The sequence below is a fragment of the Sylvia atricapilla genome, chromosome 26 (genome assembly GCF_009819655.1).
Source record: "Sylvia atricapilla isolate bSylAtr1 chromosome 26, bSylAtr1.pri, whole genome shotgun sequence".
Lineage (NCBI taxonomy): Eukaryota > Metazoa > Chordata > Aves > Passeriformes > Sylviidae > Sylvia > Sylvia atricapilla.
Window position 1 is genome coordinate 15,513 of NC_089165.1, and position 133,559 is coordinate 149,071.

General features: G+C 44.3%; 5 protein-coding genes and 2 long non-coding RNA genes across 8 annotated transcripts; 2 read left to right on the forward strand and 5 right to left on the reverse strand.

Annotated features, from left to right (window-relative positions):
* The first annotated feature begins 3,253 nt into the window (after nt 1-3,253).
* On the forward strand, nt 3,254-4,213 carry LOC136371765 (olfactory receptor 14A16-like). Its single transcript, XM_066336036.1, has one exon. It carries the CDS (start codon nt 3,254-3,256, stop codon nt 4,211-4,213), a length of 960 nt encoding a protein of 319 aa, XP_066192133.1.
* A 67-nt stretch (nt 4,214-4,280) lies between these two features.
* On the reverse strand, nt 4,281-5,284 carry LOC136371758 (uncharacterized). The gene is made up of 2 exons (XR_010745400.1): nt 4,949-5,284; nt 4,281-4,457 (listed from the first exon to the last, which is right to left on the reverse strand). It is a non-coding gene; the product is annotated as an uncharacterized lncRNA (long non-coding RNA).
* Nucleotides 5,285-9,004: 3,720 nt separating this feature from the next.
* Nucleotides 9,005-10,948, reverse strand: LOC136371757 (uncharacterized). Its single transcript, XR_010745399.1, has 3 exons — nt 10,879-10,948; nt 10,234-10,430; nt 9,005-9,105 (listed from the first exon to the last, which is right to left on the reverse strand). It is a non-coding gene; the product is annotated as an uncharacterized lncRNA (long non-coding RNA).
* Nucleotides 10,949-39,276: 28,328 nt separating this feature from the next.
* LOC136371794 (platelet glycoprotein Ib alpha chain-like) lies at nt 39,277-42,565 on the forward strand. Its single transcript, XM_066336068.1, is given in 3 exon segments — nt 39,277-39,325; nt 39,328-39,500; nt 40,043-42,565. Coding segments are annotated over 3 exon segments (2,358 nt in total). The 5' UTR covers nt 39,277-39,291; the 3' UTR covers nt 42,194-42,565.
* Nucleotides 42,566-44,558: 1,993 nt separating this feature from the next.
* Nucleotides 44,559-49,477, reverse strand: KLHL33 (kelch like family member 33). Of its 2 annotated transcripts, XM_066336069.1 has the most exons (5): nt 49,101-49,477; nt 47,776-48,303; nt 46,587-47,520; nt 45,991-46,161; nt 44,559-45,430 (listed from the first exon to the last, which is right to left on the reverse strand). In XM_066336069.1, exons 2-5 carry the CDS (start codon nt 48,296-48,298, stop codon nt 44,854-44,856), a joined length of 2,205 nt encoding a protein of 734 aa, XP_066192166.1. In that variant the 5' UTR covers nt 48,299-48,303; nt 49,101-49,477; the 3' UTR covers nt 44,559-44,853. The 2 variants fall into 2 exon arrangements, with proteins under 2 accessions (XP_066192166.1, XP_066192167.1); XM_066336070.1 differs by lacking the exon at nt 49,101-49,477 and having other exon boundaries at nt 46,587-47,370; nt 47,776-48,437.
* A 1,476-nt stretch (nt 49,478-50,953) lies between these two features.
* On the reverse strand, nt 50,954-54,392 carry NDUFA11 (NADH:ubiquinone oxidoreductase subunit A11). Its single transcript, XM_066336072.1, has 4 exons — nt 54,248-54,392; nt 54,070-54,162; nt 52,010-52,132; nt 50,954-51,159 (listed from the first exon to the last, which is right to left on the reverse strand). The coding sequence occupies exons 1-4, from the start codon at nt 54,327-54,329 to the stop codon at nt 51,047-51,049; spliced, it is 411 nt and encodes a 136-aa protein (XP_066192169.1). The 5' UTR covers nt 54,330-54,392; the 3' UTR covers nt 50,954-51,046.
* Nucleotides 54,393-66,056: 11,664 nt separating this feature from the next.
* On the reverse strand, nt 66,057-120,479 carry RANBP3 (RAN binding protein 3). The gene is given in 18 exon segments (XM_066336071.1): nt 66,057-67,577; nt 68,442-68,625; nt 70,236-70,360; nt 70,363-70,377; nt 71,567-71,687; nt 73,561-73,685; nt 74,543-74,645; nt 75,559-75,637; nt 78,249-78,352; nt 78,937-79,056; nt 86,171-86,274; nt 87,365-87,457; nt 88,956-89,021; nt 90,185-90,256; nt 93,070-93,156; nt 93,245-93,281; nt 108,831-108,886; nt 120,369-120,479. Coding segments are annotated over 18 exon segments (1,557 nt in total). The 5' UTR covers nt 120,391-120,479; the 3' UTR covers nt 66,057-67,533.
* Nucleotides 120,480-133,559: the final 13,080 nt, after the last annotated feature.

Consider the following 133,559-nt stretch of genomic DNA (forward strand, 5'->3'; position numbering starts at 1 on the left):
GGCAGTGGCGTTTGCTGCTGGTTCCGCGGCGCCTGAGCAGCCAGCGCGGCACAGGGCAGGTGGCCATGGCACAGCCCCCAGCAAGGGATCCCCTCTGCCTCTGGCCACTGACACCAGCCCTGAGCAAGGGGCCCAGGCAGTGGGCTCAGGCCACTGGCCATGGCCACAGCCCCTTGCCATGGCCCAGGGCAGCTTGGCGTGATGATCCAGCCTCACTCCTGGCCCAGCCCAGGCCTGCAGTGCCCTTCCCCACAGCCTGTCTGCACAGAAGCACTTCCAGGGCTCTCTGCATTTCCCTTGCCCTCACTCTGGGCTCATTCACACACCTCCCAACAACCCACCTGCAGCTGGGAGCTGCAAGGAGTTCAAAGCTTGTCTGTCCTTCAGGAGTTGGTCCAATTCTGCCTTTGGCCAGCTCTGGATTAGTGTTTATTGCAGAACTCTCTGTGTGTCTAAAACATTACTTGCATGGTTCTGCCTTGGGGAAGGGGAACCACCTTGGTGGCCCATTGGACTTGGCACACACTTGAAGAGATTGTCTGCAATTTAGGAGTTTTAGGTTGCTAAAAAAGGAAGAAAACCCCTTTTTGCCTGATTGCAGCTGGTTCTGCAAGCAAAGCATGTCCCAGGTGAGTGAGGGAAGACAGGAGGCTGTTGGGGAATATGGAGCAAGGTTGTCTAAACAGGGTCAGATCTCAAGGCACAGCTTCTCTGAGCAGGCCAGACCTTCTTGGCAGAGACCCTGCAATTACTTCCTCTGTAATGCAAACAGTAATAAAATACATCATTGAAAAGAGGAATGTGGATTTCTTAGAAGCCCTTTGAAATAATTCTCCACAACTCTAGACAAAATACTTGCTACTGAAGTGCACCAGACCAGAGGGAAATCAAGGCACAGCCATAGTTTTTCAGGATTGGTTTGATCCTAATGAGCCCCGTGGTGCATTTGGTGCTGAGCCCTGGAACCTCAGGGCCTGAGAGGAGAGGAGATCGCACAGGAGTCCACATCAGAGAGACACCCAAAGTGTCTGGAAGCATTCCTGGGTCCCAGTGAGGTCCATCCAGAACACTGAGGTCCATCCCCAACAAATGCTCCTCATGGAGTCCTTGGAAGAGAACTGGATTCCAGGAATGCACAAAAAATTTCTCATGGACTCAGTGACATAAGGAAGTACTTAAATTACCCTGAGTACCTTGAAGCATTGATTAGCCCCACTACGTGTTGTTACTGGCTGAGAATCTCAAGGGACTCATTAAAACAGATAATTGGAGGCCATGATTGCATGAACCTCTTACACACAGCGTCAAAAAAAAGTTATTGAATAAACCTTGAGCAGCCTCAAGTATTAACGAGCTCAACTAAATGATTTTACTGACTAGGAATCCCAAGGGACTTGTTAAAGTAGATAATTGGGGCAATGATTTCAAAAACCTCTTACAAAGACATTCTTAAAACGGAAACACCAAGTTCCTTTAAAATATCTGAAGTACTTAGAAGCATTATTGAGTCCCACTGAATGTTGTTACTGACAAAGTCTCTCAAGGGACTAATTAAAGAAGAGAATTTTAAACTAGGAAGGCAGAGATTTTTCAGTAACTCCAAGGCAAAAGTAAACCCAGAAGTCCTTTGAAAAACCTTCAGACCCTGGGTGCATTAAGGAGCCCCCCAGGGCCATTCCTGACCAAGGCTCCCCAGGGACTCCTTCCAGCACATCCTCGAGGTCACTGCCATGGGAGGGGGGCGCTGAGGGCAGGACAAGGGGCTGACAGTGCCCAGCCTTGCTGGGGCTGTGCCAGGAGGCCCCAGGGCCTCAGGACAAGGTGTCTCCTCACAGCCCTTGGTGGCACAGAGACTGCTGTGCCCCAGGACACCAGGACTTGGCTTCTCTTTGTCCCCACCTGTCATCCCTACCTGCAGTCCTCTGCTCTGCCAAGAGAGTGGGGACACTTTCTCTGTTGTGTCCCACAGTGGGACCCATTAAAACTTCAGGAAACTTTGGAGTTGGATTCTGACTTGGAGCTCTTGAGAGGTTTCCCCAGCTCCCTTTGAGGGACTGATGTTCAGGGCCTCAGCACAAGCCCCAAGAGGGTCATTAAAGTCCTTGTGCTGTGTCTGTGCTGCTGAGCTGGGCTGGGCTCCTGGCACAGAGGCAGCTCCTGGCAACCAAGAAGAGCTTCAAAACACCTTTCTCTTGCTGAGCAGCTCTTCTCCCAGCCCAGCAGGGCTGGGGCACTGCCTGCAGCCAGCCCGGGCACAGCACACAGGCACAGAGAGCTTCAATCACTCAGGGCTGGGAAGGGGCTGAGAAGTGACTGCGGGAGAATCACTGTCAGCCCTTGGCACAGGAACCTCTGGCTGCAGGACAATGCAGCTGCAGCTCCTGCAGTCATCTCCTACAGCTGGAACATGCCAGTGCCTACAGACTCTGTGAGTACATTCTCTGATTGTGTCTTGTGTGGAGCAGCCAGGGGTGGCCAGGGCTGTCCTGCAGAGCAGGGTCCTGCAGCCCAGGGCGCTGTGCTGGGGCAGGGACTGTGCTGCCTGCCAGGGACAGCTCTCAGCCAGCCCTGGGTGCTGCTCCCAGCACTGGGGGACAGGATCTGGGAGGATGGAGACAGCTGGTCAGGCTTGGAAGTGTACTCCTTGTGTGGTGAGGATGCTGCATTGTTCAGGACTGCTCCCACCATGATATTTACCTGCAGAATATTTCCAAGTAGATTATCCAGGGAGCACAGCGAGGCAGGGAATGCATAAATGGGAAATACTGCTTTGTTAATCTACTACTCTGTGTTGCCTGGATGGGAAAATGCACATAGATATTCATTCTTCAGTTAAGGCTTAGAAAATAAAATACAATTTCCGCTCACACCCTATGAAACCAGGCAGTGACAGAAATCAGCAGAGACTCTATTACAGGCAGCATCAGTGTTTTTTTTCCCAGCCTCCTCAGTGTTGCTCTGATGTTGCCATCAGAGCCTGCAGAGCCAGAGCTGCCCTTGGGCAGTGCCTGAGCTGGGAGGGGTCTGCAGGGCAGAGCTGAGCCCCCCGGGCTGGGCTGGGCTCTGGCAGCACTGGCAGGGCCCAGTTCTGGGCACAGGGAAGCAGCTGCAGGCGGGGACAGCTCCAGGCAGCAGAGCCCTGGGCAGGCAGTGGGAGGAAAGTGACACCAAGCTGTGCTGGGATATTGGAAGTCTTGTCCAAACTGAACTCATGATTACTGTTTTTACAGATCCCCATGCCAAGACACTGCTAATGTCCAACAGCAGCTCCATCAGCCACTTCCTCCTGCTGGCACTGGCAGACACGCGGCAGCTGCAGCTCCTGCACTTCTGCCTCTTCCTGGGCATCTCCCTGGCTGCCCTCCTGGGCAACGGCCTCGTCATCGCTGCCATCGCCTGCGGCCACCACCTGCACAGCCCCATGTTCTTCTTCCTGCTCAACCTGGCCCTCAGCGACCTGGGCTGCATCCTCACCACTGTCCCCAAAGCCATGCACAATTCCCTCTGGGACACCAGGACCATCTCCTACACAGGATGCGCTGCACAGGTTTTATTATTTCTGTTCTTCATTGGAGCAGAGTTTTCCCTCTTGACCATCATGTGCTACGACCGCTACGTGTCCATCTGCAAACCCCTGCACTACGGGACCCTCCTGGGCAGCAGAGCTTGTGCCCACATGGCAGCAGCTGCCTGGGCCAGTGCCTTTCTCAATGCTCTCATGCACACGGCCAATACATTTTCCCTGCCCCTGTGCCATGGCAATGCCCTGGGCCAGTTCTTCTGTGAAATCCCACACATCCTCAAGCTCTCCTGCTCACACGCCAAACTCAGGGAACTTGGGATCATTGTGGTTGATGCTTGTTTAGTTTTTGGCTGTTTTGTGTTCACTGTTTTCTCCTATGTGCAGATCTTCAGGGCTGTGCTGAGGATCCCCTCTGAGCAGGGATGGCACAAAGCCTTTTCCACCTGCCTCCCTCACCTGGCTGTGGTCTCCCTGTTTGTTAGCACATCATTTTTTGCCTACCTGAAGCCCCCCTCCATCTCCTCCCCATCCCTGGATCTGGCCCTGTCAGTTCTGTACTCGGTGGTGCCTCCAGCCCTGAACCCCCTCATCTACAGCCTGAGGAACCAGGAGCTCAAGGCTGCAGTGAGGACACTGATGACTGGATGGTTCCAATTAAACTGCTTGCCAATTTTTGCAAATCACTTGTAATAAAAGTCATCTTTGATACTTCTTGTTGTTTTCATTTTAAAGGATCTTTCTATTTGTTTTACTCCTTTATTGTTCACAAATAAATGTCATTGCTTGTGCCATTTCTCGTTTTGTTTCTTTCCACCTTCCTTGTAGCCACAGACTGTGTCACTGATGGGCTGTCCTCTTGGTGGCTTTAAAGGAACTCAAGGATCTCCCAGCCAAGTTTTCTGCAGAGATGCCCCTTTTGTTCCCTTCTCTGCAGCTGCAGCAGCAATGTCTGTGTGCAGAGCTGGGGGCAGATCAGGGCTGGCACAGCAGCTGTGGCCAGGAGCAGCAGCCCTTGGTGTTGGCAGTGCTGCTCCCGTGGCCCTGCCCCGCTGCCCTCCTGGCCCTGGTGTTGCTGTAGGGCCTGAGTGCTCTCGGGGCCGGGCACAGGGCTGGGGGTGGCAGTGCCGGGGCTGCAGCAGGGACAGGCCATGGGCACTGCTGGGGCAGCGCTGATGCCTCAGGGCAGGGCCTGGGGGCTCCAGCCTCCTTGCCCAGGCTCTCTCCAGAACACGCCCAGGCCAATGCCCAGCACAGAAAAGCCCCGTGAGCAGCCCCAGGCTGGCCGTGGGCAGGCTGGGGGCAAACAGCATGGCTGGGGCTCTGCAAGGTCCCTGGGGGAGACGGGAAGGAGCAGCAGAGCAGGGCCTGATCCATCCCCACTGTGCTGGACACCCCAGGGCAGCGTCCCAGAGCGTCCTCATGCACCTGCCAACAACATCCCCCCTCTGCAGCCCTGGCCTCTCCCCCAGCTCACACAGGGGCCCCATCCTTGCAGGCACAGACACGGCAGCACTGGCTCAGGAGCCCCTGTTTGCACTGCCCAGAGCAGGCCTGAGCACCCCATGGTGTTGGTGTGGGGAGATGAACCTGAGGGAGCACAAATGCCATCAGCCCCTGGGGCCAGGAAGGGCTGGGGGACAGGAGGGAAACCACTCAGCTTTGTCGTGGCCTCTGAAGTCAGCCAGAGAGTTTGTTCCCATCAGCTGTGAGTTTCCTGTGCCACTGCAGACGTTGTTGCTCAGAGCCAGGGCTGCCTGGCAGCCACTCCTCAAACTGCCATGAGCATTTCCTTGGATTCACCTTGTTTTTCTTTACTCTTCCTGAAACAAGTATCTTCCTATTGCCCACTCCTGTTCCATCCTATGCAAATCGTCCATTCTTGTCTTCTCTTTCCTCTGAACCCACTCTTCATTTCAGTTCTTGAGCTGGCACCATGGGAACATCCCTTAGAGAGGAGGATCATTCTCCAAGTACTTCAGGAATTGTCTGCAGGCTCCTGCAGTGCCTGGTGCTGCTCCTTGCCAGAGGCACCACAGCCCAGGGGGGCACATCTGGGCTGCTGTGTCTGGCTCTGGGGCTCCCTGTCCTGGGCCATGAGGAGGAGCTGCAGAGGCTCTGCAGGACTGACAGGATGGGCTTTGGGGCTGTGAGGAGAAGCTGAGGGACCTGGGCTGCTGCACCTTCTGAAGAGGAGGCCCAGGCCTCATCCTGCAACTGCTGCTGCAAGGGTGGTTTCAGAGAATCACAGAATCAGCAAGGTTGGAAAAACCTTGGACATCATGAAGTCTATCCTGTGCCCTGACACTGCCTTGTCTCTCCTGAGCCTCCTCTTCTCCAGGATAAACAATCCCCAGCTCCCTCAGCTGCTCCTCAGAGGACTTTTGCTCCTGATCCCTCACCAGCCTTGTTGCCCTTCTCTGGACACACTCCAGCCCCTCCATGTGCTTCTGAAATTGAGGGGCCCAGAACTGGACACAGCACTGGAGGTGCTGCCCAACCAGTGCTGAGCACAGGGGAAGAATCACTGCCCTGATTCTGCTGGCCACACTGTTCCTGATCCATAGGATTGCCAGGGGCTGGATGAGAGAAATGGTGGGCCTGATGGTAGGGACCAAGTCTGATTAGATTGTCAGCCATGAAGGGTCTTGATTTCAATATCTATTCAGACTGCATTTGCAAATCAATTGGACAGTTGCTAATATCAATCTATAAACAGGAAAAGAAAACTTCACACAACAAAACAGTTCTCTCTGCATTGTTTTCAATGTACTATATCCACATTTAATAAGCTTTTGAAATCTGTCTAATTGATCATAGGAGAATTTAAAGATTTTTCTCAGGGTTTTTTCTTGTTCGGGTGTTTTGAACAAATGTGTATGAGCTTTTCTCAATGAATTCCTGAATGGAAGAGCTCAAGTAAGAAGAGGCTTCTGCAGTAGTAAAATTGATCAGATACCCCCAAGGAGCTGAGGATCTATCCTCACCAGAGCAGCATTGAACAGAAATGGGTACAGCTTTGTGTCTGTCCCAGCTTGGGATGGGCCCTGGGCCTGGAGCAGGAGCAGCTCTGGAGGGCCCAAGGCCGGGGCTGTTGTGCTGGCCTGGGCAGGTGGGATGGCAGCAGGGGCTGCAGAGCTCTCAGGACCATAGGGACAGGGGAGCAGGGCACACAGGGAGCCTCCTTTTCCCTCTTTCCCTGGCTGAGCCCAGGAGGGCAGCCAGGGAGATGCCCAGGAAGAGGCAGAAGTGCAGGAGCTGCAGCTGCCGCCTGTCCACCAGTGGCAGCAGGAGGAAGTGGCTGATGGATGCTGCTGTTGGACATTTGCAGTGGCTGCACATGGGGAACTGTTCATGGACAAAGGACAGTGACAAGTATGGACAGGCTGCTTTGAGCCAAACCTGTGTCATTCCCTGTAGACTGTCCTGCTGGTGTTGGTGGTTTTGGTGCTTACCCTGACTGCTGACTAGACAGCAAGACATTCACTTCAGAGCTGGACTAGGTGGACGTAAATGATGGTGGGCAGGACTGCGGCAGCCATGCACAAGATTGCGGCTGGGGATAAGGCAGCCACACACAAGATGGCAGCAAGACGTTGGGGGGGGGGGGGGGCGGTGAGGAAGCCACACACAAGATGGTGGCTGGAGCTGGGATGTCAGGGGTTTCAGATCACACTGGGAGGAACTGCCTCAGCCCTGGCCGCCATCTTGTGCGGGGCAGGCAGAGCCCCCCTTCAGCCGTCTGCTGAAATGGACATTAAAAGACACTCGGGAAATGGACACGGTGGGGCACCTTTGCTCTGTGCACACAAACACAGACCAGCCAGTTTGGAACGCTGACTGGCAGTATTTTGATATCAAGGCAATCCCAATAGGTGAAAATAGGAAGAAACTCCAGGGATTGAATATTTTAAAATTACTGGTTTTTTGTTTTTTTTTTTTTTTTTTTTCAAAAGAGGGCCAAAAGCATTTTCTGTGCAGATGGACTTTGTTTAGCATCAAGAAGCATCACAAGTGGTTTCATTGAGGCAGGAGTCACAGTGACTGTGAGGTGATGAAAACAGAGATGGGATCTGCTTGAGGCGGATGCTGCAGTGGTGCTCACCTGCAATGTGTATCCCTCAGGGTACCTATTTCTTTAAAACACTGTGAAGACTAGAGAGAACTGAAATACAAACCAAACCTGCAGCAGGAAGTCCAGTGCAGTTTACGTTGTTCTTCAGGGCACTGTTCAAGTTGAGCACAGCCCTTCTGTTCAGCAGACACACAGGCAGGGGCTTCTTGGAGCGCTGCCCTGGCACCCGTTCTTTGGAGGAGGGGATTGCAGGAAAACAGAAGAGAAGCCCATCAATTACTGAAGAGGAATAGTCACTGACAGGATCCAGTGGGCTAAAAAATGTGAGGGGAAAAAAGGCAGAAAATGTGAGGTGACAAGTGTGAGAAATGGGAGTGAAAAAAGGAGAGAAGTGTGAGGGAAGAAAAGGGTAGGAAACCTGAGTGTGAAAAGGGTGAGAAAACTGAGAGGAAAATGACGAAAAATGTCAGTGAAAATAAGAGAGGAAGGTGAGAGGAAAGGACAGGAATTGCAATTGGAAAATTCTAGGAAACATGAGCAGGAAAGGCTGAAAAACATAGAGGGAAAAATGGAGGGGAATATGAGGGCAAGAGAGTGAGAAGCTTTACTGTCAAAGAGAGAGAAACAGGCAGCAAATGTGAGGGGAACATTGTGAGAATCCTGAGGGGAAAAGAGCGAGAAACCAGAGGGCAGAAAAAAGCAGAAAACATGAAGGGAGAAAAAAAGGGTGGGAAGTTTGATGGGAAAAGTGTCAGAAAACAGGAGTGAAAGAAAGGCACAAAATGCGAGAGGAAAAGTATAAGGAACATGAGGGGGAAAGAACGATAAACATGAGAGGAAAAGTGGGAGAAATGTGAGAGGGAAAGGGCGAGAAACATGAGAGCAAAAGTGAGAAACATGAGGAGAAAACTTGGAGAAAAATGACTGAGGAAAGGTGAGAAACATGAGGGAAGAAAAAACCCAGGAAACAGTGGGACGGTGGGAAATTGTGAGACATAAAGTGTGAGGAAAGGGACCCAAAAAGGGTGGGGAAAATTAATAAAAATTAGGAGGCAAACATGAGAGGAAAAACTGTGAGACTTTAGAGGGGGAAGGGGTGGAAACGTGAGGGAGGAAAAGAGCAGGAAATGTGACGAGAGAAAAGGAGAGAAGGCAGTATTGGCATAGCAGCTGGGCCATGCTGTCCCTGCCTCCCGCTGGCCTCGGCTCCCCCGGCAGGAGCGCCGTGCCTGAAGGCCGCTGCCTTGTGCTGGAGCCTGCGGAGTGGAGGTGAGGAGGAGGAGGAGGGGGGCTCATCTGATGCCTTGAACTTGAGTGCAGGAGGAGCCCATCCCTGGGACACTGTTTCCCCTGCAGCCCCTGGGCATTTTACCCGCAGCAGCTCCTTGGCAGACCAGCGCTGTTCCTCGTCTGTCTGCAGGCAGCAGCTCAGGAAGTCACGCAGCCAAGGGGAGAGGACCTTGGGCTGCTGCAGCTCTGGGGTCCCTTTTGTGGCTATCAGGAGTTGAGCCTGGAGAAAAAGGAAACATGAGTCTCTCACCTGCTTCTTTTACATCCGGAACTGCTTTCCCAGATCCCACTGTTTCAGCTGCACTCTGCAGTGACAGTTTCTGCCTTGGCACAGAGGCAGAGATGATTTTCCTGGACCAACAAAATCCCCAAAGCCTGATGCAGCCACAGCTTTTCCAACATCCAGCAGATCTTGCCTTGGCAGCTGATTTTCCTGACTGACCTCAGTAGTGGAAACTACATCAGCAACAGCACATTTGCTTCTCTGAGGAGTCCCCTGACCAGCTTGACAGGCTATTTAGAAGAGAGACTTTGCTCTACTAACTCACTGAACAATTTCCAAGGATTATGTCATGAAAATGACTGTTTGGGCACACAGGAAACACCTGCACCCCTGTCTCTATGCAGACTGAAAATTTCAGCTTCCCTTCTGTGACAGAAGGAAAATTTTGGTGGTCAAATCAGAAGAGGGAGAAATGCCATCCCTATGGTAGCCCTCTGCTCATTTGGACACTCAAGTCAATGCATTAATGGTATACCCATCCTAGGAAGTGCCAGGAAACAAAGGGGTGGGTTTGGCAGGCTCTCCACATCACCAGGCTTCAGCTGGGTGACATGGAGAAGGTGGTTTGGGTTAGGAAAGAAAGATGGTCACTAAGTGTTTCAGCACCACTGCACAAGAAGCACAAGAGACTCTGTGGCCCTCACATCCTCTTGTCCAGGTTTCAGGCAAGCTCCCCTGTGAGAAGAATGAGGGTGCACTTCTTCTCTCCAAACCTCTGTTTTAGAAACTTCATTGGGTTTGAGTTTCTTTCCTTCATTTCAGGAAAGATAACAGCAGTTCTAAGCTGCTTGTTTCCTGTTCTTACAGCCATCTACATGGCCAAAAGAGCTGGAAGGACTTCTAAGCCAAAGCCAAATGCTGTCTGAGAAAGGGAGATTGTTTGCGTGGGGTAAGGCTTGAGTTCCCCCAGTGATGCAACCAAAACTGCAGCAGATGCTGATGGGCTGCAGGGACATTTTCAGAAAGGGACCGTGGGGGAAGTAGCAATGGGATTTTGTCCAGTGGCACACAGAAACGTGGGATAGGGGAGAAAGGCAGCGAGATCAGGCAGTATTTACTCCTTACCAAGGGAGAATTTCTATCCCAGTAGGGAGGTTCTCCTTCCACCATTTCAATGGCCACAATTCCCAAAGACCATATATCCATTTTGGGGCCATAGGGTTGACCTTTCACCACTTCAGGTGCCATCTACCAAGGACTCCCAATCACTGAGCTCCGTCTACTCTGCTCAGGGGTGAGTTGAGCAGAGAAGCCAAAATCAGCTGGGGAGAAAGCAAAAGACTGTTTTGATTGGAATCCTCTGCAGTTAGGGGAAAGCAAGCCAAAGAATTGCCCAGTAGAAGTTGGAGAATGTGCTGTTGAATCTCCTGGACAACTTTCCCTCCTCTGTTTTCTCAGGACTTTATCCAAGGAAATATGGCACTGGCTACTTCCAAAATCCCCCCATTTTTTACACTGCCTCCAGCAGTGCCTTTTGAAGCTTTAGACTTGTAGCACCTTCCCTCTGGAAGGGACACACACAGAGCAATGCCACTCTGGACTGCTTGTTCCTTGCAATAGGTCTGTGCACATTGCAGCCGTGGGGTCAGCTCACAGCAGGGCTCCCTGCACTGCCAACAGCACCATTTCTGGGGAACTGGCAGTCACTCAAAAGCAGCCCCACACCCCACATAGCTCTGGAATGCTGCACCTGACTAAGAATATACTGACCCAGCTTGACAGAGCCATCGGTTCTGAGAAGGATGTTGAGGCTCTTCACATCTCAGTGTATCACGTGATTAGAGTGGAGAAAATACAGTCCTTTCAGGCACTGTGAGAGAAACCAGAAACAGGAGGGCAAAAATCAGTGATGTGATTCCATCACACAAGAAAGGAAACAGCTCCCAAAGATTCCCTCTCCAGGGGAATGGGAAGTAGTGGCAGAGCACAGTGCCATTGATTGGAAGAGCTGATCCAAAACTAGCAGAGCAGCACCTTGCTAAAGAAAGGCACGTCAGCTTGTCCAAGAGCAACAGCAACTGCTGGTGTAGACTTTCCCCTGCAAACTAGCCAGGATGACTGCTGCTGCAGTGGATGTGCACAGAAGTAAAGAGCATTTTGGCTGCACTGCCAACCTTTTCAGCTGAGGCCTGAGAGAAATGAGTCTCTCTTTTTTATTTGCTGTGCCTTTCAAATGCTGCCACCACCACCCTTGATTTATAGGCAAGGAATGCAGTGCAGACAGGCCAAAGTTTAGAGAGGCAACATGGAGAACAGCAAATACAAGAGACAGGGAGAAAATGCAACAGCAGAAGAGAAGAGGACAAGCACAGAGTCCAGTGAGTGCAGGGGCACTGGCAGGCTGTTCACTTGAGATGCTCTTGCTTGCCCAGAGCATTCCAGCGACACAGAAACAAAGCCTGGCAGATGGAATCACTCCTGTTCTGAGCCCCTTTCCCAGACAATCCTGCCCAAGCCCTGGGAAGCACAGTTGGGATCCCTGACTGACCTCCCGACTGACGACTTTAATCTCGTCTTCTGTCATTTGAGTCTCGTTAATGAGACTATACAGAGTGCCTCCATCCATGTACTCCATCACCAGCCAGAGTTCCTCATGCACAAGGTAGCTGAAAGAAGGAAACAAGGCCATGCAGGTGAACATGCATACATTGGTTTCTTGGCTTGATTCTTGTTTCCGGGTCCCTTTGTGACAAGGACAGAATGAAAGGAATAGACATTCCCTCCAGGCAGTGCATTGTTTGCAGTCTGTGCAGCGTCAAGGAGAACAGCACATCTGTGAAAAAGGAGATGTTTTAGATGGCCAGCAGGCAAAAAGTGCAGTTTAGTAGCAGCCAAGATGAAAAACCTGTCACGCGTGGTATTTCTGGAAAGAAGCACCTAGTGTTCCTGGCATGGCCAGCCATGGAAAAGAGGGGCAACAGTCCAAGGGAAATCCTCTCTAGGGTGCTTCATCTGCCTTGAAGAAACCTTAAAAAAACCAGTCCTGAGGAGGCAGTCAACTAACAGGGTACTGACTATGGTAGGGTTGATGCAAATTTTGAACAATTCTCCAACTATGTGTTTGAAAGCCAGGCAAGACTCATGCAGACAAAATGCACTCTCTTCCCATCCACTGGAGATAAGTAGAGAAAAAAGAAGTAACCAATAATTACCAGCTCTCTTTTCTGCCAGTGTCCAAAGTGGGTTTTTAACCTCGAGTGCTTTTAGTATGTAAACAAACCTTCATGGGGTGAGACCATGATCACTCACCTGCCTAAATAATTCACAACATGGGGACTCGTATTCCTCTTCATGACCATGATTTCACTAATGATATCTTGCATCATGCTCGGTCCTTGAAGATTGATTTTCTTGATGGCCACCTAGAATGACATTGAAAATCAGTAACTTTAGAAATTGGTGGCAGGAGACCACAACACACATGGGACAAATGATTTTGCAATGACACAGGTGAGCCGTGCCAAAGTGCCTTGTGATTAGACAAAGGAGTCATTAGGAACTGACATTCCAACAGCCCATTTCTCTGCTCCTTTGGGGTACAGTTACAGGACATGTGGCCCACTGACCACGTTTTGCTTTGTCCACTTGTTAACAATGATGCCTTGACTATCAACCCCAAAGCTCTGAGCACACTCTCTGTTTCTCTGTCTGTACTGCAGAAGAAGTAATGTGTGCCTTGGTACTCTGTGGATACATCCTGGGCTATAGGCAGGGCTTGGGGCTTTTAGGGACGCCTTGCAGATCTCTCCCTACGTGCAGTTCCCAAGTGCAGCACCACAGGTGGCTAAGGAACTGCCAGGAACATTCAGATGTATTTGCTGGCAGCCAGAAATGAGAATTTTGGACTCTGAAGCCATAGGCCCAGAGAGCAGTGAGATGCTCTCAGACACCACCTTTGTTGGAGCAATTGAGAGCCAGGGAGAGCGTCCTTCTATGAAAGGAACCGCTGCCCTCCTTACCTTCCTCCTGGCAGCTGAGCAGGACAAAGAGTGTCCCAAATGCAGTTGGCAGGCTGGCACCAGGCTGTGCTTCTTGTGCCTTTGCAGCACAAGCTGTAGCCCTTCTGTCTCAGTGCTGATCTCTGCAGATTACAAGGCTCTGTGCTTTCAGTGCCTCTGGGACTCCTGGCCTCCTCAGTCCCAAGAGCTCCATTTGATGCCCGTCTTCCTGCCCTTCACTCTGTCACCTGCCCAGCCAGGCTTACCTGGCCATTCTCCTGTGCCTCTTCCACCTGCTGCCTCAGCAAGATGGGTTTCAACTTCCCATACAGCATTTGTGGGCCAAGATTCAAGGACTGCTGGGCTCACACAATTCCAAAGCACTGTGCTGCTGTGCTCCATGGTCATTCTCTGCCAGTGGGGAGGCACGGATTCCACAGTGACACTGGCACAACAATCAGGCTCCATCTGGGGCTGAGTCTCCAACAGCCCCTTAGGATGCTGACAGGGAACATGTCTTTGGCCACACAAGAGAAGAGTGGCCCCACACATAGTCATGGACAGCACAATCATCTCTTAGCAGCTAATTAAAAGCCCAAAGACAGATGGACTCAGAGCCCCTGTCAGCAGCGCTACTGACTGCTCTGCCTGAAGAGGCAAAAGAACAACCTGACAACAAAGGCACCAAAATCCCTGACTTCAAGCAGCAACTTCACATCCCCAGTGTGTCTCTGAAATGCTCCCAGGTAAGCGCAGACAAGAAGCTCGCAGGGACAAACCACCCGAAAGAGCTTCTGTTGTCACATCAAGGCTTTTTGTGCCTGTGGGTACTTGGCAAGTGTGAAAAACGAGATTCACTTTTTAGATTTTAGGAAAAAGGTTTAATAAAAGATAAGACAATTAGGAGATAAGGAAAAAAGCAAAGTACGGCCGGCCGGGTGACTTGGCACTGAGCCAAGTCCACAAACTGCTATTTCACAGGCTTTCTTTAAATACCCTTTCTATTGTATCAGTCTGTTGAAGATTCATTTTTTTCCATAAACTAGTTTCCATATTCCAGGAACTATTTTGCGTGGCTCCTCCTTGGGTCCGCCTTTTTAGAGCATGCGTGTTTCTTGGCTGCGTCTTCATTATCACCTCCAGTTTGGGCCTTGGTCTGTGCTTTCTTCAGATGGTAGATGCTGATAGTCGGGGTATCAATAGCAGGGTCCTTTTTGCATGGTCACTGGATGTTATCCCAGCCAAACAGACAGTTTAAGCATACTCTATCACTACTACCACTATGTCTAATTTTCTTTACTAACAGCAGAAATAAAAAAAACTTATATTCTTACCACAAAGTTATTAATCATAAAGCACACATCTTGCGAAAAGCCAACTTTATAATAGGTATTTATAACAGTAAGTCTGTGGAGGGGGACAAGTGTCCCCAGACCACAGTGTCCCCCACATATCTGACAAGGCTGAGCGCAGTGTCTTTGACATGCTCCCTCCTCTGCAGACAGGGAGCCTTCCTGCTTCAGGCTGGCCTCTATCAGAATCCCAGCAAGCTGGGCCCTCAACATTACAGCTCAAAGCCCATTTTCCAGGTGTCACTGGCTGAGGGGAATTGCTGGGTCCTGGCAGGACTGCAGCACTCAGCATCCTCAGGCACCAACAGCAAGGGCTGGCTGCTCAGACACTTGCAGCCCTGCCTTGCAGTAAAGACAGCCTCCTCCAGAACTGGCACTTACTGTCTGGGAAAGTTCAGGCTGTGGTGTGACCACAGCTGGAGGATTGTGCTCATTTGGCTCTGCTTTGGCCTTTTCTCCAGGAGCACAGGGAGCCAGAGGAGTCTGCTCTTGCTTCTGTGCTCTGTGGACAGAAAGGAGTGTGAGACACAGGCTCATTGATAACCTTCCTTCCCTTCAGCTCTAGAACCAGCTCTACTAAACACAAATCATCAACTTTGATAGCAATGGGATTCTAAGTCACTCAAACTAAATTCAAATGGGCTGATTCAGCTGTGCTGCAAATTGCTGTGAATGACATATTCCCCCCTGGCTACTATCAGGAAGCAACATTCTCTCTGCAAAACTGGGCTTATAGTTCTTTTAAAGCTCTGCAATGGAAAATTAGGAAAATGAATATTAGGAAATAGCCAGTGATGCCTTTGTTCTTGCTGCTGCAGACAGGGAAATGGATTTTCTTGCAGCCTACTCAGCTGGCCCCCTACACTCTACTGCCACAGGCCAAGCTCACAGCTTGCTGCACAATTCTTAAACACCAGCAACATCAAATTTTCCTTTCTCACTCACCTCAGGATCAGCACCTCTGAATACCCAGCTCAGGTGACCTGCAGTGGGCAAGGGAAAATGGACCAGATTCTTTGAGAAAACTGGAGACAATCAAAGCATTTTTAGAAGGCCATCCAAGAATGTCTCCCAGTCCACATTTTCAAAGCTGTCCTGCTTGACCCAGCAAAGGGAGGAAAGGACAGACTCTGATGCCACAGACTCTCCCATGGAGGGAACATAACCCCTGCAGGTACCCTTGCAAATGCTGCTCGCACAGCCCTGACTACAGGCACTCCCTTTTGAGCTGAACGTGTTGACAGGAACTTTAGCCAAGTGGCATCCAAATGCTCTTTGTGTTTCCAGATCAACTTAGTCACTAAGACTGAGCCCAGCCAGCCAGCATAGCCCTGCCCAGCCCACCTTAGCCCAGTCCAGCCCAGCCCAGCCTTGCCCAGCTCAGCCCAGCCCAGCCCAGTTCAGCCCACCCTAGCCCCACCCAGATTTGCCCAGCTTCAAAAACTTCATATGAACGGTCTGAAAACTGATTTTTAGGACTCAGAGTCTGTCTAGGACCCACAGTTTCATTTTTACGGTCCTAAACTGCCTGGATTGTGTCCAAACCCTCATTTATATGCTCCAAGTGCTACTCTTAAGGTGTCAAGACCAATCCAAAGGGCTAAAAGCATCATTTTGAAGGCCCCAGGTCTGATCTGGAAGGCCCAAATCTTCATTTGTAGAGACCAAAAGTCTCATTTTTAGGCCCAAATCATCTTTGTATCTTCGAAAGCCTCGCTGTCAGGAGCCAAAGCCTCCTTTTTAAGATTCAGTCTTCAATTTGGCAGACTCAAAGCCTTCTTCTAAGCCTCCAAGGAGGCATTTATAGGGTGCAAATCCTTCGTTTGTGGCATTGAAGCATCCCTAAGGGCACGAAACATAACTTCAGAGTTGAAACCTTCCTTTTCATTTCCAAAGACCCATTTTTAGGGCCCAAAGTTTCATTTTGAAGACCCAAACCCTCATCTGTATTTATGAGAGTTTGAAGCCCTCTTTTACAGGTCAAAAATTCTGCTGGAGTGTCCAAAGCCCTTTAATTGGCACAAAGGCTCATTTCTTGAGACTAGAGATTACCTCCTTTGCATGGTCCAAATGATCATTTGTAGCATCTCACATATTCTTTTCTTGTAAAGCCACTGTTTCGGGGCCAAAATCCTCATTATTAGCCTCCCACTCTCTCTTTTATTACTCACAGACTATTTTTTGGGCCCACAGTTTTATTTGGAGGATTCAAAACTCATTTGACACAGAGAAATCATCTGCTCTCATTCCAAAGTTACATTGAGAAGGTCAAAAGCCTCATGTTTTCTTCCCAATGTCCTAGTTTTGGCTCCCAAAGCAGATATTTTTAGGCTCCAAAGCCTGTTATAGTGCGCAGTGTCCACTTCAGTTTTCAACATCTCCTTTTGGCAGTCCAAAGCACTGTTTTTGCTCTCCAAAACTTCCTTTTGCACTCTAAATAGGCATTTTTATGATCCAACTAGTCTTTTTTTGGGTCCAAGCTGCATCTTGATTGTCCAAACCCTCATTTGCAAGATTCAAAGCCCTCTCTTATGGCCCCAAGCCTCATTTATATAACCCAAATCTTTGCTTTTCTGAAATTTAACTAGCATGTCTGTGTTCTTTCAAGCCTAGAGACAAAGATGCTCAGTGGGCTGGAGTACCTCTCTTAAGAACACAGGTTTAGAGAGTTTGAGTGTTTCAGCCTGGAGAAGAGAAGTCTCCAGGATCTTCTAGCATCTTCTAGCCCCAGAAGCTTCTCCAAGATATCTGGAGAGTAACAGGGGTACAGAGTAACAGGACAAGAGGTGATGGCTTCAAACAGACAAAAATTAAGTTTAAATTAGATTTTGGGAAGAAATCCTCTCCTGAGAAGGTAGTGAAGCCCTAGCACAGATTGCTGAGAGCAGCTGCTCCATCCCTGGAAGTGTTCAAGGCCTTGACAGGGCTCAAAGCTACCTGGTCTAGTAGAACATCTCCCTGCCTTTGACAAGGGAGTTTGAACTAGATGATGTTTAAGGTTCCTTCCAACCCAAAACATTCTAGTATTCTAGGATTCTGTTATTCTGTGATTCTGTGATTGGATGGTTCTATGAAAGTTCCCTTTTTTAGGGACCAAACACTTACTTTTAGGTCCCCTGCATGCATTTTTAGGGTCCAGTGACTGATGGCTGCTCTTCTGGGGGCACAGCACCTGCCAGGAGCCTGTCCTGGCCTATGGTCTCCATAGGCTCCAGCTTCTTGGTGGAGCTCTTGATGGTCATCTTAGCACTGCTGGCTGGATTCTCTTTTAGGCATCTGTGACACCTTTAGCCTGGGAGGAAGGTCACCTCGAGGGTGAAACAGGGCTTTCTCACCCACCTTCTCAAGCAGGGCACCTGCAGCCACTTGTCCATGACCATGCACAGAGGGCAATGGGATATGTCCAAGGATGGAGCCTCCATAGGCTCACTCAGTAGCCTCTGCTGGTGTTTGGCAGCCTTTACTGTGCCCTTTCTGAACTGCAAGGAGTGCATGCCAGCCTATCTCTGCATCCTGCCCAGGTCCCTCAGGGGCAGCAGCACAACTCCAGGCCTAAGTGCCACTCTTTCCAGTTTGCTGTCATGTACCGATTTGCTGACCATGTCCTCTGCCACAGAAGACAGACCATTTACTGAGGAAGATCTTAAGCAGGGTCAATCCCAGTGCTGATTCCTGGCAGCACTTGGTGGCACTGAGCCCTTTGGGCCCAGCCATCCAGCCTTTTCCAGTCCCACACTGTTAGCTCATCCAGTTCATGTCCTTTTGAGTGACTTGAACTCCATATTTAAAAAAGAAGAGCTTGCCAGTTGGGCACATGTAAGCATGCAGCTTTCAAAATCCCATTACACAAACATCCCACAGGGGGTATTTCCACCAATTTCTCCAAAACGTGCAGAGAAGGAAACACGTTGTAAATTATACACACAAGGCTAACAAGAGATTTTAATTCTGGATTTGTCTTTTCTGCCTGTTTGTTCTAAATGATTGTTTCCTCCTCCTCTTTGCTGACAGGTGGTAGTCTGTGATCTCCACAAACCGTCTGCGGAGATCATAGCCCCACTGTGGTGATCTGCCCTGCTCTCTCTGCCTTGGGAGGGATTGCTTCTCAGCAGCACTAAGGGCAGTACCCCTCTTGGAGCTAGCATTTGAGGACCCTTCCAGTGTATTATCCTTTGGGTCTTGGTCACAATGTGGAGGGCTTCTTCTCCACCAGCTCTTCCTCCACCTCACTGACTGGTGGTAGTCCATGATCTCCACAAACCATCTGCAAGGATCATAGCCCTGCTGTGACGACTGGCTTTGTCCTCTCTGTCTTGGCAGGTGTTGTACCCAAGCAGCACTGGGCTCAGGAGCCCAGCAGCAGCTTCTGTTGAAGGGCCCTGAAGCTGTGCCATCCGTGAGAGCATGGTCATCACCTAGAAGACTAGTTCTCTTTCTCTTCCTCCCTGTTGAGTTGTTGGAGTCAGTGCCGTTCATGAGCCAGCTGCAGTGATCATTGCCCAGCTGCAGGAATCTTCTCTGGATCCTCTCCCTGGCACTTGTCTTTTGGCAGTGTGTTGACATAATCCCACCAGGTTGACTGTGTGTCCCTGCAGAACCCACCTGCTCACTCCTGGCCCCCCAGTGACTGAGGAAGGAATGGGCATAGGATGGTGTCAGAGAGGAAGCCATCATTCCTCCCATTTTCAAATCAGAGCATCTAGAGAAAAGAAAAAGTGATCTCAGTTTAGGACATTCCTTGCAGACTCCTCTGGAATTCAGTCATTTTCTTGGAGTGGTTTCTACAGCAGAGAGAAGATTTCAGCAAGGTCTTCAATGGAAAATTTGATAGGGATCTTCTCACCAGGTCTGCCCCTGTCAGAACAAGTCCTCATCTCTGTTCTCCCTACACCTTCCATTTCACAGAATCCTAGAAAGGTTCGTTTTGGAGGGTTCCTTACACACAATCTAGTTCCACCTCTCCCTTCTATGAGCAGGTTGCTCCAACTTCCATCTAGCCTGACCTTGAACACTTCCAGGAATGAGGCAGCCACACCCTAGAGAAGCTCATAGACAACTTCTGCAAGTGCCTCACCATCCCTTACAGGCAAGAATTTCTTTCTAATAACTAATCTAAATCTCTCTTTCGCTTTGAAATTTTTACCTCTTGTCCTGTCACTGCATTACCTGATAAAGAATCCCTATCCATCTTTGTTGGAGTCCCCTTTAAGTCCTCTCAATATGACCTAGTTTCATAGAGCACACAAGGAGCAGCTTACACAGGCCAGCATCCTAAAGCCCAGCAAGAGAAGGACTGATTTGACGTAGTTCAGAATTGACAGCACTGAAGTGAGCAGAGAAGAATTGTCTTCTATGGCAGAAACACCCAGGAGGATCAGAAGACAAGCAGCAAAGCCAGGAAAAAGAAACATATTCTGAACACATGACCCTGGTTATTACCTGGCATAGAACAGCAAATAGGCTTGCTGCCTGAGAACTGCATGGATGCCACAATTATCCACAGACTCATCATCCATCTTGTACCATAGTCCATTGCTGGCCTGCAATGAAAGTCACCCATCTCTGAAAAGGAGCTGAAGGTTTTCTCCACAACACCGAAGAGAGAGAGCAGCTGAACGAAGAATACACCAAAACAAATTGAAATCAGCCCTGAAGGAGACCTTCTCTCTCTCAAAAGCCTTGGATACCTGTAACACTGACAACGAAGTTTGTCTTCCCAGAGAGAAGAGAGAAGTTGCTCTTTACCTTTGTGTAGCAGAAGAAGTGTCCATCAAGACAGGTGTCACCACTGTGCACCACAAGAGCATATAAGGAGTAGAGGAGGGGTTCCCCAGCTGTGTCTGACATGTATGGCCGAAGATCCAAGTATTCAGGATACTCAACAATCTACAGAAAGACCAAGTGGGCTCAGAAATTATCCTGAACTACCACACAAAAAAAGCCCTTCAGCACATAATGGTTTAGGCACCAGGAAACTGTTCTCAGCCAAAGCAGCTTTGTTGGAGCAGAGCCCAGGATAGTCTTCTCATAGGAACTATCCCTCTCCCCATAACAGAACACAAAAACCCCAACATGAGCAGCTTTCTGAAAGAGTGTACTGCTTTGAGGAATCTCCTGCTTCAAAGAGAAAGCTGCACTGTAGTTGCATACGCACCTTGCTGATCTTCTTGCCTGTGTGATCAGCAGCCCTTTCCAGGCACACCGTGAAGACCTTGGGCACACGATAGACTGTAACCCACTTAGAAGAGGTTACCTTCTTCTCACACCTTGAAATAAAGCAGAGACAAGTGCTGAAATGCGTCCTATCTTTGCCCAACAAGACCAGACAAGCTTTTATGTCTCACATATCCTTACAGTATTTTAAAGCTATTCCATGCCATAAGGTCACATTAAAAATACCTGTCTCATTATTGTGCTCTAAACCTCCATGAAAAGATGATTCTGCTCAGTGACATGCAGCTCCTTCACACGGAATGAAGTGTTAATTAAGTTAGAAATCATCTTACTTGTTACATTTGAGGCAGTATTTTCCATCCAGCTTCTTGGGTGTCACAAAGTCCTCCAGAGCTGTAGTGAGGGATGAAGGTGCCTGAAGAGATGAGAAAGGAACTGCTGAGCTGTGGGAATGTCTATACCTGGACACTTCCAAGGAGTCAACAAGAAGATCCAGGATCCTCAGCTGATGCTGAGGCGACCCAACATGACCTGGGAGAAAGGAAGGAAGGAAGGAAGGAAGGAAGGAAGGAAGGAAGGAAGGAAGGAAGGAAGGAAGGAAGGAAGGAAGGAAGGAAGGAAGGAAGGAAGGAAGGAAGGAAGGAAGGAAGGAAGGAAGGAAGGAAGGAAGGAAGGAAGGAAGGAAGGAAGGAAGGAAGGAAGGAAGGAAGGAAGGAAGGAAGGAATATTCTTCCCATTCTCTGTAGAATGGAGAGATGAGTGCCATGGTCTCTGCAGAAGGAGATACATTCTCCTTCCCACCCACCACCAAGCTCCTTTGTGCTCACAGGATCCATTTCTAAGACAGATGCTTTGGATCTGGAAAGCTACAGGGGCCTTGGGATGTCTTGAAGCACAACTGCAAGTCCTCTTACTTTGATATCCAAAAGGACATGCAGGAAGGCCTTGTAGGAATCAGAAACTGCTTGGCACCTCAAGCATGTGACTGGAAGGAAAATCAAATTGATGAGTGAAGGAGGAAGTTAAATGCTGGTGAGAGTTTATGCTCACAGTACCAATTATGCCAGTTACGGGACCAGTCATTTATCACACACCGACAAAAGGGTGAAAACAATGCCAAGGAGAACAATAGATGTGGAAACATTACCTCTGGATTTCAGAAAGCCTCCAAATATTTGATGGATGATAGTAGTTGTTTGAGAAGAGACATCCAAACTGGAAATAAATGGCAAGGCAGAGTTATCCCCTCCTCCAAGAGATTAGCTTGGAAAGCCCTGGGCAAAGGTTTTCCTTGATGGGAGCACATCCAAGGAGTCCAGTGGGCTTGGAAACATGGGAAAGGTTATTTACTTATGCTTACTTGCTGCTTCCTCTCAGACAAGCTCTCTGCATGGCCTCAAGAGCACAGCGTAAGAACTCACAGGCATCTCCAGCCATGTCAGGCTCAAATTCTTCTCCTATGACTAAGAAAGAAGTTAATAGTTCTCACCTACGAGAAAGGGAGAGAACCTATCAAAGCATCTGAAGTTACTTACATTTGAGGTCCCTGACGACAGCCCTAGGCCAGATGACTTTGGCTGAAGAGTGCAGGACTTTCCTAACATGTGCTTCCATGATGCACATCATGCAGAAGCCTTGCTGATGACCTGAAGAGAGAGGGAGGGAGGGATGGAAGCTCGTCAGGTTAGCACATCATTCCTAGCACTGGGAAACCTAATGGAGATCTTGAAGTTCTAAGAATAGTCTTCACTCCTCTTCTCCCAAGTTGACAATGTCGCAGAATTCACAGAATCACTAGGTTGGAAGAGACCTTTAAGATCATCAAGTCCAATCCATGTCATAACATCAACTCAACTAAACCATGGGCACTGAGTGCCACATACAGTCTTTCTTTAAACACATCCAGGGATGGTGACTCCACCACCTCCCTGGGCAGATAATTCCAGTACTTTATCACACTTTCAGTAAAAAACTTTTTCCTAACATCCAACTTAAATTTCCCTTGGTGCAGCATAAGACTGTCTCATCTCCTGTCAGTCGCTGCCTGGAGAAAGAGACTCAACCCCCACCTGATTACAACCACCTTTCAGGAGGTTGTACAGAGTGATAAGATCACCTCTGAGTTTCCTTTTCTCCAGGCTGAACAACCCCAACATCCCTCAGTCGTTCCTCATAGGGCTTGTGTTCCTCTGGAATCCCCTCACCAGCCTTGTTGCCCTCCTCTAGATATGCTTAAATGTCTCAACGTCCTTCCTAAACTGAGGGGCCCAGAACTGGACACAGCACTCAAGGTGTGGCCTGACCAGTGCTGAGTCCAGGGGAAGGATGACTTCCCTGCTCCTGCTGGCCACACCATTCCTGATCCAGGCCAGGTGCCATTGGCCCTCTTGGCCACCTGGGCACACTGCTGCCTCGTGTTCAGCCGGCTGCTGACCAGAACCCCCAGGTCCCTTTCCTCCTGGGCACTGTCCAGCCACACCGTCCCCAGCCTGTAACACTGCAGGGGGTTGTTGTGGCCAAAGTGCAGGACTTGGCACTTGGACTTACTAAACTTTATCTTATTGGACTCTGCGTATCCATCCAACCATTCCAACTGTTCCTAACAAGCCCAGGACGTTTTAATTTAGGGAAAACATCTTTCAGAAATTGTCACAAGTTTTTGGTGCAATAAGCCAAGAGGGTTTAACTTGTAGGGACAGAGATACCAGGCTAGAAAGAGGTGCCTTCCTGAAGATGGACACACATCTTGTGTCATCTGTGGACACACACACTGGAACAATGGCTTCTTCTTCTTCTTCTTCTTCTTCTTCTTCTTCTTCTTCTTCTTCTTCTTCTTCTTCTTCTTCTTCTTCTTCTTCTTCTTCTTCTTCGAACACAAGCCCATGAGGCTGACAAAGATCTACTGTTCTCCTACATAGAGTTCCAGGTTTTGTAATCCTTAGGATGTGCTTAAGAGATTTACAAGGAAATATTCCTGAAAGTACTCACACAACTGGCTATGGTCACGAGAGAGCAGGTAGTTGGCCAAAGGTGGTGTATATGTCAGGCACTGCAGGATGACATTGATGTAGCAAGTACTGCCCAGGTTGCAGAGTCCTGCTCCAGGTCTCTGTCTTTGCTGCCAGTCCATGCAAATCTCCTCTGGAGGAAAGAGGATCCTTTGTGGCAGAGCCATTCCCTCAGCAATGCCTGCGGGGAAATTATATTTGATGAGATGTGACAATATTGTTACTTGATAACACATTCAAATGTTGAATTCTCTACAGGAGCACCAAGGACAACAGCTCTGAACAACATCGCAGAAACACTGGGGAAAGCCTAACAGCCCATTTACATCTACTAGTATGGAAACAGTTTTGGAAAACAGTCTGTTCGTTTTCTTAGTCTCTCAAAAGTCCAACAAACTCCCCCTCTGATTTCTGGACCTCAGGGTACCTTCCTTCCGCTCTACAGCCTTGGAGTCCTTTTTCTTCATTGTAATGTGAAAAGAACAAGCAAGTACCTATGGGTGTCAGGTCTTTTTATGAGCAATGTCTTCTTTCATAGTCATGTGCACTAGTGACAGAGTGACCAAATGCATTTTCCTGAGTCCAGCCAAAATCACCTGTGTCAGTCTGGCTGCTCTCAAGAGACCCCAGATTTCACTCTAGTTTGTTAGTGCATTGACACTCAGGAATGAAGTACCAGCCATGTTGTCTGTGGGCATTCACAGAGTTCAAGGCTGCTGGCAAAACTGTTACAGGAATTAGTTCCTCTTGCAGATGTTGCTCCTCTCAGGAACAGATGGAAAAGTTGTAGATGACAAAGGATCCAATTCCTCCTCCAGAAAGATCAGATCAGAACTAAAGCCAACTCCTGTTGAGAAAGAGAAAAAATGTAGACTGAAAATTAAAAAAAACCAAATGCAACCTACAGAACAGCTTTAACTGTCACAATCATCTTGTTGGTGCTTGTAGTCACTGCCAAAGACAGACAATGCTTGAAAAAATGCAGACATGCAAGTAGCAAAGAAAAGAGCTGAGTTATTCTGAACACCAGCTCAATCTTTGCTGTCTGCTCTTCATGATACCAAGCATTGAGCAGGTGAAGTCACAATGGCTGGACAGATACCGCATCTCTGCCCCTTTGTGACACAAGGCTGCATGGGGACATTTCCTGTTGTGCCCACGGAATGCTGTGGTTACCACAACCCGGGCACCTCTCACAACTGGAGGTCGCTGGACCTCTTCTGGCAAAGGATTCACCCACCAGCCAAGATTTTGTCTTTTTTTGGAGCTGCAGCAGCCAGAGGAATTAAAGGTTGTTGAGGGCTATGAACCTGGTCACTGGTTTGGCTGGCACACTTGCAGTACTAGTGGTTTCTGTTCCATTTTTCCCAGGTACACAAATGTGTCCATGTGACTTGTGTAGCAAATCACCTGGGCTCCTAGGGTTCATTTCCAATGAATTTTCTCTGCCCTTAAGGTCAGCTTCAGACTGACCCTGAACTAGAAATACCAAAGGAACACCTTCAGAAACTGTGCTGGGTGGACCTTGGATGGCTGTAGGCCCTCGCCCAGCTTCTCTCTCACCCTGGCTCTCTCATCCCTGCTAGCTTTTTACCACTAGGATTCTTTGGAATCCACCTCTCAGGAGAGAACATTAGAATCCAAAACATCATTTTAGGGTAAACTCTTCACTGAGGGCTCAATGCCTTATGTTTTTCATGACTGAAGCCTCATTTGGAAGCTAAAATAAATTATTTCTAGGGTGTAAAACCCCACTTTAAGGTTATTCCTTTAGTATCCATATATTTAGTCCTGTTTTTAGGAGTTGCATTTTCATTTGTAGGGTCCAGAATATCCTGGTTTAGGTCCAAACTGATCTTGTTCAGGCACAAACCCCATAACTCATCTGTTGCTGTTTCTTTTCTGCAACGGCGGTGGCCTGTTTTTAGGAAAGACAGCATGGCGTACACATTTTCCTGTGTTGCTGGGCTTAGTAACACGCTTACACCAATTTGGTGGACGGTTACAAGTGTTTATTATCTCAAACATGCAGTTTAAATACTCTGGGGTTCTTCAATACGTCAGAGGGGTCTTGCCACACTTCCTGAGTTAGTAGGGAGAATGGAAAAGTACTGGCACATGTTAGTAGGCTTACATTCTTGTGGTGATAGCTTATCTTTGGGGGGTTGGAGTGTTCTCTGCTCTTCCCGTTACAACCGAGATCTTCCGAGCGCCTGTCCCTATCCAACCACATCTCTCATCTGAAGGGCTCAGAGCATCATTTGAAGGCTTCAGGTCCTATTTTGAAGGTTCAAAGCTTCATCTGTAGGGTCCAGAGCCTCACATTTTTTTTGGTCCCAGAGAGAAGATCTGTGGAAACTAAAAAGAGGGTTTGGACCCCAGAAAAGCCCTTTAGACTTTCTAAAGGAGGCTTTGGGCTCTATGGATGAACCTTTATCCTACAAATGAAAGTTTGGACCTTCCAAATCAGGTTCTAAGGGCAATAAAAGGTAGTATAAAACAAGTTAGAAGCTCAGAAATTAGGGTTGTGGCCCTACAATAAAGGCTTTAGGCATGAAAAAATTAGGAGATGAGATGGTACAAAAGACCCTTTAGAACCTAGAGATTCTTATGCACCACCAAGAAGTGAAGCTTTGGGCTATCATGGGGAGCTAAATGCCAGCAAAAGCTTTCTGTCCTGTTACCTTTTGTGTGGAAACAATCCCTGATGTGTTCAGTTTTGGAGGTGGTCTCCTGGAAGTGGAGTGGGACCTTTTAAGGTGGATCTGTTGCTCTCTGAAGCTAGCAAGAGGAATTGCAGGCTATGATCCAGGGCTATGAGACTCCCCACTTCTCTGTGCTGATGACGATATGGGTGTTTTCTCACCTTGTACAGCAAGAGCTGTTGTTGGATGTTGCCAGCCACTGTGTCCCAGACAGTCATTTGCTCTAGAAAGCAGACGAAAGCCAGGCTGTGCTCTGCATCTGCTGGCTCTCAACTCTCCTGGCACCCCGAGGCTGTAGGGCACTGGCAGGTGTGTCACTGCTGTCTGTTATAAATTGGGCCAGGAGACCTGCTCCTTTGAAAAGCCTTTATTAGTCAGCTCTTTAAAGGGGGAACTCGAGGGGTCGCCTGCGCCGCCGCTGCTCCTGTCGCCGCCCTCGCTCCTGTCGCCGCTGAGGATCAGGTGTCAGTCGGACCTTCTGCTCTCACCGCAGCAGAGTCAGGAGGCTCCGATCTCGCGGGAATCCCCGGCAACCCCCCTGGGCTCGTGTGGTCTAAGGGCGTCACTTCTTCCCAGTCTCTTTGTGGTCGTGGCGAGGCGGCAGAAGCAGAACTCAGTCCCCAGATAGCTGAGGGTCTTCTCGCTGTTGCAGTGTTTCCCTTTTTATCTGGATTTTGTGCCGGGTCCCGGCTTTTGGGTCCGCTTGCCGGCAACTGCACTTCGGCTTGGAGCGATGCACCATGGAAGTCCTTGGATTTTCCTATTAGGCGGGGCAGCAGTTCGAGGAGCTGGTGGGGAATGGGGACAGCCTAGCCCGACGGAAGGGGAAGGGAACCCGGGGTTTTAGAGGGGGTATACAACTTGGAATAAGGTTTTGAGGGTACAAATTTTGGTACAAACAGCATAACTTCCTTAACAGACAGGTTACAACTGGCATAACATTTTAAACAGCATAACTTTCTTAACAAATGACAGACTGTGTCAAAAAAGGGAATTTCTTACATTTCATTCATTTCACTGTCTGCACCCTCAGATGGAGACACCCACAGGACAGCTGTTGTGTCCCACAATGTTGCATGATGGGTCCTGACGACAGTCCTGTGGTGTCTGCAAATGTCTGTACCTCAAGGGGTGATACTGGGTCTCATGAAGGTAGGCTCCATCCTCTCCCAGAAGCCCATCTTGGTCTGCCTCATGCTGGTGAGTTGATCGTCAGTGGCAAAAGCCCTGACAACCTCTAAAATCTGCAGGTTCCTGTCTCAAGTGTCACAGCTGGTATATAGAAATTTTTCAGGTTGTTCAAAAAGCTATTGAAGATGAGCCACCCACAGACAGACTGCTGGAGCTGACATGCTTCCCAGTGTGACACAGGAAACACCCACACCATCACAGAAAAGGAAGGATGAGCACTCTCCCGACACCCTTCCCCCCCCCCCCCCCATCCACAGTCTCTTGAGACCTACTTTATTCGTAAGTGCTTGAGGAAATGGGTCTTTGGAGTCTTAAAAGAAGGATTGGAGATGGCTAGATTGCAGACTGAATTCTAAAAAGGGGCTTTGGTCCCCAACACTGAGGTTTTGGAAAACTAAGAAAGAAGGTTTGGGGACAAAAATGAGCCTTTGTACTCATAAATAAGGCTTTGGACTTTGGGCCTTAAAAATAATGCTTTGGACCCTCTAAATGCATCTTTGAACTCTAAAAGCATAAACCTTGGCAATTATAAATTGCTTTTTAGAAATTTAGATAATTTTAGCAATTTTGTAGTCTAAAATGTGGGTGGGACTTTAAATTGACTATTTGTTCTTCCAAACACATGTTCTGGTGATTTAAAATGTATGTGGTTCTCCCTCTTCGTAAAGTATGCATCATATAACTAGTGTTTGTGTCTGAGAAACTCAAGGTTAAATCTGAAAAATAATCCTTTGGACCTTGAAATTGTGGTTTGGGATCTAATTTTTTTTTTTTTTAATTCATATTCAATTTCTGACTTTAATAATGAGGGGGCTTGAACTAAAGTATCCCTGTGCTATGAACCTTCTTCTCAGCACAATCCAAAATACAGACTCCATAAAAGGTATTATGAAGAAATTAGACTTACAGGCCAAACTAGTGCTACTGCTCCCCATAATCCCTTAGGCTCCTTTAGAAACTGTGAAAAACGAGATTCACTTTTTAGATTTTAGGAAAGAGGTTTAATAAAAGATAAGACAATTATGAGATAAGGAAAAAAGCAAAGTACGGCCGGCCGGGTGACTTGGCATTTAGCCAAGTCCACAAATTGCTATTTCACAGGTTTTCTTTAAATACCCTTTCTGTTGTATCAGTCTGTTGAATATTCATATTTTTCCATAAACTAGTTTCCATATTCCAGGGACTGTTTTGCATGGACCCTCCTTGGGTCCGCCTTTTTAGAGCATGCGTGTTTCTTGGCTGTGTCTTCATTATCACCTCCAGATTGGGCCTTGGTCCGTGCGTGCTTTCTTCAGATGAGAGATGCTGATAGTTGGTGTATCAATAGCAGAGTCTTCTTTACATGTTCACTGGATGTTATCCCAGCCAAACAGACAGTTTAAGCATACTCTATCACTAGTACCACTATGCCTAATTTTCTTTACTAACAGCAGAAATAAAAACTTATATCCTTACCACAAAGTTATTAATCATATAGCACACATCTTGCGAAAAGCCAACTTTATAATAGTCATTTATAACAGAAACTAATAGGGCTCTCTTAGGGATGGATCTTTTTTGCATAGGTGGCCAGCTAGCAACCTATGTTCTTTCATCTGTAGCTAGTATGCAAATGCCCAAGGTGTGGGTTTTGAGAATACATACTATATACCCCACCCCCCTGCCTCCCCAAAATACAAAAAATGCTAGAACACTGACAAGCAGACTCTTCTGAGATGGGAACAAATTATAGGTTTAGTTTTAATAATAAATACTTATTACACTGTGTGCCTGCAATTACCATAAACGCAGTAAAAGCAAACAGAAAGCAGAAATGTCTTCATGTAGAGTGTCCTGAGTAACTCGAAGTGTTATTGTCGTCCGTATCTACCAGTGGCAGAAAATCGTTACTTCCTCTTTAGGAGCCTACGGACAGAAAATTGAACACGGTCTGCGGGTGAGCAGCGTCCGAGCTGTTTGAAGTAGGAGCGCGCCGGCGGAACCCTGTCTCTCTCGCCTTGTGGTTCGCCGCTTGGTTTTTTCTTGCTGCTTGGCGCTACTCGCAACAGTAGCAATTCGCGAAGGTGCATATCCCAATCAAAAACTGTTTCAAAGTAAATTTTGCAAAACCTGTCTGCAGCCGCAGCGTCGCGCTGAGAGGAGTGGAGCGGCCCCGCTGCGTCCGGCCCACCGCAGCCGCCAGCAGACCCGGCCTAGGAGAGCACAGAGCCGCCTCAGCCCGGCTGCCTTGCCTTGTCTTGACATCTTCTGCCGGGAGGAAGAAATGCCTCCACGAGTCCTAGCCCTTGACCGAGTACCAGCCGCCAGAGGCTGCTAGTCACCTTTGCCAAGGGAGAGATAGGAGGAATGGCTGCCGGCATTTTCCGTTTGTCTCCCCAGCCGCGGTCGGCTGTGGGGACCACAGTCTGGGGCAAGGGGTCCCTCTGCCGTTTCGAGTTTCTCTTTGTTCCTGGGAGTCCCTGAGACTCCAGCAACTTTGTAACTAGTGACGATTACTGTCAATTTTTGCCCGCTGCTGTTTCGCCTGGTAGTAGTCTGTTACTTTTTCACTTCTTGTGAAAAATACTCGTATTGAACCATGGTATTCTGTTAAACTTAAAAAATAGATGCTTAGGAGCTAGACGTTAAGGAATGTAGTAAAAGAATTAGAAACTGACCAACATTAATGGTTTACATATGGTAATATTCAGAGCCAGCCAAAGCAGGGCCGATGCACATATGGAAACATTTAAGTAAAATTGATATACATTGGATAAATACTCAGAGCCAGCCAAGAGAGACCTATGCATTATAAATTTTGACACTGAAACTAATAAAGACCAGAATGAAGGGACCAGCAGGTCAGGTAGTCATAGCAATGAGATGAAGGTGAAAAGTTTAGTAAGTGAGGAAGGCATCCCTTTCTCTCTTACTTCCTCTTGACACCCCCCAACTCATTTTAACAACCACTGACCCAAAAGAAGAGGAAGACTATGCAGCCGCAATGAGTAGGCAACTAATTTTAATACCAAGTGGGGAAATGGGTGGAGACAGATGATGAATCTGTATAAGCATCTTAGAATATGCACGATTTTTATGGATAAATAGAGAAGCTGGAGCACTAGAAGGTTGCTCACATCTTTAGAGAGTGATCTCGCCTGAGCCCAGCACTGAAATGAAGATCCCCTTTAAACTAAGTCAGTTGAAAGGTATTATGTCCAAGCCATCTGTGTTTTAGTATTCGCTTCTCTTTACTGATGGAAAGTGATTGATGAAAACCATAAATAGAAGAAGCCATTTGAGAGCATCCACCTCTTAAATTGTCTTAAACCAAGACATAGGGGAAACAGGATCTCCAACTTGGCTTTTAGAAAAATCAACCCCAGGACCAAACCAAATAGAATTGTGTGGAAAAATTCACAACACCGGAGGTTTATGTCCAAAAAGGAGAGAGAAGAGTGCTGTAACTTTATTTAAATAAAGAGAGAGGCCATGGGGTATTCCCCTGGGATCTTTTTGAATTGCTGGAGGATGAAGCCTCCTTTTAATCCTATTTTCCTGGCCCTATCCTAAACTCTTGGCCACACATTGCCCTCTTCCTTTCCCCTTTGGATGAGGTAATAGGAAGGTAGAAGCTTCCGAAATCAACTGTTTGCTTAAAAAATAGATGCAAATCGGCTACCTCTCTCCCCACTGGCTGTGGTACTCAAGGGGTACCGACTTCTTGAATTGCTTACTATAACATATAACACAACGCATACCTGGCCTCACCCCCCTTATTTTTGTTCATCATCTTTAAATTCAGGAACTTAGCATGGCCTTAGTTGAGCAACAATTCCTTGTAGACTTAACATTCCTTTCTTATCTGTCTCCAGTTTTATCTACAAGCAGGCTTACACAGACTCTTAGTAAAGACACAAAAATTACATTTAAAATCACCTTAAAAGTCACCAGAACCACCTAAGTTTGTAACCACTTTAAGTCTGAACCACCTAAAAATGTAAGTTTTGACAAGAAAGATGTGAGCTGGTGACTTAACAAATAGATTGGTAGGTGAAGGTTATGGGTGCTAATGTCTTTGAAATGGGTCTTAATACTTCTACTAACTTCAAGCAGCAGGTTTGTTACTGGACCCTGACAGTCTGGCTCCTAAATAGACAAGGGTCTTGCACAAGTCTGAACTTCTGAACTTCGGGGTAAAATGACCGGGGTTCAAGGGAGGATATGGGGTAGGTGATTTGGGAAGGCTGAACCTTCCTAGTACCTCAGCCAATGGGGAAAGGAAGAGGGCACTGTGTGGTTGGGAGTTTAGGATAAAAGAGAGGCTGTGCCCTCTGAAACCTCAAGAGAGAAAAGAGCTGTGGGTGTGTGTCCCAGTGGACCCTCTCCCTTTATTCAAATAAAGTTGCAGGACTCCTCTGTCTCCTTTTTGGACATAAACCTCTGGTGTTTTGTGGATTTTCCAGACAATTGAAGGCTCAGTCTGGGATCTTTCCACTCTCTGGGTTCAGCATGTGGCAAGAGGAACTGGAGGCGTGCCTCACCCAGTTTCAGTGACCAGCTCCCTTTAGTGATAGATTGGCTACCTGAGACTGTCCAGGAGACAGACAAGAGGTGGACTGGGGGACACCATGAAGGGGTCTTCAGGCAGAGGCGAACCAGGGGGGAGTCTGTGAAGAGTCAATAGGAAAGGACATGGATGCCCAAATGGGGCAGTAAAGGAGAGTCAAGAAGGGTCTTGGCAAATCTCACCGGTAAGTACCACTTTCAGGGCATGATAAACATATGTTATAGTTTTGGCTTTTGTAAATATTAAAATGGATGCTATGTGCTATGCATTATAATATAATGTTAACTTTTGTGGAAGTAGCTGTAGTTGTGAAATAATAACTAATGCTTTTATTTTTGTAACTAACTGACAAAAATTATAATAACTCAGATATATTTGCGAAGTAGCAGATGTTGATTTAGAGTACATGTGGTTAACTTGCAGTGACTGAAATAGCTAAACTGTCTGCATGGTCAGATAACATTTGAGGAACAGGCATGATGAGGACCCCTGCTCCTGGCACTTCGACTGTCAACAACTGTCACCTGCTGAAACCACAGAACAGGGGGCCGTTGTAAGGAGGTGATCCTCAATATCACATCCAAGATTATTGCATATGCTCTAAAAAGACAAATCAGAGGAAGGACCATGCTAAAAAGTTCCTGGAACATGTAAATGATTTCAAGGAAATGTTTGAATATGTATAATCCTTTATGAATATGTATTTGACCAACGCAATGGAAAGAAAAAATAGAAATGTAAAAGAAAATATAAGAAGAGTTGCTATGGTTAGCTGGTGTGCCTCACAGCTATGCACCCAGTGCTGTTACTTCGGCTTTATTGATTTTGTCCCCTATTGTCCTTTATTAAATTTTTAAAAATTCAGCTGAGGAGTAGGCTTCATTTCCCGCAGGTGAAACTCCCAAGGGGCCTGACCCCAGACGATCAGATCCCTTTGAGTCTCCTCAAGAGTCAGCCATGTGGCGACTTAATGGAGAGAGAAACAGCTTCAATCCAGTAGTCTGAAAAGCAATTTTAATAACCCAAAACCAACAAATAATAAGGCATCCACTGTATGGGAGTGAACTGGGCCAAGACAGTAACAAGGGACCAAAGGCAAAAGGCTTGGTCTTGGGTCAGACCAGGGTACTTATGCACCCCAGAATGGGTGGAGGGTCAAGGTGGGGTCTGAGGGAAGGGTGCAATAGGGGAGAACGATTAGGAATATTAAAATTTCTTCACAAAAAATCAACCTATGGTAACACAATTAGTTAAGAACTTTCTAGTAACAATTTGTATATAGAGCATGTGAATAAACTTCTTGCTTATGGCATTTTGAAAGGGATTTCCCAAGGCATTTTTCCAGGGTTCTCTTCTTCCCCGGGGAAACCACCCTCTAAACACAGGGAATAAAACATGGCAGGACATCTAGGGTGGGCAAAAAGGAAAGTCTAAAAAATGGTCTCGACTATAGGGCTGATGGTCCCAAAATACCTCCAAAGGGTCCTTTAGGAGACTGTTGAGATGGTTTGCACATTCTCCCAGAGATAGTTACAAGGACATGGGTGCCCAGAGTGAGCAATATGGTGTATGCCCAAAGGAGTCAGTATGGGGAACGTGGACAGCCGAAGAGGACAATTAGAAGCACTGTAAAAGGGTCTCGGCAACTCATGCCCAGAGCAGGCAACACGGTGGGAAAGGATTGGTTGAAGGGGAGTGTAGAAAAATGGTTAAGGCAGATAGCAAAGGAGGCTATGTAATAAGGAAAGAACAGTGAGGACTGGGAAGTTCTCTGCCTTATCTTCAAAATTTGCCAGCTGCAAGTCTTTTGTAATCCTGGCTTCCAGGAGTGGGGGACCTGCCTGTGCTAGGGTTCTGCCATTCAAAAGCAAATATCTTTTGACTTTCTTCTGCAAGGGGCAGACAGAAGGTGTTTTTGAGATCTATCACCAAGAACCAAATGAGATCATCACAGAGTTTAGTTAGCAAAGTGTAGGGATTTGCAACTACTGGGTGGATTCATTTAGCAATCCCATTGACAGCTTGCAAATCTTGCACTGATCTATAAGTTCCATTAGATTTTTCCACTGGTAGTATAGAAGTATTAAACAATCCTAGCATCAAAAGTTCACTAATAATTGGTTCAATCCCTTTTCTGACCTCTGTCCTCAAGGGATATTTTCTCCTAACCACTGGCCTGGCTCTTGTCTGTAATTCAATTTTGATGTCCCAGGAGCATCAGTATTCCATACTCCTGGCCATACCTAATTCATAATTTGCTCCAAATAGTTACTGTCCTCTTCTATTTCCACCTTTGCCTCTGCCTAATCCCTGACCATATTCTCCTCTTTGATGTTGCTTTAAAGCTGTCACTGGCTCCTGTGTGTTTTTTCTTCTCTTGTCTCAGTTGTTATATACCCTCCATGTTTCTTCCATGATTTCTTCTAAATTTCTATTATCTGGCTCTTTTAATCTCTGTGGTTTCTGTCTGATGTCTGTGCTGGACTGTCCTGGGACCTGGTTCATGACTATCAAATCATTTTACCACTTTACTGGGATCTTCCCTGAAATTTTTCAGCTCTTCTCTCCAATGATTCAAATTGCTAGTGGAAAAGGTACTTTTATGCATTTACACTGGCATCTGCCATAGCCTCTGCATTTTCAGTGGGGTCTTTAATGGTATCTTCATCTGCAGTGATACCTCCACAGTGGGTATCCTCCTCTGCAATAGTTTCTGCTACGGTATGTTGGTTTGGCACAGCCTGGTTTTGGGTAGCAGCGGGGAGCCACAGGGGTAGCTTCTGTAAGAAGCTGCTAGAAGCTTCCACCATGTCCAACAGAGCCAATCTCTGATGGCTCTGAAGATGAACATGCTGCTGACCCAAAGAGAGGTTGGTAACACCTCTGTGATGACACATTTAAGAAGAAAATCAAAACACCACACATGCAATTTTTTTCCAGGGGTGACAAGGCACTGGCACTGAGGCCATTCCTGGAGTGGCATGCAGCAATGTGCTGCTGCTGCGGCCATCTCGGTGATGGCCAATGGAGAGCCTTACCTGCCTGGCTGCCCTCAGCCAGACATGCCATAGGCAGAAGGGCAGGGCTAGGGGTGGCTGGCTGCTTCCCCTTCTCAGTGCCCTGCATGAGGAGAGGTGTTGAATGGTGCTGGTGCTGTGGCAGTCACCACTGCCTGTGTGATGGCAGTGGGCCATCTGGCTGGCAGCGGAAACATGGGGAGTGATTCTCCAGTGTGGAACCTAGACGAGATCAACTTCTCAGGGCTGTGGGATCCTGCAGGAATCTTTGAATTAGGGGAACTTGTTGGCAATGGTACCTACAAGCAGCAGTTTTTTCTTCTAATCAGAGAAGAGGAGGAAATGAGGACTTGTGAGGGAAAACAACATGGCACACCAAGGTCTATGGTAAAGAAAAAGGGGGAGGAAGTTCTTCAAGCACCAGAGCCAAGATTCCTCTGCAAGCTGTAGTGAGGACTGTGGTGAAATAAATTGTGCCCTTGTAATGAATGAATTCTACAGGGGATGAAGAGATCCACTTGCAGCCCATGGGAAAACTGCTTGTGCTGGAGCTGGTGGATAGTAGAAAAATATGTGATCTAGTGGGAGATCTGAATAGAGAGAGAGGACCTCTGCTTCCAGAGATAGAGAGAGAGGGCCATTGCTTCCAAACTAAAGCAGCCTATCTTTAAAGATAAAGACTGCAGCCCATGGATGAGTGACCCATGCTACAACAGTTCTGGGTCAACTGTTTGCCCATGGGAGGCACCCCACGGCATGGCAGAAAAAAGACTCCTCTCCCTCAGTGAACATAAGATCTTGAGTGATGAACTGACCAAAACCCCCCTACCCTGTCTCCCTGTGCTGTTGGTGGGAAGGAGGGAGGGGCTGGGGAGGAAAAAAGGTGTTTTAAAAGCTTATTTTACTTCTCATTATCTTCCTCTGACTCTGCTAATAACAAATTTACTTTATAGCTTTAAATTTGTACTTGTTTTGCCCTTAGAGTGTTTTTTCTCCTAATCCTTATCTCAACTCATGAGCCTGTCATTCATCTTTTTCTCCCCCCTTTGCCCAACTGTAGCAGGAGAAGGTAAGCAAACGACTCTCATGGGTGCCTGGTGCTTGGTCAATGTCAAACCATGACATATGGCAACTTAACCTTCAATGCTACCTGCATCTGCACTAGGTTGTTGGACATAAGTGCATATATAATGCTACATATAGCATTCCATATGTAGATATCATTGTAGATCCTGTCACATATGTTGAGAGCATTGCACAGTTCTGTGGAGACATCAATATTATTACAGATGTAAGACATATAGCACTGCTCAGCAGACCAAATATGCACAATGCCACACCATGTATGGTGTTTGACCCCCTCCACACCCACATGTTCCCCTCCTCTTCAGTAGAGGAGAGACATCAGCCAGTAGGGGACACTGCTGCAGGGGAAGGATGCTCAAGCACTCACCTCCCAGGGATACTAAGGGCACAAAGCACCTCAGCCTAGGCAGAAGGCTTTGGAGCTTTACACAGCCCACCAGGACTGTGTGGAGCTTCAGCCAGGCTCTTTTTTCTGGTAGCTGGCTGAAGGAGACACCATGGATCACAATGGAGAGGAGAGACCCAGCAAGACCCAGAGCTCCTCCAGCCTCCTGCTGGCCTAGCAGCAGCTCCAGCTGAAATGATCACTAGAAGACACTCCTGCCCACTCTGCATTTTTAAACATGCCCAGAAGAAATCCATTCATTGCCTCTGACATCACACAGCTTCAACATGGATCTGACTACAGCCTTCCCTTACTCTCCTGCAGAAGAGGATAATGAACCATCAACAACTGCAGTGGAGCCAGTGTTTGTATATCCAAACTCCACTGGAGAACACAATCCGCACTTGCTTTTTGCAATGACACCACTGCTTCAGCAGTGGGCAAACAGATGTGAGACAGGCAATATATAAAACAGAAAAAACAGGGTCAAGCCAGTCTTACTTTTCAGCATGCTTCTGCTATCCTTCTGTTACTAAATCCTCTAACATCATCAGGATAAAAAAACCCTGTAACACTGTCTTTTCAGTGTTAACAAGTAATCCATTACTTTATCCTTGGTCCATATGTGTGCGTATGGTCAACAAAATTCCAGCCTCCAACAAATACAGCAATACAAAACTTTTAAACTTATTTACAAATTGTTAGCAAAAAAGAAAAAGAAATTAATGTTCATTGACTCTGAATTACATAACTTTCATAATTAGTGCTCTGTCCTCTATGGGCTGTTTATTTTTTGCTTCTTATGCTAATTACTCCATATTTTTAGTCTTTTTAATATCTTCTTCCTCCAGTAGGGACTTTCCAACACATACACTGAGTCTTTGTTAGTCTCCTCTTTATCTTCTGGTTTCTGTGAAAGATCCTTGTAGTCTATAAATTCTGCATTCTAGATGACCAGCTTCAACAACTCTCCCAGTTTTTTTTTCATTGAAGCGTATCAGAGTTAGTTTAGCAAAATGTAAAGTTCCTGTAATTTTTCCAAGCTATGTTCCCACAAAAGGAGCATAGGACAACTTTACTAAATGCTGGCTAAAAGTCATTTAAGACTAACACACTACTTGTAACACATACTGGTTATGATTAATTTTTAAAAGTAATTAGAAGTCAATTAAAACCATTAATTTAAAAATATAAAAAGTTATATAATTTCCAACAATGAGATCTAGGAAATGGAGCAGCCAAAGCACACAGGTGTATCTTACTGTAAAAATTAAAAGTAAAAAGAAGCAAAACAGCCTGGGGAATCAGAGGTTCTAGTTAAAATGACACCTCCTGTCTCAATTCCCGAAGACCCTGTTCATGTTTTCTTTGTTTGGACAACAAAGAAAAAAAATTAAAAGAAGGCAAGAATATTATTAAGAACAATTTATATTCCAAGATTAAGTAACTCATGTCTTTAACATGAGTAACAGACACTATTGCCATTTCAATTACTGTTGTAAATGTGGGTATCATTTCAGACTCCATTTATTCTGCAGATACCATTATAAATTAAGATTCCATGGCAGAGGGTAATGCATCTGCGGATGAGTACCCCAATGTAGTTACCATCACACATACCATTTGTAACTTGCATCTAAGCTCTGTCTTCCAGCACTCAGGCATGTTGTGACTATCTGCACAGGCTGAAGACATTCCTCCTACCTGACTGCCAAGGCAGAATGGTGGACACTCCTTTGAGAGCAAAGGCTGCAACTCCACCCCAGAGATCTGCATCATCTACCCGGTCTACTGCCAGTACCTCCATTCAGCCCCATTTACTCCCCATATAACAGCACAACTAAGAAGAGGGTACCAGCAGGAGGAAACTCTCTTCTAAGAGATATGGAGGCACTATTTACTGGCCTGCTGCACTCTCTAGATTATGCTGCTTAGCATGGATTTGTATCAGAGATGTCACTGAGAGACTGCCATGCCTTGCACAGTCCACCATTAACTGCTGCTGTTGTTTCATGTGGGTGCCAGTGATACAGTTAGGAGCAGTCTGAGCAACAGCAAGGATTACAGAGCCCTGGGAGCAGCAGTAGCTGCTGACTCTGGAGCACACGTAGTTTTTTCATCAATCTTCTCAGTCAAAGGGAAGGGATTTAAAAGAGCCAGTAGAATCTGGGGAATCAAAAAGTGGTTACAGGACTGGTACCACAGCCAGGGGTTTGGCTACTTAGACCATCAGACTTGCTCTGAACAACCTGGTCTGCTGAGGGCAGATGGAATCCATCTGTCAGAAAAAGCAAAAAGCATCTTCATTCACAGGCTTGTCATGATGGAGAAGAGGGCTTTAAACTAAACTACAGTTGCTGGGGGAGGAGAGCCTCAATCCATCCCACTCCCATCACAGACAGCAATGGATGTCCTAAGCCTCAAGGCATCCTGATCCAAATGGGTCTGCTTCCAGATGCAAGGGCTTCTCCAGCATCATGGGCATAGAGTAAGTTTATTATCACCTCAGCCCCTTCTCAGAAGCTATGGCCAATGCTCCTGCCCATTTCCTCTCCAGAAGCAAATGGAATTATTTTCTGCAAGTGCTCCTGCAAGTCATAAGGGGAAAACTGCACTGGATCTTTCTTGTTCTGCTGTTCAAGCCAGACTGCAGTGGGCCACGACCATCTGCTGCTGGGGCAATGCCTGCTGATCCTCATTGACATTTTGCAAGGAGAGATGGTGATGTGGCAGTGCAGCCACAGCAAGAGCTGTGAAAAGGACAGGAGATGGGTTTAGCTTCTCAGGAAACCACAGCTCCCTTCCTACAACTGTGGGTGCTGATAGAGCACTGGGCAGCTCCCTGCTAGCACTGTCCCAGAGCACTGCCTGGTCCATGGGCAGGAGGAGGCAGAGCAGCAGGAGACTCAACCGTGGAAGATCTGCAGGTGAGTCACAGTGTTCACAGGGGCCTGGTTGCTCATGGAAGACAGTGCACAGGAAGTTCTTTTCATGATGCATGCTCCTTCCCTCCAAGTCTAGGAGAGGGCTCAGCTGTTGTTAGGTAAGAGCATATTCAGGGAGATTCTTCCAGGACACAATTTTTCTGGGTTGAGGTGGGTGTGGGTATGCTGGGACATAAACACTACAGAGGCATGGCTTTTACAGTGGTGAGGGCAGCAATGCTGCCCCAGTGGACAAGGCACTGCTGTGAAGAGGCCCGTGAGTCAGGTTCTCCTCACTGTGAAAGAGAACAAGGAGAGCAAAAGGGCCAAAATGGAATCTACTGGCCTCCAAGGACAAGATGGCAGTAGGTGTGGGATTCATCCTTCCCTTCCACCATCCCAGGGAGGAGCTGCAGAGCTCAGAGGGTGCCACAGGGTCTAGCAGGGTTTGCTAGTTTTGCTGCAAATGGTGCTTGCATGGGAAGAAAGGCAATGTGCAGGTTCATCCCTGAATGCACCCACACCCCTCGGTTCTCCCCCTCCAGGCCATGCAAGTTCCTGCCTTCACCCTGGTCACTTTCCTGGCTCTGCTGCCCCCAGCCCAGCCCTGCCTCTCAGAGATGAACAAGGTCAAGGACCTCCTGGAGGTGAACTGCACGGGGCAGGCTCTCAGCACAGTGCCCCCAGACCTGCCTGCAGACACAGGCATCCTGCTGCTCAGCGATAATTTCCTGGAGTCCCTCTCCACCACTGCCTTTCTGCCCTTTTCCCAGCTTGAGGACATTGACCTGGCCAACAATGGGCTGGTGGCTCTGCATACGGGGGCTCTGCTGCCATCCCTGAAGGAGCTGACCCTCTCCCACAATGCACTGGCAGCCCTACCAGTCCTGGAGGGCCTGCCTGCACTCACCCACCTGGCTGTGGCCCACAACAGCCTGGAGACACTGGCCCCGGGCGCCTTCCGCACAGTGCCACAGCTGCAGAACCTGGACTTGCGAGGCAACAAGATGCAGAAGCTGCCCCAGGAGGCCTTTGCAGGGCTGAGGGCACTCAGGGAGTTGGACCTCTCAGACAATCTCCTGAAGGAGCTACCCAAAGAGTTGCTGCAGGACCTGCAAAAGTTGGAGACCCTCTGGCTCTCAGGGAATCAGTTGCAGACCCTGCCCACTGACTTTTTCCCAAAGGGGCGCCTCTTCATGTATGTCTTCCTCACTGAGAACCCCTGGCATTGCAACTGTGACCTGCACTACCTCCAGACCTGGGTCCAGAAAAATGCGGACATTGTTTATCAGCCAGAGCGGGGCCTGGTGGAAACAAAGGTGGAGGTCGCACCTGAGAAGGTGCTATGCCACAGCCCTGCTGAGCATAGGCAGAAACCCGTCATTCACTTCAAGCTTAACTGCAGCATCCTGGAGGATGCAGATGAGGATGGAGAGGATGAATATAATTATGGGGAAGAAACAACAGAGAAAGCTACCATGACGCCCTTCCCCCTACATCCATTCATCCCCAAAGAGCACATGGCCGTGCCCTGTGCTGTCACCTCATCTTGCCTTCCTACCCTCACTACCACAAGATCTCTCCTCAACAAACCTTCATTCAGCACCCCTTGTACCTCCACCCTTTCCCCGAGCACTTTGCTTGAGGTGCTAACAAGCATCAGAGCTCCTAGCACCATCACTCCTATACCAGCCAGTCCCACCATGACACCCAGACAGACCTCCAGCACTGCCACCATTCTCACTGCTGTGACCATCATCACCCTGCACAGACATGCCACCCTTGACAATGCCACCTCACTGCCAACAACTATGATCAGAAGCCCTTCTAGCACTAGTGGCCAGCCCCAAACCACCCTTGCTGCCAGCACTATCTATGGCAATCGCATGGGGTCCACTGGCACATTTCCTACCATTTCCACAGCAGTGTCTTCTACTGCCATGGTAGAGGCCTCTTCCATTGTCAGATCTCCATCTCCTCCTTCAGTGTCAGCCAACACCATGCTTTCCACACATGCCCCAACACTACCAACTCCCCTGGACACCACACACTTCACCCAGCCTGCATGTTCCCCCCTACCTGCTCCTCCTCCCCTCTGCCCATGCTCCATCCCAGGACAGGCTGTACCCGTATTGGGTTTGCAGGCCAGTGGGGATGGTCTGCAGTGGGGGCAGTGGATACTGAGGCACTGCTGCCTGTTGCACTGGGTGCTCTACCTGGCCTCCTTGGCTCTGCTGGTCCTGACCATGCTGGGTCTAGCAGTTTGGCTGGGATGGATGTGTCTGGTGGGACAACCCTCCTGGCACCAGTCCCTGCAGATCCAAGAGGTGTGGTATCCACTGCTGGAATGGAGGAAGTCAACAGGAAACCCTATGATGCATCTCAGCAGCTTCAAAATGCCCCTCCAGCGACCCACATTCTGCACAATCAAGGAAGTGGAGTTATGCCCTAAGGTTACCTACTGCACAATTAAAGACCTGAGCATACAGCGCAATCCTCCTGCAAGTTACTCCTTCTGCACAACAAAGGAGTTGTGGGTTCACCACAGTCCTCTGCAGACATCAGTCAAGCCTTTCTCCAGGAAGCTGATGGTCACGGACCTTGGCTTCCTGAGGACCCCATCTTCTTACAGCCTAGACAGGGGTGTCAAGGCCATCAGTGATGTCAAAGTGAAATATGCAGGTAACACCATGTAAATGTTTCTGTACACTCAGAGAAAGAGATCAAGAGTTGTAGCTCTGATTTATATGTTTTGTTTTAAAAGGGAAAGATCTACTTGCCTAGAGGGAAGCCATCTTCTTCCTCTAGTATTCTCAAATAGCCTGAAGGTTTCCAGAGCTAAAGTAATTCCCTGGGTATTTGGCAGAGGAAAATAATGTCCTAAACTGGTCAGTGATAATCTGGGTCTGCCACTGCCTGGTTTTGGGGTGAGTGAGGGCAAGTAGAACTTCTATTGAGCTCTGTAGCAACTGCTTCTGTTCATATCATGCACACAAAAATACAATACTCTTTCTACTCAATGCCAGCTTATTAATCACATAATAAATATTCTGTGCCTGAATTTATAAGAGGTTATAAATTTAATTTTAATAAGAGGCTATAAATTTAATTTCATTGGACCTGCCACAAGTCCTGGCAATGCACAGTGAATGAGAAATTTGTTGTCAGTATTTGGAACACTGAAGACAGGGAAGAAAAGTCCATGGAATACCAGAATCCTAGAATATCCTGAGTTGGGAGGGACCCCTGAGGATCAAGTCCAACTCCTGGCCCTGCACAGACATCACAACAATCCCACCCTGTGTCTGAGAGCATTGTCTAAATGCTCCTGGAGTTCTGGCAGCCTTGGAGCAGTGACCATTCCCTGGGGAGTGTTCAGTGCCTGACTACCTTCTGGAGGAAGAAGTTTTTCCTAATATCGATCCATTGGGATGCCTCTATGACAGCTCCAGCTGTTCCTGGGGTCCTGTCCCAAGTCCCAGAGAGCAGAGATCAGAGCTGGCACTCCCCTCAGGGGAGGTCTCTGTGACAAGGTCCCCCTTCAATGCCCTTCAGTCAGAATACATCAAGTGCCCTCCACTGCTACTCATACCTTTCCCCTCTAGATCCTTCCTCATTTCTGTGGCCTCCTTTAGATACTCTTTAACTGCTTTAGAGCCTTCTTATATTCTGGCATTCAAAACTGCACACTTATACTCTTGTTCCTGACTTTGGCCTCAAACATGTGATTCTTCTCTGTGGTACTGAATCACTTGGGGAAAGCATCCCACTGGCAGGTAATAAGGAAAGTGCAGGTGTTGATGCCTCTGCATGACCCATTATGGGATGGCTGGATAGGGAGAAGTAGGGTGGGAGGCTTTGAAGGGCAACAGATGTGGCTTGTAAGGGATTACATTAGGACAAAGCACACTGGAGCTGGCCAAACTTTGTGACCATCTGTCAAGATGTCACTCAAATATTTTGGGAGGTGTGAGAAGGAGGCAACAGTCGCCATTGGTGGAGGTGGAATGGCTTGCCCCAGAACTGGTGCATAAATGTAGGAGCTGGATCCTATGAATCACTTTTCCATCCTGAAATGCAGTTCCAGTTCTAATTGCCCCAAATGTGTTGTCAAACTGCTGTGAGTCAGCATGGCCTTCCGCCAGATTAACTACGGGGTCCACAGGTAGGAATGTGTACCTGTGCTTGGCCAGCATGATGAGTATGTCTCCTGGAGAAGGCCTAGAGTGCAAGTATGTCCATGGATGTACACATATTGCATTTGTAAGGAGGCACTTGTCTGTCTGTAAGTACTGTCCTCTAACCACACTATGCTCTCTAGCCCTGTTTCCTGGGAGAAAAATGAGGCAAGCAGCTCCAGTGCTGGCAGAGTCTGAAGGCCCCAACAGTGGGGCACAGACATCTGCGGACCAGAGCTGTGGAAAAAGATCTGTGTATCTTGGTGGACAGAAAGGTGAACAAGGTCCAGCAGGGCACCTGGCAGCAAAGGGAGGGCAACAAAACCCGGACTGGGTTAACAGAGACAGAGCCAGCAGGCCAAGGGAAATTATTATCCCCTTCTCAGAACTCTTTAGACTACAAATTTTTGCTGACTCCTACATGTCTTGAAGACACCCAGTTCCCTCCCCACAGCCACTACTGGTACCCCAGTATTTCTCAGAATCCCATTACCTTTGCCTCTCCTTGCAACTCCTCCCTGGAATTCTTCCACCTCTTCACACAAGTGACCTGACTCCAGGTCACTCCAGGAACCCAAGACCTCTCAAAACAACCTAGGAACCCCAAAGCCCCCAGGACCCCCTGTTCTACCCCACCATCAACCCCCACAAATCCTTGGCATCCCATGACTCTATTCCTGGAGGATCCCCTGTGCACTCTAAGATCCCTCTCAGTCCTGAGACACTCACATATACCGTTGTGCCCAGTGAGCACAGACACACTGGGCCCCAGTGCCCAGCACCAGCCACCCAGGACACCTAGGTCACTGGTCTCCTGCTGACCTCCTGCTATGAGAAGCACCTGGAAGTCTGGGTTTCCCATCAGAAACAACAGGACTCAGCGTTCAGGAAGCACTTTTATTTAACCAAAATGTGGGGGGAAATTGGGGTATTCTCAGCTCTCAGTGAAGGGTTCAGACAAGGGGATTGAGCATTCCTGGAGGGACAGGGTTACACTGTGGGGATTCTTTATGTTCCATAGGTTCAGAACAGTCTAGGTCATGCACCCTGAGGGGTGAAGAGTTGCTGGAAACAACAGAAAGAACCCACTCTGTGAGAGGGATCTGGACACTTCTGCCCCATAGAGGTACCCATGGATGCTACCTAGATATCCCAGTATGGGGTGCAGAGAGTACACTCTAAGCATTATTGGGAGTTTCTGTTGATCTCAAGGGGTCCTTAAGGCAGCTGGAGGCACGCAAGGCAGGGGGTACAGTGAGAACACAGGCTTGTAAGTCAGTATAGGCATGGGGCAAGGTGCCTCGGGTGATCCAGCGCCGGGTACCCGGCTGGTAGGCATGGATTAAGTGTGTGTCCTGGTAGGTCTCATGACTGTACCCTCCCAGTACAAGCAGTTCCCCTCCCAGCACAGCTGCACCCCCAACTACATGTGCACGGGGGAGGGGGCTAAGTAGGATCCAGATGTTCTGCTTTGGGCTGTAGACCTCAAAGGTCAGCTGGTCCCTGTAGCCAGTCTGCCCAGCCCGTTGACACAGGCCCCCTGCCACATAGAGCTGCCCACCTGCTTCCTCCATGATGTGGCCAGCTCGCTGGCCATTCATAGGGGCCAGGCGTGTGACAGGTGCACCTGGGACATAGCGGAGCAAGGATGCCTGACACTGGTAGGCTTCATCACACCCACCCGACACATAGAGCTCACCATCCAGGGCACACGCCGCATGCCCACACAGAGCCATTGGCAGGGGTCGGCACCTCCTGGGCAAGGAGAGAGGGAGGGGTGAAAGACAGGTTAACCAGGGCTGTCCTGCCATGACTGAGTACCTAAGGGTTCCCTGGTGAGCCGTGTCTTCATTGACCACTCAGCAGGCAACACTTGCCAGGACCCAATGAGCCCCAGTGGACAACATCAGCTGACAAAGAATGGATGCCCCAGGGGCATCACTGTTCAACATTTTGTAGTTGCCATGCCATTGGTCAGTCACAGTGGGCTCCCTCAATGGACAACATTGGCCACCACCCCATGAACATTCTGCCTATGAGAGGAATCAAAGTACTTTTCTCATTGGCAAATGGCCAACAAGACCCACAGTGAACACACTACTGACCAAAAACTCATTTGCCACCCACTAGGCAACACTGGCCAACACCCAGTACCAAAGGGACATGGTTGTTCAACACCCAGTAGACCTCTCTCAAATACCACTGCAGGTCCATCCTCTACTGGAGGCTTAGTGACACAGAGCACTGGGAACCATGGGCAAGACAAGGGGCTCTGAGAGAAAAAGAAAACTAAGCATCTGCTGGGGCAGCCTCACCTCCAGGTGTCTTTGGCCAGGTCGTAGCACTCCACAGTATCTGTGCAGTAGAGCTCCCCTGAGCTGCCCCCCAGGGCATAGATGAAATTACCAAGTGCCACAGCAGCAAAGTAACTCCGTCCACATGTCATACTGGCCAAACACTCCCAGGAATCATTCATAGGCTGGTACCTGGGTTTGAGAGGCAAAGGGGCAAGAGACTACCTGTTACCTACAACACCATGAGCTGATGTTGGCACCACTGAGGACTACAACCCACCTACAACTTGCCAATCCCATAATGCCTTGGGTCACCTTGGTCCCCTGGTCACCTTGCATGGGAATATCCCCTCCTTCTGGACAATATCAAACCCATAATGTCCTGGGGCATCTCCAGATAGAAGCCTCCCACTCCTACTCCCAAAAAGCCTGTAACACCCCAGAATAGGAGGGCACCTCTTAGTCCTACAATCAACTCTTACTAGAATATCTTGGGGCCACCTGACCAGCTGCAACGCCACAATGTCTTGGATCCACGGGGCAGGTCTAGCTCTACCAATCCCTCCCACAATGTCTGGGTGCCATATGGCAACTCTTAAGTCTTCTGTAGCTCTCACCTGTAGACACTGGCTAGGGTGTCATGGATGCCGTAGTAGTGTTTTCCACCCAGGATGTAAAGGTTGTTGGCCACCACAGTTACAGCATGACGGAAGCGTGGGCCATCAGGAAAGTGTCCCAGTTCCCGCCACTCAACCTGCTTCACCGACCCCACAGCACTGAGGTAGCGGTCTGCAAACCACAAGTGTCTGCTGGGCTTCCGGGCAGCCAAGTTGCCCTTTACTTTGTCTCCACCACAAACCACCAATACGTCTTGCAAGGAACGTACCCGGCAAGGCAGTCGGGCCATGGGGGTGAAACTTGCTACCATGAGCTCGCGGAGGATCTTTGGGTCAGCTGCCCCTGCAGTCACAGATGGGACCTTCTTCAGCTCCAGGCTGGACATGAGGGCAAAGCGAACAGATGACAGGATCTCTTTGGCTAGATCCTCCTGGCCATCTCCATTGGCCACAAGCCACCGAGATGCTGCCTCCAAGGCTTCCAGTTCATGGAGCACATTGAGACCATCAGAGCGGAGGAGGCGGATGAGAAGGCGTGCAGGAAGATCCAGGAAGGCCGGTGTAACCATCACACAGGGGAAGGTGGCCAAGATGTAGTTCTCTGCTACATGGACCACCTCATCCAACCCATAGGCCACAGCAAAGGCCAGCACATCAGGGACAGTTTCTGGGGTCAGGCCATGGGTGAAAACATCCAGGCAGAGAGTGAGGAGCCCCCAGGCCTGGTAGCGCAGGGAGGTCTCAGCTGCCTCCAAGACCATGGGCCATGGCCCTGCTACAGCTCCTGTGTAGGCAAAGGAGAGGAGGAGACGCAGTTCGGCTGGGGACAGCCCCGTGACCAGTGGGTCGGCAGGGTCGTGGGTGGCCTCCCGCATGGGGCAGGTGAAAAGGGCCCGGAAGAAGTCACAGGAGCAGCTCAGGGCCAGTCGCTGAACTAGGAGGAAGGAGGAATAATGGTGGGAGGCAGCAGGGGACCCTCTGCACTGCGCAACCCCCAGAACTCAGGTGTGCTGGCTCTGTACCCATCAAAGCCCTAGCTCTGCAAAAGGGAGCAGCCCTGTGGGCACCTCTAGAGCCTGATCCCCTCCTGGTGCTGCAGTCTTATCATCCCCACCAGAGGACTTGGCCAGCCCAGAGCACCCTGTCCCACTCCTCAGCCCTTCATAGGGGAACCCCACCTCATGCCCACCTGGGATGACCTCGTTCCCTGCCTGGAGCTGGAGGTCACAGCCCACACCATTGGTGTGGAGCTGCTGCATGGCTCTTAGCGTCTCCCACTGCTCCTCCAGGGGCTTAGGACCTTCTTCCTGGTGGTCAATCTCCAGATGCAGTGTGCAGGCAGTCACCAGCCGGGGGGCACCCAGGGCCCGAGCAGCCTCCTCCACCTCTTTCACCCGGCCATGGGGCACAATTCCCCCATAGGCAAAGGTCAGCACAGCCCGCCAGCCCCAGACTGTGGTCCCAGGTGGCAGGGGAACATGGGGTGGAGGATCTTGGCGGAGCTGTCTGGTCCTGCCCTCCAGGAAGCGATAGAAGAAGGAGCTGATGGAGGCCAGGACCACGGCATGGGCCATGTCCCGCTCTGGGCCCACAGCCACATCCACCAGCTGTCCTGTGGTGCGGAGTTGGTCAGCCACAGCCAGGAAACGTCCAGCATGAGCCCCATCCCGCAGGCTCCACTGGTCTGGAGCCGGCCCCTCTGCAACCCACATCTTGCCTGTGGAAACATATGGAGCAGGTCTCAGGGTTCTGTCTTCACAGCTGGCACCTCTGGCCCACAACAGGACTACTGGCTGGGGACATGAGGTCTTGCTACTGGCACTGCCACATAGCAAAGCCACTGGATCCACCACCAAAACTTCTACCCCACAGCCAGGGACACCAGGCTCAGCTACTGCTCCATTACTGATTTGATGCTTCTTGACAAAACTGCAGCTCCATAGGTGAGAACAACGGCCCACTTCACTGCCCCATAGCTGAGCCTGATCTCCTCACCTGCCTCATCTCTGAATGCTTAGCATGAAGCTACTGACCCACAGCCAACACTGCTGCCCCATAGGCCTATAGTTCAGGCCACTGTAACCACTCACACCTTCTGTCCTATAGCACACACAACCACACTCTTTCTCAGCCATTGCTCCAAAGCTGAAACTACTGATAGTCCAACAGCAACCAAGGCACTGGCCCCCAGCGAAGCCCCTGTCACGCCTGCTCAGTATGTGGCAGTGCCTGCTATGCACTGCTTGTCATGTGTCACGCTGCCTGTCACACATTGTGATGCATTATCCTGCTAGCTGTCTGCAATGTCATGTTCCCCTGCACCCTGTACTGTCGAGGTGTGCTGACCCTCATGACATTGTTGCCACCCCTTGCCCCCACCATGTTGCTCACTGTTAGCGCAGTGTCACTTGTCCTCGCTCAGGCCATGCACTTTGCAGCCCAGTGAAGAGTTGCTGTATGCTGTGCCCCTGCATTACTTTGTGGCCTGTTATGCCATGCACTTGTCCCCCTTACCGCCTGCTGCTGCTCTGCAGAACTCCTGTGACCCCCTAGGAATGTGCCTGGGTAATTATAGACCAGACAGAACACGTGGCCCCAGCTAGGAGCTGGGAGAGGCTCAGGCAGAGGGAGGTCCAAGGCCCCAGAGTCCCTGGGCTGGGACAGTGGGTCACTGAATTCTGAGGACAGGCAGCAGGGCCAGCTGAAGCTGACAGGAGCTTCTGTAAACCCCGTGTTACCCCGGGCAGGTTCTGCTGGCGATCTCTGGCCCCTCTCTAAACCTTGTTCTTCTCCAGAGCCCGGGGTAAAGCAGAGCCCCATTCCAACCCCTCAGGTAGGTGACAGACAATATGCCTGCTCCCCCACCCCCATTAGGGGGTGATAGGTCTATCACCACCCTGCAAACATTCAGGACCCTACCAGCCCACACAGAGCACATATCGGAGCAACACAGCCGGCCATGGCTGTGACTGTGTCCCAGTATCACCGTCCCTCCCTCTGCTGTCCTCTGGTGCCCCAATCTCCTCATACTGCCCCCTCCCCTCACACCCCATATTCCCCTCTCCCATGCACTGGCATCCTCCATGCCCACATTCCCTGTTTCTGTAACCCATGCACCCATCCCCTAAATGTCCCATCTCTGTACTGCCGTTTCCACATGTCCAGTTGTGTAGCAATGTATCTGTAAAACAGGTCATTCTGATGCACCAGCCAAACTGTTTGTGAGTAATCTTATCAAACCACCTACAGTGTTGTTATTAGAGCTCTCAGGAATTCATCAAGGTTACTGAGAAAACAACAGGATCAAAAATAAGAACAGAGAGCCTGAGAAACTGTTTGCAAAAAATGTAAACCCTAGATAAGGGAAGCACGTGATGATGGACACTTGACCAACTGGATGTCCTGAAGATGTGTGCTTGCCTCATGCACAAGCAGTTTAGCCAACCCGGAGATGCGTGCCCACGTGGACAGTAGACCTAAAATCTGTATCTGGCGTGTAATGTGAACAATAAACAGTTTCTGTTGGAATCATATTGGTTCTGTTGTTCAGTTGCCCATTTTTCCCCTGCACAGCTGAATTCTGTGTCCCCAAAGATATTTTCACATCCTCTACAAGCCCATTTTTCAGCACTTACCTATTCTGCTTGTGAGATTTTTTTTTCTATCTTGTTATTTCCCATCCTTTGCTGCACACCTCAGCCTGCACTTTCTGTAGCCACTAAGTTGTGAAAAAGTGCTATTAGATCTAATCTCGATCTTTTCTCTGGGCAAAATGATCCAGTTCTCACCTCTCTTTTTGCACCCTGTGCCTCTATGCTCTCCACCTCCTTAGTGGGTTTGCAGGACACACTTGTTTGTTCATAGAAAATTCAACAGGACAGCCATAAGCAATCTGTTCCAGTTCTCAGTTGGCGTTCAGGGGTCCCTTCCAGTCTCAGATATTCCCCATTACAACCCTGAAGCACTTAGCTCTATAAACTTCCTGAAATGCTTTTCAGAAGAACACCCCAGGCTCCCGAACATCTCTTGGGCAACCCACTTCTTCTTCCCTACTCCACCTTCCCCATCTTCAGCTCAGAGCCAAGCACTTCTTCAGAAGCTTTGGCTCCAGACCCTCACTGATGGGCTCAGCGCAGTGTAATCCCACTCCTTGTCAAGAAGCCCCACAGGACCCACTCAACTACAACAACCTCACTGAAGCTGCAGCGTAGTGCTCACGCTTGCACGCATAATACTGAGACATGGAGGCAAAGTAACCTGTGCACAGAAATCACAGCTGGACCAGAAGATACCGCTTCCCCTTCAGCAGCTCCAGCTTTCTGCACCTCAGCCCAAATGCCAGGAAACAGCCACATGACACCACGATGTTGTGACAACTGCTGATTGAACCGAATCTTTATTACACAATGTCCTAAGTACATACAGCATTTGGAAGCCAGCTCACAGGGGAAAAGTGACATTTACAGCTTAGGAGGTCCTGTCAGCCTCCAGCCCTCCTTGTTACCGATCTTCATGAGAGCTGCAGTGATTCCGAACCCCAGACATGCTGTGGTGCCAGTGAGGTAACTGTGAGCTGAAGAGAAGACATCAAAACCAGAAAAGACCCATCAAGGCACAAATCCTTTGCAATAGATCTTGATAGACCACCATTTTTCATAAGTCCCTTGACTATCAGCAACACTGGCCAGAGGAACTGGAGAAGTGGTCTTTTGATAAAATTGCATGCTTATGGCTTGCAATTTGAAATATCAATTTCAGTAATCCACTGCCCTGTCCCCATAAGTGGGCAATCTTAAATGGGCTCATTTGAGTGACAAAAGTAACAATCACTGCTTTAACCTCTTATCAGCTCAGCAACTAGGACAAGTAAAGATTAATTCTAGTTCACCACAACTTAAAACTTAAAAAGATCCCTCACTTCTTTAGGTTCATGAATGTCTATAGAATAGAGAGCTGTGTAAGTATCTGCAGGAGCTGCTTAAGCCTTATAAGGGGCTATAGGAGCAACAGCAGAAAGACAGCTTGTCCCTCAGACTACATGAAGAATTCACATGGCAGGTATTAGATTGGACTTGCTGTCTAAAATAAATCACATTTGTTGCCAAGAAAACATGGATTTCCACAACTATATTTTTCCTATCCTGCGATTTTAAAGTATAACCGGTAGCTCTTAATGGCAGTACTGAGTCAGTTCTCCTTCCATTCTGTATATCACTTCATATTCCCTTTCATATCCCCCCCTCCTTGCAGCCATATTTATTTTAGCAGGGCCATACAATGCCAATGAAACTGGCACGAATAGAGACTGAGATGAATCCTTACCAAAGAAGCCTAACATCAACATTCTTTAATTTTTTTCCCCAACAGAAAAGTTTCTAAAACCAGCAAGGGCATGTTTCCATGCAAGCGTTGTCCAGAGTTACCTCTCACTCCCAAGACAGCTCCTGCTGCACAGCCACCTATGAAATAGTTCAAAGGATCCTCTGGTGCTTCCCGGACTTGGGCACTGAGACAGGTACTTAAGCCAAACACAGCTCCCAGTGTAGCTGTAAACAAGAAGTAAAAAAACCAAAATCCTCAAGAACCAGGGTATTCTCACTGAGCATGATTTCAATATCAGCATGACTAAATGGCAAACAAAGTAAGATCTGTTTCCCATTTCCCAGGGACATCCTATCCCAGCTGCTACAGTGAGATTCAGCATTCACCCAGTCCCACTCAGCTCCCCTGGGTTTCTCGCCCTGCACCCCGTGGATCCCACTCAGCTGCGAGCCGCAGCCTCAGAGCACCGCACAGCCACTGCCGCCAAACAGCACTGCATCCTGCTGGGGTACTGCCTAACAGCCCTTCCTGACTAGGCCACGGGGCACCCCTGACACCTGAGAGTACTGGAGGGGAGCAGTGCTGTCTATGTAGCCATCTCCCCAGCTCTGCCCGGACTCTGCACTGTAACTCAGCACTCAAGTCCCTGTGAAGCCACCTCACAGCACTGGGCAGAGCAACTCCAAGGGCTCTGCTCTCCCTGCACACTGCCAGTCCTGGCACTTTCCTCCTCTGCCTGCCTGGGGCTCACAATGGTTACTGGATAGCAGAAAAATGAACCGAGTGTGTAAATGATTTTTGTTTGTAAACTGACTTTGCAATTGAATTAAGAATTTTGAACTGAACTAAGAAACTGCAGAGTAGAAGTATCCTGTCCACTGAATAATTACACACCTCATCCCATCAGACCCTACACTGATGTAACTGCAAACTTTGGCAAAGAGCTGTGTCAGGAAAAGCTGGGTTTGTATCTAACACAAACTCTTGATCATGAAACGTGAAACTGTCTACCAGGCACCATCTGCACATTTCAATTCATCTTTCTCGGAAACAACAAAAATGACCAGGATAAAAATTTTTAATCCCTATATAAAATCAGCAGCTCCTGTTACAAACCTATGCAGAAAATTAATTATGCTGATGCCAAAACGAACTGAAAAGAGCACTGAAGAAACAAAAGCTCCATATCCAGGACTGCATTTCAAGTTTACTGCTCTCCCTGCTTTGGACCAAGCATCTGCAGGCAAAATGCACGGCTTGAAGCCATAAGGTGTGGGCCCTGAACAGCAGACAGGACAAACCCTTCTCAAGTACAAAACTAGTAAGAGGACCCAATACACCTGTTTAGGACTAAGGGATTTACTGAAATCACAGTGGATTACGTGATCCAGTCCTTTCATAATGACCTCAGTTTATTAGAGGAGATGCCAGATTTTGCCTTGGAGTCAAACTACTCAAAAATGCAAACCTGGACCGATTGTGCCCCAGCTCAGAGAATCAGCACTTGGGGGAGAGGCAGACATAATGACATAGGCCATCGAATTGGACTGAAAGTCTGCTAAGAGAAAACTGCACTTGACAAGGGGCAGGGGGAGCTTCTGCTTCTGTCACGCAGCCCCTTCAGCACCCTGCTTTTCTCTTCAGCATTCACAGACAATTCAAGACAACTACATGATTTCTCCTTGTCTATAGAACATGATGGGAAAACCCCCAAGTTTCTTTCCTTTTGCCACCAAAAACATTGCATTGTTCTTTAGCAAATGCAATTTATTAAATACAATGCCTACATATATTAAGTAAAAACCTAATTTGCTTACCCTATCTTGTTGCCCACAAACTGAGTATTCTAGAAATAATCAAACAAAACCCCAAAAAACCAAAACAAAAACCCACAAAAACAAAAAAAAACCCAACGTAACTTTTACTCTAGATTGCAAAAAGTATGTTACCTGACCTGAAAATCAAGGATATGTCTTTCCATTTCAGTGTTCTGGCTCTCTGCTAAACGACCCAGGGCCGGTGCAGGAGAGACCACCGAAACCGTGCAGGGGCAGAGGAAAGGCAAAAGCGACGGCGCAGCCAGATCGGGCAGAGGCGAGACAGCTCTGCGACATGCCGGAGTCCCACCCCATAGTTACACTGCGAGGGTCCCAGCCCTTACCCATCGTGACACTGTCCGCCGCCGCCGTCTGCAACGCGGCCAGAGCCGAGCCGGGCCGCAGCAAGATGATGCGATACGCCGCCCCGACCAGGCCTGCAACACAGCACCGTAGGTCATTGCCCGAGCCCGGGCCCCGCTCGGCCGCCCCCCGGCGAGTTCCCTTCCCCTCAGTGCCCACCCGCGGCCGCGCCCACGCGCGTGGTGAGCCAGGTGCGCTGAGGGCACTGCTCGCCCTCGGGCCCGTCCCAATAGCCCGCCATGGCGACAAGGGCACGACCGAGGTATCGCGAGAGGGCGGCGCGGCCCCGCCCCGCGATGCAGCGAGTGCAGGGATCGGGCCGCAGGCATGCGCGCGGCGGGCGCGGAGGCTCCGCCCCCTCGTGTCCTGGCGCGCGGGGAGAGCCTCGGGCTGGGCGGTGTGCTCCGCCCGCGGCCTGCCCGAGCACACCCGTACCGTCACCGCCTGTGGTAAACGCGTATTATAAAGTTGGCTTTTCGCAAGATGTGTGCTATATGATTAATAACTTTATGGTAAGGATATAAGTTTTTAGTTCTGCTCTTAGTAAAGAAAATTAGCCATAGTGGTAGTAGTGATATAGTACTTGCTTAAACTGTCTGTTTGGCCAGGATAACATCCAGTGAACATGTAAAGAAGACTCTGCTATTGATACACCAGCTATCAGCATCTCCCATCTGAAGAAAGCACGGACCAAGGCCCAATCTGGAGGTGATAATGAAGACACAGCCCAGAAACACGCAGCTCTAAAAAGGAGTCCCAAGGAGGGCCATGCTAAGCAGTTCCTGTAATATGGAAACTAGTTTATGGAAAAATAGGAATATTCAACAGACTAATACAACAGAAAGGGTATTTAAAGAAAGTCTCTGAAATAGCGGGGTGTGGACTTGGCTAAATGCCAAGTCACCCGGCCAGCCGTACTTTGCTTTTTTCCTTATCTCCTAATTGTCTCATTTTCTGTTAAACCTATTCTTAAATTTACATGGAAAGTGAACCTTGTTTTTCACACCCACAAAAATTCAAAACGCCCACAACCAAACCAGACCACACCAATCTCCCCACCCCGCAAGCGGCCAGCAAAGGCAAACAGCAGGGGCAGAGGCATAGGTTCCGGCAAAAAACCTGAGAGCCGCGCGTGGAGTAACTGGAAACGAGAGGCAGGAACCCCTTGGGCCAGTGTGTAAAACGAGATTCATTTTTTATGTAAATTTTAAGAAACAGGTTTAATAAAAGATAAGACAATTAGGAGATAATAAAAACAAAGTAGGAGCGGGTGACTTGGCATTCAGCCTGCTTTCATTCAGAGGCTTTTCATTCAGAGGCTTTCTTTATAAATACCCTTTCTATTGTATCATTCTGTTGAATATTCTTATTTTTCCATAAATTAGTTTCCATATTCCCGGGACTGTTTTGCATGGACCCTCCTTGGGTCTGCCTTTTTAGAGCTGTGTGTTTCTGGGCTGTGTCTTCCTTATCACCTCCAGCTTGGGCCTTGGTCCGTGCTTTCTTCAAATGGGAGATGCTGATAGCTGGTGTACCAATAGCAGTCTTCTTACATGTTCACTGGATGTTATCCTGGCCAAACAGACAGTTTAAGCAAGTACTTTATCACTACTACCACTGTGCCTATTTTTTTTTTACTAATAGCAGAAATAAACTTACATCCTTACCATAAAGTTATTATTCATATAACACACATCTTGTGAAAAGCCAACTTTATAATATGCATTTATAACAAAGGGTGAAAGGAACGAGAAGGTGTCTGCAAACAAACTGTGGGCCTGCTGGTAGATAAAGCCGGATACTGAGAGGTGAAAAAAGCAATGGAAGGAACCATAAACTCCACAGGAATTCCACTAATTGACACAGACTGTTACTCAATGAAGGCTGTACTAAATCCCTGGATTTAAAAAACAAAGACACAAAGAAGGAGAAAAGGGGGGGAGGTACACATTATTAGGGGGTCTGTCATTAGGTGGTTCAGGAAGTCTGTACCTCACAAGTACCTCAGCCAATGGGGAAAGAGAGAGGGAAAAGCAGCTGGGAAATCAGGATAAAAAGGAAGCTGTGTCTTCCAACCACTTGAGAGATCCCACGGGAAATGTCCATGGCTTCCCCCTTTAAGCAAATTGTTCCAGGATTTCTCTGTCTCCTTTTCGGACATAAACCTCTGGTGTTTGTGAATTAATTTTCCTGACAAGGGGAATGATTTCCTTGAGGTCTGGCTCTTATTCTTGCTAAAGCTAATGGCAAAAGGCATACCCATGGCATCTCAGTCTCTGTAACCAGCTTCAAAGACGTTTCTTAGTTTGCCCATTCATCCTTTCTGCTTGACCTGAATTCTCAGGGTGCCAGAGGGTAGGAGGTCCCATTGAACTCTCAAAGCAGCCAAAATCCATTGAAGGATCCCCCTGTATAATAAATTCCCCCATCCAAGTCCACTGCCTTCACAATCTGATATTCAGAAATCATTTGTTAACTGTTATAAACGAATTAGCCAATTTTATAATTAAAGAAAGTTTATGAAATCTTAAAAATATAATTTTTGGAAAAGCCACAAGCAACACAGTGCCAAGCCAGGTGATCGGCCCTGGGTGAACAAGATTTGAATCCTCGCTTCAAATCTCCATGGCTCACAAATTCTGCTTCTGCAGGGTCTTGTTTTATACTTTTCGGCTGAGTGGGGGTCTTCTGGCTCCTCTGTTGATCTTATCCTTTTAGCATATTCATGTATTTCTCCTTTCTTGCTGCCTGTCTGGATGAAGAGTTTCCCAGAATGGGTGAATAATTAATTTCCTTACTGGAATTCTGTTTGGGAATACACATCTCTGGCAACGAATATTATCTTTGATGCATATTGAATGTGTATCACTGGGACCTTGTCAGACGAAGAAATCCTTTGGAATCATCATTTTTGGAGATGGCTTATCCTTGCTTGGTATTTGCATTTTTCTCCCCTTATCACCTGATGTAAACTGCCTTTCCCACCCGTCACTGGTTTGGGTTATACGAAATGCTGTAGTTTTAATTATTTTGCACAAATTATTTTCTAACATATATCACATTAACTGATCAAATAGTTGCTGAAGTGACTAGAAACTCCTCTGGCCACCCTTCCAGCCAACATACAGCACCAGAGGATATCTAAGCCCTCACTCACCCAGGGCATCTCAGCAAAATATACCCGACATCTCTGGAAAGGACCTACAGCTTAAGGTCATTTCCCTGCATTGCAGTCTCCTTTGTAGCCTGGCTATTAACTTTAGCCAGACACTCCTCAGTAGTTTGTTTTACTAAAACAAAAGACCCAAGGCAGTTCATCTTGAGGAAGGCTTCTGCCAATCCTGGACACCACAATGACCCCCCCCCTCATGGAGCTGTTTTAACATTTGCAGGGTCAAAGCTCCTGGCATCCACTGTTGTTTACTGTCCTTTATAAATCAATTCTTCCTTCCTTTTTCTACCCCACCACCTTTAATTATCTCCAACTCCCCTGGTGGAAAAGACAGCACGATTCCCCCCTCACCCCCCACCTCAGCAACCACTGAGTCACAGGGAGTAAAGGGAGGCTCCAATTCCTTTTCCAGGCATGGGAGAGCTACAGCTAGGGCATTAACCAACCTCTCTTTTAATTTTCTTGCAATACTCTATTAATCCTAAATATTGTCACAGCCCCCCTTCAGCCCTGGGCAACAGCTCCTCCAAGTCTCTCTGGTCCCCCTCTGGCTGATGCACCACAAGCCTTCAGTCAAAATATGCCCCACACATTCAACCTTTCTGTCCGTTGTCTGTGCCTTCCCTTCAGACACTCCAAGCCCCGCTCCAGCCAGAAAACCGCAGTGGCTTCCCCTACCACCTCCTCCCATTCCTCCAATAGAAGTAATTCTTTCATATACTGCAATAACCTAATTTCTAGGGATGGAATAAATTTGGTTAATATTTGGCCCAAATAATCTTGTTCCTACTCAAAGGCTAAGTACTGTTTACTGTGCTCTGTGGCATTCCCAGGAAGAATCTTTTAAATCAAGTCCTGCACAATAGCAGTGTGAGGAGGGAACCTGGTTCAAGATGGTATAAGGATCTGGGACTGTGGAGTGCCTGAGTTCCATTATTTATTCTTCAGTCCTGCACCATAGCTGGCAGGGTAGCAGTGTTACAGGGAGATATACATGGCTGTAAAACATCTGCCTTTAACAGGGATTTAGCTACAGGCTGCAACCCCTTCCGTCTTCCTTCCCTTGAAAGAGGGTATTGCATTTTAGACACCTGTTGTCCAGGTTGCCTCAGAGTAATGCAGGGATATGGAGAGGGTCCACATGCAGTTTTCCACATTCCACTGGGACTATGCACACTTCAAGGTTCACTTTAGCATAAGCTTTATCAGCACAACAGCACTAGCCTCCCCGTCACTTCTCATGACAGTAACTTGCATTCCCCCAACTTAGTTATCAAATCTCCTCTTAGCAAACACAATTACAAACTAGGAACAAATAGAAACTCATGCATTTGAAACCCATCTCCCACACTCATCAATACCAATTGACTTAAATGGTCATCCTTCCCACTTATCAAAAGAAGACTTGGACAATTTTCCCCCCTTTGGCATAAAATTCAAAGTAGACAGAGAGGCTCCGATGTCACTAGGAAACGCAATTCTCAGTCCAGCAAGGGCTCCAGCATAGAGTGCCCCTGGTACAATAGAAGATCTGACACCCTTAACAATTCCTTTCTAAAGTTCTTATTTTTAACAAACGGCACATTGATTCTGTCCCAACAGCCGTCTTGGTGGCCGCCCCCTTCCCTTTGGTTCTGGCGCTCCCTGCACGCTTTTTGCCATTGAGGGCTGTAAAAACTGTGACATTATCCTTGCCTGTACCTTTACCTTTTTCTCATCCCTTCTTTCGTATCTTTTATATACCTGATCTGCCTTTCTAACCAATTCCTACAAGGGCCTACTCTGCCACCTGTCCAGCCTGTGCTCCTGCTGCCTGAGCTCTCGGCCTCCCACAGCCTCTGAAGTCTGCAAAATCACTCACCTTCCCAGTGATCCAAACAAAATCCCTTCTTGTATCAAGCCAGGCTTTGGTGACACATTGTCCCTTACACCAAAGCCGGTCCTTGTCCCACCGCAGTGTCCAGAAACACTAGCGGCGATTGATGGAGAGACGGGAAGACTGATTCATGATCAGAATACAATTTTACTCAGCTTTTCCGAGTCTTATATACCATTTCAGCAAAGTTAATAACTTCTACTACAATAATTAGGTTAAAAGATCATACAAGCAATTTATGCATTTTACAACATCTTTATCGTAAGGGGTTGATTGAATCTTTTCCCTTAAGCAAGTTTAATCCCATCTTCTCATAAGCGCAAAGTTCTGTCTGTCCTTGCCACAACATCCTAGTCACCAGATGAGTTATGCTAATTAAGTCTGTCTTACTCTCGGTCTTCTGTCTTCCCACAACACACCCCTGGCATACCGATGCAGGCCCCCGGGCCGCTCTCGCAGCACAAGTTCTCTAAACCACCAGGTGCCAGCACAGCCGATGGTGCTCCAGGGACAGGTAGGCGGACGGAAGAACATCTCGCAGCCTCATGGGGCCGGGAGCCACTGCAGCCCCTGCCCGTGGGGGTGGCGGCTTTGGGCACCTCATGGAACTGAGCCCTGACTGTCCCAAAGCCTCAGCTTGGTCCCGCACCTCCCCCACAGGCCCCCCCAGCCCGAGCCACCGGACCGGCACTCCTCACCATAGAGAAACTCCCTCAAGCCCTGGGTAGTAAGCAGACAAACCCAAATCCTTCACCTTGGCTCCATAATGACTGAGGCTGCAGGAACAAGACCTCTATGTTTTCCCTATCCCGAAAGCCGGGAATACAAAAAACTTGCAGCCGGCCCTGAATTAGACTGTAGATTTTGAAGATAAAGTGGAGAACATCCCAGCCCTCACTGTTTCTCGTTTCTTATTGCATAGTCTTCTATTGCTATTTGCCTTAACCGTATTTCTTCGTACTCCCCTTCAACCTATCCTTTCCCAAACCGACAGAATCAAACCAACCCTGTTGTCGAGACCCTTTCTCGGCTCCCCGTACTGCCCCCTCTGGGCATCCATGTCCTTATCCACCTCTGGGAGAATGCGCAAACCCAACAGACTCCCATAGGACCCTTTGGAAGTATTTTGGGATCGTCAGCCTTACAGTCGAGACCCTTTCTCAACTCTTCTTTACACTGTCCCCTCTGGGCATCCTGCCATATTTTACTCCTTGAAGTTATCATTGTACTCACTGGTGAGATTTCCAGTGTCCTTTCCTGTGGACTATTCACGGACCCCCTTAGTCCATCACTCGTCTGTGGGTCTCGGGTACCCAATCAATCGCCTCGTGCCAGCCAGGGCCAAAGGGAGCCGATCATTTAAATTGTGCGAGGCACGCCTCCAGCTCCTCTTGCCGCACACCGGACCCAGACATTGGAAGGATCCCAGACAAGTCCCTGTTTTGTACAGAATATCACAGTATGAAAAGCCTGTGTCCCCAAAGGAGACACAGGAGTACTTCGACTTTATTCAAATAACAAAGGAAAGTCCACTGGGCCATGCCCCAACCGGGTTTTCTCTCTCAATGTTTCAGAGGGCGCAGCCTCCCTTTTATCCTAAGCTCCCAGCCACACAGTGCCCTCTTTTTTTCCCCACTGGCTGAGGTACTAGGAAGGCACAGCCCTCCCAAACTGCCTACCACATATTCCTCCTTGAACCTTGTATTTTTTACCCCAAAGTTCAGAAGTTCGGGCTTGTGCAGAGTCCCCCATTTGTCTGCTTCAGGAGTCAGGCTGTCCGGGCTCTGTAACAGACCTGCTGCTTGAAGTTAGTGGAGATATTAAGACACATTTCAAAGACGTTAACACCCATACCTTCATCCATCAAATTGGTCTGTAAAGACATTAGCATGCATCCTCCCTATCAGTGACATACCTTCAAGCAAAGCTCTTTCAGTTGTATTCCCAACTATTGAAACAACTTTCAAGATCTGACAGAAGTCTACAGCTGTAGTGTTGTGAGCTCAAGCTTTCTCACCTCTCTACCTCTTTTCCCTGTGTGTGAGAAGCATGTTAAATACTTGATTTCTGTATTCGCCAATATGCTGAGTCCCCCACAGCATCTCTTCTCTGCAAGAGGAGCTCAAAACAGCAAGATTGGGATGCTACTTCTCAGTTATCCAAAGGAATTTTTTTGTAGCACTGTAACCTGTCAGCAGTGGATTCGGGGCTTCACAAGCCCTGGAAGCAGGGAAAGAAGAGGCATGGCTGTATCACACCAGAGATACACTAGGATGTGCTCACAACATGGCAAGCAAATCACCTCCAGTCCAGAGCTGTCTCAGAGCCAGGAGGAGCTGGTGCATAGTACATTCACAACAGAGGGCCTTCCACTGTCCCTCGGCTTGGGCACTGCTCCCTCTGCGTGCCAGAGAGCTTGCTGTTCTTACACACAGAATAATGCCACCATCAGGCACCCACTGGTGGTTTAATAAAAGCAGTGTATTTTAGAACAGGTTTGCCCCTTCTCCAAAGCACTTCCTAAGCACATCAGTCACAGGGCTGTATGACTGCAGAAAGCAGGATGGAGGAAAGATTCGCCTGCAGGGTGGCAGACTCTGCAAATGCTCTCTCCCCAACATAAACACACAGAAGCCACTGAATCTTGCACAGGGCAAGACTCTACACCATTAAGTAACAAGTAGCTTTCCGGGATCCAATCAGCTCTTAAAAAGCTCATCTGAGGCTCTATCCCATGCAGTAGCTTCATAATGCTTCCTCCACCATCAAGGGAGGTGGGACAGAGAATGCCCATCTCTTCTGCTTTGCAGCAAGTACAATGCCTGTAGCTGCAAGACTCAGGACCCTGGTGTGTGCACCTTTCCACTTGCCTCATGGATAGACTGCAGCTAACCTTGCCACAGTGCTGGTAGGGTTTATTCAGCAAATACACATCCTTCAGCTGCAGATCCTCCACAGGCTGTTCAGAGAGCTGTTACAATAGGAACGAACAGTTACCTTACTACAAACAGGCAAGTTCCAGGGAAAGCAATGCATAATTAATATAACATTACTCTTAAAATACCAACTTATTTCCAAATATTTTTACTGCTGATAAACAAACTTGCAGATACAGAATATTAGTTCCCTTAAACAAGGGGAGGGGTTGCCATCATACTACAAGCTGCAGATAACTGGGGTTCCTTCTATCTCCAAAACATTTTCAGAAATGGCAGAACCATCCATCAGCAAATTGCATTTGAAACATTTCCCCATTCTTCCCTCTAGGGAGCTTTTTGTAGGGCCTTGTCCAATAGATGTCCTGTCTGCAGCAGCAGTTCTCCTCTGAATTCTCCAGAACAAGAACTTATCCTGTCTGCCAAATGGACTACAGACAGCAAGCTGCTTTTCAGAGGAGAGTGCACAGTCAGCACATGGATGCTCAGCAGTAGACACCCTGCAGTGGGGGCTCAATGACACCTCCTTGTCTCTGGAACAGGAGAAGGAAATCACACATAACATCACCATTTGGTTTTCCCAGTTTCATTAGAAGCTGATGGTAAGCTACCAGAATTTGATCACGAGGGGTTCATTTAAAATAACCCGTACTTAATTCACAGATAACCTTGGAAAGGCATTCACTGCCCACCCATGCAACAGAATTACCAGTGTTCCCCAGTGACAAATCAGCTTTTGTATCTTTACAAAGGAAGAGTTTTGGGAAGGAGTCCTTGAAAGGACGAAGCCAAAAAGGGAGCTCTGAATACAATCTTCAAATGAGACTTTATTTACAGAATCGTCTGTAAGCATTTCTTAATGAGATACCTGCACTTTTACCTAGCAGAAAAGAATCAAGACTTTGTCTGATTTAGCAATTCTCTCTTGCACCTGTGTTGGTCTGTGCTGATTTCACAGGAAGGAAAAAACCCAAACCCTTTAAAAAAACTAAAAAAATCTTTATAACATCCTGTCTGAAAATCCACTACCCACACAATGGACTACAGTTCAGTTTAAGCCAATCAGTACACAGAAAGACCAAGTAACACTGGGAGAAAAAGCACACAGTGAAAAGTCAGTTTAATGAAATCTTGTATGACTAATTATGGCAATCATCATAGCTGGAATTCCTAAAACTAGAGAAGATTATGGGAAACATGGTAAAATTTGAAATACGTAACATGTTTCTAGACAGTAAATAAACCATTTTCTACACTCACTGGGAGAGCAAGAGACCAGCTGAACTGCAGAATGGGACATGTTAGGAACAGGCATTAATGGCAGTAGTATGCAAGCAATGGTATCAGTTGATACTTCAGGGAACAGAGAAGAGCTATTACAAAGCTGGATGGCTTTTTATTCCTGCAGGCTTCTTATAATCCGGTCACCTCCCACCCTAGTTCTAGCGCAGGATGCCTGAGGACTCATTTATTTATTTAATTTTGTGCCCTGTCTTCTCGAAAGCAATGCACCATGCACTGGAAACTGAACTACAGAAAGGTATTGTAATTACAACATTCTCTTACCTTAATGTTTGTATTTCCTGTGTGTGCAATTTTTTTCATTTTACGGATAAGAGGCTTACTTCTGGTCTCAGTGACATCACCATTCTTGCAACATTTTCATAGCATCATAGAGCACAATGAGTTGGAAGGGACCCGTCAGGATCATCAAGTCCAGCTCCTGGCCCTGCACAGGGCACCCCAACAATCCCACCCTGTGCCTGAGAGCACTGTCCAAACACTTCTTGAACTCAGGCTTGGTGCTGTGACACTGCCCTGAGAAGTCTTATGTGCTCAGTCTCCCTCTGGTGAAAAACCTTTTTCTGGTATCCAAGCTAACCTCTCCTGACTCAGCTTCATGCTGTTTCCTCAAGCTCTGTCACTGGTCACGAGAGTGTAGAGACTGCTACCTGCCCTCATGAGGAGGTTTAAGACTCCCTCAGTCTCCCCCTTCTCCAGGCTGAACAAACCAAGCGTCCTCAGCAGCTCCTCAATGCAGCTTCCCCTCTAGACCCTTCTCATCCTTGTGGTCCTTCTTCAGACTCTCTCTATTAGCGTAATGTCTTTTTTAAACTGTGGTGCCCAAAAGTGCCACCAGAACTCAAGGTGAGCAGAGAGGACACAATCCCTCCCTCACCTGACGTCCCCCCAGGACATGGTTGGCCCCCTGGTTGCCAGAGTACACTGTTGAGTCATCAGCACGCATGTTCAACTTTATGACACTCTTCAGTATTCTTTTTTGCACTTGGAAACATGAAAGGCTGTGGTGTCTGTGTGGGTCAGCAGCCACACAGACTATACAGGAATTGTCAACCACCACACTAAAGTTAACAAGAGGTCCTAAGGGGAAAGATGGAGCAGGAGCATGATGATCAAGGGGAAGACTGATGTAAGGTGGCAGAGCTGGTCACCATTACCCTCCCCTCAAAGAGCCACTGCTTGGTACAGGAAACCACAATGCAGGGCTCAGGGTGGTTTTTTTGCTTGCTTGCTGACACACGTTTTAATGTAATTCCCATGTACATTTTGATATGGCAGTCTTACATAGATCTTTTGAGACACAAGGGCATTATTAGGATTTGCCTGTCCACTGTTTTAGTAAGGCTTAAAGCAGAGAGATAAGTCAGGGTTTTGCTTTGGCCTAACTGTATCTGCTGGGGCAGGGTCTGAACTCAACCCACTGCCAATTCTGCTGGAATGCACAGCAACATTTCTGCCTTCACTATAACATTTATGCAAAGCTTCTAGCTAAATGAAATCTACATCAGTAAATAGCTGCCAAATTTTTTAGAAAGCTGTACGTGACTTGTACACCAAACCCCAAAGCAAGAATGCTTATTCCATTTTTATGAATCTTCATGCACCATCAATTGCATTTTAGGCAAAACACTTCAAAGTGAGACTCAGCATGGACCCCACAGAGACTGGGACCAGGAATTAATGCCTGTTTTCCTAGAAGTAGGCTGTGGTGGCCAAGACACCTTATTAATTTTCCTTATGGACAAGCTGCTGACAAGAAACAGCTTTATGATGCAAGGGCGTTTGAAAACAGTAGTTTAAATCTGAGTATCTCAAGAACGTAAAAAGATCCCAGATCCAAAATGCAGCTCATTTACTTGAAAGCCCCCACACTTTGTAGAGCAGAAACAATTGTGCTGAGTACTAAGGAACCTGCCATGCTCCTTTTGAAGCATGGCAAGAGTTAGGGGTGCAGCAAGAGGTCTGTTCATTGGTAAAATGAACACCATAACTTTAAGGTGGGAAAAAAGAAAAAGAAAATGCAAGAAGGCATGAGCAGACAATCCAGAGAGGTCAAGATGCAGTGGCACAGCTTATCATTGGCCCTTTTCAGCTGCCAGAAAAGTAATCACAGATGTTCCTTTAACTGGCTATGAGGAAAAGTAAAAGCACCCTCTGCCCCAACAGCATCAGTCTTCAGTGATGGTTAACAACAGAAAACAGGAGAAGACTTTTTCTTGACTGCCAGTGAAAAGTGTGTTTCATTAAAACAGAGTCAATAAGGATTGTTTTGCTATTTGAATACTCAATTTCAAAGTTGATTCGGTGCTATAACCTGGGTTTCTGTTTTCAATTCATGCTGTATCAAATGCTTCTTCCCCTTTCATTTTCTTTTAGGTGATGCATTTTAGCTCTTTAACCTACAAAGGAGCAAGCATGCAAGTCAGAAATTATCTATCAGCAAATTATTTATAAAGAAAACAGAACAATTTGGGGAATTTATAGTGAGAGTGATCTGGTGACTACCAAATTCCAATCTTGCTGGACAAGATCATAACATATGTTTCAATAAGAAAATAAACCTCAGCTTCCACACAAAAGGCTCAAATTATTAAAAAATATCCAAAGGGAAAAAAAAAAAAAAAAAAAAAAAAAAAAAAAAAAAAAAAGAAAAAAGGTGAGTTATGGTAACAGTAGGAGTACTTTAGAATTACACACAGAAAACCACATTCTTGCTTTTATTTGTGGTGGAACAGAATACAATAACCTTCAGCCCAAACTACTCAAGGCTGGCAGTATTACCTTTTTCTTCATGCTGCAAGACTTCAGGAAACAGAATGGGGACAGGAAGGGTTAGAAGTTAAATTTTGTATTTAAGGCCATTAATTCAGCAAGATTTTTAAAAATGTCCTCAACTTTAAGCATGAAGAGTTGCATTGACTTCAGTAAGATTATACACATACAGTAAAGTCAGGCAAGTGCTTACTTAAATGGCTTGTTGAATCAAGCCATTAAATGAGAGCTGCTTTATTATGCAGATTTATTTTAATGGCTTGTAGAGCTCATTACATGAGCCTATTTTACTCTTCCAAGGGCTAACAGCTGTTCCGTCTTTAACTCTTCTGAAGGTGTAACTTGTATGCCTCCTGCACTTTACTGTAGTCACAGAAACATGAAATTTTCTAAGAAAAATTGTATGCAACATCTATTATATATAGTGGCTTAGCTCTCCCTTAAATAGTAACAGAAAAGAACAGTACAAAACAATCGTTTCACGTTTTCAATACACAAGAGCGTCTTACTGAAAAACTAAAATAAAAAAGTCTCACCACAATAAAAATCCCCAAAAAATAATAATGAAATGGAAAGAAAAAAGGAATTAGCAAAATGTCCTGCAGACTTTAAAGTCTCTTATTATCACATTAAAAAAGCTTTTCTGATGAGCCACAATGTTTTGCTTTTTTCTGTTTACAAACCCACTAGACAGCAAACAACGGTGTTCACATCCACAACTATGTTGGGATTAAAAGGTAAAAAACATAACCTGCCCCATCTGCAGTCCAAAAAAAGAAAAAGAAAAGAAAAAAAAAAAAAAAACAAAAAACAAAACAAAAAAAAAAACCCCACAACAAAAAAAAAACCACCCAAAAAAACCCCAAAAGGGCAGCCAGTGAGCATAGGAGCTGGTGAAGACCGGGTTTCTCTGTGTAAAGGGGAATAGGGGTTATAAAAGCAGAATTCAAGTTGGAACCACGTCAGAAAGTTCTATCTTGGAGACCTGCAAGACATGAACTACTGAAGAAACAGCCAAAAGGTCCCAATGAAAAGCTGTGACAAGCTGTAATGTGCCATTTTAATTACAAGGAAGAGGGAAAATGGTTGGGGTGGTTGCATTTTGTATTTTTTAGGGTTAGTTTTTTTTTGTTTGTTTGTTTTTTTGCTCATCAATATGATGAGCTTTCAACATCCCAAACCACATTCAGGTAGTTTCCAAGTCTGCTTTTTTTTGTATGGAATCTACTGATCCAGACCAAAAACCCAAACAAACAGAACAGAGATGCACAGTTCTTAAGTCCTGGAGCTTTCAATACCGCCTGAAATAATTGCTGGCCTGGGGTATCCAGAGATGCCTGCAAGATGGTGTTCATAGCAGCCTTGCAAGCAGATCGGCTCACATCTGCTATGTGCTGCCAATGTTCTGCCCATCACCTTCATCATTAGGACCTGAAACAATAAAAGTAGTTCTTGGTCTTAAGAAATGTATTTTGTTTCTTGCCCTGCAGTAAGACAGCCATCCCAAGCAGCCTACAGAAGTCTCAGATTCAGGTGTTCAATGAGAAATGAGAACTGCAGAATTCCTCCTCCCTTGCCTTATATATGCCTTCTCCAGACTAAGATCTCTCTATTGTAGAATTTTATGTTCTTGACTAATCTGGTTCAGGAAACCCATCTCAAAACCGAAAAGCTCAGTTTCCAACCTCTTCAATTTTCCCACTTCTTTTTTTCATATTCATTTCTCCTTTTCTCCCCTTCTGTGAATCAGGATGGAGGACTGACAAACTTTGCTGGATGTTCTCAGCCTCAAGAAAGCAAAGCACAGATGACATCCAAGTTGAGTGTACAAAAGGAAGCCTCCCTCAAACTGAAGGCGAGTATTTTTCTTAAATTATGGTCTCCTCATGCACAATAAAAAACATTACACTCCTTCCACGCCCCTTTGTAAACCTGCTTTCCAGACAGCTCTCTACTGAAAGGTCAGTCTGAAAGCCATCTACTGATCCTGAGTCATCTCAGGTTTTATGAGCAACTCTTGGCCATGATGAAGGCAAAAATGAAACTCAGAACCACCCTCAAAAAATCTGTAAATGATAAAAAGCACAGAAAACCTCTGCTAAACCTTGGCAAGTAACTCAGAGGGAGCACAGGGGCCTTTTAGCAGTTTGCAGAAGCAAGAAGTAGTTGCATTCAAAAAGGAAATCCATGCAATAGTCCTACTCCACAGATATACACAAAAAGAACAGTCTGCCTTAAGCAATGACACAGGAAAATACATGAAAAACAGGAAATACCATTGTCTTTCTTACTTACCACTTCCAACTGATCCTGAAGGTGCAATGACATCATCATCATCACTGTCTTCCTCATTTGACTGCGTTACCTCTGGCTCAGGTGCTGCATTCTTGACTTCTTGCTCCTGTTCCACCCTACTGCGCAGGGCCAAGATCCGATGGTGCAATGCAGCATACAACTGCCCTGTATCTTTAGAGCTTGCCTGCATTTTTTAATATTCAGAAATAAGAAAAAAATATATAACACAATAAAACACTGCTGACATAATAGACACCAGTCATGTCAATTTTTACAATATACCACTTTGTTTTCTCAAAGTGCTTTCCAAACCAGTCAGAATAGGCCGTGGCACACACAGCAAGCCATTAGATACACAGAGCTCTGATAGTAAGAATATATTCCTCTGCTTAGTTTCAACTTTGTCTGGCTAACATACCCAGTATTTGCTGATCTTCACAAAGCCTTCTTCACACAGAAATCACACAGCTTTACTGACACCTCCCAAAAGCTCATATTAAAAAGACCTTCAATTAAAATCTTGCAGATTTTTGCCAGCCTGTCAATAATTTAACTTCACACATTAGTTAATTGTAATCAAGCCAATTGTTTCATGAGGCACTGGCATAAAATTTCAATATGAGATATAATGAGAAAACTCAATGGACAGTCAGGCTGGCAATTATTCCAGAATTTTTTTTAATAGTCTCTGTTTCAGAGGGAAGCATTTTTGACAACCTGTTGAATTCTTTCATAAAATAACGTTTCCATCTGCCCCATCTAACACCTGAATCTGTCACCTCTGTATCTGCAAAATTCCCCTACAATGACCTATAATGAAAAAATAATTCCTAACAAGATACTTTTTATCAGTACTAAAATCAAAAGTGAATAACCTGATCAAAGATCAACTAAAAACTTTCAAATCTAGAAAAGCATAGAGAAAAAACTTATCCAATAATTTCACTTCTTTTTCTTCATCAATGCATATTTGGTATCCCTAAGTTCCATTCTGGCACTCCAGATCCCAGCCCTACAAACCTAATGTCACAGGCAAAGCTGAACATCTGTTGATGCTCTCAATTTCTGATCCCTAGGAACACTAAATCTTTTGCAACACCTTGTGTAGAAATATTGTAAATCAAAAGAATGTTTTCAGACCTCTCTGTATCTACAAGCACTTTAGCAGGCATTAAGGAATGACCTTTCTTCCTTGCTGACTGTATAATCAGATCCCAAGTGTTTTAGTAATTCTGGTTGGGGCTGCTGTTCCCTATTTAGCAAGCACAGGAATCACTTTACTATCTTGTTACTGCTTTAATACTCTGCATTAAAAGAAAATGGAAGTTAAAATATGTAACTCTTAACTACATGATGTTCTTACCGTTTTAGAGTTTCCTTTTCAGTAGGAGCCTATCCACCCTCCTGTACTGCAGACAATGACAGCTTTCCTGTGCTGAAAGTTCCAGCAGATCTAATTTGGTTAAACTACTGCACAGAATCCATGAAATTATGTTCATTTTTCTTAAATCAGAAAACAATCTGGTATTAAACACTATAGTTCAAGTCTCAGTATGTGTGGAACAGACACCATGACTCCATGGGCAATGCTTTGGCTTCCTAGGGCAGCCTTTGATGTAGCATTTGTTTGTAAGATGTTTTAGACAAGCAAGTATGCCAAGTGCCTTAACATCACCCCTGCCCCAATGATAAGACAGTGTAGGGTGCAAAGAAAAATGGGAATGCTACCTCAACTACAGTGTAAGTACCAACTTTAGTAGTATGGTTAAGACATAAACAAAAGACTGTACTCACTGATATAAGAAAAACTTTAACTCCTTGGTCCTCTGTATCCATGGCGGTGATCCGGATACTCTTCTCACTGGCTTTATCGATCTGCATCTGAGCCCACAGCTTGGTATTTAAGATTAACCTGAGACTCCCTGAGTCCTCATCACTAAAGCCAAGTTACAAGATCAGTTAGGTGGAAAAAGACACATCAAGAAGTTCAAAACAGTTAAGACATCTTTCATTGTATAATGTTTCAGTCGTTCTACAAATAAGCTCTCTTGGGCTTTTGTCACAACTGTAAATGAGAATTAGGCTTGCGCTGGTTTTGGCTGGGGTAGAGTTAACTTTCTTTGCAGCCATTGGGATGGAGCTGTATTTTGGGTTTGTGCTGAACATACGGTTGATAATATACAGATGTTTTTGTTCTTGCTGAGCAGTACTTGCACAGAACCAAGGCCTTTTTCACTTTTCAGACTACTACACTGATGAGGAGGATGGGAGGATGTGGGAGGTTGGGAGCAGACACAGCTGGGACAGGTGACCCAAACTGAACAATAATACCCCGGTTAGGATATAAAGCAGGGGAAGAAGAGGAAGGGAAGATGTTCGGAGTGATGGTGTTTGTCCTCCCAAGTCACCATTATGTGTGATGAGGTCCTGCTGTCCTGGAAGTAGATGAACACCTGCTTGCCCATGGGAAGCAGTGAATTAATTTCTTGTTTGGCTTTGCATGCACCCCCTTTTGCTTTCTTTACTGAACTATTTTTAACTTAACCCAGGAGTTTTTTAACTTTTACACACTTCCAGTTCTCTCCCTGATCCTGCTGGAGGGGAAGTGAGCAACTGGCTGCAAGGAGCTTGGCTGCTGGCTGGGTTTAAACTGCAACAAGGCTGATAAAGATTACAAGTAATATCTAAAGCTATATTAGTCTGAAGCCTTATATGTTAATGTATTAAGTTCAGCAGTTGTATCTGAGTAGATAATCTCAGACCAATGTGCATTCCTGCCAGTCTGTTTGAATAGTGCACGGCTGTTCAGACTTACCCCACCACACGCAACCCATCCAGATCTGAATGATGTTACCATAAATTTCTAAGCAAATATTCTAGTTACTAAACATGGTTTGCTTTTATGGGGGGGGAAAAAGTAACTGGAACATCTGCTGCAATAAAAAGGTATGAAGATACTCTCTTTGGAGGCAATATTCACTAACCGAAGCAAAAGAAAAGGTCCAAACTTTCTGAGTTGCTGGAGCTAAGAGAAACTAAAGTGAATGTTGCTGCGTGTCAAGGAAAAATTTTATGAAAATAGCATGACTGTCATCCAGTATCTTCTTTCTCCTGGTTCCCCTTACCCAGTCGAGACTGTAATGTTCCGTCATCTGTTGAGGCCATATCATTGAGTCTCAGGAGCCCTCGACCTCTTTCCACCCAAGACTGAGAGATTTTATCAAATACAAACAGCTTGCACTGAATCTGTAATAGAAAATATCTCTGTGGCATAGTGGTTGATTGAAGTAATAATACATTTCTTAGTCACCTACAGTTGGTTAAAAAAAATTTCAGATTTCATACTGGATTTTTTTTTTTGTTTGTTTATAGTTGTGGAAAACGAAACAGTCATCCTCTCTTTTGCAATAAATTTCTCAAAATACACTGTCTGTCTTCATCAGGTTTTATTTCAAAAAGCTATATATTCTTAAAGAATAAGAGGTTCAAGATCAAAACAACAAGTAATTTTCAGGTAATGTCATAAGGGACTACCTTATATCAGTCAATTGTTTTAAAAGCCTTAGGTACACATTGCACCACTGAAAATGGTATTTGCTGCTGGGAAGACACAGCAAATATAATGAAAGCAAAGCAAAATTCTTCCTGTAAGGAAGCCAAGGATGAACAAACATGCTAGCTCATTATCAAAGCCTGAACAACACAAAGTCATTAATACTGCCTCCTAGCAGGGTTCATAGGTTATAAAATTCTAAATGTGTATGTATTTTTTCCAACAATAGGAATACTCCTTCTCGGCCTACAAGCTCCCTTTTTCTTCCATGCCAAACATCTCCATGCTATATCGCCTTCTCTAATCCATCTTCACTGTTACTGCTGAGGTTTTAAACCTCGAACTGTCACCCCTCAAGTTCCCCACAGATAAGCATGCACTAAGTGGAAAAGATACTTCCATTTTCATTCCCTCCATTTCTCATCTTCACCCCAAAACATCTAGCTCTAAGTTTCTGCAACATTAACATAGTTCTGTCTGTACAAGTCCCAGTTTCAATTTTAATGCATTACATTTCACAAGAAAAAAAAATTAAAGGCAAGAAGTCTGTTAAATTACAACATATTCATGCAACTCTATTAAGAGTTATGGTTTTCCTAAGTGAAACAGGATTCTTATTTCATCAGTGTCTTATACAATCATGTCAAGCATCCAGGCATTTCTGAATTACATAGAAACAGATGTATCAGAAGACCCATTTAAAGACCATTTATATCTGGTAAAGAGAAGTCCAAGAAGATAAACATTATAGAGTATAATTTTATAAAGTAATACAAGTGTAACTGATAGGCATTAGATGCTGACAGTGCAACTATTTGGTGTCAGAATAGAGCATCCTGTCTGTAAGAATAAAAAAGCTATCCTTGAAAATAACACAATTCAAATGCTGTGAAACAAAATATCTCAAGGAAAATATAATTGGAAGATAAAGAGAGATAGGAAAAAAACCATATACTACTTCATTTTATATGAAAACTCTGCTTTTAAGGATATTCTTGAGCTAGTAAGTATATTTGAGTTAATGAATAACTGCAATGTTAAATATATCATGATTAAAATCAGGAGTCTAACTCATGACTAAATAATCTTCTACAACATCACTAATTCAATTAAGTACCTCAAGCCAAATCCCTGAGTGTTTATGATATAGTTTCTGTTTTGCAAGAAACTAGACTGCTGGCATAAATAAGCCATTCCAAGTTTTAGAAAATCTTCAATAGTAAAACAATTAAAGAACTTAAAAATATTTAGTTCATTTGAATTTTCTTCAAATAATTGCCTCATAGAAAATAGAAGCTTCTATGTGATGGATTTAGGAAAGTATGCTTAAGATACTCCTGGATGGCTTATACACAAAAATTTATTCAGAAAGAAGAAAATAAAACCAATGGATAACAAGTTAATAAATAAGGATCTGATACAAATACCTAAAGTTTGCATTTAATACAAGAAATACATTAGAGATATCGAGGAAGGCTGAGTTGTAGGAAATCAGATGGTGTGCATTCACTGGACATCCATATGAATCCCCACAAACTCAATCTCCTCTACTCTATCTGTTCTTACCTGTAACACGTTACTTTCAGCTTCCTCCCCAGTAATCACTTCTACCTTCGCTAACAAACACTTCCTTGCTGTTGCTTTAGTATAGGCTGCTGCAGACTCTGCCAGTGATTCTGAAATATTATTAGCTGAACAACATTTTGAGAGTCTGAGAATGATTAGCATAAAAATTTATAAGATGTACAAAGGTCTCACACAAGTACCCCAGAGTTTTGAGACCTTTTGAAAAGTATAGCAGACAGACCTTAATAGAACACATAAAAAAGGATTGAAATTTAAGCAGAGGTTAAAGCTTGTCTTTTAACACTTGTTTTACAAGCATAACAGACAAGAATAGGTAAGTTCTCAAGAATTTTTGTCCCCACGCACACTAGTTCAAAACCTTTGTATGGACACCTGCTTATCTGTAGATGCTCCAGCAGTACTTGCCAGCCATACAGCTGTGCCTATGCATGGACAGTGCAATTAATTTTCTACTTTCATTTAGGCTTGCAAGCAGTTTACTGAAGAAAACCCACAGTTCCCAGAATTTCCACAGTATCTCGACAATTTGAAGTCACAGAATCCAGCAAACAGTTCTGAGTTAAAGCAACACATGGGGCACCCACTCAATGCAATACACATTCAAGTCAGAAATTCAGTCACTTGAAATAAAACAAGAATTGTTAGAAAGAAGTTTGCCACATTTCTCCTACATTCTCTACCAAATCCTACTACCAGTTTTGTTATTTCCATCTAATTTTATTGTGTTGAAGATACTCCCACTATCACAAAATGACAATGAAAAAGACAGTGCAGCCTGTACATGTTTAATATTAGACGATCTACAGCATCCAGCAATTTCCACACCCTCTATCTTTGGTTACAGGAGACAGTGAAGGCAACCTAAAAATCTTACGCTTTTGAAAAGTAACAGCATATTGAAAAATATAGTTATTTAAAAAAGGATTAACTACCATTTCTAATATAATATCCTGTTTTTCACCTTTTTCTGGCGTGGCCTCCTGAGAAGATGATTCAGATGCAGACTCTGTAGCAGCATTCTCCTTATTACTCTCTGTACTACCTTCATTTGATTTTGGTGGACTCTATTACAGAAATAAGAGGAGGTAAACAGAAGAGAGAAAACATATACTAATTCTGCTGAACAGGACTAGTGACCAAGCTCTGAGGGCAGCTCCAGTGTTTATAAACCACATAGTAAAAAAACAATCCCATGGACAACATGCCTTCACAGTTAAAGCTATGCTACTACCTCAGCCAAGGAACTGGATGGAGTGTGACCTAAAAACCAGTTCAAATTATTTTCCCTTGAACTGATACCAAATTTCTACCCTTATTTTGAGGCTTTTTGACTTGCTTTGTTCAACACAGCAAATTAACTTCAGCTACAGCTACTCATGGCATAATTGACTGAACTCCCACTTAGTAGTTGGGTCTGAACACTCAGCATTAAATGTTTCCATTTTGTTCCAGCACAGGAATAAAAACAACAGCAGGAAACAAAGAGGTATGAGAAGTTATTTATTCCTTAGGTTGGTACATCATAAATAGCATTTCCAGAATCATACCTCAGTCCTCAGCAGAGGCCACTGCTTTCCTGCTGGGGTTGAAACCCCATCCTTGGGTGAGTCACATGGCTGAACTGCTCTTAATTTTGAGGACATAAAATACCCTCTAATACTTATACTCCAATAGCTATTTAAAGCAACAAGCTGTGCCATAAAATGCTTGGGCACAAGAACCACAGGCATTACACAGACAGCACTGCATCTCCTTACATGGAGAGACTTTGGCAGGGAAATCCTGAAGAGTACTGCTGGGCAGACAATAGTTCATAATGAACTTCCCGTGTTGCACTCAAAGTTAACTTCAAGGGAAACCACTGAAAAAAACCCCATACTCAAGTGACAAGTATTATTTAAGGCTCTAAAAATTCCTGAGTGAGAATCCGTAACAAACTGCTGGCAAAATTACAACATATACATAGTGGATACTCACTAGGACTCGCTCACTCATGTTCTGTCCAAAAACAAACTTGTTGCTAGACGCATCTGCACTGTTCGTAGAATTCTCTACGCTGAAAAAAAACCCAAGAAATAAGCCAGGTTTTACAGGATAGAAAATAATATGTCTTTTATTTTCTACCAATAAAATTCCTCAAAGTGAGTAATTGTCACTGGCTTAAAAAGTAAGCACCGGTTGACACAAACATAGTTAAAAATTAATTCAACTTAACACGAGAGCACATTCTAGTTTTACAGAATGAAAATGCTCTCAGAATGACAACAAATTATTTTGTCTCTGTAAAAATCTTCCCCTTCAGATAACTAGTAACAGATAAAGCAGTGCTGAATGCTAAGTGAGGGCTTACTGTCTAATCATATAACATTCTTTTTAAACAGTATTCTATATGCACAGATTTGAACTACTACACATTTTTAGGTCAGTTCTCTCAGAAATGAAAAGAATGGAAACAAAAGCACTTCCATTATTGTACAGGAAGCAAAGGCAGTAGTGATAAGTAACGCCTTTAATCACACTAGCTGTAATACCACAGCCTCTCCAAGAAGTTTCACCATCAAATCTCAGACTTTACTTCTTCCTTATAGAATAAGCAGTCTCCTCCCATTAGTAATTTTATTAACAGATTTTAAATCCTATTTAGGAAGGACAAGAGTTTTATTCTTTTACAGGCTCAAAAGACTTAACAAGTCATTGTTCCTGTCCCTTCCCATCAAGCACAACTTTCTAAGACACGAGCTTGCTCACGAAGTGAACATACAAAAGGCAGACCATTCTGAATCAAGCCTACATGCATTTCACCAAGTTTGGAAAATGAGGACTCACACCTACATGATTCAAGTGAAACCAAACAAACCTTAAAACTGTACATATAGAGTTGCTACTTCTGATTAAGGAGATCCTCAGTGGAAGACAGATTTACCTACTAAGGAAATTAAATACCACAGTTCTGACTGCCAAATGTTGACATGGAACTCAATGTGACCTACCAGTATCTGCCACGCCACCTAGCACATTTAGAATTTTAAACAAATTGACAGTGTTACACAAAGGGAGGAGTTTCCTTTTAAGTTGGCTACCATAATGCTTAGTGTGGAGAGTTTCTCAGAGGAATGGCTGCATAGCAAGGGCCACAATAAAGTGCAGCTATCGGCTACGTGACTGGTGGCAAGTATACATTACCCGTGAGAACGGATGCAACAGGGATGTTGAAAATACATAGTATGCAGAAAGATACATAAAGCGAAGAAATTTGCAACAGCAAGGCCAAACACAAAAGCTATATGCGTCATAGAAAGTAACCAATAATGAGCTGTAGTTTTGCAATATGCATGAGCTAATTACTGTCTGTATAAATATGATAACTTTAGAAGCAATAAACTAAGACTTGTTGACCATGATAGCATGAGACTCGTCTCCCGTGGCTCATTCCAACAGCTTTGCCATCTCAGCTGAAAACCAGAGCCAACTCCCCTTAGAGACACTATTTTTTTAAAGGCAAGTGCAAAACTAGGTCTCTGGCAATTGACTCACCATGAATAAATCCTCCCAAAGTAAAGACTCAAATGAAATGACAGAAGATGTCATATGAGTTGAAAAATATGAAAAAAATATTCCAGTAATTGAAGGCCACATATTTGTTATTGTCTGCCAAATCTGATTGAACAAATCTGATTGACTGTGTCTATTGGAAAAAACACTGATCTGGCATCAAGAGGGCAAAGGTGTTCTCCACCTCTCCAGTGCAACATCTGAAAAGTTCAGCATCAAAAGTTCATTGACTGCAGAACTGCCTACTGCCCCCTTCATGGTGAACAAGAATATCTTAAAAATGCCAAATATAAGGTCAAAGAAAGCATATATTGGTGCTTTTCCTACAGTTATTTCATTGCTTCAGTCTGAATTTCAGCTTACTCCAGGAGCAGAGATGCTGCTCTGCGTCATCGCTCTTGGTGAGATTTCCCCTCACACTTTTCCAGTGTGAATTCACAGCTCTGTATTCTGTTTTCTCATTCTGTACACTACTTCATTTTCTTGACCACTACTGAACTAGCCTTTTCACAGAGCTGTATCACTACCTTAGCCTCAGGTGAAGGCTGTCAGCTCAGAGCTCATCACTACATAAGACAGGATTAGCAGTTTTCTCCTGGCTGCCTCACTTTACCTATACATCCCATTTCTTCTGATGTTACTGTCTCATCAGAAGTTCTCTCAAAAACCTCCCACAATTAGGCTCCTACTTATTCATACAGGCTGCTCTGAAAAGGTTACTATCATGAAAAAATTTCAACTATTCCTCCTTTTATCCATATCATATATGAAACCTACTGAAAACACAAATATAGTGCAGATCTCCACAAGATTATACTGGTAGCTCAGATTTAGTCCATCACTGTTTCTAATCATTCCTGAGAAGCCTTCTGATGTCATGCTTGTTGGTTTTCTGAAGATGTTTTGGTGAGGACGTGGTCAAATAAACAGTATCAAATGCATCTCCCCTTGATGAGATGATTGAGGATTCCCCCAGATCTGAAGATTGCCATTCTCCAGACGTCTGGGTGCCCACTGACCCAGTCTAAGCCCTGCATCCAATAATGAGCAGAATCATAAAGAATTTTCAATAAAGAGTACAGACAATTATTCTGTTAGTTTCCCTGTAGTCTCACCTGGAACTGATGTACTGTAGAAAATAGTTTGTTGCAGAAGGTATATCTGATGTCAGAAGGCCAGCATTCTGCACATCAGCAGTTTCATCACTTTCATCTCCTAGCTAGAAAAAGAACAAGTATATAACAATAATTTTAATTACTGACCACAAATTCTTCAATTCACTCTTCCTAAAACCAAAGTTTTAGCCACAAATGATTTTTACAATAAAACAAGGTAAGTCTATGTCCCAATAGTACACTTTCTTTTAATATGCTAGGAAACTTAAGCAAATCCGTCTTCAACAGCAGATACTAACAATCCAGCTCAGTTATTCCATGCACAAGCTTAAGCCCAGGTTCAGCCTATTTTTTCATCTTTTCTGTGAAGTCTTGGTTGCATGGGAGCATCTTAAGACCACATTTCAACTTCATTCTAACCCAAAAGTTAAGAGAAAACACTACATTCTAGCAAGCTTTAGCCATTCCTCATGATTGCAGTAGATGCATTTATTTAGGGAAAAGCTCCTTATGCTACTTAACAGAATTCATTTATTAAATGTCCAGAATACTAGTTTTATTAAACAATCAACTCTACTGTGTTCATATCTTTTAATTTTACATATATACATGGAGGTTTTAACCTTTTCATATAATAGCTTCACAGTACTTCATAAACTCTTAGTCGAGAGAACAAACACGTGCTTACCTTAACTCTATCTCTTAAATTTTGCCCAAAAACAAATGCTTGCTGTGCATTTAGTTCAGCCTTCTCACAGCTGTCATCATATGAAGTATTGTTGGACTCCTTTCTCTGACATTCTACTGTCTAAAGAAATGGAAAAATGTAGCCTAAGAAGTTCAGTTTCCTTAAAGAAAAACATCTTATGACAAGGTGAGTCACACACTCATTTACAATGACAAGCCAATAACAGTTTCAGATCTACAAGGCATGTTTTGCCTTTAAATAATGTCTCTGTTAAATGTTTTTCTTAGCAAATCACAGAATAGTTCAGGTTCAAAGGACTAACAATCACTTGGTCCAAACTGTCTTCAAGGCAGCATCAGCTTCAAACTTATATTAGGCTGCCCAAGATATACCAAGTTTCAAAAAATACATGTAATGCTTTTACATTTTGGTAGTCTGGTTCAATGTCCAACTACACTAAGTATGAGAGTTATGTCCTAAAACCCATCTGGAATCCCCTTCACACCACACCTGCAGCTTCTCATCTGTTTGATAGACACTTCCTAATTTCATTCTAATCTTGCCACTGCCTACTACTTGAGAGCTGAGGGGAACAATCCAATCCTCCTCCCCTAGTCGAAGCAGAACATACTCAGCTTTTTCATTTCTCATCGCATATCTTGTGCTCCAGCCACCAGTTCCCTTGGAGACTATTAAGTGTCTTTAATTTACTGTAAAGCCCAACAAACTATATAGTATTCCTGATAACATCCATCCGTGGCACAAAAAGAAGGAGATCACTTTCCTGAACTTAATGGCTGCTGTTTTCTAAAGCAGTCCGTAAGTCCTCTTAATCAATAAAAGGATACTTATTTATGTTCAATCTAGTGTTCATCACTGCTGCTCAGCACCTGAAGGTTCCTGAACTTTTTGTTCTCCTAAGGACTTTGTATTCTGCACCTCTATCACCTGCTTTCCACAAGTGGCTTTGTGACTTCTCCCTGCACATGCCATGGTGGCACTTTTTCCTGATTATTACCATATTATGGCTCTTCTTCCACTATACTCAAAGACAAACCCTTAAAGTAGTGTTGGAAAGCAATTGCAACCTGCATGAGAATTACTCCCTCCTGCTTCTGACCTAACCTCCTAGCTTTTGACACTGATAGGAAGACCCAACACTATGCACACACAAAACCTAAGAAGTGACCCACATACAGCAGTTGCCCCTCAGCAAAGCACACTCCCATCAGCATCAACCCACTGTTATACATATTGGAGAATTAATTCGTGTTTTATAGAAATATATGGTATTAAATCATTTTAAATCCATCAAATAAAAAGTAATTGTGAAACTGCAAGCCTCTGCTGGAAACAGGGGAAGCAGCACATTTGCAATAGTAAGAAGGGTGCCTCCACCAGGAGATGGGTCCTCTCCGAAGATGGGATTACCAAGGACCCAGTGCTCAACACCTGATGAAAATCTTATCTACTTCAGCCTGGGTGTGCATCCCAATACAGGTTGTTCCCATATATGCAATCGGGGTTCCCATAAATGCAATCAGACATCCAATCCTGCCCGGAAAGCTATTCATCAGACTGGCAGACGGAGAGAAAAGAAATATGAATATGGAACAACAACTGAGTGGACAAAAGGATGAGGCAACCTTCTTTCTGGCCAAAAAACTGTATACAAGCTGGCCCTGCAACAGTGGACTTTGTGAAGGGGGAGGATATGGCACACAGCTGATTCTAAGGTTCACCCAGCACCGATCCTGATGCTGTCCATTGCTTGTGGCTTTTTTTTAATTTCTATTTCGCAATATTTCTTAATAAAATGGCATATTGATGAAATTTGGCCGATCACTTATTACAAGCACCATAAGCAGAAAAAAAAAACACCCTAGCCACAGAAGTCTGAGCATATTACGAAGAAAATTATATAGTTACTATGGGAAGAGTATTAGGGGTCACCACCTGTTCCACTGGAGAGAACACTCAGGGGGAAGATGCACGTCTAGGGAACCCACTACTAGTCTTTGACTGGCGAATGTGAAGTTTTCCTTTTTTTTTTTCCCTTCCTGATCTCCTGTTAGGGGTTAGGTTTGTCCCTTTTTCACTCTAAAGAAATTCCCCCCCACCCCCCACACCCCCCCCCGCCCCGCCCCCCGCAAGTTACCAAGGAGATTAAGTGTTGGATACTTAAGAGCACTTAACCAAAACAAAGAGGTGGCCAAAGCTCAGAGTGGGAGATGAGTGAGTTTTGGGGCAGGTAAAGGACCAAGCTTGAGGCAGTTTGGGACTTCGGTTTTTTTGGCGTTTGGGGAGGGAGAACGGCTGGGTTGCTGCTCACTGCTAGAAGAGTTCACTGTCGCTAGAGGAAATCCACCATCATCTGCTTGCCTTGGAATTCTGAGCTTCTCTGCCACCCTGCTGGAGCTGAGCTGGGCCAGCCCTGCCCCACCATCGTGGATTCTCTGGCACTGCTCCCCTTGCTACAGTGTGACCCTGCAGCCCCCTGCCCTGCCAGGACACCCTGCCACCGCAGCCACCAGCCCGGGACTTGGCCACTGCTCCAGCTTGGTGCTCTGAGGATCCTACAAAGGCATCGAGACTAAACTGCCCCAGGTTTTTGTAAAACAAAGCCCTCGAGGTTCTTGGTACTGTTTTTGTTATCAATGCTGTAGTTGTTGCTTTTTGTTTGCTTTGTTATACATACTAGTAAAGAACTGCTATTTCTATATCCAAATCTTTTGCCTAAAAGCCTCTAACTGCTAATATATAATTGGAAAAAGGAGGTGGTTTACATTCTCCACTCCAAGGGAAACTCCAGCTTTCCCTGGTGGATACCTGTCTTCCCAAACCAAGACATCTCCCTTCTTCCAAAATAAACTGTCACCTTTAGAAGCAATACTATCATCTATAGATCTGCTACCAAATTCTGTATGGGAGAACTTGTCTCAACACTCCTCAGGATCTCCAAGACTTGTCTGAACAGCTGCTTTCTAGCCAATCCCTCTTCAGTCCTAGTGATACATGGGTTCCTCTAACCTAATGTACAGAATTTCGCATTTGCTGACCATCAGCTAGTTTTTCTCAGCTTTTTTTTCCAACCTGCTCAGAACCTGCCGAACAGCTACTATCTTCCCACACACTGACCATTTCCCCTTCCCACAGTGTACTAGTATCCACAAACAACAAGATTTATTTCATCTTGCCAGGTTGTTTGTGTATATGTTGAACAGTCCTATGGAATGCCTCTAGTGACTGACACTTCTCAGGCTTCCAACCACTGACTGCTATCCTCAAAGCTCGCTGCTTCAGCCAATTTTTTACCCTCTTTAAACTTCATCCAACCAGAACATCTTTCCATTTTGGCTATGACAGTGATACTTCAGACCATACAAAGATCTTGCCTGAAGTCAAAATCAACAAGTAGAGCTCTCTGCAAAGCTAATAATCTTAGAGGATAAAAAACCCAACAGGTTGATCTGTTTTATCTATGCTGGCTGTTTTCAATCCCTTTAATGTGCCTCATATCCTAGGATTCCTTCACCACAAAGGGAGAGGAAGGAGCTGAGCCATTTCTACTTTCCTGGAACCTCTTTCGTGCCATTCGTGGAAATGTGTGCCATGCTTTCTTCTTCCCCAGAAAGTGGGACCCACCACATTACCACAGCTCTCTGAGGACAGATAGTGGTCTCACACTAGCACCTCCCAGCTTCCTGTCCTGAGTTCATTTTCTTGCCAGTACAACACTGTATTTTGGATCCAGGATGAGAATGATCTTGATCACATGCTGATATTTTGGTTGTGGCTCTGTTGTGCTCACCCCAAGTCAAGAACTCGGAGTGTCTCATACTCTGCCAGCAAGGAGGTGTACAAGAAGCTGGGGGTGGGGAGCACAGCCAGAACAACTGACCTCAACTGGCCAGAGGGATATTCCACACCACAGAATGTCCTGCCCAGTGTGTAAACCAGGGCAGCTGCTGGTGAAAGGCTGATTGCTGCTGGGAGACAAGACACAGATCAGTGGATGCTGAGAACCTATAGTGGTAATCACTTCTTTTCTTTATGCTTTGTTTATCTGTCTCTCTCCCCTTTTAATTACAATTACTATACTTTACTCTGTTTCAACACTTCAATAACTGTTCTTACCTCAATCCATTAGCTTTACTTTTTTTCTGATTCTTCTCCCCTTCACACTTGAGTGGAGGGAGTGAACAAGTACATCATGGTACTTAGCTGCCAGTTGGGGTTAAACCATGACTCTCCTTCCGCACACATAGATATATCCTGTCTGGTCTCATGGGCCTGTGTACATCAAACTGTCTAAAACAGTCCTTATGCAAATCTACTGTAATAATTCACTCCATCAATCTTCCCCTTAAAAAAGGAACTTGGTAGACCTGACAGCAGACCTCTTCAGTGGAAACGAAAACAAGACAAAGGCATTGAGTACCTCAGATTTTTTTCATTTTTTTCACCGAGAGGTTCTCTTCAACATTTTCCAGAAGGCCTACAATATTCCTTCATCTTTGCTGCAAATACCCGCAGAAACCTTGCCTGCAGCTTTTCATTCTCTCTCATTTCCAACTCCAGGCAAATTTAGGCTTTCCCTGTTCTCCCACACATCCAGGCAATCCTTCTGTATACTTCTTGGGTGTCTTGATTACTTTCACCTATTATATGCACATTCCCTTTCTGGATTTAATGAGCTCCCAAGCCCATATGCATTGTCCTCCTGCCACACTTGCACAGTTTCATGCACTTTGGGACAGATTATTCATTCTCTGAGGTTTTCCACGGAGGTAAATGAGCTCTTGTGAGCCCTGCCGTCCTTCAGAATCCTATCAACCAGCTCAATGAACAACCTGAAGGCTTCTTTCCTGAAGTCCAGATTTTTATTCTGCTACTTTTTAGTTTCCTCAGGATCTCAAACTCCACCCCACTGACACTGCAATGACAGCTACTCTCAACCTTTGCATTTCTAGCCAGTTATTTGCTGTGAATACCAGGTACAGCTAAACACCTCCCACATCAACTTACTCACCATATGCAAATATGCTCATCAACTTATTTCTAAAATCTCCAGGAGTATTCTGGAGGATTTCTACCAGGACATGTTACCATTTTATCGGGTGTCCCATTACTAAAGTTCCCTTTAGAACCAAGATCTGTAATTGTGAAGCTTCTAGTTCTCAAGGGTGTTAGTTACTTTCTCTACTTCATCAGTCCAAGTCTGGTGAAGGTTCACTTTCATCTCCCTCTTGTTGGCTTCCCCTCAGATCTTAATCTAGAAAGCCTTGACCAATTCAGTGCCTTCTTGCATTCAAACAGCTTATTTTAGCATAGCAGAACCATCCCTGTCTTTCCTGCTTTATTTCCTAAAAAACCCTTAGCTATCTAATACAGTACTCCAGCTGCCCAAGTAAACCTCCTGGATCCATGATCCCAATGAAACCTCACTAAACACAGATTGCCAGTGCCTTCTGTTAGTGTCTCATGCAGGGTGTTGTTACCTCCATGTGCCAGCCATGGCACTTCCTGCACATATCACATAGGTCAAAAAAAGCAGTAGGAAAACAACACTAGATTAGGTCCAAGAGTTTCACAAATCCCATTTTATGTTTAAGGGACAACTTTTGCATGACCTAGCTGATTCATTTGCCTTCAGATTTTAATTCTGGTATTTCAAACACATGGTTTTTCTGCTTGCAATTAGAAATGGGCCAATGCTGATCACTGGGAGTAGTCCTTCACTACTGAAAGATACATAGGTTGAAGGAGCATTCTGTTGAACACAAGGAAAAATCATTAGCCTAGGATTTCCTTAACAGGTCCTCTTCCTTCTGGATAAGGATCAGCATCTCCCCTCTACCAGAAATGCTGAGGTCTGTCAAGTTTCCTTGATGACTTTCAGCCACCTGACTCTTCTACCAATTGAGGAAGGCTGGATCAAAGGCTGCAGCTTGTACCCATCTGAGGACAACATTGCTTAGGGCTCCTATAGTTTCCCTGGGGATTTCAAGACAGAGACTAGATAGGTGGAAGTTGCCACATAGCTGCTCAGGGTACGACAACCACCAGACTGAGAACATTCCCCCTCCATTACCTTGTATAAGCAAAAGACAGACATCAGAGAAAAATCTTTTCCTGTCAGAAAGGTAAGACCACGACTCATATCGGCTCTAACAAAGGCAGACCACGCTTATGTAATACTGCAAATCACATACACTTGCCCTCACAAGGAAGTTCTCTCTCTGTAATACACCAAATGTATGCCACAGATCTGCACATACAATTACCCATATGAAACAATTCCAGAAGTAATCTTTCACTCTCACCAAGCCATCTAATATTCTGCAGAGACTCCAGCATTTAACACATCTACTGCAAGAACTCAAATGACTTCTAGCTGTGCTAGAAAGTTTCAGAGAGACAAAACTGACACAAATGCCAAGACAAGAGTATCTCACCACAACTCTTGGTAATATTGCAAATGTTCAGTTATGAAGCTTTATACCATTTATACTGACCTTCCAGAAATCCTTAGTAATCAGATTTAAGAGCTTTTGTCTACCAGAAAACTTTCTCCAAGGTGAGTTGATAAAAAAAATGAAGAGAACTTGTGGATGTTAAAAGCAGAGAGAAGGTGTCTCTAATGACATACACAGCTGGTTTACAAACTTGTCTCACAGTTTTCATAGTGGTACATACATTCAATTTATCTATCAACACTTAGTTGTGGCAGTAGCTTTTCACTAAACCTTAAAAAGCCATTCACACTCCAAGTGTTTCTGCTTGCATATTCAGGATTAAGACTTGAATTTCAAGCTAACTGTTCCATACTCTTGCCTTCTCAACACTACTCATATGCTCAATATGGCAACAAAAAGCAAAAAAATTGCCTAATGAAGCTACAAAAAACCTTAAGCACACTCAAAGTCCCCAAACATCCCCCTCATGCTATCAGTCAAGACCTTCACATGCTAACACTTAGCTCAAAATCTCAAGGTAAGGACTGGACACACTACACAGAACTGGAAGTAAATATTTCAATACCTTTGTTTCATGACAGCCAATAAACAACTTCCGATACACTTAGATGTCTTTTGCTCTAGGTGAAGCTTTTCAGCCCCTCATTGCCTGCACTGTCCAATTCCTGTAGGAAATTCATGTGCTGCTACTGGCTTTTCACTCTGTTCAGAGCACATTTATGTCTATCACCTTTAAGTCTCCTTCTCCAACTCACCTTGTCTTCAGAGTCTGAACTTTTCAGTGTTGCATCACTTGGTGATTCTGATGTGGCTGCAGAATCTGGAGGGATATTCACACCATTGGTGCCACTGCTGAGAACTGCAACACAGAAATAAAAAATTACATTAACTCTCTAGATATTTAGACTGTCATAAAAGTTTTCTTATGCAAATTGCATGCAGTTTTCCTGGTTAAGTCCATCAAACGTTGCAACGTAAAATAAAAAGTTACCATAGTATTTTGCAAGAAACATGAGGATCACAATTCAGCAATTCTTAGCAGAATCAAAATTCCACATGTAGAAACCCAAGTCAGCAAATTAATCTATAGAAAATGTTTAAGGACTTCAATATGTACAACTTCAAGCAACCATCGTACTCCAATCTGATCACAGCCAGCAGGGCTTGTCTTCAGACTGATCCAGCTGCTCATATACTGACCTTACACTGAGTATTTTTACCCCAATACTAAGGCCTCTGTAGAGTCCAGTCTGTGTCAGGAAGCACATCAAGAAATAAAGCTAGAACTGTTTGGTTCTATGCCGGATTCTGCATTCACTGAAGTTACTCCTGTTCCTATTCAACTAAACTTCCACATAAAAAATGGCATCAGGCTGGGGAAACAGGGGGTTTAGGAGACAGGGATACTTTAAACAGTTTTTAAATTAACTTCCACACTTTAATTGTGCCTATTTCCATCAGCTATATCAAATTCTGTAATTCCATAATACAATAAACATTATATGAATGACCAAACTTAAGAATTAAAATTGTATGTTCATAATTAAAATTGTACTTCAAAGTCCCAACTTCAAAACGGTCTTTAAGCCCTGAGGCACCTCTCACTGATTTAGGGACTTTACTGTAATAGCTTATTACACCATGGTGCTGTCATTTGAGATTGCTATACCACACTCTTAAAAGTCTTTTTATTCCAAAATTCAAGCATGGACCCCACCAAAGTCAGAGGTCTGTTCATACCAGACAGTCATCCTACACAAGACCTTAAGGCTCCACTATGTTATCTTTCATGCAATACAGATACACTTACCATTTAAGATGTTTATTTTTTGAAAGGAGAAAACTAGAAAAACCAAGGTGGGTGTTGAGTAAAACCAAACCATCACAGTAAACAAATTCAGTATTTTATTCTCTCTCCACAGTATTTAGAATGCAAAAGCATTATTTACCCATCTGTGAGAAAGCTTTTGGCTGCGGTGCCTGTAATACTGCTGGACGAAGTACACTTCGCTGCTGTTCCTTAGGTTTCTGGCTAGGGAGACCTGCAAGTGCAAAGTTGAAGTATGAAGCTTTAATGTTGGAAAATTCAGCTTCATCTAATCTTCTCCAACTGCTTCCAACAGAACACACAATGAAAAAACAGATACTACAAAAAGCTGCTACTGACTTCTTTTCCACCCCTCCTTACTCAGCCTCAAAAGAGAGTTAGTCCCTAACAGAGAAGGCTATTTCCTAGGCTAAAAAGACACTTTAAAATGTATTGCCAACCTAATCCAGGAAAGCACAGAACAAAAGTTTAGCACTGATCCAGAAATAAAAGCCACTATGTAAGAGAAATGAACAGTACACTAGTAATCCTACTTATGCACTGACATTTTATTCAACTACACATTCCAAGTCTTCTCCTTTCGATAAAGTAATTTCCAGATATTAGTAAGATTCTTTTTTTTTATCCATGCAATCAAACATACTGGCACTATAATAGTTGTGTTGTGTCATTTAACAACCTTTTGCCTGTTTGAATTAACCTGGCCTCTTTGCTAGTTATAGGTAAGATGCACAGCACTACAACTCTAATTCTGCTATGATTCAAAAAGCTACTTGACCCTAAACAACCTAATGAAAAAAAATCCCAAACACTGTAACATCAGCTCTAGAGGGTTATGGCAAGCCCAGAAGGTTCACTTTTCTCCACTAAAAAAAAAAAGTCAAGATGAACTCTTAATCCAATAAAATACTGCAACAGAACTCACTCATAGCAATTAGTTCCATTTCAGGTCACCCATATTCAAAGGGCATGATATCCGATTATTAATCTATCCTAAGTTCAAACATTCATAAGAACAAATCAGCTTGTTCCTTTCTTAAATTTACCACTCTTCCTACACGTGAAATTAAGTTTCCATATAGTTATGCAGTAAGAGCTTTCATTACCTAAATAGTTTTGGGGTGGGGTTTTCCCCCTTCAGATTCCTACAGAGCTGTAATACTAATATCTTTTTGATAGTTGCTGGATCTACACCAGTAAACAGCAAACTGAGTCACAGCCAACCTGTAGTGCAGAAGAGGCATGATCAAGGACTCACCACCCACACTGCCACCAAAAGCCAGGGAGAGCAGAAGTGGGCGCTCTGATACTTCCAGCTGCCCTGGCCTGGTCGCAGACTGAACAGTCAGTAATGGCTGGAACTTGCTCAAGGCACAGCTGGAACACCCTTTTTCTTATGGTTTGCTACCAAAGGAATCAAATACACTGTCTGTAAGATTACTCCAAGCACAAACACAAGCTTGCTAAGCAGCGACAGCTGGGAGATGCACTTGAGACATGCACAGCTGATCCAATGCAAAACATGGATGGCACCCATATGCATTACACATATAGGCATGGATATGGGCACTACCTAGAGAAGATAAGATTTTTTTCTGCAGACATATAGGTATTGCCACTTTCTATTTGCAATAGCTGATTGATGAAACTATTAACTAAATAAAATGCTTGAACTGGTTTCTTTGTACTGTTGCAGTAAACAGTGAACTCACCTGCACTAGGTGCCTGACCATGGATAAGTATTGGTGGCTTCAGCCGGAACCCACTGCTCTTTTCCTCTGGAAGTGAAATACAAAATTACAAGGAAAAGCTGTAACATACTAGAAATATCCATTCAATCATAAAATTCCTCATGTTTTTACCACTGTAACAACCCACAAGTTCTATAAATATGCGAAGTTATTAGGAGATTCCCCCCAAAAAATTCTCTTCTTCTCAAAGAAACCCGAATTTCCACTGATCATCACAGCAAATATATATCACAGACAAACACAGGGTGTCACGTGCAAAAAGTTAATTTTTTTTTTCAAAAGAAACAGGAAAAAGACTGTGTTCACCAGAGAAGTGGGTGAACACATTAAGACATGAAGACATTAAGTCCTTCTGTGAATGACTTAATATAAATAATAAAGGTTTTAAGTGAAAATCGAACTAAAGAAAACAATCAAAATTATGACTGAACATGACAGCTGCTAACAAGTATCTAACTGCTAATTATCATAAATTAAGTTAAACTTAATTGCTTAATGTTAGTTTCTTGTAATAATAAGCTTTTACTCCTGCTTTTGTAGTATGAAGATAAAAGAAATTCCTTTGCTCACACTCACTACAGTTATAGTTTTAAATTAAGTACCAAAATCTCAAAAAATTTACAGCTATTAATAATCAAATTCCGAATAATAATTACACTTTTTTCCTTATAGGGGCTTAATATCAGTACTCAGAATAAGACAACACAGCATCTTATAGCCTCACTGTGCTTGGTTATAAGCATAAGATACTGATGTGCACTGCAGTGATACCAACAACACCAAACCAAAACTACAGAAACTAACAAAATCAGCAGTTCTGTCAACACAGATGTCTTAGCTGAACACAATCATGACCATACCTTATGGTTGTTTTGCTTTCCAGTATAAAGAACAGTTTGCCAAAGTAGATAAATGACAATTTCCCACATTTTATTGTGAGGCTAGCAGGAAAAGGTCATACTGCAGTATTCTACCATCACTCCCAACATATTTAACAATTTTGATATAATTGTAATTATCTCCAGCAAGGGTGAAGTCAAACACCCAAACAAGCAAGAGAACAGCTCTAAGATCAGAACCATCATCATTTCCATTCTCACAGACAGGGTTTTACTTCTGAAGTATCAGAGTACTTGGGATCATGGCAAATTAACAACAGTTCAAGAAAAAAAGCAGAAAATTAAGCTCACCCGGTTCTGAGTCAGAATTGCCTGTAGAGGGTTCACAGAAGCTTGATGGCATAAAGACATTGTTCTTTGTTACTGCAGTCAAGGAAAACGAAAAAAAGGGAAGAAGTTGAGTATGCTGTTCTTTATTATAAACCTGTTCCCAGACTTCAAACTGAAAACTACTTTTTTAGCAATTTGTTTTCTTCTAAATGAAAACAGTATTACAGCCAAAGTAGCAAAAAAACCACTGTCCATAAAATCCTTTCGATATCTCCTGAACCAGAGAAAGAACAAATTTTATGTTTTCTGATTTCTGTATAAATACAGGATTCCCAATCTGAACTGTACCTGAGTTAGGAATTAGAAGTGGTGTTAGAATATATAATATCATTGCAAAATGTATTAATAACATTTCAAAAGGCCCCTGCAGAGAGAGAGCAGGAAAGTGTGTAATGCCTGCTAGAGAGTAGGAGTGAACATATGGGCTGATGGACTGCACTGTCTGCACCATGAGGCAACTGAGGTATGAACCACCCTGCAAAGACAAAACTCCAACAGAAACAGAGGAGAGCACATCTGAGTACTGTCAGATGTCACTTCAGCAGCATAGGTCAACAAAAAAAAGTTTTAAAAAACAGGCAAAGGACAGCATTTCTTTTCCACCCTTTGCTAGGGTGAAAGAAGCAAGTAATAAGGAATTTGGTTGACACCCTGTCCAGCAGTTCTAGTACTTCTGCTGTTACACAAAAATCACAGTCCAATTTATGAAATAGGACAATCAGAGAAGGAGACAGATTTCTCCAATAGATCATTTCCCATGAAGAAAAGCATAACAGTATTTATTAGCTCTTTTAGCTTTTATAAGGCATAGAAAAAGCTTAAGTATGTTGAAAAGAGAAATGAAGCCCATCTTTGAACATCACTGCACTAAGATGTGGCATTTACCTTTTATAATTAAGTCTTAAATATTTTTTAATACTTTCTTTAATTCACTTTCTCTCTTTTTATTATTTGCCTTAAGCTTAAACGTGACACAGTTTTCATGTAAGTAAAATTTCCCTATTCTTGAGAGAAACATAACCGTATAAAAAGAAATAAGAAGGTGGGAAAGTAAAAGATTTTCTGGAAACCAAAGCCGTTGAATAATGTCAGTAATACTCAAAGAGGTCTTTATGGAAGTTGCAATTCAAATCAAAGCTGTGACAGCTTGACAACAACACACACCAGAAGAGAACAAAGGTATCAGATAAATTGCCACATCCTCTCAAAATACATTAGTTAAGCAGAGGCTTGAGAAAGGACACTGGACTTTTAGAACATATAGTATTTAACCATGAAAGAGTTGAGTAAATTGTTTTCCTCCATTGTTGGGATTTATATTTGGATTGATTGAGGATGAGCAATTCCAGACTGGGCCCTTTGGCCTGCAGAGCCCGTGGGCCCCTGAGCCCAGAGGGCCTGCAGGCCACAGTGATGCAGCTAGAAATTCATAGTTGTGGCGCAATAGAGAACTCACAGCTTATATTAAGGCGTTCTGGGAAGTAATGGGTTTCTAAATGTAGAATTGTAGTTTGAACACTTTAGCCACCTTAAGACTTAGATAAATAAGGATTGTTTGCATTCTTTGTACAGCCTGTAACTATAAACTAAGTGGCAAACCCATATAACTCACTGCGGGCTGATAATAAAGGGGAATTTGACATGGAAGTCGTATTGGCTAGGCGTGTCGTCTGTTCTGTCTGATATCCTAATAGCCAGGGACCCTTGCTACACTCCACTTCTTAACACACTTAGCACAGAGATTCTAACCTTATAAGACAAAGATATTGTGGAATACAAGTGCTAGAGATTATCAGGCTTCTGAGTATACACATACTGTTAACAAAATCTACAAAACTCCATTATTTTTGTGCATTCCTTTACTAAGAGTGGTTGGCAAGCAGACAGCGGAAACACTGGTTACTCAATTCACAGGACAGCATCTGGAGACCCACTGAGCTGCACAACAGAACCAGAAAACTGGGATCTGAAAGAGAAGGACTTCTTCCCCTGACTAGAACTGGTTCATGAATTTAGAATGATGTACCCATACAGTATCAGCAACTACATTTTGGATTTCATAGTAATTTATTTATTTAAAATTAAAACAACTTTCATCTTTTAGTCACATTTACAGAATAGGTGGCATGTGACAGGAATATTTTTTTACTGTTCTCTTCTTCAAGGTTTTTCAGCAGTCACAAAATCTGCCTCAAACACTGACATATCTTTACTAAAATAACCGTTGACTGAAGCTAAAACCTTCATATGATTTGTGAGGAGCGACAGCACAAATCAAGACTGTTCCTGCGAGTGAACAAATGTGACCATTTCTGTGCAACTGAACTGCATGAATCTACCCCAGTGATTTCACTGCCCTGACTGTGCACACACACAGGCTGTGGTCATTCTCTCCTGCATATGTCAAGTGTTTAAGAAATGCACTGAATCCTCCCCATTTTAAAAGGAATGGGAGAAGAGAAAAGGAAAGGGCTAAAACACAAGCTGAGACTTGAAAATTTTCCCTGGCAGCAGAGTAAATAAGACAAAAGGTAGCACTTATATAAATTTGGAAAGAAGCAACTTGATCACAACAAATCAGGAAAATTTCTGGTTAATTCTGCAATTTAACAGTACAAGAGTAAAAGCTGAAACTTACAAACACACATCAAATTACAGATAGAAAATGTTTAAAAAATTATCTATCAACTCCTTTGGGCTTTACCAAATTTGTTAACATGAGTACACGGTTGCGGTGGTCTTAACCCAAAGCACAGCAGACAATAATAAGACGGCTTACATGACTGAAAAAAGAATTTCTAAGAAGGAAAACCACCCCTCATATATAATAATGTAGCAACACTTACCTGCCTGAGAAGGAGGGAACTGAGTTAAAGATGAAGTTCTCTCACGCTTTACAGGTGGACAGTAGCTTCCATCCTCTCGATCAGAATCTGCAGAAAACAAAAATTATTAGAGAAAATGCAAAATATCCCAGCAAGACACATTGAAGGCTTTTAATTTTACAATAAAATTTCTTACCATCTCCATCTTCTGGACTCGATCCATCTGCAGATCTCTGAAATCAGATAACACTGATCAAACAAAGATCATATACTGAACATTTCATTCTCTTCAGTTTGATACAAATGCTTTAAGCATCAGTTCGGAGATTTTTTCTTTACTGTCAATGATGCACACTCAATGCAATAATCTTCTGTGACTTACATGTGAGCATAGAGTTTCACATAGATACTATCAAATACAATTAATTCAAAATATTTACCAAGTAAGAGTGCTGAAAATTCATATCCCAAGCACTAGTATCTTTAGGGGGACTGTGTGACAATCACTACAGTTAAATTTTCTATATACTGAAAATTTGAAAATGACAGTTTTCAAAATTGGTTTCATTTTTTAAATATAAAGTTTCAAGCTCAACATAAACATACCCATTATTTGAGAGCTCATTCCAAAGCACTTTACCTAATCACTTTAAGTGATGTTAGTTCCTTCAACAAAATTACAGCATTGGAGGAATGTCCTTCAAAGCATGCTGTACAAAAGAGTACGACAGTATTTTTGTTGGAATTAGCAATGCATAGTCCCCCCCCCCCATCTTCCACAGTACCAGGAAAAAGAAAGGAAACATCACAGGTTACCAACTATCATAGATATTCAAAAAGTCTTTGAACAAAGGTTTTACGTATTTTTTGAGAACTTGTATGGCTCCTTCCTCCTATTTCTTTGCCAGTTCCTCAACTACTATAATCTCCCTTCCTCCAAAAAATAACCCCACGACAGATTCCTTTCACTATGGAAGGTGATTAGGGCAACATCAGCATCTTCATCTCATTACAAAACTTCTTAGAATCATTGAATTGCTTAGGTTAGCAAGAACCTTTAGGAGTACCAAGTGTAAGAGATCCCTCAGAATTGCCATGCCCAATGCTAAAACACGTGCACAAGTGCTACATCCACACATCTTACAAATCCCTGCAGGGATGATGGCTCCACCACTGCCATGGGCAGCCTGTTCCAGAGCTGCACAAACCTTTTGTGGAACATGTTTTTTCTAATATCCAATCTAAATGTTCAACTTGAGGTCATTTCCTCTTATCCTGTACCTTGCAACCTGGAAGAACAGACCAACCCCCACCTTGGCTACTCCATCTTTTCTGACAGCTCTGACATATCAGACCATCTACCTAGTCCAAGAGTACTGTTGCACCCACTCTTGCCCCAGGACATGCAGACAGGCACCTCCCCTTCACTCAGTCTCACTGCAGAGGTTGGCTGATAAATGGAGGAATGGCAGCTCATGGGCAGAGCCCACTGACTCAAAAAAACTCCTTCCCCACCATGACTTGACCCACTTGGGCACTGAGAACAGGCAGACAAAACAGAAGGACTGCACAAGTCTGCAAAGGACTGACATCTGAGGCATACCTTGGGGGTGAGAATACCAGAAAGTACAAAACTTTCCATTTAGCACTGCAAACAGTTAGAACCCAGATAATACTATACTAGCAGTACTCCCCAAAATGCTAATAAAAACTCACTTATACTGCACTTTGCTTATTTAATTACCTTTAAGGGCTTTTCTGTTTTGTTTTATGTTCACAGAAAAGTATCTACCTTACCAGCACCCTAGTTGAGTACTTTTGAAACCTTTAGCATTGGGAATAAGAAGCTACTGACAGCTCTGGTACACAACTCCCTGCATTTACACACCTTTATCAGCCTAGCCATATTAATACTGCATTTGATGATCCATAGCTCTTCCCACATAATCAGTCAAGTAGTCCATGGTACTACCAGAATGCAGTCTTATGAGTCACTGCCCTTGCCAACACACAATACTTTCCCAAAAGATAAGCGTTATAATCATTGGGAAATTAATTCGTTCTTTTCAGATAGATATCCTGTATAAAATATATTCTGTATCAAATGCCTCCGCCTCCTTGAAATAAAAAGCGTAGTGCAACTATAAGTCATTTCCAGGAATAGGAGACTCTTATTTGCAAAATAAAAGAAGGAGACTCCTGAAGGAGATGGGTCTTCTCCTGAGATGGGATTGCTAACAACTGGGGTGATCATCACCTGATTGGGATCTTACCTACATCGGGCTGGTGGGCATGTGAATGCCAGGTTCCTGTAAATCTAATCAGGAGCCCCAACACTGCCCAGAAAACCACTCATGAGACCAGCAGAGGGAAAGAAAACAAATACGAATTTGAAACACCAACAGAGTGAGGCAACTTTTTACCTCGAGCAAGAAAAACTGTATCAAACTGGACTGTGTGGGGGCAGAATTTGTGAACGGGGAGGACACAGCTCGCAGTCCGATCTGAGGTTCACCCAGCATCGATCCCGGGAGCCATGCTGTCTGATTGCCAATTTATTGATAAAATTTTGCAAAATATAATTTTATAGAAAAAGCCAAAATCATTCTTTTATGAAATTGGACTCGTTATTTATAATGATAAGGCTAAAATGGAAAACCATGATATCACACATTTCAGCAACTAGCATCTGAACTCAGAAAATATTCCATTTTGCACATAAAGTGTTGTCACGTATTGTCTTGGTTTGGAAAGACAGGTGTTTGTTAGGGAAGGCAAGAGTGTCTCTTGGAATGGAGAATGCAAACCCCTTCCTTCTGAATTATTATAATTTTGAAATTAAAGGGCTCTCAGGCAAAGTTATGAGAACAGGAATTACAGTTCTTTACTAGTATGTATAACAAGGCAAACAAACAACAACAACAACTATGACATTAACAACAAGAAGAGAGCTAGGGACTTCATGACAGCTTTCTCAGCTGAGACGGGAAGGGACAGAGGAGGGGCTTTGCTTCACAAAACTCTGAAACAGTTTGAGCCTGGTGCCCTTGCACAACAGAGGAGCACTAAGCTGGAATGGCAGGAAAGAGCAGAAATCCCAGGCTGGTGGATAAGATGTACCAGAAGCTCTGTGGCATAGCTGGAACTGCAGGACGTCCCAGCAGGGCAGAGGGGATGGGGCTACAGCGGAGAAATCCCATAGAGTAGAGCTGAAGAAGTGGCGGGGTGAGGCACTGGCGGCCCGGCTCCCAGCAGGGCACTAAAGGCCAGCTCAGATTCCCGGGCATACGAGCATATGGTGGTAGGTTTTCAGGACTGGACTCCAGTCGTGACCGTGAGCTCTTTCCACAGTAAGCAACAGCTTGACCCTCTTCTTTCTTATTGCTGAGAGTGAGCTAGAGCACAGGTGCCCCAGCTCCATCTTTTACCTGCCCCCTGCAAAACTCAGGGTTATCTTCTCTCTGAGAGAAACTCCTAGAGACAAAAGAAGTGTAGCCAGGTGCTACACTCCCCTTCTGACTTTGGCCGCTTCTTCAGTTTTGCTTAGCACCGGTAAGTACCTAGTAGCTAGTTTTCTAGCAACTTATGGGGAAAAAAAATCTGTAAGTAAAAAAGAAAGAAATCTAACTCCTAACACATACACAAGTAATTTATTTCCACTTTTATCAAAAAATCCGAAAACAAAAAGAAAACACTAGGTAAAAATTTGCATGAGTAAAACTACAGATCTCTATATGCAAAAATCCTCAAAAATAAACAAGTGATTTTCACCTGAATGTCAAAAAATTTAAGATTTTACTAACATGCTTCATTCTTAATGCTCAAGTAACATCCAAAAAAGTCAAACTTATATAGTACAAGCCTCATATCATCTTACTGTAATTTTGAAACTGACAAGCACAACTAATGTACCATCACCATGTTTAGTGGGCAACCAATATCCAGAATCAACTCTGTAACCTACTGAGGGCAAAGCAAAACAGAGAATCTGTTCCAAGTTATTTCCATGCTTCCTAGCCCAAAAGTTTTGGGAAATTAAAGCTATGTACCTTCGGACAAATGGATGCCAGGTAGATTCCATGGAGGTAGACAGCTCTACTGCATTAGAATAAGCTTTGCTTTTCTATGGAGCCACAGATCAAGTAAGTCACCACTGCATCAAGAATTGCATACCAGTGCTGCTTCAGAGAAAGCTGGGTAGACTAGACAAAAAACAGGGGCACATATGCATGACAAGCCTGACAGACTGGAAAAATGGCAAATTACATTTAGTGACAATGAACAGCAGCTCAGCCTCTCCATTTTACATTTCTCTTCTCAACCTACTCAGTCTGTATTTTACAGCAACATGTATTTTACAAAAGTACCCCACACAACAGAAACAAAAGGAGGACCATCTCATCCTATAATAAACCACCAAGGTGATTAAATTTATTTCCATTCAGTTTTTTGGACTTTGATGCTGAAGAGACAAACTGGGAACAGCAAAATCCAACCCAGAATGCCTAGAATTTTCTCATTCGAGAGCGGAAGCAACTTTTCACTTATTCCCTCAGCCCCTGGCTTTTCAGAAACCCAGTTAGAGAAAAGTTACATTTATGCATAAACAGAAGCTCCTACAATTATGACACATTTCTAGTTAAGAAAATTAGCTTCATAAAGGCTATCAACTGCTTCTTAAAAGTGTAAGTCACAGCAATTAATTAAATAAAAACATTAATTCCTCACAAAATTGTTACATCAAGCTAAGGAAAGAACTTCAAAACTTAAATTTGTCAGGTTTTGCTTATTCACACTAGTGAGCAGAAACACGGACAGGAAAGGAGAATTTGGGTAAAGCAGAAAAGGTCAATGTAATTCAGGGAAAGCTCTAAGAGTACACTTCTAGTGTTAATCTTTGAAAATGCATTTTAAGATGCAAAAACTCATACATAAAGGACTTCAGAGCAAAGTAATGCAAGTCTTCAGTCCAGACACTGCACATACACAGGCATTACTGAACTGCCATGATTTGCTTAAAGGCTATTCCAGAACCTCCAGCAGAGTCTTGATGCCAGACAACCAGATGTGACAAGCAGGACATAACCATCAGCTCTGCAAGGGGCTGTACCTATGGGCATACCAAATTCGGGTCATATCAAAACTATCTGCCGGTGTGTGTACAAACAAGTAAACAAGAAATATGCACTGTCTCTTCTTCTGTCTTAACTCATCTAACTTCCCAGGCCCTGGGAAGACTGCATGAAAACTGCCCCTCCAACGAATCAGTACAAATACTCTTAAAATGCATCAACCTTCTCTAGATTTCAAGGTAAGGGATAGTTTTATTCTAAGACACAGGAATAATCTGAAAAGTACTTGCCAGTGAATGCCAGTTACATGCCCATACTGAGCACCATACAATTCGGTACATTTAACTGAATGGAGTCGAGAAGAATGATGAAGCAGCTGAATACAGCCACTAATTTCTGCATATGATCCCCAACAGCATTTGCGGGTTTTAAATTTCTTTCAGAACTGGCTTAACTGGGGTAAGATTATCTGCTCTCTAAGAACAAGACAAAGATTACCACTTGCTGCTGTGTTCCTGAAAGTCTGGTTAACACTGTTCTCTTGGACAGTTCTAGTAAAAATAACAGAAAACTGAGATAAAAGTTTCTACGATTCTGTTTGATAGGAGAGATGTGTGATAAGGTCTTTATAAAGAATGCTATGGGTGAGGGTATGGGTGTTAACGTCTTTGAAATGGGTCTTAATGTCTCCACTAACTTCAAGCAGCAGGTCTGTTACAGAGCCTGGACAGCCTGACTCCTGAAGCAGACAAATGGGGACTCTGTACAAGCCCGAACTTCTGAACTCTGGGGTAAAATACAAGGTTCAAGGAGGAATATGTGGTAGGCAGTTTGGGAGGGCTGTGCCTTCCTAGTACCTAGGGAAAAGAAGAGGGCACTGTGTGGCTGGAAGTTCAGTATAAAAGGGAGGCTGCGCCCTCCAAAATATCAAGAGAGAAAATCCAGTGGGGGGGGGAGGTGTGGGGCCTAGTGGACCCTCCCTCTCTATTTGAATAAAGCTGCAGGATTCCTGTGTCTCCTATATGGACATTGGGTTTTAGAGCGTGATTTTCTGCACGTTTACCAGCTATATTTTAAAATATTAATCCTTGAAAGTTTTAACCTTAAGAAGCTCAAAGATTCCATTCAATACTGGGTTTACTTCAAATGGCTGATTCTTGGACAAAAAAACCTCAAACCAACCAGTGCAAGAAAAAGGTGCACATATTGGGTGAAGCAGCCTTAACAAAGATCTAGCAAAGAGCACATGCCTAGGGTGTGATGCCAGAATGAACAGTGATGCTCACCTGCACCAACAAAATATGGTCCATCAACCAGAAAGATTAGGAACAGTTGAAGTTACTCTGAAAGACTGTATGGTAGTCATCCAGTCTTTTAGAGAAGATTTTGCTATCTCACCAGCAGAAAAGCCAACTATGAGCAAACTATTCCACAAGCTTTTCCCACTCCAAACACCTAAATTCAAAACTCTGCTATGATGCTTGATGCTTTTAATCTGTTATGTACGTTATGGGTTGGTATTACATCCAGTGGAAGCAGTATTAGTTGCTCATTTTGTCAAGCTGCAGCATTACAGCCCATGAGGGAACAAAGAGTTCTCTTCTAACTGCTTGAAGCAAATCCCTCAAATATAGACTTATTTTCTCACTTATTTAGAAGTGCTCTTACCCTTAGCAAACACACACCTTTAATTTTTAAATACTTGCGGTGTCTTGTACAGTTACGCTACTAGGGAGACACAATTTCTATTTCTTCAAATTGGAACGAGGGTTTAGAGAGGACTAACACTTGAGATCGAAGTACCAGACAGACTGTGATTTGCACTACCTAAAGTGAACAGTAACAGACTCCACCTAGTGGAAGGAACTTTTTCCTCTAATCCCCTCAGCAGCAGAAGTACTTGGTAGGTTGACACTTACCCCTGCCAGTTCTTGTTGAATAGGAGCAAGCTGGGCTTCAGAAGCAGGACTCAGGGTAGCACTGACTGAGGCCACAGCAGGAGCAGGGTGCTCAGAGTCGCACTCACCAGCTGGTTCTGTGTGACCCAGACCATGGAAGGAGGGCTCAACCTCTCCCTGGGAGTCCTCGCCTGTATCCAACAAAGCTTTTTGCTCTGCAGGGGACTGTGAGCAGAAAAGACAATGTCCCTTCAATGCAAGGCTGCAACATGAGAGATCGGTCGTCCTAAGTGAGAGGATCCATTTTTAAATTTCACTGCTTTCACAGAAAGCTGCTTGTTGCTGAGACACCAATTAATATACATAGAAACTCTGTAACAGGACCTGGTGACAGAGTAAGCTCTCCTCCCTGCGAAAAGCCTCAGTTGGAGCAAATGCACTCTTGAAAGCTACCAAAAATCATCTGTGTCCCCAGCAAAGAGGATTTTGCCAGCTACAGTCTTGTTGGGGTTTAACCTCTCCCCTCCCTCAAGGACTAAAGGACAGCTTTTAGCTTTGTGAAAAATGAGTTCCACTCTTTTTTTAAAAAAATATAAATTTAATTTAAAAATTAAAAAATAGACAAATTAGGAGACAGAATAAGCGAAGCCTCTCAGCTGAGGGGGCTTGACACAAGGTCTGCCCGTAGCCCCCCTCACCCTTTTAGAACTTCTGTCTTTAAGGACTGCTGTGTTGAATATTCAAGAGATGTTAATCAAACATTTTTCTTGTGATCAGTTTTAAGTATTCCAGATTATCTTATCAAATAGATTTATTTTGTGGGTGGCTCCACTCAGTCTGGTTACACGGGTGCAAATTTTCTTCTGAGGTTCTCTGTTTTTTGGGGGTTTTTTTCATTTAAATAAGAAAACAGAAAGTTAACAGGTTTTTTAAGGCAGGGTCACAAGGTTACCCCCCCTCCCCCAATAACTTCCGGCTTGGTGGTTAAGATGTTACAAAGAAGAGATTAAAAAAAAAAAAAAAAAAAACACAAAAAACAAAAAACCACAACTCAGTCTTAACTTTCTGGTATAATCAGAAAATACACTTTCATTACCCTTCTAAACTCTTATTAATAAAATATAATACAGTGTAATTATACATATAGTAGTCATGTTAATATTTGCGAGCAGCCAACTATATAATATACATTTTTTAACAACTTTTACCTACAGATTCAGATATAAAAATAAGATAATTACTCTAAGTAAGTATCTATCACTGCCTCTTCAGCCCACTTTTGAGGGAGGTGAGGTTGGTTATAAAATTCTCACAGAATGTAATTATTTTAACATTCACACAAGACACAGGATCCTTTCATATTCACATGATGGTGAATTATTTGAAAAGCAACACCAGTGCTTTTTTTTTCATAAATTAGCAAGTTTCAATCTATTTCAAGGAGGGAAGTGACAGTGCACCCTAATGGGATTTGGTATTTGAGGAACTTTTGCCACAGGCTTTTCATTCCTTCACATCATTTAATGCCGCACATCCCTGTTTGTACAACAAGTTAGCATTATCATATTCTGTACACATCTGAAGAATGAAAAAGTTAAAAAGGCTTTCAGCACAAACAACTGTACTGTGATTACGGACTAAGTTACAGCCCGTGGTTAACACGCAGGCCAAAGATGTGCTCCCACTTGCCATCTGTGGGCTGAGCTTCTTGCATCTTATGATGAAGTATCTGAAGAATTAAGCAGAAAGGAAAAGATGGCACTCAAAAGCACACAACCTTGGCTTGCACCCAGGAAATACTTGGTAGAACAAAGAGACTAAAGATGCCCATCACTGCCCAGGCCCATGCAAGAAAGTAAGCAAAAGCCTCAAAAATAAACAGCAGCACTTAACATCTTAAGAGCCAAGTTCTTCAAGTAGCACTTGTCTTGTTGTAGTAACAAAAGCCAGCAATACATGAAATTTTATCATGCAAGAAATTACTACAATTGAGGCTCAAAATAGTCAAAATATATTTATGGGGATAATAATATGGATGTCAGGTAAAAGTTCAGGATGCTGGGGTTTTGTACTATCAAAGTTATCTAACATGTTAATATTTAGTTGTTAATAACAGACCCAAACACTAACTTAAAACACCACAGAATGAGAAGAGATAAAGACATTTTTTCACCTAACATTTAACAAAATCTAGCAGTCTAGCAACCTATCCTTACCTTTTGGTCTGGGGATAACAGCAGGAAAAGGCTACCTGGAACCAGTCATAGCACTTACAATATATGTAAAAAAGCCCCAAAACCACAAGAGCCTTATCAGAAATTTACACTGACTTCTAGGTACAGTTCAGAAAACTGATAATAATGAAGAAGAGGTAAGAACATTCAATACACATTTGTACTAAGCACTTAAAATTGGAAATTACAATATCAACACAGTTACGAATATCCTAAAGTATGCTCAGTAAACATCTAACATATTTTAATAATGCTTGTAATACTTGAAATACTTGGTATCAAGCATTTCAAAAAGTGAAAAAAGCATAAATCTGATTTCTCTCCTAAGCAAGACTGTAATATCTGCTTCAAGAACCACAAAAGAAACACGCAAAAAAAAATTATAGCAAATTACCACTTCTATGAAGAAAAAGTTGAATCCATGATACAAATTTCATGGTCAACATATAAATACATAAAATTATATTATAAAAATTATATTAATAGAAAATTACTGTAAGTTTCAGAATTTTGTGAATAGTATATGGTTTAAGTCATTGAAGACAAGACCAACAAAGGACTCAAGGATTTATCAAACCAAAACTGCTCCAGACAGAAGTTGTACAGCTATTCTCAAAAAAGCATATCCAAAGAAAATTGTGAACTCTTAAAATTAATTTTAATCCTTAGTCATGCATACTGTTGAAAGTGTTTCCTAGTCTCTTAGCTTCATGAATTCTGATCTAAGCTCTTTATGGAAGCTCTTTGGAGCTGGTGAACAGTCCACTCTCTTCCTTTTTTGCTGGCATATTTTGTCTGAGAAACGTGTCCCCTCCCTGAGCCTCTTCTTCTCTAGAGAAAACAGCCTTATAAAATACAGTTCTAAGGAGAACTTGACAGAAACCTGCTCCTGTCTCTTAAACAGTATGGCAAAGATCAAGGGAGAGATGAAAAATGTTAGGAACCCATCTACACAAATTCACCTTCCTCAGCCAGATCCAACAACCTCTGTTTTATTAAAACTAACAATAACACACCTAGACTAAATACATCTAAGTCTTTTTGGAGACTTGGCTTCTTCTGCACTGCAGAAAACAAGGAGAGATATGAAGGAATACTTAAAAGCTAAGACTCTCATGATACGACAGTCACCAAACACAGGCAAGGAAATAATATTCTTTTTCAGGAAAGACTGGTGCAAGTACTCTTGGACCAGCTTTTCCTCCCAATTCTAAGTTGAGCAATTTGCAACTCCTTTCCTCATTCTCTTCACTCCAGCACCTCTATCCAATGGCCTAAAAAGACTACTCTCAGTATATCTTTTCACATTTTTTTACCTGCATAGAGCCAAGGACAACTCTTGCCTATATGCCTAACAGCGTTTGACTTCACCAGCCTCTTTATATTACTCCAAGCATTTTCTTGCAGGACTATCTGTCCAAATACCATCATGACTGTTCTCTTAAGTACAGCAATATATTCACAATTATGAACTCTGAAAGCATAAATTTTAACTCCTTAAGTATACTATGGACTTACAGTTCCACTGGGTATCCTAACAAAACCTCTTAGCAGACATGCTAACAATGCTGAGACAGACTGGGAAAGGGAATGCTTTGCCTCTCCGTACACAAATTATTTCATTCACAGTTCTCTCTGCCACTGTCCTAAACCTGTAAGTCATGGCCACAGCATGAAGAACCTTTTCTAGTCATATGCCCCCCAAACCAACAAAACTCAAGCATTTCCAAATAACACTACATCAAAGCAGGACTTCAACTAACCCCAACTTCACATACCTTAAAAAAAAAAAAAAATTAACTCATGATTTTGCTCTCCAGGTTACCTGGGAATGCCAACATCACTTTCTTTTACAGCTCCATACCTAGTTTTAAAACTCCATAGTTAAGACCATGATGACAGCTACAACAATTTAACAGCATAACCCCTTATTCACTCCAGAACCTTTGCATTTAGGACCCAGTTACCCCTTAAACTCTTTGTACTGCTTTGGCATATGACCCAAGTATCACATAAAATTTACGTTTTTTCAGAGTCAATCTTAAAAGACCACCACTATCAATTCACTTATGGAAAGCAGTACACTCATCAAAAAAAGTTATACAACAAACTAGAAATAAAGTGCTCTTTTCTATATTCTACAAATACCCGAACTCAGACTGGTAGAGGGAAGAGGACAAGGCACAAGCCACATCATAAACAATGGCATTTTCAAGTGCAAAAGTTTTTTAAGTCTGAGTGGAGAATCTACCTTTTCCTGTACTTGTGACTAGGGAGGTTATAATGATCCTATACACGATGACAATCAGTAACAACCAGATTACCATTGTTCAAATTTGCAGAACAAATAATACTACTTAAAAACATTTTTTGGATGAAGTGTTTCTTTACACTACTACTGATTATATTTGTTTGAGCTAATATAATTGCTTAAACACGTGTCAACCCAAAAACAACAGAATACCTTCATCTCAGAAATGCATGTTAAAAGTTAACTTCAGAAAATTACTTAAAGTAACCTATGGCCAGAAACTTGTCATGAAATGGTTTTATGGCAGAAGCTAGAATCAGTTTCAGAGCAGAAACACTAGATAAAGAGGCATCTAATATTAAGCACAGATATAAATTGTATCCATCAATTTAGATATTTAATTCAGATCTCAACAGTTTGAGCCTTAAGCTGATGCAATTTTCCAACTGGTGTCAGCACTAGAAACTCTGCTTAACACAAAGAGCAGTGCTACTATCCAGATATTTGCAAGACTACATTTCACACACTGTAAAAACAGTTCTCAAATAGTGAAGGAGACATGAAAAATCATGAAAACGCAGACTCATTCTTACTCTTCTTTACTAACTACCAACTTCACATCCACCATTAATTGACATCTAAATGGAAAACAAGGACAGACTAACCCTGTCTTAAACTGAAAAAGAAAACTCAAAACTCCTTATAAAAAGCAAAATTAAGGGGCAGCACTATGAACCCCACGCACTTTTTGCCCCTCTAAATAAACATGTCAAATTGCAAGTTCTGATGTTTTATTCAAGTGTGTACATCCTTAGCTGAAAGACGCAGTTGAAAAATTACTTTCCAGACTAGTATGAACTTTGTCCTAGAACATGCTGAATATTTTCCAATTTCTAGTGGAGAAAAAGATCATAAAACCACAGAACTGTTCAGGTTGGAAAACTCCTCCAAGAGCAGAGTCCAGCCAAGTCCAGTGCTCTCCTCAGCACTGCCAAGTCCACCATTAACCCATGTCCCCAAATGCCACATCCACACAGCTTTTAAATCCCTATAGGGATGGAGACTCCACCACTGTCCTGGGCAGCTGTGCCACGGCTGGACAGCCCTTTTGGTGAAGAAATTCCCAATATCCAGCCTAAACCATGCCAGCACAATTTGAGGTCATTTCCTCTCATCCTGTCCCTTATTACCTGGGAGCAGAGCCTGGCACCCACCTGGCTCCAACCTCCTGTCAGGGAGTTGTAGAGAGTGAGATCACCCTGAGCCTCCTTTTCCCCAGGCTGAACTCCCCCCAGCTCCCTCTGCTGCTCCTTATCAGCCTTGTGCTCCAGATCCTTCCCCAGCTCTGTTCCCTTCTCTGGACATGCTCTAGATCTTCAATGACTTTCTTGTCATGAGGGGCCTAAAACTGAATCCAGGATTTCAAATGCCTCAGCAGTGCCCATCACAGGACAGTCACTACCCTGGTCCTGCTGGCCACACCATTGCTAGTACAGGCCAGGTGCCATTGGCCTTCTTGGCCACCTGGGCTCATGTTCAGCTGCTGTTGACCAGGACCACCAGGTCCTTCTCAACCAGGCAGCTTTCCAGCCACTCTGCTCCAAGCCTCAAGTGTTTCATGGTGTTGGTATGACCCAAATGTCAGATACCTTCCAAACACAAACTTAAGATTTCTAGAAAAAGAAAAAATTCATTTAATAGTAGACACTACTGTTAGTTCCAGGAAAGTCAGTAAGACCACTGAATTATATCAACCCACCTGTAATACTAAGAGGATCTTATTTCATGTGTATCTACGCATGAAATAATTCTGCTCAGGATGTCCACGTTCATGTGAAAAAAGACCAGGCAATCATATAAGTAACCATCACAGACAGTTAACTGAATACACAATGTAATGCTTTTTCCTCCTCCTCAACTTATTGTCAGTCTTCTGTACCAGCACTATAAAGCCCCCACTAACACTTTTGCTTACAGAAAAACGTTACTTGACAGACATTTTGCTAAATTAAAATTATAATTTATATTGAGAAATTACATATTCAAGTAGTGTGCTGTTTGACAACTATTTTGAAGCTACTTTTGCATTTTCTTTGAAACATTACTCTATTAAAACTCCTCTGTTTACATGAGTTCCCCGTTAACTTTAGTAAGGATAGTTTTTTGTGGTAGGCAATGCTTTTAACCAAGCACCTTTTACAGAAACAGTAACAGAGTTTATCCTTCTTGGAAACACTTAATGGAAACACTATTAAGTCCTTCTGAAAACACAGTGGAAGATCTTAACCAGTAGGTAACCTGAGGCACTTTTCCTTAATGAAGTCGACTAAAGATGGCCTGAATGCTAGCTTCTGATACGTACAGCATGGATTAAGTGGCCATTACTTTGGGCTCACAGCATAATGTACTGACTACACTACTATTGTATCTGTACTACAAAAAACAACTACTGGCACAAGCAACAAGCTCTTAATTTAATCAAACTGCAAGATGCACAGCACTGATGCTTCTACAAATTCTTCTCTGCAGTGTTGAATACATTACAATAAAAGTGACTAAAATTATTAATCACTCTCCCTTTTCCTTTAAAAAAATCCTACATCACCATGCAATACACAGTTTAGCATAAGCATTTATGTCTGCTACTGCTTTGAAAATTAGCAACTAACTGACAGATGCTACTACTAGACTCCCTGATCTGTTTTAAGGAACAGGCCCCTATTCCCTCCCAAGCCAGACTTATTCGGTGCCCAAAGCACCAGTTGCCAGCTCCAATGACAGCACGATTACCACTTAGCATTTAGACCAATTTATAACTTATCTCTAACTCTTGTGCCTTCAAGACGCACAGGAAACCCCAGACTCTCCACCCAACAAAGCCAGACTTTCTGACTGTGCCAAGGCAGAAGCAGTCCTGAATACAGCTACCTGCTCAGCACCACCTCAGCATCCTCAGAGGTAGCCAGGCAGATTAAATAACAGATTTCCCTTCCTAGATCCTCTCTGCCAGCCACAAAATACATTATGCCTTTAATTAATATATTTTTACAATTATTTTGCTGAGACCTATCAGAGTGCAACAGACCTCTCAGCCCAATGTAGGAGCTTGCACAGCTTAATGCTGACGGCATGCAGTGTACAGGCTGCTGGAGGGGCTGCAGAAGCAAAAGCCCAACATGAAGGAACTTGAGAGGACAAGAACTGCTTTCTTGGCATGTAAGGACCAGGCCAGCAAAAACGGACACAGGACCATGTCACTCGGCCTGGATTGCACACTGCTATGATCACCGCCAGGGTAAAGCACACCTGCAGAGAACACTCACCATAATGGAACTCAGAAGGGACCTCAGAACAGTCTAAGCAACAGCAGGTTATTGGGAGCTGTTTTCTAAAAGGAAATGTGACCAGAATTGGTAGAGCAAACACTACCATTCCCTTCATTCCAGGGTATATGTAAACAGTCACTGTAAAAAAATGTAATTAAAAGAAGGTCTTGAAAGTACTTTCTGGCAGTTTTAATTTGATCAGCTAATATTAGGAGGACAGCCGACATCAATCCTTTCCAAGCTGAGAAACTGTTTCAAACTCCTGCTGAGGAATATGCCTACTGAACCTGTGAGAAAGCTTGAGTCTGGTACTTGTTCCAAACCAAAGAAAAGCTATCAACTGAAAAATGGTTCAGTATTTCAATTCAAACATTTCTGACTCCACAGATTACAAAACAATCCAGTGATCCAACTGAAAGTGTATCATACACTTCTTGTGGTTCCCACCATCTTCAACAGAAACAAGAGTAACTTTGATTTTTTTTCCCAATAAATCTTAATAGCTTTTACTATTAAACAGACAGAATTAAATACCATATTGAGATGAGGGAAGAGAATTATCACTTCCAGAGGTAACCAGACACTTCACAGCATACTAACCAAATATATGAGAAACATTTAAACACACTGAGGTGAAAGGCAATAATCTAGACCAGTCTTCTTTGCTTTATCTTAACCCTATTATGAGAAAACAAATTTCATAGCTTTGTCATGCAACTCAAGTGTCAGCAGTCCTCTGCCACAGGTTCAAGATACACCTTCACCATACTTTTTCTTTCACACTGGTCAGTCTTCTGACTGAAGAGCTACATGTATTGTGAAACCCCCATATATCTTCCCACTTTTAGCCCTTCAGTACCTGCTTGCCCTATGCCCATCGATGATGTTAATGCTCTATTAGCCATCTTCAGCTTCACAACAACACAGATAAAGGGCTGATCATGGAAGGAAAGAATCAGGGCTAAGATCAAAACAAAAAAAAAGTATCAATATCTCCTTACCTTCTGTGCTTTATCCTTCTGAAATACAAAGACAGGCGGAGCAATGGCAGGTTTTTCTGTAAAAAAAGAAATCATTGGGGTTTTTTCCAACCACATTCATATTTGACTATTATGAAAATATTATGTTCTATGATGCTTTTACCAACAATGAATCCCTAAGCTAGTTACATCTCAGTTACACATAATGTTTCTACCAGTTCCTGGTAATAGATGCTTATAAGGACTTGATAATCAAAAGTAAAAAGGAGTGTTTTAAGGCAAACAACACGACCAATTGTCTGAAAGCCATTTGTGTTTCCCCTCCAGATCACTTTCAAGCTAGTACTTGTACCATACTTTGGTATATCAGGAGGAAAAGACCCTTTGCTACAGCAGTTCACTAGCTGAACAGATGCTTTTCCTTCCTCGTTGTCATGCATTAATGAAAAGGAAGTTTGTTGTACACCCCCACATATCCCTTTCTTAAAGGTCACTTAACACTGATATTTCATTACACTTGCATTTCATTATCATCAAAAACTTCAAAAAGGTCCTAAATCAATATCTGCAGGTCTAAAATCCAAACTGGATATGTGACATTATTACAGAGGAATCAGTCTTTTCTGCATAATTTAAGAACACATGTGCTTTCATTTTAAAGCCTTGAATCAAATATTAGTAGGATGCTATTTTCTAAATAAGCACATCAGCATCTAGTCTACAAGAGTAGAATTAATGTCTAGAATGAGCGTATATTTCCATTGTCCTTTGAGATTTCACAACTACCTCAGTGTCCTGAATAAAAAACGTACACATACACAAAGAGTGTGTGTGATAAAGCAGATGTGAGAATTCCTGAGAGTTCAACAAACTGATGCACCTTGTATGTGAGTTATATTTGAAGAGAAGCTGCACACACACTATGCAGTCAGCATCCCTCCTGTATATTTGTAGGGCTAAAAATGAGTACAATATTTCAGTCTGTCTTTCAGTCTGAAAAATGGGATTTAGGGAAAGCTTCCAATCTCGCTAATTGCAAAGAAATTAGCCAAAAATTTCCACCTTTGCAGTTATCCAGTCTTACAAAAAAGTCCAGACATCTAAGAAGATTAAAAAATTTAAAACTTCCAGAGCTTGAAAGGCTAGCACAACAAAAAAATAAAAAATGAAATATAAAGCTACCTTGCACCAAAAAAAAAAAAAAAAAAAAAAAAAAAAAAAAAAAAAAAAGAGCAGTAGAAGAGCAGTATCACAAAATCTTTCATGAATCAGTTGCAGCATCAGTAAATACTTGGATCACCATATAAGGAAAAAGGGGTGAAACTGCCCATTTGGGAACTGCTAGCATTAGATCAGTTTGGTTGAAAAAGTGAAACTTTAGCTGACATACACAAAAGTACTACCAGAACTGTGCATTTTAATTGTGAAGGTAGAAGAGCCTCTCTTTACTTTTCTATGGATCTAACTCAAAGGGATAACCCACAGCAAAACCAAAAAACACTTCAAGACTGATCTTGCAAGACTGGCATAACTTGTTTTACAAACAGTAAAATTAATCAAGAAAATAAGCTACTTACGATGTCCCCTTTTGCCTGCTCATTTTTCCTTTTTTTTTTTTTTTAAGAACATCTATCTGTCAAGTACTGCTGAATCTTAAAAATGCTTATTAATAAGAGCAATGCAGATGATCCATTTCAGAAGCGCAAGCAATCAAGATCCTTAAATGTAATACCTGTCCCAAAAACCACAGTGTGTTGAAACAAGCCAGGGATGCATTTTCATTCCCTTGGCCTTGGTATAACCTGCCTGTGGGAGGTTTCACTGAGGCAATGGACAAGCTTTTAACCACTAGCCTTTGAAGTAACAGTTATTTCTTAATACCATGTGGTGTACTTTAGTGCTGTTAATGCTCCTGCTACAGCAGTATGCCCTCTGCCAAACCAATCAACAGGGAGATCTACCAGAATGTGACTTGAATGTCACACACACCTTACAAGAGACTCCTGCAACAAATTCCACAAATACCAAGGAGAACTGAACAAAAAATCTACTTGCCTGTCTAGTGCATAATAAAGGATGGAATACTGAGAGAGAAAAAAGCAAAGAAAAAGATTGAACAACAATGCAGTGCAGAGAAAAACACGGGACAACTGGTGAAAGATGGAATGGGTAGCCAGAGAAATTGATGAGAAGTAACACAACAAAATAGGACATGGAATCCAGTGACTGTAAACTAAGCACTCAGGAAAAGAGAAGACAGATGTCAGGAACAGCACAAAGCTCCTAGGGAAAAAAGAAATAGATGAAAGAACAAAAGAGAGTGAAAAAACTCCAAGTATTTGAGACTCCAGCTGTGACAAATAAGAATGGTCAACCAGTATTTAAGGTCCAAGAATCTCACTACTTCTCTTGCTGACTATGAGACCAACTGACAGGGATGACGATGAGACAACAGGCACTCATAGCCAACAACTGTACCAGTGCTACTCAGAAACAGACACAGAGAACACTTGTTCATCGTGTCCTTTCTGATGTCTGCAACAAAACCACAGTGCTGGAAACATCTCCCTTATTCTAGCCCAAGGCAACAAGGGACCACTAGACTGCCTGATCTGACCACCTTCATTAAATAACGCATATTTTTCTAAGCCTTATTTAAATTTTGGGTGAACATTTTCATTGACGGCATCAAGAGCAAAGTATTACTGCCCTCAATCATCCATTTCTGCACTTGATAAAAAATTCTAGTATCAAATTTCCCATTCAAATGTCCAGCTTCAGCTTTTGGTTCCTATTTCTAGTTATGTTTTTAGATGCATTTATGTAGAGCTCTCCAGCATTTAATGTCTTTTGTACAAAAGGTCTCACACATACCATGTTTCAAATCAACTGAAGAACCCCCTTACCAAGGTTTTATTTTTGCAGATCAAAAATGCAGATATCTGGTTGTTCTTCAGTTTTTCCAGTCAAGTGCTGGTCCAAAACAAGAATTCCACCGTTATTTGTACTAGCCAACCTCTGGGCCAGACGGTCACGTTCTTTTGTTACAGCAGGGTGTCTGAAGGATGACTTATGGTAAAATGGATCTGCCAGGTCCACTAAACTGTCAGCAACTTAAAATGAATATAAAGCATGACATATAAAGGAAAAACCCTCAACCTTCAAACTTCAAGTAAAATGCATATAAGAGAACATGAGATCGCCTTCACCAAGAGAGGAGCAGTCAGAGCACATAGTCCTTAAAAACTAAGGACAAGACTTGCTCTTTTTCTTCAGAAAAGCAGCCAGAAACAAAACAAAGATCTGAAGAAATGTCAATTTTCTAACCAAGTCAGTCTTGATAAGAGTGTTCAGATAAAGTCTGAGCATGTAAGAAGGAAAGCAAACCTTCAATAATTAGCATCAGAGACAGTACCTCTCCAATCTCAAGATCTGGAACCATACAAACCTGAATGGTTTTAGGCTGTCAAATCAAATGGAATCCATAACTGAAAACCAACTGAATCCACAGAACTCCTTCCCACAGTTTATTCACTTTGCAGATATTTCAACCTGCATGAATTAACTACAAAACCATCAGGAGCTGGATTTCACAGGCTAAATTTCTTTAACATATTTTACCATCAAGTCATTAGATAAATGCCCTATACGCTGTCAGAAAAACACGTACTATTAAACCTGCTGAGCTTCCTTCACAAGCTGTGGAAATCAGAATGCAGAAACAGAAAACACTACCTCCATAGCTCATGCAGAGATACCGTCTTCAAATCATATATACTATTTATTATGAGATTTTAACCTAGATGCATGACCACTAGTACCTGTAGCAAACTCTCCCATGTCAACCACATTTCCCACAGGTAGACAAAACATCCACTCACACGAATGCAACCATGGCAGCTGGTGCACTTCTAGGAGCCATAAGGTGTTACACTCATAGTGAAGCATGAAATGATTCATTGAAAATAGTCCAAGGGGTCAAGAGCAACAACAACAACAAAAAACACCTCAGCAGGTACACTGGTAATAAGAGAAAGGCTAGGGAAAAATGTGGGCCCTCTCCAGTAGGAAATAGGAGACCTGGTTTCCATGGATATGGACAACTGAGGTACCCAATGCTGTTTTTGACTCCATCTTCACCAAGAAGTGCTCCAAACACTCCACTCAAATTATAAAAGGGGAAAGCAGCAGAGACTGGCAGAATGAAGGAGGTGCCTGCTATTGGAAAACAGGCTTGAGACCATCTAAGAAAGCTGAAGGTGCACAAGTCCATGGGAACTCATGAAATGCATCCATGAGTCCTAAGGGAACCATCAGAAGAAGCGGCTAAGCCACTCTCCATTCAGTGAGAAGTCATGGCCATCTGAGGAAGCTCCCAGTGGCTTGAAAAGGGGAAACATAACCCGCATTTACAAAAAGGGAGAAAAGACAGACTTGGGGTGGGCTGGCCAGCCTCACTTTATGCCTGGCAAGATCGTGGAGCAGGCCCTCCTGGAAACTGTGCTAAGGCACATGGAAAAAAAGACAGTGATTGGTGAGGGGCAACATGGCGTCACTTAGAGCAAACCACACCTGACAAATTTGGTTCTATGACTGTTACAGTGTTGGTGGACAAGGGAAGATCAATTGACACTCTGCTTAGACTCGTGCAAAACATCTGACACTGTCCCACAGGAAATCCTTGCCTCTAAATTGGATAGACAGACCACTCCCTGAAGAAGCAATTTGCTGGTAGCTGCACTCAAGAGTTGCAGTCAATAGCTCAGTGCCCAAGTGGAGACCAAGTTTGGGACCAGCACTGCTTAATATCTCTGTTGTTGACATGAACAGTGGGATTGAGGGCACCCACAGGAAGTCTGCCAATGACACCAAGCTGTGTAGCATAGCCAATACCCTGGAGGGAAGAGATGCCACCTGCACAGGGTGGAGAGGTGGGACTGTGCAAACCTTATGAATGTCTACAAAGTCAAGGGCAACTCCTGCACATGGGACAGAGCAAGCTAAAGCACAAACACAGACTGAGCAGGATTGAGAAAAGGCCTGGGGAGAAGGACTTGTGGGTGCAGGTGGATAAGCTCAACACGCCCCAGCCAGGGGCACTGGAACACAGAAACGCCGCCTGTGCTGGGCTGAACCCCCAGCATGGGCAGCAGGGGAGTGGGGATTTTGCCCCTCTGTCCCACTCAGGTGAGACCTCACCTGAAAAGCTGCCCCCAGCCCAGGGGAACATCATCAGGAGGACGTGGAGCTGCTGAAGTGAGTCCAGAGCAGGCCACAGAGATGCTCCGATGGCTGAAGCCCCTCTGCTCTGGGGACAGGCTGGGACAGCTCTGGAGGTGTTCACCTGGAGCAGAAAAGGCTCTGGAGACACCTCAGAGCCTGTTACAGGGCCTAAAGAGGCTCCAAGAGAGCTGGAGAGGGACTTTGGACAAGGAGGAAAGGCTTTAAGCTGACAGAGGGTAAATTTAGATGAGATATTAAGAAGAAATTCTTCCCTGGAAGGGTGGTGAGGCCCTGGCACAGGTTACTTCATGGACCTGTGGATGGCATTCCTGACAACATTCACAGCCCAGCAGTGACAAGGGCCAAAAAAGCAGTCACGTTCTTCACTGCTGAGCCCATTATGCCTCTGCCATAAGGACACAGCACAAATCAGGTTGGAGGTCTCTAGTCCAATCTCCTGCTTCAAGTAAGGTCAGTTAGGATATCAGGCCAGATTAATCAGGTTATCCAGCCTGGCCTTAACACCCAAGGATGGAGGCTGAGCCGCCCCCCAGAGTAATCTCTTTTCTACTGTTTGACTGTCCTTAAGGCAAAAAAACCTACTACCACAACAAAATCCCAACCTTTCCCCTATTTCCACTCTGAACATCTCATTCCACCTCTCACCTTTTGTCTTTGTCCTTTCAACATACACCACTCTGATGGGCCTGGGTCTGTCTCTCTAAGAACCTCCTCTCAGACCCTGATAAGCTCCAGATATACCTCTCTGAAGATTTCTTTCCTCTAGGCAGAACACATCCAGTCTGCTCACAGGACATGCAACCCAGATCACCAAATATCTTGGCGATTCATGTTAATCTTTAAATTTTAGAAGGAACCTTGACATGAAAATAACTTTCAAGACTGCACCAGATCTGCTGTAGCCACGTTATCAGGATGAGAATTTATTTTTAAAGCTAAGAACCACAATGTTTCAAACACTTTTTCTTTTTAAATTTACTCCAAATTACATTTAGAAATGGAATAGTGCCTGATTACACGGAAAACTACATGAGGTGGGGGGCGTGGAAAACCTACAGTGCAACTTCTTGGCAAGCAACTCCTTGCTTCGATTTCAAGAGGCACTCTTCAACACCACAAAAGCATACAAGTTGGGAATAGCTACTCCAGCTGTAACTCTTTGTAATAACATCACCTGAGAGAAAAAGTGTACCTGTGAACAATAAATGAGTGTTAAAAAGAAGAGCAATTAAGGCTGTTAACTGACTGAAAATACTCAGAATAATAATTTACCACTTGTGAAACACTTACCTAAGAGTTAAGAAAATACAAGTTCAGAATAAGGTTTAATTATGCTTATTGGAACATTGCAGGCCACGAAAAAATGTTCTTGGGGATTTTTTCACCATTTACATTACAAAGAGCAGAACAATCATATTAAATGTAACATATTAGGAGATACAGACAATTTGCAGCACTATAAATTTCAAAAGGCGTTGGTAACAACACAAGATTCTCTTTCAATAGCTAACAAGACAATCAAAGCAAAGAGCAAGCTGCCACTAAGAGCTTATCTACCGAAAGACCTCCACAAGTAAAATCCAGTCACACTTCATGTCAGAAAAGAGAAACACAAGTCGAAAAAATATCTCCAAACTTCATAACTGATGTCATGATGAACAGGACTGACATGGGGAAAAGAGATACTTCTGCAAATGTTACAAGTCAGAAAAGAAAAAGGTAGGTTATTTTCATACGATAAGAAAAAGAAAGTCACAAGGCAGGCCAACTATTTTGTAATGTAGATAAAAAATACATAAAGAATTCAAAAAAAGTGTTAACAAGAAGTATTAAAGCATTTAGATAGCTCTGTCTTGTCAATTAAATAGATCTTTATAGTGGCTGGACATGAATTACTAAGACATGTCACTCAGCCTAACTTCGCACCCACTAATCCATCTGAAGTCACCATGGGGAAAAAAATCCCACTTGTTTCTAGAGTCAGCAGACAGTCAGTGGTGAATGCCAGATTTTCCCTCAAAATAACAGCAGACCTTCCTCTGTCCAAAAGCTACCATTAGACAAGCTGAATAAAACAATCAGGACAAGCCCCAACTCCTTGCATGCCCCTTCCCCCGCCCCCAACAGCACAGAAGCAATGTCAGCATCCTACAAGTCTGGTAAAGAAACTATACAGATTAGTCTGAAAGGAACTACTTCAGTTTGCTCACCTTCTGTACATCTCATAAAATCATAAAATGTGCTGAGTTGGAAGGGACCCGTCAGGATCATCAAGTCCAGCTCCTGGCTCTGCACAGGGCACCCCAACAATCCCACCCTGTGCCTGAGAGCACTGTCCAAACACTTCTTGAACTCAGGCTTGGTGCTGTGACACTGCCCTGAGAAGTCTTATGTGCTCAGTCTCCCTCTGGTGAAAAACCTTTTTCTGGTATCCAAGCTAAACCTCTTCTGACTCAGCTTCATGCTGTTTCCTCAAGCTCTGTCATTGGTCACGAGAGTGTAGAGACTGCTACCTGCCCCTCATGAGGAGGTTTAAGACTCCCCTCAGTCTCCCCTTCTCCAGGCTGAACAAACCAAGCGTCCTCAGCAGTTCCTCAATGCAGCTTCCCCTCTAGACCCTTCCTCATCCTTGTGGTCCTTCTTCAGACTCTCTCTATTAGCGTAATGTCTTTTTTAAACTGTGGTGCCCAAAAGTGCCACCAGAATTCAAGGTGAGACTGCCCCAGGGCAGAGCAGAGAGACACAATCCCCTCCCTCACCTGACGTCCCTCCAGGACATGGTTGGCCCTCCTGGCTACAGGGCACTGCTGACTCAGATCCAACTTGCCATTGACCAGAACCCCCAAATCCCTTCCTGCAACACTGCTCTCTATCCTCTAACTTAAGGCTATTACATACAGCAAACTTGTTATGATTGTGAACTGTATGCTCAGCAATTTCATAAAGTGAAGTAAGTTGCAGACACATCCTGAAAGGGAAATGTGAACACATCCTTCAAATTTTAGCCCTGAGAAAAATCTGTACCACCTTTCAGCCATTGAAAAGATAAAGTAATTGATTCCCCACACAAGGGGTTTCTGTTGTCTTAAAAGTGCAGCTTCAGCAGTAAGTTACACACAAGCAAATTACTAGCTGTGTATCAGCTGCAAGTTAATGAGAAAAGCATTCAGGTTCCCATAAACATTTACCAATAGGAAGGTGCTAGTTCTCTTTGGTATTCTAGCTGGAATGTCTTAAAAGCAACACTCACACATGTAGTAGTGGAGTACCAAAGACTTAAAAGAAAGTTTCTCAAGAACCATATACATTATACATTAGTACCAATAACAGTTGTGCTTACTAGTCTAAAATCCTGGTTTTTAATAGTCACTCTCACAATAACAGTCCCCAAAACTTTTATCACAATGTCACTCTATCTTTGCAGCAAAGTCAATCAAACTTCACACACCTAGGGAGAAGTTACTCTCCTCTCTTCACTAGCTCCATATTTATCAGCTCATCTCCCACTATGTCAGGCAATGCCAAGACCAGGATCTGTTCCTAGGAAACTCCGCGGTACAAACTTCTTTGGAATGTGGCACTAAGACTACCTCATCTTTTAGCCCACTTCTACGCAGCACAGGACCCCCTTAAAAAACCAAGAATGTTCTGCCAAGATACAGTTGGTCATCGCTCCAATATTAAGAGATAGGGAGCAGTTTCACCTACTCACTAGAAACCAAGGAAAGATGAACGGGGAGAAAGATTTGAGGAACAATAAGAATGAAAAAAATGGAAGTAATAATTAGAGGAAATGCTTGTAGCTTTGAAGAAATGCATCACAGAAAGATCATCCATGAAAATAGTTCAAAATTGTAAAGAACATTGGTAAAATGATTACTTGGAGGCAGTACTGACAGCTCAGCAGTGACTTAAGACATTCGTAGTCTAAGAGACATCAGAACCTAGAAGGTAAAGATAACTAAAATACTAATATGCTGTTGGAAACAGAAACACCAATCAATGAATTGAAAGATGGGTGTCATGGTAAAAATTACAGGTTAAAAGAGCTTTGTATTAGTAAGATAAGAGGACACTGGAAGCATGAAACTCAGCACTTTTCAAGGCCAAGAAAAGGTTTGTTGCAGTAATCAAACAGCTAAAAATCTAGAGTTTCACCTGCATGGACAGACAATAAAAGCTACTGTTTAAACATGCCAAACAAAAATAGTCTACAAGAATGACTGATACCTCAATCTAGATACTTGTGTCTACTATGTGTTAAAGAATAATTAGCTTCACACCTCACAACAAAGTATGATTGAGACAGCACTGTTGATCAATCAAGAGCAATCAAGATTAACGAATGTTAAGAACTTTGCTGTAATCACACTTTCTGTGAACATGAACATTGAGCTATCAAATGTTATAAACAACAGAAGACCAATATGAAGCAGAAAGTCAAAGAATTATCAGTACAAAAATAGTTACTTAACATATTAAGATGAAAATACCTGGGCACAAGGAAGTAAAGCATTCACCTAAACAATGGAAAAATAAAACTAAATTATGTGTTTAAAAATGAGGAGAAAGCAGTCACCTGAGAAGATCCTTCCCATGACAGAGACTGCAAATAAGCCAAGTAGAAAGACTACAAAATTCTCAAAGTTCCAGCACAAAGATGCAAATTCTGGGAGTGCGTGTATTTTTACTGTTATACAAAGAACATACACCTCAAAAATGGAACTCAACAAAACTAGTAACCGTCAATGATATTAGAATTAGGAGACAACAGTTCCAAAGCAAGTTGATCTTGCTTCATCTGAGGAAAGATTGTATCACGTTCTTATTGCAAGAAGAAACAACAGCAACAAATGAAGGTGACAACTCTGGAAAGGTGGGCGAATATAAACTAAAGAGGTTTACAGGTGAGGTAAGTCTCTGGAGGCAGGAAAGGGTCGTAAGGATGGGATCACACTCCCCCTTGCCATCCCAGCCAGACCCTGCAGAAAAACACAAGTAGAGATAGAAATACACAACAATTTATCATCAAAAGATGTAATAAATATTGGTAAACTGTTGGGCTTAATGTTCCCCAGCAGAAAGGAGAGGTAAAGTGAGGGGCTTGCATGATTTAAGACAGCTATTGCCAAGCTTCCTGTTCTAAGTGGACAAAAAAACCCATAAAAGTTTATTACAACGTCATTATAACGGCACTATATAAATTAAATACTGACATTAAGTTTCTCACAAATAGTCATCACAGATTTGGCTACTACTGTTCTTGAGACCACTTATCATGCTTCCTCAGGCACTGACAACTCATCTTGAGTCTGGAAGCCTCAGCCCAAGACATGCTGCATCACAGGATTTGTTAAGTGTAACTGTATTGTTAGCTGCTGGCAGCTTACATCTTCAAAGGCTGCAACTACAACATTTGTTTGCTTCATGTTGTTTAATATTAATATCAGAACGGTAATTGCCACTCACACAAGAGATCAAGAGTAAAAGACAGTCCTGAAAGAATGGGCTTCACACACACTTTCATTCACCTTCCTCTAGGCATTTCTTTCCCTCTTCCATTAACTGAGAAGTATAGTGATGTACCACAGAGACAGCAGGGCAAACTGACTTTTGCCAAAACAGAGACATCTGTCATTCCCAAAGGCAAAATATAGATACCCACTGTCACTTAAAACACCACTGTACACACCCTGGGGAAGAATACCCAAATACTACAGTATTGCAGCTCAGGTTCTCCGAATGCTCTTCAGAAAAAAAAGCTCCTTTACTAGCGGACCTCTGATGCTTTCAGCTCAAAAATTTAACTACAGAAAAGATTAACGTGAGCGTAAGCAAAGATTTACAGTGGTGTGAAAGTTGTGGACAATAACTTCAAAAAGCACCTGGACAAGTAGGGGCATAAGGAGGCTGAGAGCCGGGCCCGAGCCGCAGCGCTCGCTGCTCCGCTCCAGGGCCCGTGCCCAGCGCGGGGCCCCCTGCCCGCGCTCAGGATGCATCGACCCGCCGGCGGCCACTGGCCCCGGAAGTCGCCGCATCGCGGGCCCGGAGCCACCGACCCGCGGGAGGCACTTAAAGACGCAGGCCCCAGCCTGGCTTCGTCCGCCCCGGCCTCGCGGACAGACCGATGGCCCGGCCAAGGCGCTCCCTTTGTCCGGCCTCTCGCCCCACTGGGACCGAGACGGCCGCGGGGAGGTGGCGCTCCCGGACGCGCCCCTGAACGCGGATCGCAGGGCCGCTGCGGGCTGGGACCGCGGCTGCTGTGGGCCGGGGCCGCTGTAGGCCGGGGTAGCGACGCCTGCAACTCCCACCTACCTTCGTTCGCCAGATCCGCCATTTTACTTCCTCAGCCGCGCCCACAATGCATCGCGCGGCCGGACGGCACCGCTCACGGCGGGCCCCACGCGCCGCGCACGCCCCGACTTACGGCTGCGCCGGGCCGGTGCTGCGCGTGCGCGGACTCGCGGGCTCTCGCGGGTGCCCGATTGGTTCCCGGTTGGTTCCCGGTTCTGCAGCTGCGAGGGGCGATCTGGGCAGCGTCCCCGTGGGCCCACTCCTTACGGGGCACCCGTTGGCCCGATCACTCCCTGCGGCCCGCGCACCGTGTATACCATGGCGGCCGCATCCGTCGGAGCGGGGCCAGTTTCCCCTGAGTCTCCGTCCCATGTGCGGCCTTGCCCTCTGTACCTCTTCCTGTGGCTGCGGAGCACAGGCGAGCAGTCCGTGAGCTCCTCCTGGTGCCACGCCCTGCACTCACAGTGCCGCTACTCGGGCCGTTCACGGGGCAGCTCTGGGAAATGACTCTGGGCTGCTGTTAGCCTGAGCATTGACTCACCGAATATCCTGGGCGGAATCATCGAGTCCAACTCCTGGCCCTGCAAAGGACAGCCCAACAATCTCCCCCTGGTTCTGAGAGCTTTATCCAAACGCTCCTTGAGTTCGGGCAGCCTTGGGTTTGTGACCACTACCATGGGGAGCCTGGTCAGTGTCTGACCACCCTCTGGGAGAACCTTTGCCTAATATCCAACCTAAACCTCCCATGACACAGCTTCAGACCATTCACTTCAGTCGTGGATCATACCTCTCCAAGCCTTTTCTCCAGACTAAAGACTCAAACTCTCAGTTCTTGGGAAGATGCTGCTCCATCCCATACATTTGTGTTTGCTGTTCTTTGTGACATTTAGCTCTACATAAATCAACACTGCTCCAAATGTGTCACCCTAATCTTTTTCAGCCTTCTTATGTTTGCCTTTTTTTAGTGGAGTTTCATGTAAAAAAAGTGATTGTTTATCATTCTTCTCTTGATGGACTTCTAGTTCGACCAGTGTGGTTGGAGAGGTAGCAGCCTTCATCCTCCAATACCTAGTCATTGTCCAAAATCTATATAAACCCAAGTAAAAAATAAACCACCCTCTCTTCTTGCCCTGACAACCTGACGGTGTGAGTGTCGTTCTTTGTGTCCTCTAGCAACAAAAATGTAGGTACACTAGACTGTTATATGGTCACAGAGGATCAGTTCAACGATTACAGTATGTAACCATGCTAGTGCTCTCATTCTCTTGATGGTGCCCCATATTTTGCTGGCTGCTTTGTTTAGCACACCAGAGCTCTCCTGACTGCATGGTCTCAGTCTCTATGCATTACTCAACAGCAGGTGGCCCAGGAGGTAGAAACTGAGCAATTCATGATTCTGATCTTACCGCTAATGATTGCTTCAAGGCTCATTTAACAACAGCATGCAGTGCTCACCATTTGACTACATCCCTCATAAGCTATCACACTAGCATAAGGCAGAATCCAAGGGCCAAGCTCTTGACTCCTTCTGCAAGTACCATGCATTGAAACCATCTGGTTTGCCTGTTAGAAGAATTTATAACAGCAGAACTGACAAAACTTGGTAAGTATAGATGAATGGCATTAATTTAGAAAAAGGAAACATCAAAGAATGGGTTGGGTTCCAAGGAACCTTAAAGCCCATTTAATTCCCCTCTTTGCCATAGACAAGGACACCTTCATCTAGACCAGGTTGCTCCAAGCTGCATCCAACCTGGCCTGGAACACCCAGGGATGGGTCAGCCACATCTCTGGGCAGCCTGTGCCAGGGCTTCAGTGTACCAGCCAAGAACTTCTTCCCACCATCCCACCTATCCCTGCCCTCTGGCAGTGGGAAGTCATGCCCCCTTGTCCTTTCATTCTAGACTCCTCTTCAAAGTCCCTCTCCAGCTCTCTTGGAGCCTCTTTAGGCCCTGTAACAGGCTCTGAGGTGTCTCCAGAGCCTTTTCTGCTCCAGGTGAACACCTCCAGAGCTGTCCCAGCCTGTCCCCAGAGCAGAGGGGCTTCAGCCATCGGAGCATCTCTGTGGCCTGCTCTGGACTCACTTCAGCAGCTCCACGTCCTCCTGATGATGTTCCCCTGGGCTGGGGGCAGCTTTTCAGGTGAGGTCTCACCTGAGTGGGACAGAGGGGCAAAATCCCCACTCCCCTGCTGCCCATGCTGGGGGTTCAGCCCAGCACAGGCGGCGTTTCTGTGTTCCAGTGCCCCTGGCTGGGGCGTGTTGAGTTTATCCACCTGCACCCACAAGTCCTTCTCCCCAGGCCTTTTCTCAATCCTGCTCAGTCTGTGTTTGTGCTTTAGCTTGCTCTGTCCCATGTGCAGGAGTTGCACTTGGCCTTGTAGAAGTTTGTAAGTCCCACCTCTCCACCCTGGCCAGGTCCTCCTGGATGGTATGCCCTCCCTCCAGCATGTTGACCACACCACACATGATACCTATCTGTAAATAAATGTCCATCTTCAGCAAATGATGGAATACTCCCACAGATCAGACAATACTCTTTGGAGTTTTATGATGGCTAGTGCATTTTCAGTTGAATTAGCAAGATAGTGGGCACAAGAAATCCAGGTGTTTTCTAAAGCATGTTAAGGACAAATTCTTACCACACTTGCTAGACGGGCCATGTAGGTCAGCTGGACACCCAACTGTATCTGGTACTCATGACCAAGAGAGGAATGTTTGGGAACACGACAATGAGTGGTCATGCTGCATGTAACAACCATGAAATTGTGGCATTCAAGGTTCTGAAGGGAGTGACAAAGATAAATGGCAGGCTGCATCCCCTTCAAGAGAATGACTTTGGGTTATTCAAATGAAGTGAGATTCTGTGAGAGTTAGCTCTGAAGGACGAAGAAGCTCAAAAGAGCTGGCAGTTTGTTAAGGACTTCCTCCACAAACAAGAACAGTCTGTCCCAGCAATCAGAAGAGTAAGTAAATGTGTTGGGAGACAAACTTGGTAAACGTAGAACTTGTGAATGAGCACAAAAAAACTTCCATGGAATGGAAGCAAGGACAAACTACTGAAGTGGAATATAGGAATACTTCTTCAGCATGCAGAGATAGTATTCGGAAAACCAAAGGTCAACCAGAGTTGACACTACCAAGGGACTTCAAAAGCTTTTCTGGTCTTACTTTCCACCAAGGAAGTTGCCCAGGTCTCTGAGCTTTGAGACAGGATTCAGAGACTGGATCAAGTCAAAAATCTCTTGAGAACTCTCAGCCTACCTGAGTCCAAGGGATCCAGTGGGCTGTGTGGGAGGGGGCTGAAAGCTGGCTGATGTTACTGAACAGACAAATTGCAGCAGCTTTAAAGGGTCCTGGAGATCAATGAAGACCACATCTGCATTCCAGGGGGTACTTTAAGCAGCAGGAGGTTCTGTTTAACCTCTCATTTTCCACCTACCAAGGCAGAAGAAAAGTACCAGTAAGGGTGTTGCTTTTCACTTGAGATGCGTCCTGTCATGCTTCCCTGGCTTAAATAAACTTGCCACTAGTCAATAAGCTACATGGCCCTGAACAAGTAATCCCCATTTTCCCTGAGGGTAGAGCTCCAGCCCTGGTATCCACAGATATTTGGGGCTGCAGCATTTTTCATTTGATCTCAGCTGACTTAAAGCTGAATAGCTGAATTTAGCATATCCTCTGATCATGGCCTGAGACTTTGGATAGATTTGTAAGATTTCTTTTGTTGTTGTTGTGCATGTCCTCTGGGAGCTTACAGGGCTGGACATTAGTGCTGGCAGCTGCATGAAGTCCACATGGCAGCCTGAGTCTGTGTGTGGTTCTAGACCTTGTCTGTGCCTTTTCCCTGGAGAACATTTGGTGCAGATAATTTAAATATTATGCAGAGAATTTAGCCAAAAGAAGGAACATGTTTCTGTTCACACAAGAACTGCAATTTTCAGGGATATACAACATGGCTGACTTAGCTTCAGTCTTTATGGAATTAAGTTCCTTTTCCAAATCAGACATGTCCTACAAACTGAGACAAACACTAGTCTTGAAAAGTGACAGAGAATCACTTATTATGTGTCTAAAGAACAATAATTACATTTTAAATTTAAGTACTTATTCTGATACAGATATTCATTACATAAAATTTCACTTTAGAGCATTAAAACCTATAAGAAACTGCGAAGATGCTTTTATCATTAAAATGTTGGGCAACTTTAATTATAGGAATTACTGTCCTGTGCTTCTCTAATGAGTGTGTGGTACCAGCATAGTGAGTGATGTGACCTATTTAAGGGGAGTGCTTTAGAATGTACCTCAGAAAGTTACACCACACTTAAGAATCAGCAGGTCACAGTGTGTTCCCTATTCATGTTCTAATTAGAGCCCATACTTCTCAGAATTATTAATGTAAGAGAGGAAAATTAACAGTTTTATCCTAATAGTGTTGGAAGGTTTCTGATTGTGATTTAATTTACCTTCAAGTAAGTCTGTAGTAATACCAGAATAAATGTGATACTAGCAATTTATTAGTTCAATGAAAAGTAAATGCCACCCACACCAACTTCACAGTTCTTGTGACTTTTAGAAATTAATTACAAGACTTATCTGTACCCTACGAGCTTGTCAACTTGCTGATATAACTAGAATCTATTTTGGGTGCATGCCATTAAGATACTATAAATGCCATACTTTCTGATTAGTACTATTGTTAGGTCAGTATTTCTAAAGGGACATGGCCTAAAAGTCACTGTGACTTTGACAAATTAAATATTTTTCCATAGCCAGCCTCTCTCTAAAAAAAAAAAAAAAAAAAAAAAAAAAAAAAAAAAAAAAAAAACAAAAAAAAAAAAAACCCCAAAAAAACAAACAAAAAACCCCAAATAAAAGCAAACAAACAAAATCAACCCCACCAAAAAAAAAAAACAAACAAAACAAAAAAAAAAAACAAAACCCCCAAACAAACAAAGAAAATCAAATTAACATTAACAAACAAACAAGCAAACCACCCACAAAGGCAAAAAGCCACCACTTCACAAAGAAAACCCCAGCCAAAACCATCCCATCCTGTTTGAAGACTTTCTGCTTCTGAGACTGTCATTTGGATGGACTCCGACCCTGGAGCATTCGCAGTTGTTCTGCAGCATGACAGTGCCATTTTGAGCCATAGTCATAAGCATTCATCAGTAAGAAAAGAAACAGAGGCTCTAGAGGGAAGACGGCACCACAGGTCATCACTATCTCATTTCTAGCTCTGTTTCTTCTATCAGTGTCCTGGACAAGAAGGAAGTTTCTAGATGCTCACACCACCTAGTTCAGTTAATATACTATCTTGTCTGCTTCTGGTGGCAGACCTGGATCAAGCAGAAAGCTGTACCTGAAGCCTCCAGAGGTCCATTCTGCCCACACGTCTATGGCTTACAGCAGTACAGTAATTATTAATTAGGAAATATATCCAGGACTCTGCATAAGTCAGGTTCTGCTGTAGTTGATTCAGTTGAAATCTATTTTTTAAACTTGTTTCTGAGCTGATGAAGTTATTTCCCAGAAAACTCATTCATTACAGCACGGGGGAGCTGGCAACGACAAGCAACCTTAAGAGGAATAGGGCTTGCTTTTCAACAGCAGCGTGCATTTATGTCACACTTAACTGACCAACGTCACATGCTTTCCCAGCTGCCAGAGCATTTCGGTGGGTCTTCCACTTCAGAATATTTCGTTAAGGTCCTGCTCCCTCTTGTGGCAGCTCACAACTTCGCGTGATATCATGACCGTGAGTCAGAAACTGCTACATTAACGACACTGGATGACTGAGCAGTGGCCAAGCCACGTATTTTCACTAGTTTGCTAGAAATTACAACAATAAAGAAAATACCTGATAACCTGCTTTCAGGCAACATGCAATGTGAAGGCAGTGGTTCATCCCTGGAAACTAATGGTTGCATGTAACCCTAACCCTAAAGTAATTGGGGTGGGGCCAGCCACACACCCCACGTCTGAGGGTCTTTAACAACATGACAGTGATGTCGCTTACTACTTAATGTTTTCAGAGGCTCTAACTCAGCAGGGAATTTCTTCTGAAGCTTTTGTTTCCTCCTTTGCAAGGACTGAATCATAAATTTTTCTCTGAGGAAAGAGACATCATTCTTTCTCCAACTGTAAGGAAAGAGGTCATCTCATAACAGTTTTGAGGAACCAACCAGCTACACAGCCTACATCTTGTCTTTTCTCTGGCATCTGGTGCAGTTTCAGAAGGTTTTCAGGTTGTTATTAAATTCAGTTCCTTCTAGTATCCTCATCTGTATGGATTTACAATTATTTCAGTGGGAAAAGTCACAGGGAAAAATACTTGCTAAAGTGGAATGATCAATATGTCCTGTGAGTGAATTGATTAATGAGGGAAACTACACACATGCTCAACACATTCCAGAACTCAACCTGGCTTTATAAAAATAAGGGGCTATTTGGGGGCTTACTCAGCATTTCCAGGAACTGTAGGCAATTTCAACTGCAGATCTTATAACAGCATGGGCCAAGGCACCACTGACACAAAGCGGAAGGTTTTTTCTGTTAAATGCTTTGCATGTAACCAACAGCCCAGCTGAGTGAAACTCCAGAATTCCAATGATGTCCCTTTGTCACACTGCTCTGCTTATGCAGCCATCACTTAAGCGTGCTTAAAAGAGCAGCTGTTGTCTTTAGGCCATAGCACAGCCTTCCTCCCTGGCTGTGGTGGGACCTCCAGCACCCACTAGATGGTGATCTGGGATAACAGGAATGAGGTTTATGGGGCTCTGAGAGCAAAGGAATGGGGATTGTTCGACATGAGGGGCTGAAGGGATTTGTCAAAACACAAGACCTGGGGAAAAAGGGCTAAAAACACTATGAGAGGGTCATTAAAGCTACCTTCCTGATTTTTTTTCTCAGAGGAAGCAAGCTTGGTTGTTACAAGTTGTGGCTTGCTTCTAGCAAAGTGCATCCGTGCAGGGGCAACTAAGTCTATTCACAAATACAAAGAAACACCTTAGAAGCATTCATCAACTGAAATTAATTTTTCTAATTAACTTTCAATGTCACTGCTGCTCCTGATCTGTGACTCTCCAGGCACACCAGTCAAGGACTCTAGAGCCTGAAAGCATGAGCAAAGCTGTCAGTAATTAGGGCTATTCAGGGCCTGAACTAAAAAGCTTAGAAATCTCACTTGCCACCCTGCATTGCTGGGAGACCCTGGCAGTTTGAGCCTGTTCTTGGCACAACCTAAGAGCTAAAATGCAAAGACCATCTTCCTCTTCAGACATCACAGTGTGCAAGAAAAAGTGGAGCTGCATTCCCATTCCCTGGCAGGACCTGGGAGCATTTTGCTAGTACTTTGTTTTCTTCAAGTGCTTTCCCAAGCTGGTGGAACAATACTGGTATATCCTTGGAGAGTTTCAAATTTAGCTGATTCAAATTCGACTGAATAACCTGATCTAACTTTGCAGACAGCTTTGTTTCAAGCAGCAACTTAAAGTACAAAGTGTCTTACCCTACCTATACCTGTCTATGATTTTGTGATAAATTTGATTTCTTTCACTCTTAAAAGATTCTCTGAAATGAGCTGTGCAGGTAAAAGAGGAAGAGGACACAGACAGTTATAACTGCAACTCTTTGTCCATCTAAATAGCATCAATGTGCAAAACCACATAAGACCACATTTGTGGTGTTTGATCTTAGTGCATGCACATAGCCACCGCCTCCAGAGACTAGCAGCTGATATTTACTGGAACATTCTTCCTTCTGAATATAATCACTAGATGGGGAAACAAGCAATTGATTTTTCACAATTTCTTAGTGAACAATTGTACTTCTGTGGTTTTGGCTATGCTTATACAATTCATTGTGTTCTTGCCTCTCTGTTTAACATCTTTGAATGGGTACTGGCTTTAGTACCTTGTGTTGTAGCACCTAACCTCAGGATTTCAGCCTATCAACATTTAAAGAAGGCTCTGCACAATACCACAAAAGACCCTAAATGTGGAGGTATATAGTCACAGAATCACAGGTTTGAGTTAGTAGGGACCTTAAAGCTCATCTGTAGTGGTTTGAAAGCAAAACCAGTGAGAGACTCCAAGTCAGAAGTACAATTTAATATGAAAGAAAAAAAGAAGTAAAATAAAATAAATGTGACAATACAGAAGACCACTGACAGAGTCAGAATACAACCTGAGCAGGGTGGTGGAAGCAGTCCACATGAGGTGGTCCTCTTGACACAATGATCCCATAAAAAAGTCTGGTAGCTCTTACCCTCCAGGAACCCAGTGGATAAAAGCTCCTCCTGCTGTCCCAAATCCCAGATTATATCCAGGTGGGAACACTTGGCTCCTCCCCCTGAGCGGAACACCTCATAATGGGATGATATCATTCTTTGAGTCATGTAGTGGGTCCTTGATTGCCCATTAAACAGAGATAGCTCCAGGAGGGAGTTACCTGTGAGTCATGGGGCAAGGCATTGATGGGCCCATTAACAGAAGATAATCCGGAGGGAGGGGGCAAGGGAAACACTGCCCCTCTGGTTTCAACACCTCATGAAGATGGTGATAGAATACATACTTTGGGCACATCCTACACTGCAACCCAGGACATCATCTCATTCCATCCCATGTTGCAGACAGAGAGAGTTTTCATTAGATCAGGTTGCTTCAAGCCCTTTCTCACCTGGATTTAAACACTTCCAGAGATGGGGCAGCCATAGATTCTCTGGGCAACCTGTGCCAGGGCCTCATCACTCTCACATGGAAGAATTTCCTCCTAATGACTCAGCATTATCTAAATCTCTCCTCTTTTAGTTTAAAACTATTCCTCCTTGTCCTATCTGCCTGTGTAAAAAGTCACTCTCCTCTTCTTACAAACTCCCTTTAAGTACTGAAAGGCTGCAGTTGAGGTCACCCCAGAGCCTTCTCTTCTGAGAAGGTTATGGGGCAGCCAGTTTATTTCAGCTTGAGTTGGTGCCTTCAAAGAGGCACCCTGAACAGCACAACTCCTGGGCCTTTATCTGCTCACAGTCTGTGCACCTGACATTCACATGCTCTTCACATGCTCTGTACATGACTCTTGGTTCAATAGCAATTTACAATCTGGTGTCTTCTAACACCTCATTGGATTCTTTTCTCCCTGTCCAGTGGGCAGACTTGCCCTTCTCTTCCAGCTTGGGTAACCTTGAGGTCCCTCCAGGGTCTCAGCACTTATCTGAAGATCTCCAGATTTCTGTCTCCTCTCCTGCTCAGCCATTCATGTTCACAGAGATCACTTACAGCTCACCTCAAAACCAAGCTTTGAGCAGGACCCATTCATGCTCAACTGTAAGCAGTTAAAATTAAATTTCAACCTACACAATTTCTAATATTCTATAAATAAACTTATTTTAATTCTCAACAGACCACATATCTCTGGCTGTTGACTCCACACAATTTCTTAACCACTTATCCTGGTTTCAGACAGCACAGGGTTAATTTTTGTGGTAGCCAAGAAGGGGGTGTGGCTGAGGTACAGATGTTGGCACAAAAGGGACACTCCTCCTGTCTTGTCCAGGGAGAAATGGTTCCTTCCAGCCAAGAAAGCATGGTGGACAGAATGGTCTTGTATTGTTTTTTTGGAGGGGGCTTTCCATGTAAATAATTTTTTTGGTACTTTTTGTTATTAATATTGTTGCTGTTAATGTTAGTTTTCTTATCTCATTGCTGTTTCCAGTAAATTATTCTTATGTCAACCCATGATCTTTGCCTTTTTAGCCTCCAGCTGGAGAGGGCTGGAGGGGAAGCAGTGCATGGTGCTAGCTGGGAGTACTAAACTGGAGCATACCATTCTTAAACCACACTGCCACTGAACAGTCCACCCTTCAAGTCTATATCTCCCCAATTTGGAGATTAGGATGCTACGTGGGACCATGTCACAGGCTTTAGAGAATTCTAGACAGATTAAATTGGTCATCTTTCCTTGTAAGTTGTTGCAGTAACTGTCATAGAAGGCCACCAAAGTGGTCAGGCACGACTTGCCCTTGGTGAAGCTAGGCTGGCTGTCTTGGGTCAACTCCTTGTCTTGCATGTGCCTTAATACTGTTTCCATGCAGATCTGGTCAAGTCCCTTCTGTGTCAGGGACCAAAGATATGTCCAAGGCCTGCCCTATTTGGTCCACCATTATGAAGGTTGACAAGATATAATGTAGAAGAAGACCTTATTGTTAGTTAGTAAGACTTTTAACCTTTGGAATTAAAACTATGTATCGATCACCTGGTAGGGGATTCAACCTGTGAAAGGGAATTAATATACAATGAAGCCACTGTTGGCATGGAGATTATCATGGGCTGTTATGACCTATCTCACACACTGGCCCCACGGGAGATGATGTTGAAACTGGCCACTCCTGTGGGGGAGATATAAGGTGTGGTCCTGGGGTGGAGGGGAGAGGAAGACAAGATGCACACAGTTTTCATACAGGGGACACTCTGAAGGTGCACTGCCTCCCTACCCCTCCTGCTCAGGCACCATGCTCCATCTCCTTCTCCTGTTTGGCGGCTTCTCTAGAATCCAGGGGCCGATATGTATTAATTGCTATTGCAACTAATAAAATTCATTTGCTTTGCAATTCTGAATGCGTCTTGAGTAGTTTTTTGTGCATGAGCATCCTCCTGAACTTGTAACACCTTGCCAGACACAGAGGTGATGGTCACTGACATGGCACAGGCCAGGACAGAGGTAATGTTCTTGCAGTAGCCATGAGGGGGCAGAGCCTGGAGCTGTGCGAGCATGCCCAGGTTGTTATTCCGTACCATCCACATCACATCAGGGGAGGTGGGGTGCAAGTGAGGAATTTTCATTTCTGAGAAGGAAGGGGGGAAAAGGTGTATGTGGCAGCCCAGGGGCCATTTTCTTGATTGTCTCAGAACCATGCAGCACTTGCTGGTTGGTTGGTCAGTGAGCACTTTTTGAATGTAAATCACCCTCTTTTTGTATACTTTTGTTATGAAAACTGTTGCTGTTACTGTTCATTTTCTCATCACATTACTGTTTCCAGTAAATTGCTCTTGCCTCTGGCTTTTGTTTCTCTCTTATGGGTGGGGTTGAAAAGAGGGTATCAGCTGTGTAAGACTGAACTTCCAGCTTGGCTTAAAAGCATGACACCTTTTTAAAAATAGGATTGATGTTTTCCTTTTTCCAATCACTGGGACTTTGCCTGACCACCATTTTCTAATAGGATGGAGACAGGCTTGCCAGCTACATCAACCCTCAGGACCTTAGGATGCATCTAATCAGGCTCCATAGATTTGTGCCTATTCAGTTCCATCAGGTGATCTCAGACCTGGTCTTTGCTTATGGTGGGAGGGAGGTTGTCACCCAACCTTTACCTTGAGGTTCAGCAACTTGGGAAAGGTGGGAAGTCAGATGGCCAGTGGAGTCTGAGGCAAGATCATGCATGGGTTCAGATCTCGCAGGTTGTGCAGCAGGAGAATGACTTACAGGGAAATGATTAAACAGACAGATTTGCTGATACACCTGCAATCAATACCTTGGGTCTTTTCAATCTTTACCTTCATTATGTTTTTAAAAATCCTTCAGCAGTCTGGAACACAACAAAAGCAGCTTGAGGCCTGTCTTAGCTCCAATCTAGTACTTGAAAAATATCACTACCACCCATTTGGAAAATTGGAATTACGGACTGTGGACATTTAAAACTCTGGTGCATATTAAAGAGGAAATAAAAGTTTTGGGGGTTTGTTCTCATGTGCCTCATAATCACTGTATGTCCCAAAGGCTGTTGCTAGCTGGGGTTATCCAGTGTGACTTTTGTGACAAGTTTGTGATTAGGCAGTTAGAATATTTTCTTGGGAAATCACTGAGTATTGAATTCTATCTTTTATTCTAAGTGGCACCTTCCTAGAGCAAGCAGAGCATGAGGCACACAAAGGCATCTGACTACGAATGGGGATCTGCATATTCAGCTATGGCTTCATCTCAGGAACAGTGTTTGGTCCTCTGGCCATGCTGAGCAGGGCACTAATCTTTGTCAACAAGGGCACTAGACCTAGACCTATGTTAGCCATGAACTAGAGCAACCCTGACCCCTCTCAGGGCCCTCACTGAGCAGTTGCAATTCAGCACAAGCTTCCCATGTGTTTCTACTTTTCTGGTACGAATTTAAATGCACTCCCTGGTTAACACCATGGTGGGCTTAGCCTCTGGGGGCATTAGGCATGGACACAACAACTTTCTGCTCTCCCAAAGCGGACAGGCTACGCACATGCTGCCACACCAGGGAGCATGAAGGGTCAGGGTGCTGGAAATGCTGAGGTCAGGGTGTGGGGGAAGATCCCAAGGTACCAGGATGGCAGCCTGCACACCCTAATTTCTCAAATCAATGTTCTTTATGGCCACTGGAGAAGGCAAGTGCAGAGAGCCCAGATAACTTTTGATAAGTCTATCTTGACACTGCTCCTGCAATCACTTACACCAGCACCATACACTTACACCATCTTATCTTCAGGAAGATTATAGGAGGCACTGTCCAAGAGATGTAATGCTGGAGATGCAATGGCGGGGATACCAGCATATCAGAGCTGTAGAGGAAAGGAATATAGTTAGTAATGAAAATCCTGCAGTGACACAGACAAGGAACAACAGAAGCCTCACTGACAAGTTGGGACCAGCTTCAGCTCCCTGCCCCTAAACTTTACTCTGGGGCCAAGCCGACGCATAGCAGCAACATAACACCTGGAATAATGCAGGCACCTTGCACTAGTCAGGGTAGATGACACCAAATATTCCTGGCCAATTTATACCCTGTGCTCCTGTACTGGAAACTTAAGAAAGCAGTGATGCTGCATTTGCCACGTCTGCCAGAAAACAGCACAAGGAGCTGAACTGGACAATCATCTGCAACTTGCCCTTGAAAAGGGGTCTGCCACTGTAAAAAGAGGAGTCATTGCAGAGAAGCCCCTCAGCATCAAAGAGGCCCTTAGCTCCACTGAAGGTTCCAAAAAGCTCTAAAACATGAAATAGACTTCCCTAGGGGAGGAGCTGCAGGGTTAGACAGCACAGCCTTTTGCATTCCTGTCTCGGACTAAAAGTAGGGGGAGAGTTTGCAAGCATAAAGACTGATTCTTCAGCAAAAGTACCTTGATTTCTGCAGTTCAGTAAGTATCACAAATACCCACAACTGTTGCATGCTTTGCATATCAGTGCCCATAGCA

Bases quoted from the DNA above. Each gene is read 5' to 3' on its own strand.
- KLHL33 (XM_066336069.1), bottom strand. From the start codon at position 48,298: ATGTGGGTTGCAGAGGGGCCGGCTCCAGACCAGTGGAGCCTGCGGGAT. The intron at 47,521-47,775 runs GTGGGCATGAGG...CCTTCCTCCTAG, and splicing joins AGGGAACGAGGTCATCCCAG to TTCAGCGACTGGCCCTGAGC. The intron at 46,162-46,586 runs GTGAGAGCTACA...TCTCAAACCCAG, and splicing joins ACCCTAGCCAGTGTCTACAG to GTACCAGCCTATGAATGATT.
- NDUFA11 (XM_066336072.1), bottom strand. From the start codon at position 54,329: ATGGCGGGCTATTGGGACGGGCCCGAGGGCGAGCAGTGCCCTCAGCGC. The intron at 54,163-54,247 runs GTGGGCACTGAG...GCTGTGTTGCAG, and splicing joins GCGCGTGGGCGCGGCCGCGG to GCCTGGTCGGGGCGGCGTAT. The intron at 52,133-54,069 runs GTAAGGGCTGGG...TCTTGTTTACAG, and splicing joins GGCGGACAGTGTCACGATGG to CTACACTGGGAGCTGTGTTT.
- LOC136371765 (XM_066336036.1), top strand. From the start codon at position 3,254: ATGTCCAACAGCAGCTCCATCAGCCACTTCCTCCTGCTGGCACTGGCA.